The 121896-nt window shown below is 32.2% G+C and overlaps 4 protein-coding genes across 4 annotated transcripts; 2 read left to right on the top strand and 2 right to left on the bottom strand.

Annotated features, from left to right (window-relative positions):
- Window positions 1-1336: 1336 nt before the first annotated feature.
- On the bottom strand, window positions 1337-22947 carry LOC129217419 (uncharacterized). The gene is made up of 6 exons (XM_054851717.1): window positions 22830-22947; window positions 20383-20571; window positions 9990-10151; window positions 7245-7455; window positions 4570-4765; window positions 1337-3536 (listed from the first exon to the last, which is right to left on the bottom strand). Exons 2-6 carry the CDS (start codon window positions 20554-20556, stop codon window positions 3353-3355), a joined length of 927 nt encoding a protein of 308 aa, XP_054707692.1. The 5' UTR covers window positions 20557-20571; window positions 22830-22947; the 3' UTR covers window positions 1337-3352.
- A 327-nt stretch (window positions 22948-23274) lies between these two features.
- On the top strand, window positions 23275-41570 carry LOC129216079 (gamma-soluble NSF attachment protein-like). Its single transcript, XM_054850226.1, has 10 exons — window positions 23275-23373; window positions 26221-26288; window positions 26825-26909; window positions 27244-27261; window positions 27384-27524; window positions 29397-29463; window positions 29682-29752; window positions 33296-33454; window positions 38059-38179; window positions 40956-41570. Exons 1-10 carry the CDS (start codon window positions 23315-23317, stop codon window positions 41070-41072), a joined length of 906 nt encoding a protein of 301 aa, XP_054706201.1. The 5' UTR covers window positions 23275-23314; the 3' UTR covers window positions 41073-41570.
- A 9736-nt stretch (window positions 41571-51306) lies between these two features.
- On the bottom strand, window positions 51307-78912 carry LOC129216077 (translocon-associated protein subunit alpha-like). Its single transcript, XM_054850225.1, has 9 exons — window positions 78725-78912; window positions 75753-75847; window positions 64447-64549; window positions 62284-62411; window positions 62070-62201; window positions 61907-61986; window positions 61735-61813; window positions 58670-58772; window positions 51307-51570 (listed from the first exon to the last, which is right to left on the bottom strand). The coding sequence occupies exons 1-9, from the start codon at window positions 78792-78794 to the stop codon at window positions 51416-51418; spliced, it is 945 nt and encodes a 314-aa protein (XP_054706200.1). The 5' UTR covers window positions 78795-78912; the 3' UTR covers window positions 51307-51415.
- Window positions 78913-79299: 387 nt separating this feature from the next.
- Window positions 79300-112352, top strand: LOC129217418 (RIB43A-like with coiled-coils protein 2). Its single transcript, XM_054851716.1, has 7 exons — window positions 79300-79334; window positions 90315-90437; window positions 92621-92702; window positions 101378-101597; window positions 107523-107763; window positions 108537-108764; window positions 112053-112352. The coding sequence occupies exons 1-7, from the start codon at window positions 79326-79328 to the stop codon at window positions 112299-112301; spliced, it is 1152 nt and encodes a 383-aa protein (XP_054707691.1). The 5' UTR covers window positions 79300-79325; the 3' UTR covers window positions 112302-112352.
- The last annotated feature ends 9544 nt before the right edge of the window (window positions 112353-121896 follow it).

The raw sequence follows: 121896 nt of genomic DNA, 5'->3' as shown, positions 1-121896 counted from the left end.
GATTATTTGAGCCACTTAACATAAATTACAACTTTCATATTTAATAAAAGAATGATAAACAATCTTAGATATATCCATGGAGAAATTTTATGCTTAAGACAGTACACATAAAAAATATAAATGACAAAACAGTAAGAAGTTCTCTGAATTAGAATTTAATGAAGAGGGAAAATGAACTAAATTCTACTTTCTAAGCTATTTGGTAAAATACCGCTTTCAAAACAATAAAAAATATAATAAACTATGATATAAAACGTTAAAAAAAAAAAAAAAGAAATGATGACTAGGCTGATTATAAATATATATATATATTTCTTTTTTATAATAAAATACATAAAATAAATGAAAGAGGGTGCTCAAAAAAGCTTTATAAATTAGTTCAAACAATTTTCTTATGCTTAATAAATGAATAATCTTAAATACATACATTGTACTTCAATGTATACATTGAATAGAAAGTTCAAAAACTGTACCTAGACTTCCTAAAAAACATTTGTTTTTGACTATTGATGTCAAGCAAGCCAGAAGTGTTGAAAATTGCACGTTTGGAAGATCATGTGAAAGTGAAAACTTTTTCAACACAACTATATAGAAATCTAAAAGTCAATTCAAACAGATTAACAGTGATACTAAATGGACTGGCAGTGGAGGACAAAAATAGTATCTCCATATAAAGTTTGTTAGAAAAAATCATTTTCATTTGGCACAAATGGAATTTGATTATAGAAGTGTTTGTATTTAATAGAATTAAATATCATATGAAAAATATACATTTGAAATTTTAAAACTTATTTGAAGAAAAAAACTTGACAAGTATATAGAGTCACAAATATAAAAAAAACAATAGAATTTTGAACAGAACACAAAATATTAGGAAAAATATGTAAACATTTGAAAGATAAACTAAAACAACAGTAATAATATCAAATTTTTATCAATTCATTCATTTTTCAATTTTTATTTTTAGTATTTAATGCAATTTGATATTACTACAAGCAGGCTCAGATCTATAAATTTTGGGGCCCCTTGCAACAAAATCTGTAAGGCCCCTCCCCAGAGGTCAACAGTGTATATTTGCAACGTTAAGAAGTACACTGTACCTTGTGCAAGTGTTTTTTCAATTTCTTGGGCCATTGGGCCTCTTAAGGCCCTCCTGCACTGGAGGGTCTGCATGTACGCAGATCTGGGCCTGACTACAAGTAACTATTCCTTGAATAAATTCAAACTCAAAAAAAAAAAAAAGTTAAAAAAAAAATGTTACAGAGAAAAACAAAATCTGAATCAACAAAACACTGGGCAAATCTGAGAAATAACTTATTTCCATCATTGGTAACTGTGGAAAGCCATTTTTCAAAGATCATCCAGTTATTTTCCAATTAGATACAAATCACTTCTGAAGTGCTTTAACCTATGAGCTCATCTAAAGCTCTAAAAATTCTATAATGCAGACTATAATATATATATTTATTTTTTCTTAATTTTAGCACTTTCATGAAAGTAATAACTGCTTCAGAAATCTTTAATGGATCTGTTCTTAAAAGTAGGAAACAAGTGCACTATATATAGTTATAATGTGTCTAACAGTCCTGCATTTCTAGACATTGCTACTGTGCACGTAGCTTTCGAAATTCATTGTTGCACGTCTTCTATAAAACTGACATTTAGTTGAGTTTTAAATTCTAAAACGTAAGTAGGTGTGACATACTTAGTAGAGCTTTTCCTAAATGCATCTTATGAATGGTGAAACATTCAATAGGTTCCGAAGTGGGCAAGTAACCTCAGCATGGTGCATGGTTTTACACAGAGTAAGTGCTGATGCTGAATTCTCATACATCATTTCATTATGCGTGAGTCTTATCAGTGCTACAAGATCAACCATAGATTTCATTCAGCGATCAACACTTTACCATGAAATAATGAAATTACTTTCAAAATTTCAGATGAGAGGTTTATTTTTGGTTTAAACTGTAAAGGAAAAAAATAACTAGTGAACAAAGGTGTCCTAATAGGTCACTGTGACCTCCCAAAAATTTCCTTATTTGGCAAATTTTGTCTGATAAGGCAAAATTATCATCATTTGGCAAAATTATCATCATTGGGTGAAATTTCGAGTTCTATTTGGTAAAATTATCATCATTTGGTGAAATTTGGAGTTCCATTTGGCAAATTGAGAATTTTTGGCCTCCCAAAAATTACATTTCGGGGCCTCGCCAATGAAACTTAACTTGCACAAAACTAATACTGATTGAATAAGAATTCCATTAAGCATTTCATGCTAGTTGATAAGTTAAAGAAAGTATTTAGCAAGAGAAGGCTTAAAATATAGTTTTCAATGTTTAGCTCTTCACTAACTAAAAGAGTTTACTCAACTTTATAGAATCTTTGAAATAGCAGTGTTAAAATTTTTATTTTAAATATACTCATGCTATTTTGATTTAAAGTTCTTAAAGAAGATATCTCATAGCATAGCTATGGAATCCATAACTGGAAAACTTTTCTTGATTCTTGAGTGAGTGGACTCAATTGATGCATCAAAATCACCTAACTTGTAACTATTTCCTTAATTTAAGAAGTGATTAAATAATAGATATTTTAATGCCAAAAGGTCCATTTCAAGCACTGAACTTAAAATTTTGGGAGATTTAAAAATTGAAGAAAGAAAAGTAACCAATGTTAACATTTTAAACTCACACAAAAAAATAACAGTATAAAAGAATAAAATAATACAGAATCAATTATTAATTGACATTGATTCGATTACAAATTCATAGGTTTTACAACTCACAGCTTTTCATAAAATAAAGCTCCAAACAAAGCAAAATATTTTAACTACACAAAGAATACTAAGTTAATACGGCCAATTGTGCGTAATTATTTATTATTTTTAAAATCAGAAAATATTTTTGGCACAATAATTTATAAGTAAATATTAATTGAGAAATAGTTTGATAAAAATTATTTTGGTGATATAAACATTGCTTTCAGTAAGTACATTGCATATGACATGAAAATATCTTGAAGAATTATAGTTCAATATTTCAACAGACCCTCCAAGCACATCTTTTATAATAAATAATTAATACTTAATATTGTCGAATGATTTACATTAAAATTGTTGAAGATTTATTCAACTGTTCGTCTGATTTTAAACTGATAAACATTTATAGCATACATCACAATAAAGAAATATTCTCATAAACAAAATCAATGCAGTAAGGAAACATGAAGAGTGATTGTTGAAATCAAGATTCAACATTGCAAAATAAACTTTTGAAAAAATATATGTGAGCAGTCATTTCTTCTGATTTATCCTTTGCATCAAAATTGCTAATATATTACATCACAACACAACTTATGTCTGAGTGGGTCCCGATTCAGATTTATCTGATGCACCTTTGTTAGCATCCAAATAATTGTAAAGAGGAAATTCACAAAATATTATCACCTTAAAAAATGTTGGAATGTCTGCATAAACAGTGGGCGGTAAGGGTATGAGTGGACTAGTTGTGGTTTTGTAAGTGCGATATTCTTCAATGCTATAAAAACATTAAGTAATTATTTAACAATATAAATATAAACAAATGTTAAATATTTTTATGCATAGTATGTTGTTAGCAAATATATGAAAACAAAAGTCACTGATCCCGATTCAAAAACTGAATTCTGAAGATCTGAAACCATAAAAATGATGAACACTGAAAATGAATTTACTTGCCCTAGCTAAAGTTTTTCTTTTTTCTAAAACATAAACACGTAAATGATGTCCCAAGAATTTAACCTCACTTTTTGGTGTCCATTTTGCAAAAGAATACAGATCCTTAGAATTTCTGCCCTTTACTCAGTCTATCTCTCTCTCAAAGAGAAATTTTTTTTCTCTTCTCTCTTGTTCACTTGTACAGTTTTCATTATTTCTATTATTTATGTTTTGCTATTTTTATCATTATTTATTGTTAAACGTTTTTGTATGCATGAATCTCAGCCATTAAGGCATTTTTACTCTCTACACTATTTCAATTCCAACCCCTAATTTTGAACTATGCTGACATGGTCTCTTCTCTGCCCTGACTTATTGTAATTCTCTTTAAGAGAAAAAGTAGATTACAAACATGAGTGGTGAAGCAAAACTCACACAAAAGATTGAATAACTGATACTGAACTGAAGATTGAATATAACTTCCCTAATAATTGCGAAAACAGTTATCTAGATTTTCTTGAATCAACCATGGTAAAAGCTGAAAAGCTGCATTTTAATTAAATATGCAAAAAAGTTCATTTAATTTCTGAAGAAAAAAATTACAGCAAATTTATTTCTAACACCAATCATTGAATATTTGGGAAAATAGTCCACTTTAATGTCCAGAAACCAATGCAAAATTCCTCCAGAAAATTCATTGATTTTTTTAGAGCTTTAAAATTTTCTGAATTTTTGATTCTGTCACCAACTTGTCTAATTTAACTGAGAAATTGCAAACATAACTCCCAACTTATCTTCACAACTGTAGTTGCAAACAATCGCATTTGATTCTAAATGACTACAAATTTCATGTCTAATCAACTAAAAATACCTACTTTCTGTATCTTTCATCTGAACTTCTTTCCAACAAAGGAATTCCGCTAAGGAAGAGAATGATCAATGTGGTAAAAATAGGACTGAGTATAGCAACCCATTCGGCTCCTCGGATTGCATTCAATGAAATAACAAATATTCCCCACCACAGAAGTATTTCTCCAAAATAATTAGGATGCCTGGAATATTTCCACAGGCCTAGAAAAAAACAATAATAATATTTTATACATACATAAACTACATGACATTACAAACTCAACCCTTAATTGTTAGGGTTGAAAGTTTGTTGCTTAAATAAGTATACAATTTGTTTTACACAGAACATGTATCTAAAAATAAAAATCTGGATCAACCCCTGCCAGCAGAAACGTAGGAAATAGAGGATAAATACCAAAATGTAAGATAATATGGGCTCCACCCTACCTAATTTTTAAAATTACGCATGGAAAACAGAAAGTTTAGGATAAATAAGATCCCCACAGTATAACACTCAACAAAATTGCTCCAACTTTTAGTAATAAAATATTTGATCGTTTTTTATTGATGTCTTAGGTTACGACAAAATATCTCCCTAAGAGGAAAAATAAATAAATTACTGACTTAAATAGGAGTGCAGGTTAAATTTTCTTATCGAATTAACTATAAAATACTCAAAGTGCTGTTTTTAGGGATCCTTCTTCTTTTTTTTTCCGGAAGTCGGAGAATAGATGTCCTGCCTCATCCACACATGTTCTTGCCTAAGTTAAGCTCTGGCTATCAAAATATTCAAGCTGGGCTGCCCCCAGTGCTGGTAAAATTCAGTAGGAATGCATTTTGTTTCATTGTAATTATAATGCAGTAAAGCTCGACTTTCTGAATGGCACAAGAAAAATGAATCCCCATTCACACAAATCATCCTAATAGTTATACACAGTGAAACCCTGATTTAACCTTTCTCAAGGGTTAAAAAAATGTGAAATAGGGAAAATACATAGAAAGCAAAAATCAAAGATTAAAAAAAGGTAGTAAAGATGACTCTTTCGAAAGGTATAATATCTATAATTTACAAAATGAACATTATTATACATGTCATTGCAGAATATTTTATACAAATACAAATGTAATGACGAGCAACAGGCTCTGGGCGCAGCTAGGCTGGTTCTAATCAGTTTATTAGTCCCCAATGTAGATCAATGGCCCTCTTAAAGCTATCCACTCTCTTGCTCATAATTGCCTCTTCCGGTAAGCTGTTCCAAGTGTCCACAACCCTACTAAAGTAGTAATTTTTCTGAATTTCTAGGTTAGCTTGCGATTTGAATAGCTTAAAACAATGACCCCTCGTCCTGCTTTCTGTGCAAAAATTTAACCCATTAACATCCTTCATTTTAACAAATTTAAACAGCTGAATTACGTCCCCTCTGACTCTCCTTTGCTCCAGGCTATACATATTAAGCCCTTTAAGTCTGGTATCATCATCTGAATCTGAAAGTCCCCTTATTAGTCTAGTAACCCTTCTTTGAACCCTTTCCAATACAGGGGCGAATGCAAGCATTTAAGTTGAAAATAGTGCCAAATAGTGGATTGTTTTTTAGTCATTGAGTTCAAAGTCAATGCAGCATATTCCAGGACTAAAAGACTAAGTTTTTTTTATATTATTATTATTTTCTAGTCTTCCATTATGAGAAAGAAAAATCTTAATGCAATATTAAAAGAAGGCATGGGCAGTGCTTCCAGTTCTCAGACCATAAGACACACAATCTCTGGAAGCTGCTGCTAACTGTTTTAGTACATGATAGCATTATTTAAAGCTTTTGTTGAAAATGTTATTATCTATTTTGGACATCCCTTTAAGGTTATAATCGAGTTTTAAAATGCAAAAAACTAACCAAAATTTTGATTTTTAATTTTTTTCTTAAAATAAATCTTTTAATTGTGGTTTATTCACAGCAAAAAAAAAAAAAAAAAAATGATTTCAACTATTTTTACAGAAATTATAAGTTGTTCTATCAATGTTATACTATACATTTTGTGAACAAATGTTTCATTTAAGAGCAAATATCGTCTTTAAGTGCAAATAAATTTTGATTCATGTATATTTTTCAAATGCTCCCAGCAGATCAAGATTTGTTTAATTACTTTGAGTTTTTTTCAGATTAATAATGAGATAAATTAAAACAAATTAGGGAGCAAATTTTCAATACCATAATTTCTTTCTTTTTTAAAAAATCAGGGTTAAATCCTAATTTTGTTGACTTTTTTCAGAAAAATTCAAAATTTTAACAATAACTCTATTTTTGACACCTTTTGAACAAAATATTGTGGTTAATGAATTTTGCTCCCCAAGTTTCCTTTAAATATGAAATATGCATCTAGAAAAGGAGAGAAAATCAAGTTTAAAAAAAAATTGGTGCTCATAGAGTGATTTTTGTGGTTCAAATATTTATGTTTAAAAAGTACAATATCCTCTGTATTTTAATAACTATTCAGAATTTTTCAACAAGACTATACATATGACTTTCTCTCATAAACTTCTTTAACTCATAAAAATTTCAGAACTCTATCTTTAAAATTAAAAAAAAAATGATTTTCATACTCCATTGTAGCCTAGGAATAGGTAGTTAAAAGAAAAACTCAATTGTTATTCATGTACTGTACACGTTTATCCACAAGTAATATAAAAATTTTAAAAATTACCTACCAGCATCACACCAACGTCCTTTAGTTGTCGGATTTTCTTTAAATTTAAACTTCTGTACGTCAGAAATTGATTCACATAAAAAGCCAACGACAAACATAGTTGTACCAACATAGTCTAAAGTTGTCATCGGAGGAGGATTGTATGGCATTACAATTTTTCTTGGTGAATTGATGAAAATAACTGGAAGGCTGACTGTGAAGACCCAAATAGCCTAAATAAATTAACAAAACCAAATGTCAGAATTTTTTCGGCATACTATTTTTTCATACAACAACAATCATAAGATGATGTAGCTATAATCTAACCAGAGATCACACTAAGTTTTAATTTTATTTTTTAGCACATAGGGTAACGGCACCAGTGACAAACACGCTTAAGACATCGCTCTCAGGTTAATTCAATTTTCTGAGTCTTTTAATGTATTTGGACTTTTTAAACTATTTTTCTCTCATGCTACCACACCTCATCTAATGTTTTATTGCTTCTGAATCCTCTGAATTAGTTCATTCTATTTTTATTTGCTCAATTTCGAAAAAAGGTCTGACCTCCAGTAACAGATACTGACAATTACGATGATACCTAGTAACAGATAGGATGAGTAATGGACAAAATTCTCTTTTTCTCTTCAAAATGTGCAAACTCTCTTTATTTTCAGATCTAAGACCATATTAAATTCAGATGAAAATGAAACACAGGCAAACCTCATGGTAGCTGTTCATAACCTTCCACCACTGTCTTGTAAATACTAACTGGCTCATAAAATCTCCTCTGATAATACTAGATGGTTGCACTGTATTTATGGGTTGCGGCAACATCTGCTTTACCCACCTAAAATTCTTATTATTTAAATACAAACTTACGAATGTCTGTTACTGGACCCTTGTCTGTTACAGGTGCGGTTACCCTACTTCTTTTTAATCATTTGGAAATTTGTGCAATTATGCAACACAAGGTCAACTTGTAGTGATTTTATGGGTTTTCAAACTGGAATCCACTATTTCATACACCCTTTACATATGTAGTGGAAAGATTCATCCATTATAATTTGCATTAAAAAGGTCACTCAACTCAAAGAAATAAGGCTGAGTGAACTATAGTACTATATTACTAGATAGCATATGTCCCAGAAAGCATTCAGATACAATGGTCTGACAAACTGAGGAATTTTTTGCAATTCAATTGGATATCAAAACAGAAGAGCAAACACTTTTGCTTTGGGCACAGTCTCCAGTTGTTGAACTCAATCGCCTGTCTCTGGCCACCAGAGAAATTTTATCAGCTTTTTCTACCATCACTTATGGTTGTTCCATAAATTTTATTATGGTTGTCCATTATTTCTTCTTTAAGCTTTTTCTTTTTCCGTGAATAAAGGTACTGCAAATTAAGACTTCCATCGTATTCAGCCTTAACAAATAATAATGCCTCAGAAAGCACGGAAGGGTATTTTCTACTTCATAGGTACTTCCAAAACCCACTGCTTATGAGAAACAGTTATGCAATCATTAAAAAAAAAAAAAAGTTGGCAATAAGAAGCAATAAATATTAATTTTTTCAACAAAAAGAGATGTTAACCTCAGTGCAAAAATTATTTTATACCAATTTAACAATGCCTCGGGAATAATATTGTATTTAATTCCTTATCATATATATATATATATATATATATATATATATATATATATATATATATATATATATATATATATATATATATATATACTAGTGGCACCCGCACGGCTTTGCTCGTAGTAGAAAATTAAAAGGTCTTTTGGTTCACCTGTACATTTACAAATAATGTATGGTGAATTTCTCGCCAATTGGCTTGCTCATGTTACGGTTCCACGTTATGATACCTTGGTAATTTACTCGTCTATCTTATGATAATTTTGCTCGGGAGAATGTTCTTAAAATTAAAATAGAAAAAGAACAAAATCAAATTTTTGAAAAATCGCTTTGAGGTGCACACCCCCATGCCACAAACCAATTCTGTGCCAAATTTCATGAAGATCAGCGGAACAGTCTAGGTGCTATGTGCGTCACAGAGATCCAGACAGAGAGAGCTTTATTATTAGTAAAGATTTTCAATTAACTAATAGATCAACAAAAGTTACTGGATCTGGTCCATCATTTAGGGAAGTCCGGAGGGGGCAGTTGCCCTCCCCTATATCTGAGGAATTGTATTTACATATGAAAGCATGCTTTTTCTCTAGCCTTCATATATATTGAGAACATACCCTTTGACGCCCCTCCCCTCTTGGTAAAATATGAAATGACATGCTTGCTGGAGCCCTAATGAGTGGAACATTCTTTAAACCTAAGTGTGAAAATTTCACTAGTAATTATGGTTGTAAATTTATGGTTTAACTATAGTGGAAGCAGACCTAACCTAGCAGCACTATGGAGGCTGTGCAGATCCATAGTGGATAGCAATATACCACTGTCAGATTAGGTTTGCCCCAACTATAGATAATTTGGCTAGAAATGTGCACCATATTTATAAATTCCTTGCTGCCCAGTTTCAAGAAAGTTCCAAACAATAAATAATGTTTAAAAATGTAATGTATAAATATCTGTTACTTTAGAAACAATAAAATGTAACTGCCACACATGGTACAACTTTATGCTTAAGCAGGCAAAAGGAAAATATCCAAGTACTGCATCTGATAGAATTAGTTTTGAATAAAATATAAAAATTGAATTTCCTATTTGAACACTTTGATTTAGATGTAAAAAAAACTTCCTTACCTGAAAGGTCCAAAACACAGCAAAACGAATCACATTGCTTCTTCTATCATCAAAGCGTTTGTCTCTTCCAATCTTAATTATTCGATACAAAAGAAAACCTGACAGCCTGACTCCCCAAAGACAAACAAAAGTAGTGATGAGAATTTGCCTCAATTCATATGTCTGAAATATAGTAGTCAATATAGAAGTGGTTAAAACTAAAGTTACAAGAACTACAAAAAAGTAACTAAGCTCAATTAAAAACATTGAAAATAATGTCTTCATAATAGTCTAAAACATTATTTTAATATAGCAAAATTATTAAAAATTAAAATATGAAGCTAATTAGATTACTTTATTATAATCCTATAACTTCATTTATTTCTGATTTTATCATCATGTTTACATTTATTCCTTTTCAGTGATCGAAAAAATATATTTTAAAACAAAACAAATTATTACACTTAGTGCACAGAATTTTTGAAATTACCAGGTATAATGAAAATTATTAGTTACAGGGAACATGAAAATTAATTATTGTGTCTAACTAATTGTCTCAATTTGGTAAGCATCATGTTTCAGAATATTCCAACAACATAGTAGTAATTTAGGAATTGACAACATTTAATTAAGGTTGAACAGCTATATGCATAAAGGGAAAATCCTTTTGTTTTCAACATTATGTTAGTTATGGTTGAATATTTGTCACACCCGTGCAGAATATGTCCAATCTGGTGATCTACGATCGGGGGAAATTTGAACCATCTGCAAAAATTTTACAGATTCGATTTTTTTTTTTCTGATTTTTTTGCAAGTGTCTTTTGAAAGAATTTACTTTTGCAGAGGCGTAGCTAGACCCGACTTTCGAGGGGGGGGGGGTTACTACTATTATTTCTTATATATATATATATATATATATATATATATATATATATACATACATACATATATATATATATAAAATTAAGCAAACAGAATTACAAATATTAAACAAAATATAAATAACAAATGATGATAAAAAGGAAAAATGCAAACAGCTATTAAGTAGGAATAGATATAAGAGTGAATCCAGAGCTCATCAGCCGTGGAGGATTCATTAATTATGGTCAAAAGACCAAAATTTTAACTAAAAACTAGAAGAGAATGTTTAAGCTCCAGTACATGTAATATAGAGTAACAATGGGCAAAACGCACCACTTGCTAAGCTAAAAACAATAAACTAGAGCTCAAACCTAAAACTAAAAGCAGGGTGTTTCGCCTCGACTAATTAGGAAAACAAGTTCCGATAATTAGCCTTCCACGGGACAGTACCTGCCAATAACAAAATTGTCTTACCTAGAAATCTGCGTAAACAAATCCAATCCATTGTTCAGCCTGATAAAAAAAACAATCCATTTGTCAACAAAACATTAAAAACATAAAAACATATCCCGAAATCGGTCCATAGACATGCCGAGTCGTCTGTTTTGCACATGTAAAATTCATCCACCACGGTGATTCATTAAAAAAAATGGTTTGTCACGGTTGTATCATACATTTACACAGTTAAACAGTTTCAAAGGAAGCGAAATGTTCATCGAAGGCTATACTTAAACAAATGTTTTCAACTAGATTTTTAGGGAAGTTATTATTAAAAAGTAAGTTTTTGAGTATTGAAATTTCTTGCTTAAATGCAGAGATGGTATTGCAAATTCTTTTAATTCTGATAGCTTGCGAAACAATAATGCCAATAAAAAACCTTGTTCATTTTGAGGGTAACTTTTGAAAGCAACATCATCTTGTTTATCGTATTAAATGTCTTTCCTGAAATCTATGTTATATTGGACAAACTAGGAATTCTCTAAATATTCGTATCAACAATCACAGACATGATATACTTTCGTTCAAAAACATAGAAGACAAAGAACTTCAGCATTTTCAATTTCACAGTTTTGATAAAATTTCTATTTCAATTCTAGGTTTTGAACACTCTGTGGAAAAGAGACTTTCACTAGTATCTCATTTTATTCTGCAATTCAAATCTATTGTCCCTTATGGGTTAAATTCTTCCCTTGATAATAAATTATATACAGCATACCATAACTCATCTAAAAAATCTTTGTATTTATTCATTGTTTAAATTTGGAAATAATACAAGTACTTCTCGTTTTAATAGAGGATCAGGAAATCCCCTCCACGTTTCTGCATTTTTTCGCCCTTTGAAATTCTTAATAAGCTTGAAAATTCTTTTTGTCATTCTTATGACACTGAATATGTTCGGAAATTTCTTTTTGGTCTTAAACATAAATTTCTAAAAAAACTAAAAAAATTTCCTTCCAAACTACCTTTTTAAAAATTCACACTTTGAATTTCTTTGTTATGATCTTCTGATCTACAAAGTTGGTTCTACTCAACAACATCAAACTTACTACTGCACCTTTAGTTTTTTGCAAAAATCCTTCGACTATTTAAACTTTTCTAAACTACACAGTAAACTTTTGGATTTTTTTCCCATCAAGGATCTACAAATTGTCTTCAGCTACAAATTCAATCCTCCTTTCTCAAAAAAAATTCTAAACTATCAAGAAGTTGCAAAAAATTTTGATAAATATTTGAATTTTGATTGTAATTGTGCTAATTTCTCTAATTCCATCTTCTTCAACTCTGATTTTGGTCATATTCTGACCGGTGATTTGAATTTTTTACAAAACAAAAAACTCATTAAACTTTTTAGTTTGGGTACTAAATATCGGCCTAATTTTCGTATTAATTTCCTAAAAGCTTTTAATAAGCTTGCATTTGAACGAATTTTTTAAAGAAAAATCTCCTATTGTTTTAATGTTCCACTTAATGCATTTCTTGAATATAGACAACACTTTTTAATTGAACTGAAATCACGTTTACGTGATATTGTTAACACAGATTCCTCATACTTCCATCTTTCTGCTGATGAAAATAATGCCATCAATGTTTTTAAGAAAGCTTTTGTCTTTTCAGTTGTTGATAAAGCCAGTTCTAATTACTCTATCTTCTGCAAAAAATTATATGCTAATATTTTGAAAAATGAACTAGAAAAAACCACCACTTATGTTTCCTCCAAACTAAATGAATACTCCATCATCAAAAAATTTGCTGCTGCTTACAAACTTTTTAAATTGCCACATCCCGATTCTGTTCACTTACCTTACTTATATGCAATTCCAAAATTTCATAAAACACCTGTTGGATTTCGCTTTATTTGCTCTGCCACCAACACCATTGGAAAAAATCTGAGTGTAAAGCTTGAACAGTTTCTCAAAAAAATTCTTGAACAACTTAAACTTCAACAAATGAATTGGTTCTGGATTGTTAATAATAGTGTTGAAGTCATCAATTTACTTAATATGCTTGATATAAATTACTTAGAAACTTTTGATCTTGAAAACCTCTTCACCAATATCCCACTCATTGAACTTTTTTCCTCTGTTTCAGAACTTTTTAATTCAGTCAAGGATTCCCTTGATTTTAATGAATTGTTTTTTCTTGGTCTTTTTAAATTTTGTATTTTCAATAATTTTTTCAAAAATGGTAATTTATGTTTTCTACAAATTAATGGCATAGCAATGGGAGCTAATTTTAGCTCTACATTAGCTAACCTTTTTCTTTTATACTATGAACGAAAATATTTAATTGACAATCCTTCTTCTACACCTCTTTGTTGCAGATACATTGATGACCTTTTGTGTATAAATTTTCCTAATTTTTCTGAACTCAGCAAAACTATTTATCATAGTTCATTAACGCTCAAAAAGACCAGTTCTAATCAAAATAGCTTTAATTTCTTGAATATCAACATACAAATTGACTCAAATTGTTCCACTACAATCTATGATAAAAGACGTGAATTCAATTTCACAGTTAACAGTTTTCAAGATTTTTCCTCCTGCCTAAGTAAAAAGGTTTTTATTGGCATTATTGTTTCGCAAGCTATCAGAATTAAAAGAATTTGCAATACCATCTCTGCATTTAAGCAAGAAATTTCAGTACTCAAAAACTTACTTTTTAATAATAACTTCCCTAAAAATCTAGTTGAAAACATTTGTTTAAGTATAGCCTTCGATGAACATTTCGCTTCCTTTGAAACTGTTTAACTGTGTAAATGTATGATACAACCATGACAAACCATTTTTTTTTAATGAATCACCGTGGTGGATGAATTTTACACGTGCAAAACAGACGACTCGGCATGTCTATGGACCGATTTCGGGATATGTTTTTATGTTTTTAATGTTTTGTTGACAAATGGATTGGTTTTTTATCAGGCTGAACAATGGATTGGATTTGTTTACGCGGATTTCAAGGTAAGACAATTTTGTTATTGGCAGGTACTGTCCCGTGGAAGGCTAATTATCGGAACTTGTTTTCCTAATTAGTCGAGGCGAAACCCCCTGCTTTTAGTTTTAGGTTTGAGCTCTAGTTTATTGTTTTTAGCTTAGCAAGTGGTGCGTTTGCCCATTGTTACTCTATATTACATGTACTGGAGCTTAAACATTCTCTTCTAGTTTTTAGTTAAAATTTTGGTCTTTTGACCATAATTAATGAATCCTCCACGGCTGATGAGCTCTGGATTCACTCTTTATCTATTCCTACTTAATAGCTGTTTGCATTTTTCCTTTTTATCATCATTTGTTATTTATATTTTGTTTAATATTTGTAATTCTGTTTGCTTAATTTTATATTTACTTGGCTTTTTAGTTTTGCTGTGTTGCGCATCTATGGGCTCTTGGTGTGGTCTTTTCAATATTTTTCACTTTTATTATTATATATATATATATATATATATATATTAGGTTGGTCCTTATTTATATGGGAAAATATTTTTTTCGGAATTCAACAAGTGACGCCCCCTAGTTTTGTGACACTATAATAAAAAATAATCTGTGTAAAATTTGAACTCGATCGGTTAATAATAACACGTGCCCCTAGGGCGTTGAACTTCAACACTTTTAATAATTTTCCCACAAATGGAGTTTTTACTCTAAACCCCGTACATTGTTTCTCCTAGGTTTGCAAAACATTTTTACAGCGAGGTAGCACTAAAATTAATCTTTTTAATTACTTCATATCATCTAAAGATTTTTACATTGAATAAGAAAGAAATAGTGCTTTAGAAACTTTACCTTAATCATACGCTTTTCTCAGTGTATTTCATTCATGTGCAATTTCTTCCGAATCTTGGACTGTCTGTAAACTAAATTGCTTTTGTGACTCAAATTTGGTAAATTGATTGTGAAATTCTTCGATTAATATTGTGCTCCTCTTTCAGTTGTATCATTCACAACTTTTAGTATTTTAACGATACCTCTTCCCTTTAAATAGCTTCCTTCATTTTGCCACAAATCAGGATCAAATAGGAAAACATCTTTTGGTGTTTGTAACTTATCAAACAGTTATATATTGACTTGTAATTGATTCTATAAAGAGGAAGATCTTTACTAAGGAAGTATTCGAAATCATCTACTGTTATTTGAAAATTTTTATACAGTCATCAGACACGTCTTCCTTATCAGCAAGCATTTTTTGGAGTTGTCTTTTCCTATCTTCAAAGTTAATTCCTTCATCCAACACGGACAAAGCTACTAATTCATCCCCTAAATACCATAAGTGATTTATGAATTTTCCAATCACTGCTTCTGCTGCATGTTTCTCATCATTTTGTATGCTGCTAGTTTTTTTTAGACACATTATATTATTTAAAGGAGCCTAAATTGGGTTGCTGCGAAAAATCATATCTTCATACAGCATCTAACTGTAAAACAGCATTTATGGGCTTTCTCTTCATGTAAGGTCAATTTAAATTGTTTCCAGTTTATTGCTTTTTTTTTTCAGTTACATCTGGATGTAGCTTTTTGTATCCCAGTGAATAGCTAAAAAATCTAAATTTAAATTCATGAAATTTGATTTTGCCTCTCGAAGATTTTTCTCTTGCTCTCTTAAGGGATGTCCAATTGATCACAAGGTCATTTGGATTTAATTTACTGCATCTACATAGGCTGTTAATAAATGAACAGCATCTTTGTCCCTAATACGGCATTTGTCTAACAGTGATAAAAGGCGAGCCGATATCAATAGTTGTTAAGCCTTTTTTTTGTTCTAGTAGAACAGATATAGAAAAAAGTTTCAACAAGTTAGGATAGATACCCATTTCGGTTTCTAACTCTTGTGAATTGCAAGAAGAATTTGATGATAATAAAGGTATATGTACTGAAATAGAAGAAAATTAATTTAAAGTATAAATTTTTACATTATTCCGATCTGGACAATTTTTTAATTTATATTTTAGGTATGGAAAATACAGTATATATTTATGTTAGAGTAATCGAATATTTTTCAAAATTTATGCTTTAAGAATTAAGAATTGCATAAACATTTAAATATATTTATAACTAAAGAACAGCGAATTAAAATACAATTGCCAGTATTATATTTATAGCGCTGAAATCTAGCGACCCTATTTGCCACACCTATAACATACACAGGAAATTTTTTAAAGCAACACCCCCAAAGCCTGAAGGAGGCAATTTGTTATCGTCAAAGATCATTCATTAATGGCCTAGGCCATTCATTAATGGCCTTTAGAATCACCTTGTGTCTATACTGGTTGAAAGAAATGTTCCCCTGCCGCTTGGTTTGAACCGAGCGGAAAATAGCGGTATGGCTGAACCAAGGCCATTGGTGTACACGAAGCCTCTGTAACATGTAAAATTTTACACAATGAAAGTGAGAGAATGGTCAGTCTGGAAGTAGCAACATCTATTCACGTTCAAAATTACTTTAAATATGAAACTAAAGAAAACTTTCACATAAAAATGAGAAAATCCGCAATTTTTTCTTCGAAACTCAAAAAAGGGGGCCCTAGGGGCACGGGTTAATATTCATGGATTGATTTAAAATTTTGCAAGGATCATTTATTTGTATAATGGAACAAATTGAAGGGGCGTCGCGTAAAATATCTACAACTTCAAAAATAAGGACCACCCTAATATATATATATATATATATATATATATATATATATATATATATATATATATACACACACATATATGTATGTATATATGTGTGTGTGTGTAAACTTTTTTTAGTATTAAAAAAAATAAGAGGGAGGTGAAACTTACATACTTTGGAATGGAATGCCCCAAGTCTGATACTTGTGTCAAACAAAACAAAAGCAAAGAAATTTTTTTATATTTTTCTAATGTTATGGAAAATTCAACTTTTTTTTCTTTTCCCTCCATTTAATTTAAAGTGAAATTTTCTAACAACGGTCTTGTCAAAACCAGTCAATCCAAACCAATGAGAATGTTCCGTTCATTTCAAAGTGAGTGCTTAATTTAGAGGCTAACACACATCTACAAAAGCTGGCATCCCTGAAAGCTAATAGATGCTTCCATTTCCGTCTGTAAACTGGATGTTTGACTTTCAATCTCATCGGTGGTCAGACTATAAAGACTATTTTTACTAACTTGGTTTGCACTAAAAGTATGAAAAAAACTAAAAAAGACTTCTTGAATTATACCTGCAAAAAATGAAATTGCTTTTCATATCGTTATATTTATATGTTGCTTTTTATGTATTTACATTTATGCTAATTTTAAAGCAGTTAATAAAATTTGAATAAAAAAATTAGGGAAAGCGGTAGAAAGTTATTCGCTCAAAGCTGCATACCATCTGTTCTCCTCTCAAGTTTCTATTTTTAATTTTATTAGCTGCTTTAGAATTTACATAAATATCTATTTGAGAGAGTAACAGCAATTTTCGAGTGTTATAAACAGAAGTCTTTTTATTTTCTATTTTTTAATGCGAACCAAGCTAACAGAAATAGTGTAAATTCATTTCGTTTTTTGGCATTTTATTCATGTAATGCTATGCAGTTTTTCTTTCGAATTAAAATAAAATTACCTTCAGAAGGGATTGATGGGACTAGTGCTGCTTTGCAGACTGTACTTCGTTTTCTTCAGATGACGTTAACTTTCTCTTTTTAGAGCAATATCCTTTTATTCATTTTCATTTTTTTTTTTTTTGGGTTTAAAAAAGCTTGTTGTCGGTTTTGCTCGCTTCATTATGCATCAACTTTTACTTAGAATGTACTATTGTAAACAGACTGTACGTTTCCAAAAGAATACTGGATGAAAAATCAATGTGATTGCAACGGATACTCTGGTTAGCAAAGGTCGTTTTGACTATGACCTATGACACACACGAGACCAGACCAACAAAAACCTTGATCGTCTCGAATTCCAGTTTCTGCTATCATTTTCGGACTGGAAGCCCAATGATCTTTAAAAAGCAGCAACCAAAAACATTTTCTTTAACTCAGAAACAGAGGAATTGTCTTCAAGAGCTGAGGGGGCATTGGAAAAAAGGGAGAAATGCGTTCCACGAATAAGCTTTCTAGGAACATTAACAATGAGCAATAAGACTTTTTCTTGAAAAAGATATGCTTAACGTTTCTTATACTGTCAAAATGATTCTTTAAACTTGCAATAAAGCATTTAATAATGTAATAATAGAATAAATACCTAACAAAACTAATACAGAGGAATTTTAATCAAGAGCCCACATTGTCCTTAGTATTGATTTCGAATTTTCACCGTCATATTCCAAATTTCTATAAAATTTCTTAAAGCCCCTGTATCTCAAAACCACTTTATCTCGATTTTATTCTTTCCTGTGAAATTCGAAGTATACAGATTTGACTGTATGCAATATTCTCACTGCGCCACTCATAAAATTAAACATATTTAGCAACTGCATATACGTGGATTCAACAAATCAATCTCATTTGTAAAGCGAAGTGTCAAATTTCAGTCAATTATCAAAAAATTGTCGCAGCAGAGGGAGGCGTCTTTATGCTTGAGGAGCAGGTTTTCAATGGCATTGGGGGGGGGAGGGAGCGAAGTGAATTTTTGACCTTTGTTACTCAGAAAAAAGTGGTTTTGATTTTCTTCTTTTTTTCTTTCTCTTTTTTCTTTTTCTCTTTTCTTTTTGAGACCAACGTTTCGGGGGAGGAGGGAGAGGGTTTGTCCCCAAAACCCCCCCTTAACTATGCCCCTGTACTTTTGCATCGCCACTCCTTATATTTTCATTAACTATTTGTTGGATAATAATTTACATTTAATAATAAATATTAGATAGGAGATTTTAATTAAAACTTACTTGTTTTTACTTAATTTACTTTTCAGATACCTAGTTCTAGATGTTACCAGTTCATTCTATTAGTTTTAAAGATGCAATCGTTTCCTTTTTTTTTTTCAAAATTATCTATACCCATAGTAATGAATGAATTTTTATATGAAACATAAAACATATTATAAAATTTTGGGAAAATTTTCATATAGATTGGGGGAAATGTTGGCAGTAAAAACATTTTCTGTACCCCTGGTTTGTCATACACCTTGAAATTTCAAAAGTCATAAACATCGATATGACCTGATTTTCTTGCACTCAATGAAAAGAACTGGAAATCAAAGATTACTCAGAAGTCATAATGGAAAAACCTTGAACGGAAGACATTGACCCATCACTGGGCATTTTAGTCGACGACACATTATGACGAGGATGATGAAACATTGTTATGAACAATATCCATACTGTAACACAGCTAAATTTTACCGCCATGCCCTTGTAGATGTTTTGTGGAGATCTTCATCAGCTCCTTTTCTCTGGCGTCCAAGATGTCCCAATCTGACAACATCAGAAAATGCAATTTGGGTTGCATGATACAACAACTAAGAAACACTCGATATCACACAACACAGGAATTTCGAGCAGCACTGGAACCCGTCTTCACCCCTTTTTTCTCCAGAGCACATTCGCAAAACAACTGCAGAAAAATGGTGCAGTGTTACAATATGGATGGTGTTCATATCAATGCTTATGATTCTTAAGACTTTAAGGAAATGGTGTATAACAATTGGTCAACTATAGCTAACATAAGGGCCGTTCACATGACGTTTTTCTACCTCGCATTTTCTCGCTCCGGCTCTGCAAAAACCCGGATCGAAAAATTCCTCATTCACATGTGAAAAGCTGGTTTATCCCAGAGAGCGGATTTACCCAGCATCCTTTGCGCAAATCCTAAATGGAGGAAGTAAACCGTCACAGTTGGCGCAGTGCATTCTGGGTAACAACCCGGCTTTTCTCCTACCCCCAAGCAGGAGGAAAAAAATTCCAGCATTTCCTCAGCAAATAACCGGCTTGCGGTCGAAAGCAGGGTTTTTCCTGGGTCGAAAAGCATCATGTGAACGGCGCTATAGTGTTCTAAATAAAGGAGGAGGAGCACACCCACTTCCAGACCACTTAGTACATGAAGGTCAAGGGCAGGAAATAACTGGTCCTGAAATGTAACAAAATGAATATTTGCATATCTTTGGAATACTGAAAGTTATCTCACCTGAGACAGAACAAAAGTCAAAATTGCAATTATTATGAAATTCACTCCACCAGCAAAATCAGTTACTTTATCAAACTGGAAAGATGCAGCTATGATGAAGAAAATAAGTTGCATTCCAACAGTTATAATTGCACTAATACCTAGATGATCTTCATCTAATACAAGAACAGCCATTTTTAAAAGTTAGGTCTGAAAAAAAAAAAAAAAAAAGATTAATACGAGAGAAAAGCTTAATCACTTAATAGTTCTTTACAAGTTTGTATACATTCTTAAATGCTTCAGGGCTATTTCACAGTATTTTGTCCAAATGTATAGAGTAAACAACATGACTCTTTTTTACCATAACTATTAAAATTGCAGTTTGATTAACACATCATTTTATTTTGAGTTAGTCCCACCAACACACAAAATGTCAACATGAAATTCAAAAATTTTTGTAACTACTTTTGTGTTGTAATGAAATTTTAAGTGCTCTAATATACAAAAGACAAATAAAAACTATAAAACGCTTTTTTGTAACCTGTCCTAGAAGCAAATGTGCAGGCCGTCAAAAGACCTAAAAAATGAGGTGTGAAATCGATGGCCGTTTAATTATTTCGAAGATGTCTCAAACACAGGGAAAGATGAGGTTAAGTTTTTTCGTAAAGAAGGAAGTCTCTTCTAGATCTAAGTATTGACAATATGAACCTAATCCTAAGTGTAGTATTCTCTCCATGATGTGAGTGGGAAACAGAGAGCCCAGAGGAGGGGGGGTTCCCCCCTTCCGGAACTTTTTAAATTTGTAGTCTTGAAAAAGAATTTTTGCAACATTTTAGCATATTTTGAAAAAAACTAGCAAGTCTACATTGGGTGTCACTTCTTAGATAGGTGACATCCAGGGCGGATTGCCCCATTAGCAACCACACTGCTTATTGCACAGTAAATTAAACAGTTATGGCAAAAAAAAGAAAGTGTCATGTTGCGGATTCTACATTCGGAACATAATATTTTTCTTTAAGCAACATCAAAATCAAGATTATCAATTCGAAGTTAAATTGTTAAAATTCTAAGATTAATATGAGAGTCTTGGTACTTCATGGTTCATTTGAATGAATAATGCTTTAATCTATCCATAACTTCCTGCTAAATGAAACAATTTTGATGTTTCTTTTTATTTATTGTTTTATGGATGAAATTTGTCCAACTTAGAATTAGCTGGAAATATGTCAGTAAATCTATCATTTCAAATCTGGCTTTCACTTCAACACTAACCAAATATCATCTAAAATGCCAGGGCCACCAATAGCTAGGCTTGCCAGATTTCTGAAATGTCCAACCTGGACACCCGAATGCCCCCCTCCCCTCTCGCTAGTATTCAAAGGGGTACACACCCTTGGCTGATTTTTGGAGTACTTTATAGGGCAGTATATTTCAATGCCATGAATAAAAGGTTACTAATTATGAACCTAAAAAGGGGTAATAAAAAATGACATAAGCAGAAAAAATTTGAACATTTCACTTCCGAGATATAAATTTTTACAATTATTTCAGTTAAAAAAAACACTTGAATGAGGAATAAAAAATTGAACAATATTTAGATATACTTCTCATATTATAGGACTTTTTCAGTCTTTCTTGGTTTTAATCTTGTAAAAACCCTCACAAGCTAATCCATTATTAACTCTACAAGTCAATGATACAAATGATAAAGTAATTATCCTAAATAACCATTCAGTTAACTATTTTTTAGAATGTTTTGGTCACTTGTAATCAAATTTATCTTTCCGGGATATGAAGTAAACCGGCTGGCATGCCGGCATTTTGTTTCAAAACCGAACGTCTGGCAAGCCTACCAATAGTCAAAGTGAGCCCTATGTCAGTTTTGTTGCAGTCCCCTGTTATGCTGATATTACTCTCTACACTATTTCAATTCCAAGCCCCTCTATAAAGGCTAGTTTTCAACTGGGCTGAAATACCCTTCTGTGGCCCTGTGAAATGCAAAGCAGTACTATCTGAGGAAAGGCTCCACAGATTAATATTTGCTTTTGCCTCATGTATTTGATTTGTAAATATATCATTCTTCATTTTATTTGCGACCACATACCTTTAGTAAACAGTGTGATGAAGAAATTCAAACAATTTATGAAAAATAACACATCACATAATTTCTTTAAAAACAGAACTTGTACATTGACGATCATTACTTTAATTTGTATTTAAGAAAAAGACATATCTTTACAAGAGTACATAGTAAAATAAAAGTGTGAAACACATAGGTAATTAGTAAATGCCCGAAATCAAGAATGGAACAGCCTCAAAACGGAGTTTTACTGCTATAAAGAGAGTAATACAGGTATGCACAGTATTTGAAACTTGAAAATAAAGAAACTACTTAAAATAGATACGATGTTTGTAATCAATTTTCTTTAACATGATGCAAAATGTACAATTCTATAGCAACAGCATACCTTCACACAGAAGAATTTTAGGCGTTGAAAAACAAATCTGTTCTCACTTTGCGGTGAATATTAAACAGTATCATCTCATAATATCTTTAAACAATATCTTTTACGTAACTTTACGAGAAAAAACATTATATAATGCAAAAATTGATATAGCTTCTGCTACACACATTGTAAACTGTGTGAACTCCTCCAACTCCATTTCAAAATACTAAAATAAAAACCGAAACTGATGCGAAAAAAATTCTCTGAACTAAAATAAAAAAGATGCTTGCATTTTGATATTTAAAATTTTTATTTCATAATAAAACTTTTAAATTGATGACTACGTAAACCATTAGACTGTTAAAAAAACTTATTTATTGATCCGTACATTTATACAATGAGATATCCGTACCAAGACCTTCTTTACATAGGTCTCGATCCGTACACCTATTCTTTGGAAGTGAAATGAAAAAATCAATGTTTTCATTTTCCAGTGACAGAGAATCATGGCAGCCGAAAAGAAAATTTGCGAAGGGAATGAATGCATTAACCAAGCAGAAAAATAGTAATTATAATTTTGAATTTTAACAAACCTTCTATTAACATATCCCGATTCTAAAATCTTTTGTGCTTTCTCTGAGTTTTAAGCACGATATTTTATCTATCTGTTTAAAACAATTTTCTCCGTAAATGAAAGATTACTTTTGTACAGAAAAATAAAAGGAAATGACATCGTTATTTCGCACAAAGTTGCAGAGAACTGCATATGCGTGTTTAGGGGCTACGATGAACCCTGTTTTTGATGCAAAAGATGTGAGCTTATGGATGAAAAGATGTCCTACAAAAGTCGGATGTCTTGTTGTTGCAATTTGTGGGATGGCTTTTCATCGATAAGTAGATTGCTTTTTGCATTGGGAAAGGAGAAATAACGTTGAACGAATTAACGTTGTTGTTTCCTTTTAATTTTCACCGTAGTCGAAAGTAAATACATTCAATTCGCGATAACTCGAATATTACTATAACTCGAAGTTTTTATCAAGTCCCGACTCATTTGTCTTTAATTTCAGGCTAATTGTTCTCAATATCTTGAAGTTAACTTCCTTTAACTCCTAGTTTTTTCCAAGATGACTCGAAATTTATTTCGATAGGACGAAAAAAAAAAGAAGAAGAAGAAAGAAACATTACTTCACCTTCACTTGCAATTTTTGCGCTATAGCCCTCTAGAGCAAGAAGAGCACCTGTTGAGTCAATGTGTGATAAAGGTGTTACACATGCGGAAATGATAGCTTGTTTTCTTTTGTTGTGCTGTACTTTTTACACTTTGACATGTTGCTGGACTACGACTTTGCTTTTAAACTGTCAAGTCAACTGATTGTACCTTTATTTAAAGGCTAACCTAAGTTGAGATGCGTTCCTCTTCATTCTTTCCTCCGATCATTTGCTAATAAGTTTCTGAGAGACAGAGTGAGTTTTCTTTACTAATAAAGGTGTCTAAGCAAGTACTCTGTCAATGATATTAAAAGAAAAAGAGAAACTTCTAAAGCGGAAGAATCCATGAATCCGAATTTGAAACAAATGAAGATGTGCACCTGCAGAATCGGCTCTATTCAAGTGGTTCATGCAGTATCGAAATCAAGACCATGCTTTTGATTTTTCTCTCTCAATATTTTTTATTAAACTGTGCATATTGAGCTTAAAATCTTTTATGTTCTGTAGTTTTGTCAATTATATGTACATGCTGATTAAAATATTTGATGGCTTTTAATATTAAAATGTCGAAAAACAAAACTAGCGGTAAGTCGAACTTCTGATAAGTCAAAGTTTTATGTTGGTCCCTTTAGATTGGAGTTATCGCGAATTGACTGTATCTTAAGTTCAACCTATTTTGTTTTATCAGTAGGAACTGCTTTTGTACCCAATATAAAAATCAGAGAGAAATTAACATTGTGATAAGAATAATTTTGCCTTTTGAATTTTAAACCCCATTTGGAAATCATGGTCATTATCAGAGTAATTTTCAAAAATTTTGTTCTCCATTTATCCTTCCCTCCCCTCCAGTTAAAAATGTTCAATTTTAAAATCTGTTTGTTTTGCATTTAGTTCTTGACAGTGGTATTTATATTTTTTGGATCACAGGATTTATACCTCATTGGAATTTTTGACCTGATTTTAATGAGTAAAAATGCTACGTCAATAATAAAACTACCAACAAGAAGTGGTACGTATTTAAAATGAGGTGATCTGCTCTAGGTAATATTGACTGAAAGAAATTATTTCACTTATAAAGAAAAATCTCTTATTATGTAAAAGAGAGCTAAAATTTTCACTTGAAATATAAAGCCCTTGTTTTTTTGTGAAGATAAAATTATTCTGATAGATCTGTTTTCATCATGATCAACACATGGCCAAACGTCCTTTTCGTTTTGTCTAAATTCCCAATTGACTCATGAAAATCAGGATTGTGGACATTAGGGTTATGACTTAAAATTATTTTGCAATTATTTTTTTCGCCTGTGATTGCAATTAATGAACTTTTGTGTCTTGATTGCTAAAAAACTATTGCCGCAATTGTATCTGAAAAAACTTCCTGCACCAACTTATTTCAAGTTTAGAGCAGTAAATGTACGGTGCTGTAGTTTGTTGTAAATAAAAGAGTAGAATCTATAACAGAGTAGTGGTGTCCAGGATGAAACGCTAATAAAATGTGTTAACAGTTTTAGAAAAACGTTATTTAAAATTATATGTGTGAATTAAAGATAAGTCAGAGAAATTTCCCATCCCTTATCATCTAAGACACTTCATGACTATTGGTGGAGTCTTGGCAGAGCCATTGATTATCTATGCAGTTTCAGGACTGCATGGTGTAAAAAAAAGAATAAGATGGGAAAAAAAAAAAAAAAAAAACTCAGATTTTGAACTATAGAAACAAACTTAGAACTTGGAGGAGCATTTGGAATTTTGAAAGTTAACAAACTCCATCCTTTTATACGATGATATTGGTTTAATAGCCTGTATAGTTATTTAAGATTTTTTTTCAGACAATATCATTTCTAAAAACTCTTGTTTGCACTCAGTAACAGGCTGTTGCTTAAGTAATATTAACAAATTCTTGGGGGGGGGGGGGACGCTTCAGGTGGGGTATCTAAAAAGGACTTAGATTGCACCATTAAATTTTTTTGGGGGAGAAAAGGAGGAGATTTTTGGTGTTATTTTGGAGGGTCTTGTTCTGGGAGGGAGGAAGGCTATCGCCCTAAGGGAATTAACACAGCTTATTCAGAGCTTTATAAGTGAATTAAAAATTAAACAACATATTTTAGAGGCTAACATTTCTTCTCCCAGCATTATTATTATTTAATAAATAATTCATGTAGTCCTCACCCATTTAAGTTGTTTTTTTTTTTAATTCTCCTAGCCTAAAAACTGGATTCTTAAAATGGAAACCTGATTATGACAGTGCTGCTACAGAATATTCTAAAGCAGGTATTTATGTGGTTCTTAATTTTTTTTATTATCTTGTTGAAAAATTGTGTAAAACTTATTGTACATTTTTATGCCCCTCTGTTTGAAACTACAATTTATCTTTAATTTGGAGAACTGGTGTAATACAACACATTTAGTTTTCATTTTTTTTTTTTTTTTTCATTTTTTACATCAGTTGAAACTTTATATTTTCAAGTTACTTACGTACTAAAGGTATTCTATGTATTTGAGTATTTCTTAGTATTTTTTCTAATAAACATAAACATAGCTATAGATTGGATTAATTGTCATTAAAATAAAGTGACATCAGTGACAATACATTTTATAGGACATAATTTGATTTTTAAGAAATCTGTTACTGAATAAGATGTATAGTTTGTTAAAAATATGAAGAAAAAAAAAGAAGTAAAATTACTATGTACTATTTTAAAAACTTGAAACAGATTTTCTATACACCTTATTTTTATGTAGTTTTCACACTTTGTTTGTGTTTTTAAACTAGTTATAAATGAATGTGGTAATTTCATTCCATCTAGCAATTTGCTTCAAAACTGCTAAAGTTCTTGGACAAAGCAAGGACTGTTATTTGAAAGCTGCCAATTGTTATGCACAAAATCATTCGTATCCTTCTATGTATGTTTTAAAAAAATCATGGGAAGTTTTGTGAATTTTTTTTTTTCTGTAATTTTAGTTATTAATTGTAGCTAAGGCTTTGTAGTAAATAATTTTAAGAAGTAAATATTTAGTTTAGAATGCATAACTTGTCTTTATTTATTTATTTTTGACCATCAAGTTCTAATGCTATGAATTCCTTTTGAATTTCATACTTAAATTTATGAATGGTTAGTAACTTTGTTCTTCTCTTTTTTTTTTTTTTTTTTTGTGGATAATGGGTACAAGTGTTCGAAATATAATTAAACACTTTGTGTGATCAAGTTTAACTTAACTGACAAAGATTCTTCTCGGCTGCAAAGTAAGTTGCTTAGGACACTTAATTTTTGATGAAATAATCTTTTTATTTTAACTATTTCCTCTCATTTTCTAACTTACTTGGATTACTATTTTATTGATATAATCATATTACTTTTCTAATAGGAGTTATGAGCAAGCTGCTTTGATTTCAAAAGATATGCAGGACTTTATGGGCTCAGTGCAATTGATTGAAAGGGCATGTCAACTGTTTCGTGAGCATGGAACCCCGGACACCGCTGCTTTGGCTCTGGAGCGAGGCGCAAAGTAATTCTCAATTATGTATACACTTTCAAAGACATACTTTCTTCACTCTACTTTCTGCATTATTTCCATTTTTTCCCCAGTTTACCATAATTGAATAGAGAAAGAATTCCTAAACAAAAAAAAGTAAAGAAAAAAGCAAGTGCTACTGTTAGCAATAGCAAAAAAAAAAGCATGGTAGCGAATAAGATTTGATCCAGGTTGTAACATCAGTAGCATGATGCCACAGCTAGGTTGTGATGTCAGTAGTGATGTCACAGCAGTTTGGAAGAAAGCCCAGATGGGCCAATGCTAGAAGGTATGATGTGTTGATCTAAATTTAAAAAATTGCAAAAAGAAAGCTATTGCATATTTTTGAGAAAAAAAAATTCTGAAGAGGGTAAAATGTTTTGACTGCTACATACTAAATTTTCAGAAAAGAAATCTCCCATACTTTTTGTGGGATGGGATTAGAAAGAATAAAACCCAGAAAAATAAAAAATAAAGGTTTATTCAAAATTTTGTTAAAAAATAGTAAAAAAAAAAAAGAAAAAAGAAAAAAAAACAAAGCTATCACGTAATTTTGAAAAGGTTTTTTTTTCAGAAGAGGGAGAAATGTTTTGACTATTGCATACTACATTTTCAGAAAGAAATTTCTCTTACTTTTTGTGGGATGGGTTTAAAAAAAAGGGCAGGAAAAAATGCAAAATAAAGATTTTTTCAAAAATTTATAAAAAATTCAAAAATCAGTCAATGTTTAAAATTATTTCAGTCATCATATTTGAAATTACATTCCCTACACTATAGTGCAAAAAAGATTTGCTTGGCATGATTGGTTGGGGGGCCATGACGAAATAAACACAAAAAGGGCTAAAAATAATAAAACATTTAATTGAGAAAAAACTATTAGAAATTTAGAATATCGGCTTCGAGGTACAGACCCAGGGTACTTTCAAATTTTGTGCCAAGTCTCAAAGCTATAGGTGCTATGGGGGCTTTTTGCCATCGGGTACAAACAAACAAAGAAAGAAACAAACACCGTCACTCTTATGTATATATAGATAAAATTTGATGTTTCATTCAGTAAACTCCGAATCCCCCCCCCCAAACTTAAGTTTTTGGTGCCTTTGACTACCTATCATCGCCTCAGAGCAACAGCAACATATGTTATAATTATTCTCAGGCTTAGATGCCTCAGTGTTGCTCTGAGGCTATTATTTGCAAATCCTAATGTTATCACCACAGAGGAATTCATTCATTATATTAATTTTTTTACAGCAATGACTGTTGTCTCTTTTAAGAAAAAAGTTAAAGTATCAAAAGAATGAAAAAGTTGGAATTATTTCAGTAAGTTACCGTTCTATTGCCAAGGCTAAGGCAGAAATACATAAAATACACCGCCAGCTCGGTCATTCCATCCGAGGACTGCTGTTTCGTGCTTATTAGCACTCATCAGCACGGAATAGGAAGTGACTGAACTGGAAGTGGAAAACATCTTTAGGAAGCCAGGAGTGCCAAACAAACTGGTAGCTAATATAGAATTAGTACTGACCAGACGAGTGACCGAAGCAATGGTTTGGTTCAACTCGAAGATTGAAGGCAATGCATGGTATTTAGTCACAACGAGCAATTTTTTGCATAACTGTTTAAAGAAACTATATTTGAAAATGCAATAGTTAGGAAAGATACATTTTTCAGGATTATGATTCATTTATTTTATCAGTCAAAATTCTTGACTGCTTTTCTCAGTATAAAACATTTTGCAGTGGATGAGTAGTTCAGTGGTAGCTCAGCTAAAAAGGTCAATTTTGTCTATTGTGCTTGCAAGTAGATATTTGTTTAAATCAAAATTATTATTTTCATACTTTTATAATTAATTTTTTGCTCCTTTTTTAGAATGATTGAAAGTCGTCAACCAGAAGTAGCTTTGGATCTATATAAAAAGGCTGCTGAGGTTGTAATGGTAAGACTTCTACCACGGCACCTAAATTTTGGATAAAATATTTTGTATATGCAAAGATTTTTTTTTTTCTGCAAAGTTTCTTAGACAATTATGTTTCAATAAAATTCTCTTTGTCGTGAATTTTTCTTCCATTTTGAAAATAAATATGAGTCCTCTTTTCCTCCTTTTTGTATCATTGTTATTATTTTTTTAAATTATATACTAATTTAATATTTTAGATTGAAGATAGACCTACTCAAGCTGCTGAACATGTGGGTAAAGCTACACGACTTCTTCTTAAACTGAAAAGGTAAACTTTTTTTTTTGTTAAAAAAAAAAAAAAATCCTATTGTTCTCAAAAAAATAAATAAGAATAAATAAGTAAATAAAAATAAATAAATAAATAAAATAAAGATAAATAAATTCAATTTAAAAGAATTTTAAAAAGCAGATTGGTGTGTTTACTGATGTGCATCTTCAATTTATATTATTACTTCTTTGTGATGAATCAAGACCGAATCATATGCATTTGCATTACTTAACCTATTCTCAGCAATTGTTGAATATTTTATCGAGGGGTATTGTAATGTATTCTTTTGTACTAAATCAAGAGTTTTGAGATGTTAGAATTTAATTCCATTATTTTCCCATTCATCACAAGTAAAACTTATTTGACGGCACATCTATACCTCATTAAACATTTCTTTAGAAAAAATGGCAAGCTGATTCAAAAAGGTTCGCAAACCCCGGGTATAGTGATTAAGTTGTATAGTGCAATGACTATGACAGTTTGTGGAAGCATTTAATGATTCTAGTATAAAAATGCTCATTGTTGTGATTTTCATTCTTTTTTAAAAATATTTTGGGGGAACTCACTAATTTTACTCAACAAATGCAAAATCTGTTTTTACACATTCCTATTTTTCTTAACCCTCCCTTCCAATGTCACCGAAACTTGATTATTTGAGATCTGATTTTTAAACCTACCTCACTTACTGAATTTTAGATCTACGATACTTAGGCACGTAAACGAAGGACTGACGTTGCTTTAAAAAATTCTCCTTCTCTCCTTATGCGTTTTTTGTGTAACCTAGTTTCATATGTTGCCAGGGTTCAAAAATATCGTAATATTTTTAGAAATATCAAAAATATCCAATATTTGGATATATATCGGATATTTTGATATATATATCTGATATTTTCAATCAACACAAACTAAAGTCTTCAAAATAGTAAATGCATACTCAAATCACTCTTTATTTTCTTACATTATTATTACAGTATGCCGACTCAAAATTAAGGTTTCTCTCATTATTCATATTTAATATTTCAATTTACAATTTTGTCAATTTTAATGAAGTTAATTTAGCATTAGCTGTTTTACTCATTTTTCTTCTGTTAACTACTTTTACACTTATATGATTCAGAAATAAAAAATATGCATTAGTTGGTGCACAGTCATAAGACATTTTTTTTCTGACCAACGTTTAATTTACTGTTTTCGTTATACTTAATTAGGCACTTTTAATATGATTTAAAATTGATACATTACTAATGATAAAAATGAATATAAAATAAAAAATATATGGTGCACACTCTTTTAGTTATTTTTAATAACAAATTAACAATATTACTAGGATTTATATAATTTTTATATTTGAAATAAAGTAGTTGAAAAAATAAATATCGAAAATATCATAAATTTTCAAGATAAATATCAGATATATATCATGATATATATTGGCGAACCCTGTATCTTGCAAATAATCTGATTACACAATTTTCTCATGTATGTGTGTAATCTGTTTGCAATAGTGAGGGATTCTTTTTTAGCTTTTACTTGCATTTTTTACATACACTATTGTTTTTAACTATAGTTTTAATATATGCAAGTGTTATTGATATTTTTAAATTTTGCATAAATAGCATCATTTTTACCTAGGTTTCAGATTACCTGCGCATTTGCTTATCCATGTTTGTTACCATGCTATCTTATTCCATGGATAAACAGGAGTTTACTGTATTCCAGGGGACAGCGTCCCCCCCCCCCAATACCTGCAAGTATTAAAGAGCTTGAATGGCATTCATGTGAGTCTATTTAGTTAACGAATTAAACCCATCAAATGAACTCAGGGTTGTTAAAGGCATTCCTGCAGAAACTTAAAATAGTTTTGAACAGTAATCAAAGCTTTTTGATCCTTGGTATCAAATTGATATTTTTAATGATATAATGAGAAATGTTTTGCTAGAAATTGTTAAGTTTTAACATAACACTCAAGTTCCATTGCTACCCAGTTACCTCAGTTTGTGCAGAGTGATTCTTTTCCATTTAAAAAAAATATTTTTTGATTGATGGAAAAAATAACCTTTCTAGCAACTGTTCTTGATTTACTTTGTTCACAAGAGTAACAAACTTTTAAGTAATTGTTAGTTTCCAGTAAAGTGCTGTTGAAAAGATTGGCTAATTATTATATTGGTAATTCATTAATAAATAACTTACTAATTGTGTGCTGGGTTTGTAATAAATAAGCTAAAGTTTACTTTTTTTTTTCATTTTATGCATATTATGACAATTTTCAGGCGCAGTTCAGCATTTTTCAAGCTTTTCATGTTGCATATAATCCTGTCTTTATTGATGAATGAATATTTATATATCAGAAAACAAAAAAAGACTGAAAAAGATGCTATTTGAATGTTGCAATAATCTTCCAGGATTCCCTCTAGGATGCAAAATTGCTCTATTCACACAAAAATCCTACTGAAAAACCTCCATTTGCACGTTGCTCTCATGAAAATCCCACTTAACACTTTATTTATGGTAAGGAATCCCACCTTGCAACTTTCCTTTGTAAACCCTATTGTACTGGATTTGAGGCTGATTCTTGCTTTTTCATGCATCCTGGTTTTATGCTTTGTAGCAAATTGTTTTGTTGATCTTTTTTAGTGCATTTAATGCAATAGAAAATGTTTACAGCTGATACAATAACATATGACAAACTATAAAAAAACAAGTACAACTTAAAAGAAAAAGGCAAATAAGTGGTAGTAGATAAAGTAAGATCTTTGCAAAATAATCCTGAGACAAAACAATACCAAAATTCTTGCTATAAATGTATTATATATAAAGTGGTCGCCGTTTATTAAGATCACATTTGTTTTGAGGACATTTGATTTTATTAATCGGCTGATTTTATAAACCGGCATGCCTACATTAAAAAAATGAAAGGTTTTGGAGTTTAAATTCTCTAATAATGGAAGGAATTATTCAAAATACAGTCGTCATTTTAACTAAACATGAGGTGATTTTTTTTAAATGTACAAAGGTCTTAAAATATTGGAGTAATCTTATTTGGTAAGCAGAATTGTAGAGCAAAGATTCAATATCTTTTGAATGTTTACAAAATACTTTGTAACTTTCAACATTATAATTTCCTTTTTGCTCTAAAGGTCATCATATATCATCAAGCTCTTTTCTGACATCTATTGAAGAGGAAAATTTGGCACTGAGATTTTCTCATCCTTTAAGACCGATTCCTTCACTCCTTGGTGCCTCTTCGTCAATTTTTTACGTATGATGTCCAAAAGTTTGATTTTATAAAACGGCGATAGTAATTATATTAAAGGATGGTTTTTAACATGCTTTGATGCCTCAATGATTCTGTTCTTTCAGGTTTGATTTTAAAAAGCGGCTGATTTAATAACCCAGTGGTTTTATTAGTGGCGGGTACTGTATATATAGTCGAATCTGCCTATCTCAAAAACCTCTCTTTGTCGAAATTTTCCAATTTCTTTGCATTTATAGCATAAATTCAATGTTTTTTCCCCATGTTTATCTCGAATTTTTGATAATTAGATTTGATGAAGCTGCTGAAATGATCAAAAAAGAAATGGGATATCATCTTTCAACTGAAAATGCAAGAGCTGCTGGAAGATTAGTCGTAGCAGAAGTTCTAGTCCATTTGATGAGAGAAGATTATGTTGCTGCCGACAAAGCTTTTAAAGAAGGCTACAAGTAATTATTTTCTAATTTCTCATTTCTGAAAGGTATTAATTGCACATTCTGAAAAATAATATAATGCATGTACAGTGAAACTTTGGTGAACAAGTGGATAACTTGACCCCGTACCTTGACATTTATTTTTCTTATGGTGGGGGGGTACTATTTCAATGGTTGAAATTCTCTCTAATTTGACACACATATGCAGAAACCCCTATAAGTTGACATCTAATTTCTATTGTAGTCCAATTTTTGCTATTAACATTCTTACATATTGACCCCTTTTTAGAATTTTACGCTGCAGTTTCTTGGTCAGTTAATCTTTTTTTGGAAAGCTCTTTTAGAGGATTCCATCCTTTATCCAGGGGAGTCAGCCACCACACTTTATGCAATTCTAAAAGGTTGGATAAGTATACCCATAAAAGTCCTTCAGAGAAAGAAGGCACCATGATATGTTTTGCACATACTGCTCATATGTTGTGAGCAGGACTTTTTATCTTTAACAGACCTGACTGACAAGAGGCTTTTTCACCTCTTTTCAAAAATTATGGATTTATTTCTCACGAGGTATTCAAATAATATTTGGGGTTTTATGTGTATTTTTCAAATAAAGAAAAAGAGAAAATTTATTAACTGGAATTAATTTTCATAATGTGAATGTTAACATTAGTAAGTAAGTGATAGAAACTCTTTAGGAATTAAAGTAATGGAACCTCAGTAAGTTGACATCGACATGGTTTCATGTTGCCTTGGGGTGTCTAGTTATCAAAGTTCGACTGTTTAGTTATAATTTACATATATAATTGCATATATTTTTCCTTCGATAAACCAATCACTTCAGAAAGCCTTTAAGAAAAATACACTGTATGATTCGTGTTTTTGAGTAATATAAGAAAAGAGCAATGGTATTGACATTGCATTAATGTGATAGGACATATGAGGCAGTGAGAAGCAAAGGGATGTAAGTGGACATTTTCAAGTTTTGCGTAAAACACATATAAAGATTACGTCCTAGGTAGCTTTTAATTGAATTTTTTTGTAAATCATGCTATACAGCAACATCTACCAGGGCTACAAGTATGTAAGTGGCCATCAAGTTTTAAGTAAAACGCATTTGAAGATATTCTAGGTAGGCTTTCATTCACCTTTTTTCTAAATCTTGCTTTACAGCAGCATCTAAAGGGCTACTAGTCTTGTACTATCTTTTGCCCCAAGTCAGAGGAGGGGTTCACCTACCATTTGTACTGGTTATCCCAAATTTGTAATTTTGCCACTTGCATCCTTTTGCTTTTCACTACCTCATATTGTTAGCTTTTACTTTTTAGAAAATACTTGAATTAAAATTTTAACGTAAAAATGTTTTCATCAGTTTAATTATAAACTATCTGTTACTGTAGTATTTCTCCAAGAAACTGATGCTTCGTGCTATTACAAGTTTTAAGCTCACACTGTGGACTATATAAAAAGTTGCGTACTAAATCAAAGATGTGGAAGTGTTTTTTTTTTAATATTCCATGATTTTAATTGGTTTACTTTATCTATGTTGAAAATGAGAGAAAAAACTAGTTTAAAAAAAAAAGAGCTTTTAATTAATCAAATGGAAAGGTATCACCTTTCATGCTTAGCATACTTAAAAGTGCTGCCAGAGAATTTGAGTATTATTGATAAAATGCAGATCCAAGTGTTGTTTAATGGTTTCGAAAAAAAAAAAAAAATAGTTACAAAAATTATTACATTTTGTTAAGCATTTCAAAGGAATAATTAATTAAATTAATTACATGCATTATTAATGCAGTTGTAGCTTTCAAAACATTACATAATCTTTTTTTTTCTTTTTTGGGCCAACTTTCCATACAAATAACTGAATAAATAACATTGTACAAGAAATGGAAACAAGACTTAGTTTTACGGGCAGGACCAGAACCTTAGAGTTTGGGTATCACTGTACACCAATGTTGGGGAATTACACCCAGAAAATGGGTTATTCCAGGTGCTCTTTCATGTATAATTTGGGAATGGGGCATAAAACACAAGGGTAGCTTCTTGTTTTTGTGGGGTTCATTATTGAAATGTGTTTGCACAAGTAAGTATGGAGGAGCATAAGTATTATATGGGTATGAATACAGGGTCTAGGCTTCATTTTGATAACACTGTGTGACAAAATTTTACTTTTTTTCCCTCTAACGTTAAATTAAATATCTGATTTATGTCTAGTTGGGCCTACTAAACATAAATATGCAAACAAAATTCTTTTAACATGTACCATTTTAAAGTTATGATAAATTTAATTTTCATAAATGGCTAAAAACTGAAATTTTGGAATTTAATCTAAACATGTTTGTCTACTTATATTTTGAATCTTAATGCAAATATAGTATTCATATACACTTATATATACATTGTGAGGAGAAATAGCACAGGTTTTATCATTGAGTAGAAAAATAAGCCACACTTTATGAAAGAAAATGATGAAAAATTAACTTTTCCTCTTGAATTAGAAAGCAACAGTAATCTCCCAGCATTTTTGCTTTCCATTTTCCTTGGCAACGTTCTTCAATACGTTTAACATCTTGATGAAAGTGTTCACCTTGCTCATCACTCACCATTGCAAGATTAGGAGGGACAAAATCGAAGTGAGGGTGCAAGAAATGTATCTATCTTCAATGACATTCTGCACCCCATCATTTCAAATTTTTGAAACAAGTTTTTCACTAAAAATTTGGCATTTTTAGTTTTATTTTTATTGACTAAAAATCCTCGAGCTGCCTCCTTTAGAGACAACCAAGCCGCTAATTCTTTTTGGGTGAGGTTTTCATCAAAGCCATTGTTCTTCAGAAGCATTCTTATTTGTTGGCCGACAAAAATGCCTTCTTTTAATTTAGCATCACCCAGTTTAGGAAAAATACTTTTCAAATACAAAAATCCTTGGTCATTTTTATCCATAGGTTTGACAAAACTTTTCGCCAAACCGAGTTTTAAATGTAAGGGTGGAAGAATCATTCTCTTGCGTGATAAGAGGTAAATTAAAAAAAGTAATTTCAGCCACTTCAGAAATTTACAGCAATTCTAATTGAAATAAAATATTCTATTAAACAATAACTGTTGCACATGATATTTTTCACAGTACTATATACCAATAGGCTTCTAATTATTGAAATGTACAGTCGAATCGCTCTACAACGTGTTTCGACTTACGCGAAATGGCTGTAATGCAAGTTTTTCACGAGCAACGAATTTTAGAGTTTTCGCGAGTTCCTCACCAACAACACGAAAATTTTTCGGCAGAATAGCTTCGGTAAAGAGCAGATCAATTCCTTCATTTTCTGACGAGTTGATTGATGTGCGTTAGGGCTGATAGTGGACTAAAGTAAAATTTTCGGAAACAACGAGAAAGCTCAGACCTCTGTAAAAACTCTTCAAATATGCTTACAAAATCATTGAAAAAGCCATTTTAAGAGTTTTTTTTAAATAATTTATTAGTTTTACAATGTGTTGTCAACTCATAATTTTCGGGAACAGCAACCTTAAATTTTCGGAACGCAAACATTTCCTGATGTGCATGCGGCATGTGCTGTCATGGGAAGACTGATAACGATCTGAGATCGCGCATCATAAATTATCATAATCTTCATTTTTAAGTTACGGGTACAGATGCACTTACTGTATCTACTGAACAGTACTATTATGGTGCTGAATTTTATTATTACTACGAACTGTACTGTTTTATGTTGTCTCTCTCTCTCTCCCATTGATCACTGATTTTGTGCATCGTAACAGTATTTTATGTTGAATTATACTGCTTTTTTAAAATAAAAATTCAGTTCTTTATGTAAGAAATGGTAATATATAGTTGAAAACTCATTCAAAACGGTTTTAGGGGTCTTTATGAATGCACTTCATTATGAAAATAATGAAGTATGCTCATAAAACAGTTTATATACCAACCCTTTTCCACAACGCAAAATTTCGACTTACGCGAAGGGTTTTGAAACGCATCCGTCGCGTAAGTCCAAACTCGACTGTATATGGCATTAAATTACATATTTTTATCACATTATGAGCCAGGGTGCATTAAAATGTTATAGAGGCTATAACTAAGAAACATGATGTGTTAGACACCCATATCATTTGACAATTTTGGTTACAATTAAATAAGTAACTCAATACACGTGATGGTGTTCATGATAGAAAAATTGTCACACAGTGTAATTATTTTAAATTGAAGTTCGCAAAATGCAGTTCTAGGTTATTTTTGGTTGCATTAACAGCTTCTGATATAAAAATAAATTTCTTTATTTTTTGCCCCCTCTAAAGAACCTGCTGCCTAGCCTAATGTTCATTTCTGGCCTGATGATTAATAATACAAATTCTGAAAAGTGATTTCATTTTATAAAGCATTACAGATGTTTGTTAGTTGGATGAAACCTTGGTTATCTGCAGTATTCAATTTTCTGATGCCTGTTCCAAAAATCTACCTTGGATAATCTAGATTTCATTGCTCTCAATCAGATTTTATATCATTATAAAGTATTCATTTGCTTTATAATTAAGAGTTTTTTTGTTTTGTGCTTTATGCTCATGATGTTGATTGTATTGTGTACATTCCGAATAAATTTCAGCTACTGTGAACGAGATGAATGCAATACTCTCATGGACTTGTTGGAAGGTTATGATCAGGGAGATCCAGAACAGCTAAACAGAGCACTAAATAGTCCTTTTATTAAGCATATGGATGTTGAGGTATTATTTTTAGTTTGTATTTTCAGCATTAACATAGAATATCTGAAATTGTATTTCAATGTCTATTTATGAAGTGTTTTAATGCGAAAATTACAAAATAATAACTTAAGCTTAAATACAGAAAAATGTAGAGGTTGATCCAGTTTTCAATTTTGGAAAGAGTCATTACCGTAAACTTCGATTATCGGCCGTCAGATTAGCTGCGGGTCTTTTCACATTTTCGTTGCGACAACTTTTCAAAGGGTAGTACTGCCGCTTTTCGTTTAATAGAAGGGTCTTAAACAGTGTCAAACTGTTAGCCTGACGTGCTCGTCTTGCATGTAAACTTTGTAGTAATGAGCTTTATTGTTTTTGCCTAATTGTAATATATATTGGTATTAAATTACTACTATTTATTGTCTCTAACTAGTCAAAATTGTAACTAATGATCAGTGTGTTTGTATATTTAAATAAAGTTCTTCAGGGACTGACTTGCTCAGATTTTATCCAAGCATTTAAAACCGATAAACCAAGCACTTGGTAAGTGCGGGGGTCTGTGAGGGTGTCAAATCTTGAACTAATAAACTTTAGACTTGACATGTACTTTTTACATTCAATGTTTTCATTTTTGGCTATAATTTAAATGTATGTGTGAGTTTATTCATACTTTTTAGATATTGTATACATTAGTGTTGTTTTTTTATTGTATTAGTATTGTATTCGGATTTATCCATGAGTTTCGCATATCTGGGGTTAACGTGCCACCCTATTCCAGTGATAATCGGGCGTTTACTGTATTTAAATATGACCACACAAATAATGAGTATAATATTGAGGCACAAATAAGGGGTCTTGGCATTGCTCTGATAATATCCTCAGAGAAAAATTGCTTGTCTTGTTAAATTCATTATATATACATGTGTTTGTTAGTGATGTGCCGAATCATTAATACCACGGATATGTATCATCTGCGTCTAGATCAGCGAATACTGATCTCAGCTTCTTATGCAATTGCAATTCAGTATCAGTATAAGTGTAAAATTTGTGACCGAGAGTGTTCTTGTCAGAACCAAGACCCAGCTTCCTTTTAAAATTTAATATAAAGCGAACACATCATCAAGAGTGATTTATTTGTAAAAGAAATTCTAAGTAGAGTAGAGGAGAGTCGGTAGGAATGAGACAGCAAGAGAAATTGTTCAGCGCTATATTTATGCTGAAATAAAAGGTGAACATGTTTTCTTGATTGTGCAGTAGATGTAGCAGATCCAACGAAAATCAAAAGTTGCTTCATCTGCTAATCTGCTGTCTTCAACTAAAAAAGAAGGAGTTTTCAATGAGTTAAAACCAAAATGAAGGAGTTTGAAGGGCGCTTCAAAAAATTTCCTAAATGAAGGGAGTATTTGAAGGAGTGTATGAACCCTGATTTCAACAAAATGTCATATGTTACAACATTGGCATTTCAAATAGGACTGAGCTTTAATTTCGTAAACATATTGACTTGTCTTGGTATTCATTATTTTAAGATATCTTTGTAGTATAAATGATTTCCTGTTTTAATAAGTAATTTATGCATTTTTTAAAAAAGATTTTAAAGTCATAGCTTATCAAATGAAAGTAGGACTGAGTAGGAATATAAGATTATATTTTAGAATTTCTAATTTCTCCTGCACTGCATTGTATCTTGTATTTGATTCAATATTTTTCCATTAATCTGAATTTCCTTTTTCTGTGAAGAATTTATCAAATTGAGTCAAAATAATTGAAACCTCAGATATGTTATCTTTCAGGAGTGATTGTGTTCCGGTATTTTCGTCTTGAATTCCGGTAGTTTCATCTTCGAAAATACCGGAGCTTCTATATTTTCAGAAAAACCCACTTTTTAAAAATGTAGGGCAATGCTTAATTAAGCTTTCTTTATTTTATATTCTGGTTTATGATCTTTATCTGCCTGTGTTCTGTTGTTATTGAACTAATTCTAATTATACTTTATCGTTATTAATATGCTCCTCGTAAATATAAATTAGTTTGTTTAATTAAATTTTACTAGTTAACTCTTACTTTTCATTTCGCTACTTTTTTTGTTTAATAATTTATTCATTTGAACTTTGCATGTCCTCACTTAAAATATGAGATATCTGGATAAATCTGAAGATATTGTCTCCATTGATGCAGGAAAGAACAAGTTTAATTGGGAATGGTTAAACAGAGTGGATTCCCATAATGAAAAGATGGAAATATGGTGTAAAAAATGATAGGGCTGGATTTTTGTTTTTGTGTTTCTTGCAACAAGCCCTTTACATATGCTAATGATGGTGTGAAGGCAACATTCTTCTACAAATACTCATAAAAGAAAACTAATACACCAGCATTTAAAAAATGCTGGTGTATTAGGCTTTAGTGTATTAGTAAATGAATTTTAATTGATGGTAAAGGATTCAAATAAAAAGGAGAAAAATAAAACATTCTTTGAAAAAATTTAAGAAATGAGAAAAATTAAAAGAATTTAACTCCCACCATGCACATGGACGTATTAAGCCCAATTAAAACTTTGAGTTTTAGCCCCAACAAATAATTGTGTGTATAAATTATTTATGTACATAAAATAAGTGTACATACACGTAATGTGTATATATATGCTCATCATAACACTTTTTCTTCTTGGAAAAAAAAGTTCAGGTATTTTTTCATGGAGTCACAATCACCCTTTGTAAATATATATATAATATAAGTATAAAAATCTTTGTAAGCAGAAATCTATTATATAGTAAATATGGTTTTTTTCTTTTCATCATTTTAGTTTGCAAAAATTGCAAGATCTCTTCAAGTTGCAGAAACAGAAAAGTCTTCCAAGAAAACGGAGACAAAAGCGGCCCAAGATGACGAAGATGATGAATATGCTGGTGGTCTTCTTTAGAGGAATAATGCAATAGTACGATTGTACATATGTAAAATGCTGTAAATTTAGGTTTTATTTTTTATTTGATCAAGTTGTAATTTTATTTAAGCATATTATTTATAATTATTTTCGCATGTTTAGAAACTCAGAAATGTTCATTATCTCTCTAGTCTTTAAATATTACAGCAGTAAGAAAAAAAATTCACTATATACAGAAAATATGTAATGTTGTAGAACTTTGTTGTTCTGATGTTTATATACTTTAAACAAATGTTATGTCGTAAAACGATCAATCTTAAAATGCTTTTGAAACTTTTCTATTAAATGTTGCAAGAATGTGAAAGAACCTACTCAACATCCAGTTTCGAACATATCTGGAAACTATCAGGATAATGTGGTATCATAACGAGGTTTAAATTGGAAAAAAAATAAAACCACAACTTCTTGTATTATTTGAAAATTTATTTTCAATGTGATAAATAAAAATAATTTTGAAATACACTTCATTCACAATATTTTTATTGATTCAACAAAAATATTTTTAATATTTTATTTGTTAATACTGAAAATAAATACTCAAATCCTTGATGCTTGTGTCCTAAAGATAATATGCATCAGGTTTTGAAACCTAGAATTTAACTTTTGATTGTGCAAGTTTAAATATATTATTTAAATTTTCACTGGATTATGATTCTCCATCTCATATAGATTTCTTCAAAATTTTGAGTTTATTAAACTTAAAGGTAACTGCTTTAGGCTTTAGCATCCTTTTAAAATACAGTATAACCCCGATTTAACGTTCATAATGGGGTCGGGTAGGGAAAAGTTCTTGTTAAATTAAGGGTATCATTAAATAGAGGAGCATAGACATTTAATACAGTCAAATTTGCACCAATGAAATGTGTCATTAATTGAGGTAATCGTTTAATCGGGTATTGTTAAATCGAAGTCATACTGTATTGTGAAAATATATTTTTAAAATAATTATTACTAGTTAAAACACAACAATTACTACTTATTGCTGAAACACAGATTGTAATCTAATTACAAGTACATTCAGGAGGCTTTCACTTATTTCTTAAAGTTTTGTGTAGTTTGGGGAAAAAATCAATTTGGGACAGGTTGTAATCTACAATAAAAGAAAAAAGTTTTCTCTTCAATCAAATTAAAATTTCCACACGTAAATGAGTGTATAGGCTTAATTTAATTCTATTCAATTCATTTTATTTCAATCAGGGCAGTATTTTTTACAAATATGCATTTTATGTATAAAATAAAAGAAAAAGAAATTACAAAGAGCAACATATTTCACCCTGTCCATTTGAAAATCCCCGATTGGAGTAGGTGGGAGTAAAGGCTATAACAATAGCTTGACTAGCTAGCACCACTCAGAAAAGAACTTATTTTAAACTGAAGTGTGTGAAGTAATTTAAAATGAGTGAAAGATTTACTATTTCCACATAATGGACCTTTAAAACCTCACAAAATGAATTGATTTTCATAAAAGAAAAATGCAGGATTTGATCAATTTTTTTTTGTGAAGGCGTGGGACATTTTTGTTTATTTTTGCCGAGACTTTCAGTTTTGCCATGGATGATGGTGGATCCAAGTAAAATTTTCTGAAAACAGCGAAATTGTTGGAAAATATTAGGGAGTTCGCTTTTCAAATACAGGACTTCTTTTTAGGAGGGGTCATGGCCAGGGTTGAGTGGACTCAAGTAACATCTTCTGAAATTTACAGGAACTATAAGGAAGCTCGACCCCCCCCCCCCCCCCCCCCCCCCCCCCCCCCGCCTCTCCTGACGAAGGAAAAAAATTCAAATTTGCATACAAAAATAGAAATAACCATTTTTCAGGTTAAGAATGTTATCATCCCTAAATTTTCGGAAACATAACCTAAGATTTTCGGATCACAAACACCCCTTGGTCATGTTTCAGAATGGAGTCTCACTCTGACAATTTTCTTGAACTTAAATTTAATTAAAATTATAATAATTAAAACAAATCACTTGGTTTAACCTCTAGGATTCATCTTGTAAAAGCCGTGCAGGAACAGTATGATATTTCCTGTTCTAATGGTGAACTTTTAATTTGTGCTGAAAATTTTTTTAAATCCTGTTCAGATTTACGTAGCGAAAATATAATCGGCATCTCAGATAAGAGTTGACAAAACGTATAGGGCTTGTTGAGATAACATTGACTAACAGATGTAACTAAATAGTTATTACATATTATGATAAAATAAACATTAAGAAAATAGCTTACAAGGAGAGGTTACGGTCTCGGAAATTCAGATCGGGATGAGATTTGGTAGATTAGTAGTATCCTTTAAGGGTACTCTCAGGGTAAAGTAATAAAGCGCACTAGCCATAAAATTCCGAGAAAACAGCCTTTAAAGATTTACGCGTAACTTATAAATTAGTAGAGATTGTTCGTAAACAAGTGCCCGGTGGTCATGTTGGCAGCGCTCTGGGGTTCCATGCGGCCGATCCGTGTTCAAATCCACTGCAAGTTTCTTTTTTGTTCATTTATAAAGTAACTGTGACAGCTTTGTGCAATTTGAATTGAAAATAATGCGAAATTTTTGAACACGCAAAGCACTTTAATAGAGAGAATGGAGATAAATTAAATCGATACAAGTTAAAATTTGAATTACAACGGCTACAAAATCACTGTAGAGCTTAATTTACAGATGATTTTTAACAATATAGTTGTTATTCATATACATATACCAGAAAGATATTTATCATAAAAACATGGAAAACAAAAACTGTTTTGACATCTCGCACAATTTATAAAGGAAGATTGCTTACAGGAGCAACTTTTTTGTAAAAGAGTCGTTGGAAAACATACTTCATTTACATTCAGGAAAATTTCTCTTTTGTCAGAAAGTTTAGAAGTATACCAGGCATATCGAATCATTTTATCAAAAATTGGCGATGACAGTTGATGATGGACAATTGATTGTATTTTATGCAGTCTTCACGGGTATTTATTTCTCTATTATTTTCAACGAGATACGCGCAATTTTGTGTACGTTTTATTAAATTCTTTACCTGTCTATATGAATGGACGCGAGAAATTGAACTTAATATGATTCTGATGCAATCAAATGATTTTCAGTAAGCAAGCTCTCGTAATAAACGACAGCATCTTTTAATCTCTGCTTCAACATTTCATTGTGCAATGAATTTTCATCCATTTTGTTAACAGATTTTATTCGTTTCAGGGTTACTTCAATAACCGACCATTTCTATTCACAATATTTTAAAAACTGAAATCCTTTTTCACGGTATAGAATTTTCCAGTCTAATATACAGCACAGACGATAAATAAATTTAATGATGAAAACAAACATGAACATTGCAGACGATAATAAATGGAAAATAAAGAGTTGAATATTCAATGTAAAATACAGCAGACGACAAATTTACAAATAACAGAATCAAGGAGCAAAACAATTGCTCGATAAGTGCGGTTAGGGTTTTTAAAATTTGACTACCTGCTTATATGCAATAAAACAAAATTCTTCTTACTCATCCACAAAGAAACTGATTATGTATTTATTGCAAAAATCATTTACTTCGTCAAAATTTATAATATCTAAAAATGTGTAATCACTTGTTTGTGAGAATAGTAAATCGAGTTTTAATGTACTATCACACATTAAAAATACATCATATTTTTTAAATTAAGTATTACCTTCAATTCAAACTGCAAAAATCGGTAATACTCACTTTATAAATGAACAAAAAAGAAACTTACAGAGGATTTGAACTCGGATCGGCCGCATGGAACCCCAGAGCGCTGCCCACATGACCACCGGGCACTTGTTTACGAACAATCTCTACTAGTTTAAAAGTTGCGCGTAAATCTTTAAAGACTGTTTTCTCGGAATTTTATGGCTAGTGCGCTTTATTACTTTACCCAGAGAGTACCCTTAAAGGATACTACTAATCTACCAAATCTCATCCCAATCTGAATTTCCGAGACCGTAACCTCTCCTTGTTAGTTATACGACGGTCACTGCACTCTTTTAGATTTTATGTCCTCATATCTCCGTAAATAAGGTTAATTTCATTCGACCATGGGTGCAAGACCTTCCGTCTCAGGACGGATTTCTGTCTTGGAGAAAATTTCCAAGATGGAGGTCAGGACAGAAAGAAATTCGATGACTTTCTTTCAGTTTTTACTAAAAAAAGAAAAATCGAGTGTTTGAAAAATATGCTTTAATAACTGGACCTTTCCATAACTACGAATTTACATTGACATTCTCTCGGTTTTCCGCCATGGGCTTGTTTTGTTTGCAACGTGCTCTTGGAGGAGTGGCTTTTAGATTCACACCGTTTGACTTTTTTAGGTAGCTCTGTTATTTCCAATTCACAGCATTGCAGACCACGGAGTTGCTCACTAATTTTTCGTCTTTACTTTTCACTTGCTATTTTCCATTACCCTTCCATTTTTTCTCATTTGCATTTTTTTTTTTTTTTGCTAACTTTACAGGCATAAATGAAAATTATGTGCACTCTTAAATTGTCTTAGAGTTGAATCTGAATCATCGATTGAGTGTGATTGCTGACAGGATGAAATGTTTACGCCACAACAAAGGGTGTCCACATACCAGGTAAAACGGGAACTACCAGGGATTTTGAAGATTTTAATGAGAATGGGAATTCTGGAAAGAGTCAAATTTCAAGCTGGTTTGAAACACCGATGAGCAACTGTTCCTACATCTTTGACATGTTTCTAGTAAAATATTCTAAGACTTAAAAAATCACTAAATTCCAATGAATTTCAATCTAACACTCGCTAGAATGGAAATAGGAGGGGGGGGGGGAGAGAGAAAGGAAAGGAGAAAAATAACGGCAGCATGAGTTTGAGAAAAACGATGATGCTCTTGCAAAGAGGGTAAGTTCGCAAATTAACTCACGATTATTTTTAAACCATTTTTGAAGCTAGGCGTGGTTTGGAATTGCTCTTCTGCAAACTCTAAAAAAAAAAAAGGTCAAAAATGTTTTGGCTGTCTTTAATGAAGTAAAAGTGGGGAGGGTGAGGTTTGAAAAAAATCGGAAACTCGAGTCTTAAAAACACTAATCTAGGCAATCTTGGGGAAATTTATGAGAGATGGTTTTGGTATTTTAACCTGAAAATGTTTTGTAGCTGATGCATTAATAACTATTTGAGGCTCTACTAAAATGTCTTAAGAGAAAGTGTATATGGGACACTCTCTCGAAAAATGTTAAAAATTAAAGTCTTAAAACTTTTAGGCTGTCTTTGGCAATGTCAAGAGGAGGGGGGAGGGGTCCCCCATTAAGGCGAATTTCCGAAACTAGAGTCTTAAGAGCGCAACTTTAGACCATCTTTAATGAACATAGAGGAGGGAGTTCTGGGTTCCCCTCCCGCTTTAAGGCTGAAGTATTTAGAACTCTGCTTTAGGTAATCTTTGGAGGACTAGAGAAGAGAGAATTCGTAGGCTCCCTATCGAAATTATTTTGATGCGGAAATGTTTAAAATGCTACTTTAGGCTGTATTTGAGTGTCTTTTGAGGGACATGATTCGGGGGATCTTCCTTGGGTGAGGATTCAGTTCCCCTATTGCTTTTTTAATTAATATTGGAGTGTTCCTCGTATAAAAAATATACCTACTTCACTGAAGCTGTTTTTTTATTGCTAATTTTACCACTTGTTATCATATAAAGGAATTATTTTACAAATGAAGACTGTAGGGAGGGGGAGGGGTTTAATGGTGCCTGTTCATTAATCGCTCATACCCTTCCACCACCTTTCTTTCTTTTCTGGTTTGTTCGCGCTATCTTTGGGTCGACATTCCGATCAGACCTGATTTATGTTGCAAAAATGAAAATCTTATGCCCCAAGCCCAAGCGATTTTATTGATGCAGTAAAACTAGTATGTTGTGGCCATCACGAAACTTTCTATATTTTTCTTTTTTCTGATCCCTCCCCATGCTTGACGAGGAAGCAATATTCCTAACAAAAACAAAATTACACATGCAAAAACTTGACGACCATCCCAATGTCTGAATTATTGTAAAAACAAAACAAAGAGCGAAAATTGAAAGTTACTTTAAAAGCCTTACTTGAATTAATTACAAATATTTTATTTATGAACAAACATAAGATGGCAACAGTTAAAAATTTTAAATCATTGAGATAATATTTCCGATCATTTCCATACAATTAAAATCACGAGAAATACGCAGATGACAATCTATTACGATTTATCTTTCTTATTGTTGCATTAATAAAACTATTTTTATTCGCAAAAAAAAAATCAACACCTCTTGGAGCGATTGGAGTCAAAATTGAACCAAAGCTTGTATACGTATGGATTCACATATATTCCAAATTTCAACCAGAACGTAGCATTACTTCTTGAGATAGGGCACTCACAATGGAAAAAAAGAACGGGCGATTGCGCTACCCCCCTTTTTAGCTGTTGACACCAAAATAGAATCAGCTCTTATACCCACTAAGGGCTACTTGTCAAAAAATTTTTGTTTGATTCCGTTCGTTATTTCTTGAGATACAGCAGTCACAATTGACGACGAAAAATGTTCTATAATTCAACCCCTGTTTGAGCTATTGACACCAAAATTGAATCAGCACCTGCTCCTGTTAGGGGCAACATATGGACCAAATTTTGTTCGATTCCGCCAGTTACTTCCTGAGGAATAGCAAGCACGGGTAACTCAAAAAAACGTCCCATTGCTCCACCCCCCTTGGAGGAATTCGCGCCAAAAACCAATGGGCACAAGTTCACATAGGGGCACATATGTGTACAAAATTTCGTTCAATTTCATGCGGTAGTTTTTGCTGTAGAGCGGCCACAAAAAACTGGTCACACAGACAGACATTTTCCAAAAATAGTCGAAATGGACTCGGCACACATTAAAACGTTCGAATCCTTCGAAATTCGAAAATTTGCACGAATCCAATACTTTCTTCTATATATTAGATATAAAAGAAAGTAAAAATTGTTTTTTGCCGGTTTACGATCCGCAAAAAACTAATGACTTGGACTGAAGAGTTCTAATAAAGATGAAACTGTAGTTTCTAGCTATGATAACCAGGCTGTCTGATATATTGCAACAAGGGCATTTATAAGGGAGAGGGCCGAGCCTCGCCTCCCCCCCCCCCACCCAAATCTCTAAAAAAAATTAAAGGTACTGTCCGATATTTTAACGCGAAACCTTACTCGAATTTGCGCATGCGTCAGGTCTCTTCTGATTTTATCAAAACAGGGGTGATAGCAAGAAGGAAGTAACGAGCAAGCAAAAACTGAATGCATCGGGGAAAGTGCGCTTCCTTAAACCATCACCCCTTTTTCAATTGGAGCCGTTCGCAGCTGCTAGTTGTGGAGTTCGAGAACAGACAGTAGGTTGTTTTTTTATTCATTTTAGTTTCTCACAAATATCTGGGTGCCACAGGAAGAGGTGAGAGGTGACATGAAGTGTCCATGGTAACAATAATATGTGTAGACTAGATTGCAATTAGAAAATTCTAATTCTTCAAAAGGTGCCGCTATTCGTTAAATTTTGAGAAACCTGCGTTAGATGGCACCAGTCAATGGTGTTCAGAAGGGGTCAGGGCATCCGTACTCCTTACTCAGGAAAAGAACGTGTCTTGAGTTGACAAAAAGAAAAGTGAATAATGTTACGAAAAAAGTCTCAATTCTTTCAAAAATAAATCTTTTAAATAATTTTTTTTAAAAAAAGATGCAGCTTATTGCTTAGCAGATTAAGTTCCCCTTTCTCCCCTCCTCTTTTTTTCTTCCTAGTCAGTCTGAAAAGGATGTTTCTTTGAAGAAGGATGTCTGAAAGAAGGATGCAAGGGCCTCCATATAGGGGGTAAGGAGGGCTGACCCCCCCCCTTAAGATGAGAACTTCCTTACTTTTAGTGCTTTTTACTTTGCAAAAATATTTCTTTTCTATCCATCAATGAAGAAGTTATTAAAAATGTCAAATTTTACTACCTCTAATTTTTACTGAAATCAGTTTCCATGGGGAAAATGTTCTGCTAAACTATTTGAAAAATTTCCGCTATTTCATTTTGCTATTAAAATGTGTTTTTTTAGGTTTTTAAAACTATTATGGAGCTTCAATTTTTAAAAACGACCGAAACCCTAACGTTAGCAAATATGGTCCACAATCGTGCTTTTCAGACTTTAATTACGAAAAAAATTCGGACGAGGGTCCGATTGCTCCAGCATGAATTCTGAAAAAGAAAAGACCTACAATTTCAAAAAATTTAAGGTGGAGAGCGTTCAAATCCCTTCATCTAGTGTTACTAAATATCTTTTAAAATTTTGTTTTTTAGAATTTTAATTTCAAACTAGTTTTTGGGGAGAGCCCTAGAACCGCCCTGCCCAACATCAACAAAGTTAGTCTGAAACTGCGTTTTTAGAGCTTCAATTTCAAAAAATGGTGAGTTGTGATGGATTTCGCTCTATTTTTTAGAAAAATAAATTGTAGGCAGCTTCAAAACATCCCATTACTTTCATTACACTAACGTCAACAAGTATAGCCTATAGCGCAAGCATAGTGTTTTTAAGATTTCAATTTCTAAAAATTTCCGCCGGAAAACCCTAGAATTTTCCCTCCCGGTAGTGTCACCAGAGACCGTCTAAAACTGCGTTCTTAAGACTACAATTAAAAAATTTCCGAGGGAGACCCCCCCCCCCCACTTATTAGAAGCGAGAATTTTTTTAAAGTGCCCTCCTAAAACTATTTTTTGGCTGCACCACTGGGTGACAGTATGAAGTCCTTGGCCCAACTCTGAAAAAATGAGATGATCAGGACACTGTTGCTCTCCCCCCCCCCCACACAAAGAAAATTAAATTACAAAAAAAAGTTGGGAGGGGGGTGAGGACTTATCTTTGTTATATGGGCTCCCTCCAACATAAAAACATATATACGCCACTATCTTGCAAGTAGTGTTCTGCCTTAGGGGACGGTAATTTACTGCTAGGACATATTTAATTATTTATATTGTACAGGATTTTTTTTTTCCTTTTTGAAATTCTTCAAATCGATGGGTGATGATTATGCATCTTTCTCTTGCATGCTTTTGTGTATTTTGAAAACAAGAGATTAAAAAAAAAAAATCATTTAAGAATTTTTTTTTCAACCCAAAATTAATAAGAATTGACCCTTTAATACCAGAATGCAGACAAAAGTTATTTTATGTTATACAGGGTGTTCTACCTGTAAGACCTCTATTTTTGCAACCAGTAGTCCTAGATGCATACTTAAAATTGCAAAAGTGTTCAAAACCTGATGTAGGTTTAAGATATTGAAAATTTGATGCAAAAATAAAAATGAGACAAATACAAAATGGGGGCCCCAGGTCCCCCAACTTATGTTTAGGGAAATAATCTCCATTGAAAGATATTACTAATACAAAAAATTTGACATTTGTGCAACCCAAGCTCAAGGAGATAATAGTTTAAAAATTTAAGGGACCATATAGAAGATAATATTGGATCTTATCGCCCTTTCAGAAGAATAACAGGTTGTTGAAGAAAGCAAAATATTTATATATTTCATTGCTATTCAAAAACAAATGCAAATGTTATGCCATGATGCGCAAAAATACACTGCAAAACCTCAGTCAATTTGAAAACCACATTTTGCACACATATAATTTTATAAACCCTTGATAACTGCTATATTTTCCCCCAAAAGGTGTTATCGAGTGTGAAGTGTTATAAGTCACAAAACGCGTTTCATATATATTTTTTTTATGGAGATTGTTTCCCTGAATATAAGTTAGGGGACCTGGGGCCTGCATAAAAATTTAAATTTTGGTTTTTTGACTTCAAACTTAATATATTAACCCTGCATCTGATTTTGAACATTTTTGCAATTGGAAGTATGGGTCTAGGACTAACAGTTGCGAAAATAAAGGTCTTGCAGGTTAAAATGGAACATCCTGTATAGTGCAAGAAGAAGCAGACAATGCTGGAGATGACATTTTCTGTGATTTAAGTCCTTTTTTAAAGTTTCAGTCGTGAATTTTACTTGTATTTAGAGTCAACATTCACATGGCACACCAATTGTAAATCACCCTCTTAGAATAAATAAGCTGTTTGTTCAAAGTTCAAACATGTTTAAAGTAATAGATCAATGCTTCAAGAGCTCAGCAAGGCTCATTCTTATTAACTATCACTTAGAGGAAACTTGAATCCATTGTCATTTCTTGTGTATAAGATTTTCGAAGAAACACAGCCATGATTAAAAAACCACTACCACAGTCCATATTTTATTAACACATAAGATGTATCACAATGACGCAGCAATACAACCAATGTCACAGTAAAAATGAGCATTATTCAAAACACTATTAATTCTCTTTACCACCAGCTCCTCTCTTAGCTCTCCGCTGAGGTTGCTGTGTTTGCTGCTTGGGAGATTGCTTGGGTGAGGTTTGGGCATTTTTACTGTGGGAATGTTTAGATTTTCTTGGAGACAATCTGTCTGATCTCCTAGGTGACTTGTCTGTAAAAAAAATTAGCTTTTATTATATACAACAATAATGAAGTAGAAATTGAAACAAGATTTCATTAGGTCTATTTATGGTATTCATAAAAATATTTTAAATAAAAAAAGTTAATTGTGACACTTGCTAACTTTTAAAAACAAACAACACGAATATACATGCATTTATGTTAGTGCTCTTTGCTTTGACCTAGCAACATAAACATGGATTTGGAAAAGAAAAAAAAACAGTATGTGTTAAGAATGAAGCTTTTTTTGGTATTTGATAATCAATATTTATTGATGCACTCAAAACTACAGTTCAATTCGAATTGGAATATGAAGACGAAAGAATTGAAGGAAGATACAATGGGATATCAGTAAAGACTTTATGCACACATCACAACTGATTGGAAGTTTCCAATTTTAATTAGTAGTTCACGGAAAGAAAAATGTACAAAAGACAAATGAAAAGGAGTTAAAAGTGTTAAATCTTTACTTTAACAATCAACTGCTGGAATCCCCATAAATTCAAATAAAGGATAAAAATAATGGGAAAGGGAGGAGGGGATCTGAATTTTTAATCCCATTTTTCAGACCACTAATTTCATTTTCAAATATCTATCATCTAGGTTTTTAAGAACACTTAAAATTTTTGAAGATTTTAGAAAAAAATAATTAAATTAGTAAAAATAAATTCAAATTTTTATAAGTAGTATTCGGCTGACTTAAAACACTGATGCTACTGGACTGAAATTCACACGTGACTACAGAAAATGACAAACATGCAATATGAAATACATTATTTGTTAAAATATTGTTAAACCTAAAATGAGCACTGTTTAAAAGGTAAAATAACATAGTAAATAAATACAGGAAAGTTTTATTGATGTGGTTGTAACTGGCTTTTGAAATGCAGAAAAAACTGGAACTGATGCATTGCTAAAATTAGTAAATTTTACACCTAAGCAGCTAAAAGGGTAACAGAAAAGCACTTAACAATCAACTTAAAATAATTCTTATCAAATAAAACACTACTCTTTTTCAGAAATCAACATATTTTGGGTTAGAAAACAGAATTCAGGTTTTAGTGGGAATGTCTTTAATTTTACAAACAGAGTAATATTTCTAGCAAAATGAGATACATGCAGTTTGTTCTCTGTTTAACGACTTTTTTTAATTTAAAGACAACTTTTCACCGTTGAGTATGCTCTACTGTAGTTTTAGAAGCATTCTACTTAAGGACTTCTTTTTGTTGTCCCTTGAAAGTCGTTAAATAGAGAATCAACTGTATGGTTACAATGTTTGTTTTAAAACTATGAAATAGGGAATATGTTTCTATTTCAACTCTCAAAAACAGTACTTTACCTGAAATTCCAGAACGAAATTTTTAGCAAAGAATTAATATACCAGAAGTTAACACAAAATATTCAGAATAAATACTCTGCTGACAACTGCTGGTTGTTACTGAAATTATTAACCAGTTTCTTGAAAGTCATTGAATAGAGAATCAACTGTATGGTTACAATGTTTGTTTTAAAACTATGAAATAGGGAATATGTTTCTATTTCAACTCTCAAAAACAGTACTTTACCTGAAATTTCAGAACGAAATTTCTAGCAAAGAATTAATATACCAGAAGTTAACACAAAATATTCAGAATAAATACTCTGCTGACAACTGCTGGTTGTTACTGAAATTATTAACCAGTTTCTTGAAAGTCATTGAATAGAGAATCAACTGTATGGTTACAATGTTTGTTTTAAAACTATGAAATAGGAAATATTTTTCTATTTCAACCCTCAAAAACAGTACTTTACATGAAATTTCAGAATGAAATTTGTAGCAAAGAATTAATACTCTGCTGACAACTACTGGTTATTACTGAAATCATCCACAAGCATTTATAATAGAAAAAAGTCTCTTAACTGCTGCAGATATTTTTTCCAGAATGATTTGTCTTTTCATAGTGATGTAGATATGATTTAGCTTTTTCTTGTTATTTTCATCCCAAGGGTCACATTAAAGGAATGAATTATTAGGAATTACTTCATTATTGAGAAGGAATTAAATTATTTCTCTATATCTCAACTAAAATACTCAAGAGATAACTTTAGATGTGTCTTTGCAACCTTTTCAGGATTTGCCTTTTTTAAAAGTAAAAATTGTTGACACTTTTCAAAAAAATATTTTTTGCATTATTTTTGGTGTACCAAATGTCTGTTTCTTTTGCTTAAACACTTCTTAACTTTTCTAAATTTTCACCACAAAAATGAATGCAAAACTAATAATTTTCCCGACAATCAAAGTTCAGCAGCTTTTTATTTCTTTAAAAAGCAGGAGAAATTTCCTTGGTGGTAAGGGCACAAGCACTAAACACAATAGCTGGAGCCTCCTGCTTAAGCAGAATTGTCTGAACAAACAAAATACATAATTTTGTCCAATGTATTTTTTAAACTACGAAATAGACTACAAATCAGTTTCAACTCTCAAAAACAAAAAAATTCACATGACATTTCGAAACGAAATGCATGATGAAACTAAAAAAAAATTTTCATTTTCGGCAGTAACTTTGAACCTTAAAAAAAAGGGGGGGATTTCTTTTTTTCTCGGGACTAAGGAAAAACAAATTAAAATTTTCGGATGAAATATTTAGTTTGTTTATTGAAAATATATTTGATGAACTAATCCATATAAATAAAAGAAAATATAGCTACGTGTGTATGTTCCCTATACAAATCCACAATTTTCGTCGGATTTCGACCAAATTTGGCAGGGAGGTACTAGACACCTGAGAAGGAACGTAGGGGGTTTTCAAATGCCAAAAAAAGAACTGCCCGGTTCAAATTTTAATATCCCAAAAATGGCTCTTTCTGCCTGAAATAATTATCGGATTTCTTTGATTTAGGTCCCATTCAAAAGGCCGCAAAAAAATCCCATAGGATCCTTCCACATCTTTTGAATTTCAAAACAAGAAGGCTATAAAACCACCAGGGAAAAAAAATTGAAAGCTCTTTTAAGCCTAATGGAACTCAATTTTCATATCGGAAAATTATCGCTTGCGTGATCTCATTTTAAATTAGAGTGAATAAAAACCATTCAGAAGGTTGCCATTTTTTTTCTCAACAGTGACTAAATAAAATTTTGATAGGTTCGGAGGTAAAAATTTCCCATTTTGGTTATTATTTGGTGATTTATCTTCTTTCTTTTTAAGGATTTTAGTCGTATTTATGGAGGGATGCTTTTAATTTATTTGGGAATTTTTCATTTGACATTTTCTTTCTTTGAGTTATTGTGACAGGGTTTTCCCCCCCTCTAATTGAAACCTGATTGTAGAACATGTGTCACTTAACATAACTTTTTTTTTGAGAGGTAGACCGTGCAAAGCAGGGCAATGCAACTATTGAGTAAATAAAATAATGAATAACTAAATGATTAGCTATGGAAATTAAATAAATTAATAAATGAGTAAATTAATATATGAGAAAAATTAGTGAATAAAACAGTGAATGAGTAAGAAAATGAATGAACGAATACATAAGAATGGAATAAATTAATAAATACACTGATTTAATATGATTGATTGAAAAAATAAATGAAAAAATGAACTATTTCACTTCTCCCTGCATGCATTTGAATAATTGTGTGTAACATTTAAAATTAAGTTAAGCTTAATATAAAAAAAATTGCACTGAATTTTAGTAGGTCTCAATTAATATTTAAAATGTTAAGAATAAGAACTCTTATCATTTTATAATAAAAATCTTTGACTTAAAACAGAATATTGCAATTTGAGGATCAATTTAAAAAAATTGCTTGTATTATATCGTACCCTGGCAAGGAAACTGACACTACTAAAGAAAACAGCATTGGGAAAAATCAAGGTTTTACACAATGGTAGTTTTCAGTAATTTACTCTCAAATATTACAATACGCCTAAAAAATTTATCTTGTGATGCTTACTGAGTAGCTTTTGTTGTCTTACTTAATAATGTGTACTTAAAGTTCGAAAAATTTGTTTCTAAATTATGAAATTTTAATTATACGGCATCACTGATTGAATTGTTTCTTAGCCACCAAGCACCAGTTATGTAAGCGAACTTTGTACGAGTTTTGCGGCAAGAGCATTAAATGTAGATTTTAAAATAATAGCTAGAACGTTTTTTCCTATTTTATAGTGTCACTTTTCTTGCTGCTGTGCGATATGCTCTGATCTTAAGAGGTAACTGGAATAGATTACATGTGTTATTACATAGTTAAATATAAGCAAATAGTTACTAAACAAAGCAAATATTTTACCATTTCACTTTGCCCCACAATTCCCTGCTATCAAAGTGAGGTACAATCAATGTATGTTTTAAAACTATGAAATAGGCAAAATATCCCATTTCAACTCTCAAAAAACAATAATTCACATGAAATTTCAAAACGAAATTCATGATGAAACATTAATGTCCCAGAAGTTAACACAAAATACTCAGCACAAAGTATTCTGCTGACAACTGCTGGTTGGTTTCCTTACCTATTAAATTTGTTATAATTCGATTAGTATAACATTTGATAAGTCATCAAGGTGTTCAAGCAAAACAAAGCTCATACTACAACTGATTATGCTGGGGAAGGGGGGGGGGGTATTGATATTTTAAAAAATATTAATTTCAAGCTTGTCTAATTCCATATGTTTTACAATGTCATGATTTCTTAACTTTTTTAAAACAAGCATGAGAGCAGAATTTAAAAAAAAAAAAAAGGTTAAAACATACAGTCAAAGATGGTAAAATGCAATTTATATAAATAAGAGAATATATCGTCGCCTCATAGCAACTGTAAGATATTTTAGTGTTATTTCTGGGATTAGATATCTTACTGTTGCTCTGAGGCGACAATATATGCACGCATGTTAATATGTTCTCGAAACAAATCCAGTTTAATCTAGGGGGACTGTTGCCCTAATTCCGATGAGGACTTGTTGCATCCGTTGGCACTATTTTGAAACTGTTGCTTTTACTCGAATGAACCTTTTAGCTATATTTCTCCTTATTCATTTGAGTATTGGGGGATTTTTAGGAACTGTCAACTGTATTTACAACAGGGTTGGCAAAAACCCGGGTTTTTTTAAGAAAAAACCCATGGAGCCAGGGTTTTTTTTAAAAAAGAAATGTTTTTTTTTTTGTCTTTTTTTAGAGAAAATGTGGGGTACTTGTAGCATATTGTATCGTTAGTATATGGACAAAGCACAAAAATGTCTTGGGGTAAAAGCTGGAAAATTCAGGGTTTTCTGAAGAAAAGTAAAAAAGACGACGAAGCCCAAGAATGATGAAGTTTCAGATTTTTTAGTTTCCATGATTACCAACAGTTAAGGCAAAGTTACTTCTCGAGTGATAAAATCTATTGTTCGTTTGTTCACTTTTAATTACTAGATTTTTTTTTTTTTTTTTTTTTTTTTGCATTTTATTTCATTGTATTTCATTTTATTATGCAAAACTACTGTAGAACCTCAAGTAGTTTAAATCCCTTTTTACTGAATTCCAGCTTAATCAAGACATTTCTTTGAATTTTGTGTTGCCTGTTTCTCTATTTCTGTGGACAGAATAAGAAATATTAAACTTTTTCGTAAGATAATTAAAATACAGTATATCCTACGTGAAATACACCGCCAGCTTCGTCATTTCCAGCCGAGGACTGCAGTTTCTTGCTTATTATCACTCATCAGCTCGGCATAGGAAAGTGAGTGAGCTGGAGATGGAAAACCTCTAAAGGAAGCCAAGAGTGCAAAACAAACTGGTAGCTAATATAGAATTAGCAGACCAGACGAGTGACCGAAGCAATGGTTCAGTTCAACTCTAAGATTGAACGTGAGGCAAGGTATATTCAGCAAATTACCGCTAATTAGCTTGTTTCGCACTTTTGGCTTCCTTAAGAGGTTTTCCATCTCCAGCTCAGTCACTTTCCTATGCCGGTCTGATGAGTGCTAATAAGCACGTAACTGCAGTCCTCGGCTGGAAATGACTGAGCTGGCTGTGTATTTCACGTATTTTTGCTTTAGCCTTGGCTAATGGCAGTAATTTGCTGAATATACTGTATATCCTATTATATTTTCTGTTCGACCGTTTGTAAAACCTGTTAATTTCTAAAAATATACCTTGGTTTATTTGAGATTTGTGAGGTGTTGCTTTGCAGAAAATAATTCACATGAAAACCTTTTAGCTAGAGTAGGTGCAATCTACAAATACTGAGAAAATCAGAGATGATAGGACTTAGTCAAGATAATTTGAGTTATTTTTTGACCAGTCAAAGAAAAAAGTTAATATTTATTTCAAATCTTTGAAGTATTTTTTTAATGCTGTTAAGAGTTAAGAAATGCTATTAAAGTTCAAAATTCATTTTTATGTCCATTGTCTGTGGAAAAGAACAAATAAAAAAGGAGTTTAAATTGTGAAAGTATTTAAATTAATTTTTTTAAAAAATTCTCAGAAAATTTAAAAAACCCAAAAGTGGGCAAAATAATGGGTTTTTTTAAACAAAATTAAAAAAAACCCATTGGGTCCAAACCAATTGGATCCCATCCGGCCAACCCTGATTTACAAAGCTTTCTCATTTGAGTGCTATTTTTTTTAAGGTCTTAAGTGCAAATTTTAATGTGGCTTTTAAGAACTATTGCCATAATTCAGATGAGAAACTTTACTTTTTCCTCCCTTCCTTTTTTTGTTTTACTTATGCTCGATTGTTGAACATGTATCACTTGTAACATTTATGTTTGAAGTAGGCTGTGTCAAGAGGAGGGGGAAGCAGGTAAGGAAAAAAAAAACCTGAAATAAATAGAAGAAATAAGTGGCGGCTAGGCCAATTAAGCATCAAAAAATGTACTTAGATTCTTAAATTTAAGAGTTTACCGCACTTCATTTTTTTTTTCTTTGAAAAAGTGGGAAATTCCCACAAAACAGAACTAGTATTAGTCAGAAAGTACGTGCAATTTTAGAACATATAATTATTAATAACCCTGTAAACATTGCAGAAGATTTACACAAGTACATTTTCAGAGAAATTGAATCAGCAGGATTTCAACTATTTAAAAAAAAAAGCAATTGGATGAAAAAAAGGAATAACTAACTGCACTTACTGAGTTCATTTAATGTTTCTTTAGGCAACCAATCATAATCCACATCATTATGATGATTTTGAGTTCCAGTCTCAATTTTCTGTCCAGATAACATTTTCTTTTTCTGCATAAAAAGCCAAAATCAAAAAATTAAAACTAACATAGGTATTACACACAGTCAAATCCCATTTTGTATTTTTGATATTCTTACAAAATATCAGTCAGGAATAGTGACAGTGTTAACCAGACCTTGATAAAATTTAAAACTGTTTTCTGCAAACTATGAAAATTTTCTGTGGTTCATCTATATTATCTGGGTCTGGCGTTCAACTCAGTATAGAACCTATTTTTATAATTAATCCTTATTACTTATTTTTAACAAGTAATCCAAGTTCCCTTTCCACAGCTGCATTGTCATAGGACAATATCCTAATTGTGAACTTGGGATGCTTTTTCAATGATAAATGTGTAAATAAAGTCTTATAAATTCAACTAGCTGCATGCAACATACTTGCAAGTTATTTTCCAAATAAAAACCCTTTTCCTTTTTCAAGTTTTATAACACTTCTTGTTTATTCATTAATATAATTACCTTAGATCAGGGTTGGGTTTTGGACTGTCCGAAACTGGTTTAGGACAGGACAGGTGGTTTTTACCGTCTAAAACTGTCCAAAAGTGTCCGAAACTGTCTTAAACTGTCTAAAACTATGCTAAAGTTAAAGGATTGTAATCTAATCAAGTCGTATTGACTGCAGTATTCGTAATGCATAAATGTAGACATGACCGAGGTTTAATTAATGAGTTTTTATAATATTTTTTTCTAAAATGTTATTTTAAAAAATATTTTACTTAAAGAAATTGGCAATAACTACTACATAAAAACTTCCTTATGTAACAGTTGGTAGAGTTATGTGAGGAAATTCACAACACTACCAAGACAACTAATTTCAGTTCCATTTATAATTGAAAGGAATGTTATTAAATGTGCAATATTTAGGTGAAAAAAAAAGCTTAATTTTTTAAATGATTTTTGAAAATAAATTTTACATGATGTTTTATCGAAAATTATTTTTTAAATCATAGATTAAAGAACAAGAAATTGATGATTAAACACTTAATTGTAAAACTTGTGTTATTCTTTTTTTTAGTTCATATTTTTTAATTCATTCTGAAATGAGAAAAATTGTAACTTATTGCATTTAAGTAAATTATTGAACTGTATTTTGAATACTTTCTTTTGCACACATGCATAAATGTCAAAAATTTGGGTTATGGAAAAGAAAACTTCCTGCATACAAATTGAAATTTTTAATGAAGAATTTAATTTCTACATAATTAGATTAAAATCAGCTGCATAAATAAACTACATATGTATTTATACTTGAATGTTCACACTGAATAAATATATTCAATAGTTAGAAAAATTATTTTGACACATTTTGTTCTGTTTTTGATATTTTTTCACAAAATATAGTTTCTCAAGAAATAGTTTTTGACACTTTTGGACACAAGGGCTTTGAACAGGATGATAAAAAACTTTCCAACCCTGCTTTCATTTGCACACATGCATAAACATAGGGAAATTTGGTTGTTATTATCAAAAAAAAAAAAAAAAAACTAATGCAAAGAAATTGAAATTTTGATCAAGAATTCAACATCTATGTAACTAAATTAAAATCAGCTGCATAAATAAGTTGAATGTTCTCCATTGAATAAATGTTCAATATAAAAAATACTTCAATACATTTTTTCAGTTTTTGATGCCTTCTCATAGAATTCAATTTTTCTAAAAATATAGTTTTGGACACTTTCAGACAGTTTTGAACACAAGGGTTTTGGGCAGGACGGTAAAAACCAGGGTTTTTACCCTGTTTTTACCGTAGTGTCCAAAACCTTGCCAACCCTGCCTTAGATAATTACAGAAAATATATTGCCATAAAAAAGATTTTTTTAACAAAACATGTTTCAAGCTACTATTATAAATAAAGCGACCATATTTCATTGTTGCAATAACTGACATCAGTGGGGGATCTAGCACGGGCACCGCTATCTTTTTAGACAAAAAAAAAAAATCCAAATTTTGAAAATATATACTCCAATATATTTTCTATATTTTTGAAAACATAGTAAAAGTATGCAGTGCATTAAAATTTTGAGCAACTGATCAAAATGTTTTAGTGTAGCAAATAACAACTTTTGGATAAAAAAACATCTCTGCACTTTTTTCAAAATTCCCCTCAATTTTCTCCGTACCATAGATGCTACCATTATCATTGATAACTAATAATTTTCGGATGCAATGCCATTGAACATGCAAAATTAAATTGCAAAACCTATTCAAAAAATATGAAGATTCATTTGACTTATTATCGTATATGATACGACAAGTACATGTTTAAAATAAAACAACCATTTTTTATTTAGCTTTCGACTAATTATAGAATAGCCTAGGAGGCATGGGATCAGGTCAAAAAAGAAATTAGAGTATTTCACTAAATTGTTAAGTTTAAGCACCCTTTAAAAGCAATAAGTATTTCAAAAACTTTCTAAAACCATACGATTAAGAAAGTTTAACAAACTATGCAAAAACAACTACATTCTTACAAAAAAATTAATAAACTTCAACTGAATTTTATCGAAGTCGAAGGGAAAAAAACACATGGAACAACAGACAAGTGGTTTAATTGGAATCAAAATTACTGAAGTATATGAGCAAATATGAAGCTCTCAACAAAAGAAATACTGAAAGTTCATACAGGGTTTTTTCTCTCAAAATACAGATGATTAAATTTTAAATGAATACATGATTTGCTGGTGATGTTGAATACTAATCAATTAGAGTGGAAACTTGAGACAGCTTAATTGACTCTAAAAGTTGAAACTCAACTATTTTATTTTTCTTTCTTTTAAAGATTATTTGCTCTTTCGTAAAAAAAATAAATAGTGAAAATTGTCATATTTCTGAATTGTTTTATAAAAAGAAATCACTTTTTAAAAATGGCACCAAAGCTATTTTTTCAAAAATAGAAAAAAAAATCTTACTAGAAAACTTTCTTTAGTTGATTGAAATACATTAAAATACTTACAGTAAAGTTTACCAAAAACTGCTGAGCTGCAACAAGGATTAGGACAGCACAGGCAGCAAGCAAAACATACATGAAAAATCTGTTGAAGAAAAAATGAAATACTTTTAAATACAGAAATGCAAAATGTTAAGTAACATACAATTTATTTTAAAACTAAGCACAAAGAACATACGTTTCACCATCAAGTGATTCTTCAATTTCTACAATAGTGATAGTTTCATTGAACACTGCATCTAAATACTGATGTCCATCCTAAATGAAATGAGAATGATTTTATTACTTTATCAATATTTGAACGAAATAAAAATGAAAAATGATTATTTTGAGATACTTACAGCATCCTTATAATAAAGGTTGACAACTAAACCAAAAGGCCTGGAGCTGTATGTTTCACTAGTGTAAAATGCATAGTAAAGAGATATATCTTGTTTTGGTTTTACTACTCTATTATACGGAATGGCACTGAACTAAAAACAGAAGGAAAAATTAATATAGTAATTTGAGTATGACATGCTGCTTTCAGTTACAGGTCAGAGAATAAAAACTAACATTTTGAATATGAAAGGTGAAGTCCAATGGGTAGCGAAATGAAGCATCCATAGACTCAACTATGAAATCCTTAGATCCTCTATTTGCAAAGCCAACGAGGAAATGAACATCCTTTCCAGCAGGTAATTCTTAAAAAGAAAAAAGATAATTCACTAAAAAAGGTCAAAAAAACTGTTTTGTCATATTTTTAGAACACTGCCAGCATTGCAGAAGGAATACTAAGGAAATTATCATGTAAGTTAAATTGAGACAAGATTTTAAAAAGGTTTAACAGGGTTTTTTTCACATTAAGGAAACATGCAAAAAAGATGACGCATGAAAACAAATTAGTAAAAAATTTGCTTTAATTGATTGAGTTTTGAAAAGTTGAAGATACTGAGTTACTTCTGTTTTATTGTTTGAAAAACCTACGAGACTTTCTCTGAAGTATTATATTCCAATTAGTTGTAGGCCAGAGATCATTTGCATTAAAATTCTAACCTTTACAATCTTCAGTAAATTTTTTTATTAATGTTTCTTAAAACTTTTTTACATTTTTTATAGAAAATATGTTACCTAGTCAAGACCATATTTTCAAACTAAGATTTAAAGAGAACAAAAATAATTCAGGGCTCCAAATAGATATTTAATAGCACTCTAGAGAAATAAAGGGACCTAAAGATCTAAAAAAGGACCAAAAAAAGATCTTAATCTTAACTTGCAAATTAAGAATTTACTGATTAATTGGCAAAAATTGTTAATCAGCCATTTTGCCAGTTTTATGATTCGGAAATTCTAGCCAATTAAATGGTCTTCAATTAAAAAAAAAAACTCTCGCCTAAAACAAGACACTATGTATGCACAATGAATTTATTTCACCAAACAAATATTTTAACTCAAACTTATTTTGGAACTCTCGGAAGCAGAATTCCCATCCCCGGCACCAATATAACTAAGAATTTTAATACAAAATTCTTATTTATATTGGGGACAAAACCGATTTTGGCCATGCCAATGGTAAAAACCGGTTAAAACCATTGAGAAACGGTAAAATGGAGGGAGTGAAGACTTTCACTCATGAAGCAAATACCCCAAGTCACAAGATAGATTTTAAAGCAAAGCATTGAAAGGAATCAGGTTTATTTCACTTGTTTCACGCAAAACGGGCTAACTATTCATCATTGTTGAGTCACGTGACTTGGGGTCTTCGGGTAAGATTTTGCTAAGCCAATGATTGGACTTGCTCCCTCTATTTTAATTCTTGCTCTAAGGTTAAAACCGGCCAAAACTGGATCTAACCACCACAGAGCTGGCCGAAAATGTATTGTATAAATACACACTAATATGTGTACCTATAGTTTGCATGCATAATGTTGCACATTTTATTAAAAGAAATAGTACGTGCATTTATCATAATTCAAATAATTTTATTATAAACTGATTTATTGATTTAAATGCAACTTTTCTTATATTAACATTAAAAGTCATTCACAAGAATTACAAAAGACATCCGTTTATTAGAAACACTAAAAAGCCTAAAACATGAACTAATAGCTATTCTTCACAAAAGTAGTAACAAAAAACTTGTGACTTTCAATGTATTAAAAAATAAGTAAATATACTTCGATTAAATTTGAAATTCATTTTGTGCGCATAAAACTTTGAAACCAGTATATATTGTGCTATTCACTGTTCAGAACATATTTTTAAAAAATAATCAAATATTTCTCCCATGATGTGACTAACCTTTTAGAACATGCCATAATTTATTACTTGCATAGGTTGTAAAATTTACTGTTTACCTAAATAATGAATAGTGACTGGTTATAGGATTGATGTTTCACATTTCCTTTAATTATGTACTCATTTATTTTGATTTTAAACTTATTTCCTATATTCACGTCCAATGGCCAAAACTGATTTTGTCCAAACTAGTTTTGGCCCAACCAGTTTAATATGCAGTTAATAAACAATATCAAATTCAAAATGAGTCTTGCTGTCATAGTTTTAAACAAACGTAAAGACTAAGCATTTGCAATAAATAAATTTAAATGCCACAATACACAAATAATTGCTAAAACAATTCAAATTCAGTTTCATATTACTTAAAACTGTAGAGAGAAAAGAAAATTATAATAACATTGACATCTTTTGAAAGACTTTGGAAATAAATATTAGAATTACCTGTTCCTAATCCAGCAGGTTGAGTAAAAATAAAAGTTGTATCAGCATCTGGTGATGCTTTTAGTGTTTTATCCTCAGGTTCATCTTCATCCATTAAGTCATCCTAAAATAATGATAAGAGCTGGAAGTTAAAAAAGGTCTCTGAACAAAAATATTACTATCTTTTGTCTGATTTTTTATCATATAATGAGATAAAATAAGTAATAGTGGATAGAAAGAAGAAACTTCAATGCCAAGTACTATCTATTTTGCAGCTGTAAAATACTAAACTCCTCACAGTATTTTGAAATAGCTCCACGTTTTGGGTCTAAGTACCAAGATGCAAATGCCGCTGAAACCCAAACCGATTAATATAGATACAGTCAATCCCGTCAACATGAACTCGCTTACAGCTGTATTTTCAATACCGTCACACCACGGAGATGAAACTCGGCTTCCCAAAACCGAGAAGTAAGGGAAAACTAGTTTCGAACGCGGTGCGTATTCTTCAAGTCATTTCAAACACAAATTAGGGGAGCCGAGTTTTAACTGAAGTAGAAATGAAATGGCTGTTACCATTGGGTAGAGTGACTCACGTGATATTTTCTACCTGACTGCATTCCACGTGGTAGTAAATTCGCGCGCTGAAGAATGATTGACATATAATAAGAATTGGGAGTAGCAAAATGGATCTATAGTTCATGCAATTTTTTTTTATTAGACTCAATTTGAAATTTAAAGACATCACTGCATTTTTTTAATGTTTCTGGAAAGAAACTTAAAAAGTTTTTTCATCTTGTTATTAGTTAAATGTTTTTTTTTTTTCATCTTGTTATTAATCAAGAGGAAATAAAAACTAATTCAATAATATAGTCACGTTCTAAGTTGACAAGAGTTTCATCTGGGCCGGGCTGTAATTTACGAAATCCCTTTCTAAAAGATGTTTTATATAAATATTAAGCAACTTAATTTTATTTTGGCGTTGTAACTATAGTTGTAATTAAAAAACGAGTTTAATTACGAATAAATTCTATGTAAAATTTGCCCTAGACGTATATGTAACGTGCCCCGTCCAAGCGCAATATTGCGCTTTGTTTTCGTTGACATTTAATGGATTAAATATGATTTAAGAAAAAATCGGGAAAAACTTCAGAGAACTAATTAAAATTTTATTTATTTTATTAACTTTGAAATCCACTTTGGGTGCAATTCCGGAGCAGACCGTTGTCCTCCCCCCCTCTAGATACCTACTGATTAATATATTAGTCTCTTTCTAATATTGAAAATCTGTCAGTCATAAATGTTTTTTTTCTTGTGTGCGAAGTAAACATTTTTGAATAATATAGAAGCTTAATATTTTCTACTATGTTGTGTATGCATTTTAAAGAAAGAAAGAAAAGAATTAAAAACATAGAAAAGAAAAATAATTTACAAAATTATTAAAAACTTTTTGCAATGTATTGACTTTAGAACCCGATCCCCCCCCCTCCATCTGTTCCATTTCGTGAAACAATTGTTAACATTTATTGTATTTAAAATCCATAAACTAATTAATATAAACGACACAGGACAAATTCATAAACTGCATTTTGCCCTGCATTAGTTTTCCATGTGAAGAACCTTTTTTTTCAGCAGTATAGTCCTTTTTAAAAGTTGAAAAATTAATTTTATATTTTTATCATCCAAAAATTCAAGGGCACCCATATGGGGAGGGGGGCAAGTGGGGACTCAAGGCCCCCCCCCCCCTAGAAATTAGAACCTCCATGCTTTTTAGTATTTTTTTCTTTGTTAAAATGTAAAAACATTTCTTTTCCAGCCATTATTGCATAAGCAAAAATGTCTAATTTTATTCACTCTAATCTGTACTGAAATCTGTTTCCATGGGAAAATATCCTGCTAAAACGTGTGGAAAATATCTGAGCTCCCCCCCCCTCCTCTTAAAATTTTGCATATGGACGCCCATGTAAAAATTCCTTGTTATCATTCACACCTTAATTTTTACAGTCACTTGTTTTTCAAAGTTCTTTCTCATCCCCTATCTTGTAGTTATATGTATGTTTGTATGCAAAAATAAAGTCACATTCTAATTGCTTCTATATTTACATTCCCTAGCATAAAATCAAATGTTATTTTATCCATTGAGAATATTTTTCCACATTAATGTGTTCATGAAGCTAGTAATAGTAATTTCTTCTGCAATTAAAAATCTCCTGAACCCTTTTATTTATAATTATTTGAAACAAAGAAAATTTTAAATTCGTTTAGATATTATTGTGTTGCGCATTGAAATTTGTGGAACATTCAGCTTCATTCTGTCATTTTCTGTCTTGGAATGATTTATGTAATTCGGTCTCTCAATCGGACAAGATACCTTGATACTTCAATAATTGATCTGAGTAAAAAAGTTGCAACAGGTACTACTGTTTAAGAAAAGTAATTGATTTTTCCAGGAGTGCCCCCCCCCCCCCTCCGTAAGAGCAAGAGCACACCCCTCCCTCCCGAACACTACAAAGATTCCCCAAATTGGATGATCCCTCTAAAAAAGAAGAAATTATTCCTTGAACACCCCCCCCCCCCCAGCCGAGGTGAGCACTCCTGATTAATTTGCTTCAGACCATTTTTTCATTTTCCCCAAACTCATAAAAATAATGGCAAGTGCTATTTTGTCACATTTTTCAAATTTAAAACAAAACTTTAGCAATTATTAAAGCTCTGTTGTGACGTTATATGACTATTAATTCAGGGAAAAATGTTTAAAAAACTATTAGCGGTTTAAAAATTGTTTGACCAGCATTTTAAAATTGGAGCAGTGCTGCATTAAAAAAAATAATAAGTTTTCGTGTTCCAGAAATTATTTGACAAAGGATAGTTGGTAATGGACGAAAGTGTTCTAAGATATTCTCTCAGAAGTGGCACCAACCCCTCCCCCAAACAGTTATTTCTTCATGCAGTATTCTTTTGTAACTTTTTTGTTGTTAATTGAGGCGAAAGTTTAAAATACGAAGAAACGGTGCGGCAGAAATAAATCAGATTTCAAAAAAAAAAAAAAAAAAAAGAAAAAAATATTTGCTTACCAATCGCAACTTTTCCGCGCTGCAGTGACATGGAAATAAAAAAGATTTTTTTTCGCACCATTCTGTTGACAGGGGTCGATCCAGGTTTTATTTTTTGGGTCCCCATTTTGTGAAAAAGCAAAATATTTTTGTGAATTTTCTTTATTTTTGTAAAAAAAGAACTTCTTGTGATTTTTTTCTTGGAAAAGATTATATAAAAGCATTTTTAGCTGTCGTATCGTTATAGAAAAGCATTAGACAGGTTTCAGGGGTGATTGCAAGTTCTCGAAGAATACCTGAAAGCTGTCTAAGAGAAAATGCGCTGGGGGAGGGGGGAAGTAAGACCCTTAACATTTTATTCGTAATTTGACACACATTACATGTATTGTTTTTTTACAAATATACATATGCAAGGCACACTTTCTTAAGACGAAAGTCTTACAACAGATTTACTGTTTGCCCCTCTCAAATACTTTTAGATCAATGAAAATTGCACATGCTACTGAACGTAATGATAACTCCCAATAAATACAATATGAACAGACTCAAAGATATCACATATTTCTTAACACAGAAGAATGTATGCGTTTGAAAAACTTAAAAGTAATTAAAACCCAAAATAATACTGCACCAGCATTCAGCGTTTAATTTTTTGACATTTGACGTTCTTACAGAATAGGTATTTCGTTTAAAACTTTGCAATTTAATGATGTTAATAAATATATAAAGAAATTTTATTTGTTTGCCACTTAACAAGGTACAGTCAACATCAAAAGTGCGAAAAATTCATTTACCATGGCGCATGTAAGGAAATCAAGATCTTCGAAAGAAATAAAAATATAAAAACAGCATATAAAAGAATTTTATTTTTAGTAAAGTTATTTTAGAATTGGATTTCGAAACTCAACACAAATTAATACTAAATATATATTGCGTAATCAAAGTAAAATTTAGGATTTTCATGAAAACAACGGAATTTTGGTATTTTCAAAGATAAATGTTTTGAACTGAAATGTGGGATAAATACGTGGCATTCTTACCACAAGTTAGCAAATGTTTTTTTCATTTCATTGTCATCTAAATGTACCCCCAAAAATCTAACTAGAGATTCAAAATTCTCAAAAATGGCCCATTGCTTCATGATCATAAGTACAAAATTTGAATAAACTTACCAATCAATTTTCTGTTTTTTTTTTTTTTTTTTTTTTGCTTCATTTCCAATCTCTTCACTTTCAGATTCTTTTGAGAATTCCTTCTTTTGCATTAGATTTTTGTATATTGACAGCCTCTCTGTGATTTTTGCTGCAATCATGTTTTTTTTAAAACTATAGGGTGACAGCTTTTCTTGATATCAACTCCAATATTTACTCAAAGGTTTGTTCAAATCACTAACATTCATGAAAGATGAACATATTTTGCACAAAAAACCCTTAGCTGAATAACTATAGTAAAGCCAGCTATACACCTTTTCATAATTTTGCAATGTACTTTTTATTTATTGCATGCTTCTTATTTCCATTTGTACTCTCAAATACAATGCTTGAATCATTATTTGATGGCTCAATCTCAATATCATCATCAGTTGAAGTTGCTCCAGATTCACTTCCAGTATTTTCTGCTCAAAAATCGTTATACTTTCGCGAACTGCCTCACTGTCATTTGATGTACTATCTTTTACCGCATTTTCCCGAGCCCTCCAAAACGGGAACATTTGCGTTACTGTTGCTGCATGATGAAGTGGTGGGGTAGCGATTTTATCGGGGTTGTTAATTGCTTACTTGAAGAAATTCACAATATTTTGGGAGCCGAACGTACGAAGAGCGAACTTTTTTAACATAATACGCACAATTTCGGGAGGTACCTCCCGTTGCAGGACGTCCTCGTTTCATATTTTAATTTCTTGAAGAATAATTTTCAACGAACAAGCAATCTCTCCAAACTGAGATTATTGCGGCTGCTATCTCCAGCGCTCCATTATCCGCTAAAATTATCCATTATCCGCTCCCACACAAATTATAATCGAATAGAATATCAATTTATTCTTTGATGCGCCTAAAAAATGTCCTCTTAAACACGCGAAGGCTGCGAACAAGCTAACTATGAAAAATATCGTCTGCGCTCCTGGATCGCAGACGATCTGTTACAAAAGAAAACGAACTGGAATAATATACAATTACCACATTTTTTTAATTTATCGTCTGCAGATTACGCGATTCCCGCCACTTTTTAATAAAATCCCACTCAATAAAACTTCCTTTGCGCGCTGTTCCCGTTGCTCACCATTAGCGGACATGCGTTAAAAAATTGCGAAATTGCTCATCTGGAAGTTTCATATTTATTTTAAGAAGACAGCAAGATTAAATAGAATGACCGACGATATTTTTTCAGCTGGCATTGTATTTTATCAATAAAAGGAATCTAGGAATTAAACTACAAAAAAATAATACCGTTATTCTTTTGGTTTACTGTACGCTCAAACTAGCGTGACTTTGGAAGTTATCTTTTGCTCTTACGAGTACAGTCTACAAGAAAAATAGCAGGAAAGAAAAAATGAATAATGCATTTTAAACCAGCAATTCTCCGCAGGCACCGGTCCGCGAGAAAATTTGACCGGTCTTCGAAGAATTATACCCGTTTCCAATAAAATAAAATTTCCTTATTTTAATTTTATTCCTAATTTTATACGATATTTTATGCAATAATATATCCATCACTTTGCATACGTTTTGTGGTTTCTCTACAAGATCAGGGTTCATACTTATTTTCAAAAGTGAAAATTAAGGACTTTTTAAGGACTCATTGGAAATAATAAGATAATTTTAGGCATACCATTTCAAAGTTTCCCAGGGGGGTAAAGTACTTGATACATACACAAATGCATAACATTGTTCCCAAACTGCAGGAAAAGGAGCAATTGACTGTGATGCCCCATTTTCAGTGAATTACATTTCAATATAAACTTAAATTTTGAAAGAGAGGCAGCAATTTCTAGCCTCCCCCCCCCCCCAAGTCCTGAAATAAAGGGTTGAGGGAGCTAGAGTTTAATCTTAGCTGTATCACTAAATAACCATGCAAAGTTTCAATATAATCTGAGCTTGTGGGGGTTAGCACACATTTTTTTTTTGACTAAGTTTTGTATTTTTTCTAAAATAAATTTAAGAAAAAATTATTATTGAAATAATGAATAAAATATGTAAATATAAATTAACCTATAGTGAAAAACCTTCCAACATTAAAAATGATTGAAATATTTGCAAGATGCAAAAAGATTGAAATCTTAAACAACACATGTAATTTTCGGCGAAACACGTGTTTGACATCGTTAGCATGTTTCCCAAACATACGTTTTCAGCAGAAAACGCGGAGGATGAAGATTTGAAGGGAGAAAATAGAAAAACTAAGAAAAGGGGACCAAACTTAATATAGTTTTGAAAAAATTAAGGAAATTTTCAGAAAATTAAGGACTTTTTAAGGGTTTTTTAGGGACCTTAATTTTGATTGATGAAATTAAGGGTTTCTTAAGGGTTTTTTAAGGAAGTACGAACCCTGAAGATTTATTCGCTTATGAAAATTTACACAAATTAGCTGCGCTTATTTTTACATTCAAAGTGTAAGTTATTAAAAAAAAATCTTAAAATTAACTTTTGTAAGTTTATTTTAAGTAGAAAGGTTTTCTTTCTGGCATTTGTTTAAAAAAAAAAGGACAAAATAGATTAGTTTATTTTAGTGAAAAAAAAAATAAAAAAAATTTTCTACCGGTCCGTGAAATTTTTTGACGAAGTTCTACCAGTCCGAGATTCAAAAAAAGATCAAGAAACGCTGCTTTAAACTAAAGAATATGAGAAAAAGTGGGTACCCCTGGCCTAATAATCACACCTTTTTGAGCAATCACGATTGCTTATTGCTTTCATTTGACTGTCCTTGACGTTACGGTTCTTTTTTCAGTTTGGACCAGGGCTGCAGCTCCACCGTCCACCGGCGGCGGCTCGGCTGGTCCTGAGCACTGTCCACCGGAATCCACTTTTGCTGGGCGGTGGCTTCCATGTCCTACACACCCATGGTCATATACACTCCCCTACGTGCGCACGCCTTTACACACATACACACGCCTACGTGCACACACGTAAGCCTACACACACAACTATACTCACGTAACCACCCAGGAAGAGGGACATGCTTGTGGGGGGGAGCCATTTCTAGAAACAATAACTAATTAGTAGGGTCTTGTCGCAACTCGTGATTGCGAAAAACATAATTTGAATTCAAAGTTTCGGAATTCAAATTAGAATTAATTGGGGGAAGTAGGTCACAGATTTTACTTTTTTTTTTTTTTCATTAAATGCAATCGTGTCAAGTGAGCTTTCGAGAACGGACAGTATCAACTACAAACTACAGGGAATTTCGCCAATCGGTTATTCGGTGTTTCCCGCGTAGTCACTCATACTCTAACAGGATTTAATTAATTGCCATACAATACGATTTGCATCAGCATGCGCCAGTATTCAATGCGAATTTCTATGCAATTGATTAAAAAGGGAAAATATAAGATTTTCGAGTGTTCTTTTTAACCTTCGTTCGGGAATAATTTTCAGAAATTTTGCTCGTCCGTTCCGTAAGATAACCCCATAACTATGAACCTTAAACTTTTTCAAAATAAACTGAAGAAAATAGGAACAAATTGAAAAAACAGGTGAATATTTTTAAAAAAAGAAAAAGAAAGAGGAAAAAAAACTAGAAGATCTGCAACTGGCAAGGTTTCAATTTGCAACTACTTTTGAGAATTAAAAGTGCATAATTTGACAAAATAATATGGATAAAGGAAGGATGCGTGCAACTAAGACACAATTGAAAGTTACAATGATTCAAAGGAATATTTAATTCAGAAGTATTTGGTCATTGAAGCAAATCAAACCAACAGAATATAGGCGATTAATTTGCCGTGGCGTGAAATGAGTCAGTCTTCATTTTGCACTCGTGGAAAAGCAGAAAATCAGCGAATCAATTCTTTATCACGTGCTCATTATTTTTCTTGGATTTTCGCTAGCCAGCAATCACAAGCGTGCCTCTCTCGTCCCCCCCCCCTCTGACGCTCTCAAGCAAAAACGCTCACGCAGCAGGCAAAAAGATAAATGGGGGAAGGTGGAAAAGGGATAGGCATCCGCGTAGATGCATACACATTTACGGTTAAAAAATATTGTGAAAAGGCTGCCTTTTTATAAACTTTTGTGAAGGGGCTGCTTTTACGACGCGGAATTTTGTGAATGGGGCCGCTTTTGCAATGGGGAATTTTGTGAACGGGGCCGCTTTTGCCATGCGGAATTTTGTGAAGGGGCCGCAAAGCGGCCCCAATTTCACGCTGGATCGACCCCTGGTTGAGCATTGCATTAATGTTTTCGGCCGCACATTTTTGATAACACCTATAACGAATGTTAATTCTGATTATATTTTGTAATTAATCTTTGTTGCTCTGACATGAAGAATGTTTAGAAAATGTTTATCAATAGTTTCTAGCATTTGCTAATCGCTCAAAATAATCCAAATGGCCGTCGTCCATTTTGTTTGCTCACAAAGGAATGATGGGAAGGAAATCTAGTTTTAAACCGTCGAAGTCCAGGTCACAAGCCGAGCTCTGGAAGTGGGCGTTCTTCGTTGGTTCTGTGACCGAGTTTAACGCCAAACCGGAATGGAGAACAGAGTAGTTTTCCAACTTCGAGGTTTAAGCCTCGGTCCAAGTTTTAACCGGAGTGGAGAATACCGGTGTTAGAGGATTTACTTAGAGGATTATTTTGACACGAAGAGGATTTAGACGAAATCCCGCATAGGACTAAAAAAATTTTAAGGTCTTGAAGAAAAACGGGAAAAGAAAATCCCCATAACTTCACATGAAATTACTTTCGAGAGTCGAAAGATTTGCACTTGAACGCAAGCGACATGGATGGCAGCGAGAAAATTCTTCTCCCGATGTAGAAAAATCGGGAAAACCACATTGCTTTAATAGAGTACGAACTTTAGCTGTAGTCTGCTTACAGTAAAGAAGCTTGGATGAACAGTGGGATCTCCACCAAGTGGCTTACAAACCAAGATTCAAAATTTCATCGGGAGAAAAAAATTGTTTAATTCTGAAAATTTGTGACCCATGGACAGGTTTATAAGGGTCTAAAAGCAATTAAGTTTTTTTACCCATCAACACTATAGCGAAAATCCAGTCTTGCGATCAAGAAAAAATCAGATGCTTGAAAATGCACTGTTATAGAAAAATGGTCCGAATAGCCTTTACTTATATCAAATTGCTTGTGTTTCTTACTCAAACTATAAATGTTTATTTGTACATTTTTGTACAAAAGCACTTTGGTTCCTAAAGTTTCTGACACACAAAAACAAAAAAAAAAGTCTCCTAACACAAAATCCGGTAAATGTGGAAATCTGTTAGTGCGAAATTCGGTTAACACGAAATATTTTCGTGTCCTCCTTGAGTTCGTGTTAATGAGGTTTGACTGTAGAGAGATACTATCATTACATTAATTGTTTATTAAATTTTGAAAATAAAATGATATCAACAATGAAAGAAATATTAATTTAATCTGTTCACTGTTTTAAGAAAAAAGCATGAAAATAAGTTATTAGTTTGCTTGTTTCTATCTAAAAAACCATCCAATTTTTACTACTTTGTGGTTTTTCAAAAATTTTACTTGATTGTGTTAAATTTTGGACAGGCTTTATTATGTTCTGTTCTGAAGTACAGAATGGGACTTCACTAACAATTTTTGAAATTCCAAGGTTAGAAGAAAACTTAAAATAGTTGAAATCAACAAAGGTGGTGATCAAAAAATACATTTAAATTGCGTTTATGTTATTAGGTTCAGCAAAAGCAGACATTATTAACAAATTCTCTACCAATTAGTAAACTTGTATGGCTAGCTTATTTTATCCAGGGTTTTGCATTCATTCTGATGCTCAAAATGGATATTGAGAAAATATTAAGCGAAAAGAATTGAATTTCTAAACAGTACAACTTCATTTATCTGTATTAACTACAACAAAAGGCAATTCAGGTGTACGGACTATCGAAAACGTGGAAGGTTCGGGTATCACAGGCAATAAATAAAATAAACCTTTAAGTAAGACCATCTGTGCATTTAATACGATAAACAAAGGTATGTTTTGAAACCAAATTATATAACAAATATGAAAATAATTAAAACTTAACAAATAATTATTGCACTGTTATTCTGTTTTAAACGTTATAGCATTTGAATGAAGCACAGGCACACTAATGCTTCCCCCATCCATAGATTTTTAAAATCGTTATCCTAATCATTTGAAAATTAATCAACAGTTCAAAAATTAAGAATGAACTTTACCAGATTTTTGTTATATTCAACAATTAGTAAGAAATTAAAATATGCATCTTTTTGCAATTAATATTAAGTAATTAGAAAAAGATTATTTAAAAATAAATTCCTATTCCTAAGTGTTCATATTCCATATTCGAGTAATGACGGACCCTTTTCTATACCAGAAGTTTTATCAGCACTCTCTAATGCATTTGTATTATACATTTGATAACATTGCTGGTAAAACAAACTCATACTCTGCCTAGATTTTGACCTATTAACAAGAAAAAAATATAAAGGGCTCTCTTAAAACTATTTTGTGGTTAAACCACTGAGAAGCCATCTTTCATCAGCAAATCAAGCATTTGTATTTTGCAGTATACAAAGCAAAGCCTCCTAAATATTAAATGCCTGTCACTTTCTCACTTACATAGAGCAAAATCATCCCAGTAAGCACAATTTCGGCCTTCTCGCTACTGCCATCTATCGAAGGTGGAAAGCATTGGAAATTAAAAGCGGAGAACACAATTGGCTAACTTCTAAATTTAAAAATCAAGCAATTAACAATTTGATTTGAATTGTTTGGATCCATCGTCATAGTGATGCCCTCCATGTGTTGCCGCCAGGAAGCGTTGTTTGTGTACTGGCGGAGGATCACTTTTAGAAGCAAATGTGATAGGCATTTAGTATTTAAGAGGCGTTGATACAGAGATGGAACACACATGATGCAAATTAAGAGTAGTAAAAAATACTTAGCAGCAAGAAAATTTTAGATACAGGATCGAGTAATTGTAAGTTTTTGTCATTTCATAAGCCAACACGAATTATTACATATTCTAACGCTTTACTAAGTGTACAGTTGAATTGGATGATTCATTTAAAAGCTAACATCTTATTACATAAAATTTTATGCTATTAAATTGCAGAAAATAAAACAAACCTTTCCAATAATGGAGCTTTCAGTGTCTGATTGTGGGTCTTCAATATCTGCTTCAGAATCATCATCATTTAAATCTATTTGAGCATTTACAAATCCTAAAATTCAAAATATGTGTTTCAGGTTTCAGCATCTACTAGTTCCATAATTTTATTCTTTACAGTAATTTTTAAATTGCAAAAATTTAAAAATTATTGTACAGTGAAACCTCCGAATAGCGGACAGTCAAGGGACTAGAAGTTTTGTCCGTTATTGGGAGGTGTCCGCTATTAGGAGGAACTGCTTAATTTACCTTTTTTAAAATGGGCTGTTGTTCCCTTTGTAGAACATAATCAAAACAACTGCGAAAGGTTTACTACATTTTACGACAAGAGTTATTAAGCTGTTTTTTCTTTATAAAGGTATACTGACAGCACACTTGTCTCAAAAAGCATTTAATCAATTAAAGTAATCAGTTAAAACAGTTTGACATCTCTTTTTTGCATTACCAACGGCGGCGATTCGGGGGAGCAACCCCCCTCCCCCCACACGCTTTTTATGGTTAATTTATTTATTTTATCTCGAGTATCACTATTGCATGATTGACAGTTGGCAATATGACCTTGAATATGGGCAAAACTTTTTCACGTCTAAAAATTAAACAACCCAACGAAACCACAGCGCCATAAAGCCGACTACTACCGCCGCCGGTCTGCTCAATTGCATCTCCCGAGAGCCCCAGTTAGAAAAAGCGCCCAGTTTCTCTTTTTTATCTTAATTTTTGAATAGTTATTGTGTACAAAATTCATTAAAATCTTAAGAAAAATGTACGTTAATTGTTAGACTGACACCAGTTTTCACTTATCTGCTTCAATACTCTCAAAACTACCCGTTACAAAATTATGACTTTCTTTTATTTTTCATTTTTTGCTGCCCGCAAAAAGTACCATGCCTTTTAGTTCTTTTTTTTTCTGCCCCCAACTTTTAAGCCCCAATCGCTGCCTCTGCCCATTACCACCCTTTTAATTCCAAGAAACAGTGATAAGGAAATGACGGGGGAGGGGGGTGGAATATCAGTTGTGGAGGATGAAAAGCTTTGTAAGGCAAGCAGTTACTAAGATTTTCTGTGAAAAGAAAAAAAACCCGGAAGTGCTTCGATCGCAAGAGAAATTTTTTGTGAAATAGCTGTCCGTTATTCGGAGTGTTCGTTATTCAGAGGGAATTACATGGAATGGCCTATATTGAGGGACTGGGACTTGCAAAAATGTCCATTAATTAGAGGTGTCCGTTATTCGGGAGTGTCTGTTAAGAGAGGTTTCACTGTATTTTACTTTTTAAATGCAATTAATATAAATGAACTACTTTACTTCTATTAGACTCAATATTTACTTATGGTAAAATAACATTTTATTTTAACAGCCCAGGGCTCAAAAATTGTACTACCTGACATGCCCTGGGCATGTAAAAATTCTTATTGGGCATGAAACTTACAAGGCCGGCCTTGCATGTAATTTTTTTATGAAATATTTTTTCCTAAAACTTTATTATTTCGTATTTTATTGAAAAATTACTTGGAGCTCAAAATTTATTTTAAACCTCCTTACTGCTAAGATGGTTTTGCATGGAAGAGATCCTTCCCATTATATAATTTAAATTTTGTTAAATTTAACAATGGCTTATTATGTACTATTTATTCAAACTATTTTTTTTTAATGATTTATATAAAAATTATTCGTCTGATTAATACTGTATGGCAAATTCAAATGCTTTTATTGATATACAATAAGGGAAACGGCATGTATCTTTTAGACAAACATGCCCGGCAGGGCATGTAAAATTTGAAAGATTTTTTCAGCCCTGTAACAGACAATAAATACCTCTGGGTAAAAAAAAGGGATGAATCCATGGGTTTCCCCTACTACAGTGGGACTTCAAGATATATTCTCTATCTTTATTTGAAAATACAGCTGAATTTTTCAAGCAAAAAATAAAAGCTCATTGAAACATAAAGTGAAAAATAATGTAGTAAATTATGCTTAACGTGAAAATTTGGTTTACAGAAAGCAATACATAGGTTACAGCCTACTGTTTTATTCATAGTTGTTTATCATGAAATTCTTGATCAGGAAAAAATATTTCAGTTCCCTTGGTTTTTTTTTAAATGCTTCATACTGTAATTTTTGAGTAAACATTCAGCTGAGTGTAATTTGCATGTGTGTGTATGACAATTTGAATAACAAGAAACCAAAAAGTTCTTGTGGTCAAATATGAATACATCACATCTTTTGTTTTCTAAATTCGAAATGCAAATGATGAAACATCTAAAATTTGCTTTTACACTAAACACATAAACGTATGTTACATTCTAAAACTACAATACAGCAAGTGAAGAGTCTTAACGTATAAGCAAGAGAACAGTAAAATTTTCACAATACCACCGCACGATATTCTGAAGCACGCCCCTCAACTGGGCCTCCGCGTTTCGAGTACATTGACCTAATGTTGTCTTCCTAAATTTATTGCATACGTTTTACCTGTGAACCGTTTCACATTTTTTTATTTAAACACAATTATTATTTCTCTAGAATTATTTCTTACAATTAATTGCTTAGTAGCAAAAATTTCCAGGTCAAAACTTTAAAATTAACCATGCAGGAGAAAACAAATTGCAATTGGGCATAAGTTAACTAAAATCTTTCCCGTTTGTCTTGAAGATTTACTCGTATACGAAATTTTCTAAATAAGAGACCTTAACATGCAGACATGAAAATACTGCTTTTCTGCGCAAAACTGCATTCGAAGTTTAAACATCGAAATATCAAAAATAAATACATATTTACGTCTACTGACTAAATTTTAAATGCAGTTGTTAAAATTTATACTTAATTTTGTTTTCTCGGGTCGAGCCACGTCATAACGCGTTGACACTTAGCTCCAACGAAAACATTCAAATTAGAGAATGAGATGGCAGATATGTTGGGATAAAAAGTACGCACCTTTTGATGAATACAATACAGTGGCGGGGAAAATTAGTAAAAATAGAAGCAATAAATTCTTGTGAATCATATTGAAGTAATAAAAAATTTCTATAAAGTGATGATTATCAGATTATTAAAGATTCCGTCCGCATCATAATCAGCGGCGTTCCGTGTAGTTTTTGACCTAAGTTTCGGAAGCTTTCTGCTCTTTGGTTTCACGGTTATGTTTATTTTGAATTTAACTGTTTTCAGAATAATAACTTTTTTTTTTGTTATTTCGATATTTAAATACTATTTCTCTCAAATAAATGTTCAGCTGTGTAATTCATTATTTTCTTGCTATAAACTTTAAGAAACAGGGAGAAAATATTGATTTCCATACATAGTTCACGTGAAGAAAAATTCAAAGATAAAGACAAATTTTATATTTTTATCATTTATATTCGGTATAAATTTTTAATTTCTCATTGAATGAAATTATTTGAAACTTATTTTAAACTTTCATACACCTCTGCGTACTCCAACTTGTTCGGAAAGCTTCGTTGTTATGACAACCGCTTCAGCGGAAGCTAAACTGATGCATAAATACAGAACGACATTGTCGTAAAATTTGGATTTCATGATTTTGGTTAAGTTATTATATATATTTTTTTCTATTTGCTAATAAGATACATCCAAAGGTTTGTGTGAACTTTTTGTTATCACTTTCAGTTTTTTTGGTTTACTACTAATTAGTGAACAAAATCTGAAAGGAGTTCGCATTTTTCTGGAGGGTTGCACTAAAATTTGAAAAGTAACATTTTTAAAGGAGATGTTTGGATAATTGAGATTTTGGCACAGTTGTCAAATTGGGGCGACAATAATTTTATTTTGGCACTATCAAAAACTTGGCGAGAAAAAAATTCGCCAAATTTCCGATTGTTGGGGGGGAGGGGGGTATATCAAAGTAGTTCTAACTTTGATGTCAAAACATTTGGGGTAAAATTACTGTAACGTGGTTGTTACAAGTCTTTAAAAGTCTTGGCGCCATATAGCCATCACGAAAGTCTCATTCAAAATAAAAATAATAAATAAATTAAGCCAGAAAAAACTGTTGAAAATTCCATAAAAATATTCCAAATAATCCGCCAAGTGTGTGAATGAATCTAAATTTATAAATAATAGTCATTAAATAACATAAAAATTCCATCCAAATGTAAAACAATCTGCAAAATCCTTTTTTGCTAAGCGCTGCAAAATGTGGTGCTGATAAAAACATTTCCAAAAAATCCCAGTTATCAAAATCTTTCCCCTAAAGCTTTAAATCTTTGAAATACATTCTTCAATACATTGATGAATGTTCCCTATTGACTGCACCAGCACTTTTTTCAGTCTCACTTATCCAAAAAATATATGCTTGTTTAAAAAAAAATCTTTTCAGAGATATTCAAAATGTTGCAGTTTATTTTGTTTGTTTTCAACTGTTACTGAATGATTCGTAAAAAATTTCAAAAAATATAAAATTGGGAGGTAGATTTAAAATAAAATAATAGTTTAAAAAACTAAAAAAACACGCTTTCGTAGCAAAATGAACTAAAAAGTGAAAAATAATCTTTGGATGATAGTAGTTGACCAATCACTTAATTTTAATGGAATACAAAAAAGCGTGGGGTGCTGTCTATTTACATTTTTGCTTGGACATTAAATGGAAGAAATTCAAGACAACTGATAAGAAGCCCCCCCACGCTTTTTTGTATTCCATTAAAATTAAGTGATTGGTCATTGGTCAACTACTATCATCCAAAGATTATTTTTCACTTTTTAGTTCATTTTGCTACGAAAGCGTGTTTTTTTAGTTTTTTAAACTATTATTTTATTTTTCTGTTTTTTAGTCTTATGTTGGAGAATTATCAGGCAAAGTTTTTTTTTTTTTTTTGCGGTATATGAAAATTTGAATCAGATTGGGACTTAATTGACGAAATTATTTATGAAACGAGTGCGAGGTAATATCTCAAAGTTAAGACAAGGGCACCCCGATGGGAAGCTACTGTGAGTCATCGATGTATGTTTGCGGAAATCATATTTATATTACTTTGAAAATTTGAGATGTATTTGAATAAAAGTTTTGTTCAACAATGGTCTCATCAGCAATAAATTTCCAATTGAAGGCTCACCTCAATTTTGGCATGAAATTAGTTAAAAACAGTTATATTTCATGTTCTAATTACCTTGGAACATTGGAACAAATTTTGTCTGATGCAGAAAAATTAAAGGTTTTTGTAGAGATTTTTAAATAATTTTTGCGAGTATTTTTTAATGTATTTTTTTAAATTTTTCTTTTTTCACATTGTTGGATTTATGCCAAAATATTGATTAAAATTGGAGGAAACTCACAATTAAAAGAGTTAATTAATTAATTTGATTATAGAATATGGCATTGTCATCGGGTCTGAGGTCGCGTGCCAAATTTCAAAAGAATCCGATCGCAGGAAGTGGGCGAAATTTGAGCTGCAAGATTCCATTACAAGATACATACATACATACATACAGGTGAAGCTAATAAAAGCGTGTTAAAAATAAATAAACCATTAATTGAAATCATGTAACACTAAAATGAATGTAAATTGTTAATGCCCTGCCAGTCAGATAATTACAGCAAATTTAAAATATAAAGATTTTTTTTTAACGCGCTCTTATTAGCTTCACCTGTATGTATGTATGTATGTATGTATGTATGTACCTACAGTCCAACCACGGATTGCATGGAATTTTCAAATGTCCAGATAAGACGAATCTATGTGAATAAGGGGGAAAAGTTAAAATTTGATGCGCGTATACCGCTCATTTGAATGAGACTCTGCTTCTGCAAAAGCTGAAATCGGTAAAAAACAATAGATTCGTCCATTTCCGGCTGTAAAACGGATGTTTGTCTTTCCATACAATCCGTGGTCAGACAGTATGTATCTTGTATCTTGTAACGGAATCTTGCAACTCAAATATCGCTCACTTCCTGCGATCGGAATATTTTGAAATTTGGCACGCGGTTTCAGACCCGATGACAATGCAATATTATATAATCAAATTAATTAACTATTAATTGTTAGTTTATTCTAATTATAATCAATATTTTGGCAAAAATCCGATAATGTGAGGAAGGAAAAAAAATACATTAAAAAATGCTTGCAAAAATTATTTCAAAATATCCTTAAAAACCTTTAATTTCTCTGCATCAGCCAAAATTTGTTCCAATGTTCTAAGTCTAAGCTAATTAGAACATGAGTTATAATTGTTTTTAACTGTTTTCATGATAAAATTTAGGTGAGCCTTCAATTGGTAATTCATTGTTGATCAGGCCATTGTTGAACAATACTTTTATTAAAATGAATCTTAAATTTTCAAAATAATACTAGAGGACCCGACAGACGTTGTTCTGTTCAAACTTTGTAAATTGAAAGTTAAACAATTTCAATAAACTATCAAGTGTTTGAACCGTTTTGTTGAAACAAATAAGTAAAAAAAAATGTTTTAAGCAACTATGGTGTCAGTATGCGTATATTTATTACAACTTGATTTATCTCATGACCACTGAGCAGTTGTTTTATTAGATATTTTTTCTCCCGTACTTTATGGTTTGTTCCTTCAGCCATACTCAAAGCATAAAAAGCGTCCTCAGATATTAAGTGTTAAAATCTATCAACCCATCTAGAACAAACGGGAAATCCCGCTGCAACATCCCCATATGAAAAAGAATAAAACAATCGAAATTATATCGTTTAGAAAAGTGATAAAGGTAGATATAGTTCTATGGAATAAGCAAAAATCACTCATCCCTCCTTCCTCCCCCGATGTAAAATAAACACATTATTCAACTAAAATGAATAAAAACTCTTTAAAAACGAAAAGCAATTCTTTGCAATTTGAAATATTTCGCCAAATAAACAAAAAATACAATAAATTACATTAATAGTAGCTTTAAAATGTAAACAAATGATCTAGCAAATCTATTGTTTATAGCCAAAGTCGCCAAGCCACCACGTTACTGTAATCCAACCGATCACTGAGCGAAGCCAACTCCGACCGATTAGCTGTCCGATCTTTTGAACGAAAATTTTTTAAACTTCATATAGTGCCTAATTTGTTCTTTCCACCAAAGATAAAGATCTTCCACTGCACTGATTTTTTGTCTGCAGAACTACCCTGTTTTATTTTATCTGGAGGAAAATATAATTTATTTCATCTTTAAATTCCATCATCTTTTCCTTTAATAATGTTAGTAAGTTAGATAATCCTTACAGTATTCTTGACATTGGTGCTAAAACTCAGATGGATTTGAGCCGAGAAAAAAATGTTGCTAGATACTGTACTTTCTGATCATTTGGTTAGGAAAGCATATAAAGCGCCGATCCAGTCACATGGTTCAACTACGACGACAGAACACACGTTTTGCATGAACCTTCCAGTACTTTAGTTTGAAAAATATCACGGGCCCTAAAATCGTTGTTTTCAAAAAATGAAGGCTTCACTCTCTCACTCTACGTTTTATCTATTCTCAATTGACATTTCACAGTAGGAAATTTCATTACAAATTGCAGAGCTGGCTCTCTTATTGTCCTTTGGCAACGGGTTAAATATTTATTTCAGTTCTCGCTCAACAATAGATTAAAATAAATATTAATCATTTGGGAGAAATAACCATCCAATGTTTAAATTTATTCATTAATTAACAAAAACGTTTCCGATTCGATCCATCGCGCTTCGAAACCATGCTTGCCACAACTTAATTACACACAAAAAATTGATCAAAATCGGTCCAGCCGTTTAAAAACTTTATGGTGACAAACGTCCGCACAGAAGATTTTTATATGTTAAGATAAATATGACTAGCTTTTACCCACAGCTTCGCTCACGTTGATATAGTTTTTTTTTTTATCGATTCAAGTTAATGGTCAGCACAGACATAGGTCAAATAGTTGCCAAAAAATGGTTTGTCCCCGTTAAAGGGGGGGGGGGGTGTCCCCGTTTTCTCCTCCTTTAATGTATCAAAAGGTACATTAAAGCAGAAAATCGGGGGGGGGGGGGGGGTAAATGAAATGTCGGCGAAACTGGGAAGACACCTAAAAAATCACACAACATAAATCAGGAAAACGTTCAGGAGTTGTAAAGAAGTTAGTTTGAGTAATTCTCAAAAATTCCAATTCGAGTGAGGTCAACAATTCTTAAATAAAGTCAAATATTTCCTTTATAATCCCAATCCCCGTCAAATGATGTCCAGCGCAAAAACCGGCTATCTAAATTATTGTATAGCTTCTTACCGGAGAAAACGTTTCAAAGTATGATCAACAACAACAGTCACTACAAATCCTGATTCTAATAAGGTTCCTTTTGAGTGAGAACATCAAACTTTTAAAATCCCTATCAGGAGGAAACCAACTGTTTCTAAATAACATAAACGGTCCTGATTAAAATACTAAAAATTTCAGAGTAAAAATATTATTAAAATAAGACTAAGCAAAGCACAACAGTTTTTAAGTTCCCATGTAAATGAAGACAATAGTACAAAAAACTTCTCATTTCGGAAAGAGAAACATTTCCTAAAGTCTCTATTAGAATGATGATATCAGCGTTTTCAAATAACATCTCTCTCTGAAGATCTCCGTCATGATTAATTCCAAAAATCTTCATCAGTACAGGTCCGCCGATAGAATAAAAAACAAATAAAAAAAAAAGAAGAAAGAACAATATTCTCCAACGTCGCCATTAAAATACAAATACAAATACAAAAGTGACGACCAGCAACAGGCTCTGGGCCCAGCTAGACTGATCCTGGTCAATTTACAATCCCCAGTGAAGATCAATGGCTCTCTTAAAACTATCTACTCCCTTGCTGATTACCACCTCTTCCAGTAAGCTGTTCCAAGGATCCACTACCCTGCTAAAATAATAATTTTTCCTAATATCCATGTTAGCATGAGATTTAAATAGCTTAAAACCAGTGGTTGGAAGTAGCGCGCTACAAGTAGCGACGCTACTGTAGTAGCTACATTTTGTAGTAGTTTGTAGTGTAGCGCACTACTTTTGAAAAAAAAAGTAGAGTAGCGAGTAGTTCGCTACAAAAAAAAAGTAGTTTGTAGCGATTTCTAAAAACTACTTTTGAATAAAGTTTCCAAAAAAAAAAAAAAAAAAACACGAGGTTTCAAACAATCTGACAGCTGCAAGTTTTACGCGAGTAAAACTTGCATCAATTGGATTCGTAAGACTCTGAAAAATACGAGCTGTCATCAGACATATTTTGACGCTATACGTTCTATCTGTTAGACGCCATTAGTTTGTTTGGCATCGATATGTTCACATTTCCCTAATATTTGCCTTGAGTAGAGCATGGCTTAGAAAGAAAAGAATAATAACTGCGAAATAGTGTCAGGTTTGTGTTTTCTGTCAGCAGAAAATGTCCCGTGAATAAACATCATTTTAGATGTCAATGAGATTATTGTGTCAATATCCTCTTAATATGGAAGCTACTGTAAATGTTATAGAAGAGGATGACATTGAACTGCCTTTTTTGGCCGGCTAACAACAAATATAAAAGTGTTATAGGAATATATGATAACGGAAATGTTTCGTTTCATGCAAAATTTGCCCGTTAAGCAAAAAGGCATGAATGTCATACGCATTTACTATCGAATCTCTACTTACGTGAGAGATGAGTTCCAAGACGTAGGTTGACATTTTGCGTTGAAGAAAAGAGTATATATACGATTTATTTAATGAACGTACCGATTATTTTAGACATTTGCAAACACCCCTAAACTATTTTTGCCCATTGCTTAAGTTCATTTTTCCGAATTTAAACGTAGAAAACTGACATTTTACTGTCTTTAAAAAGAAACTGTTATTGGATAAAAATACGGTTAGGGTGCACAAAATCAATGGGAGAGAATAGCATAAAATGAAACAGTACAGTACGTATAGTATGTAGTAATAATAAAATGCAGTACTACAACAGTACTGTACAGTAGATACAGTAATTATATTTGACGCACTTTTTAGTTGATCAACAATATCGAAAATCTTTTAATTTTTTTAGTTGTCAGGAACTTTCTACTATTCCTTTTAAAACTTTAGATTAACAGCCCGCTTATGTGAAATAATGTTTCATCAACTTCATATTTAGAATGAAAAATATGCGGAGTGGCGATTTGTAAATTAACAAAGCAATGTTTCGACTAGTACAGTGTGGGGTACTTTTTCTTTCAGTGATCCTGAAAGGAAAGTTCATTCACGAAACTAATATTAAGTACCCAATAAAGCGGGTGATACTTAAGTCTTGGGATTCCTTTCCCAAAATTTTCGTGTTACGGGGTGAGGAATTCGCGTTAACTTCAAAATTCGTTACTCGAGAAAAGCTCACTATTTACCCATTTCGCGTGTCGACACTTGCACATTGAAGTAAAGTAAGCATTCTTAGTTATTTTTAATATTTTGGATATTTATTAATATTCGACAACAAATACTCGTACCGCTTGGTATATTTTAAAAATGTCTTTAGTTTTTCTTTTTTACTGATTGAGGGTTCATATATCAACAAAATAAGAGTCAGATGTTAAATATTTTTAGTTTTCGAGGTCATACGGTAAAATTGAAAAATGCTCTTAGTTCTTTTTATCAGTTGCGTATAAGAAAGAAGATTGTGTCCAAGTCCGGCTATCTAGCTTGAAACTTAAAACCAATTCACTAGTTCCTACAAAATATGTCCCTATAAAATTAACTCTAATAATAAAAATTAAGTTTTTCTCTTTTGTTTAAAAGGTGTTTCTCACCATCTAAATCTTACGTACATATACATAATATGACCAAAAGTATTGGGACACTTTCAAAAATTTACATTTTTACGGATTTCTCGAAAAATAAAAACAATTGCTCTGTAATTTTTTGATATTAAAGGTATACTCCAGCTGCTATTTTCCTAGAAAAATTAAGTCTACCATTCATTTAGGAGACAACAAATTTAGGAAACAAAAAAATTTTTTGATCATTTTTCATTGTAAATAGCTGGTAATAAGCTGCAAATTTCAGAAATAAATTAAAAATCTATCTAGAATTTATTTAGATATATTCGTAAAGGTATCTCTTATAACCACAGAGATATAAGCATTTCTTTCAAAAATGCACAATTTTTTTGAAGTTTTCGGCTCATATCAGGTAGAGTTTTCTGTTAAACGCTACTTAACTTTCAGAATATTTGACAGCATATTAGAGAAAAATAATAATACAATTTGAAGTTAAAATATTGAAAATTTTCTGAAATATGAAAGGTTAAAACCAATTAATTTTTCACTTCGCATGCACGAAAGATAGCAATTTATAACTTTCATAATCGGAACCCCAGATACATTCTACAACTCGTAAAAAAATCCCACCGTGATATCTTTAAAATGTAAAAAGTTATCAGCGATCTAATGAGCCGAATTTTAATATTTCTTGGCTTGACGGTGAATCGTGAGGGATCGTTCGCAAATAATCCATTCTGATCATGAATCACTCTGCAACGATAACAGGAAAGTGTTGCCAGTTTGCAAACGATCCCTTACCATTCATCGCCTGTCCAAGAATTATAGAAATTCGGCTCATTAGATCGCTGATAACTTTTTGAATTTTAAAGATATTGAGGTGGATTTTTTTATGAGTTGTAGGATACATCTAAGCTTTGAATCATGAAAGTTATAAATTTCTATCTTTCGCGCATTAAACGTTCACTGCGCAGGCTCGAACGTGATTAATTGCTTTAAACATTCATATTTCATTAAATTTTCAATATTTTAATCTTAAATTTTATTCTTATACTTCTCTAATATGCTGTCAAATATTCTGAAAATTAAGTAACGTTTGACTAAAAAGTCAGCGTGATTTGAGCCAAAAACCTTCAAAAAAAAATTGCATTATTGAAAAAAATGCTTGTATCTTTGTGGAAGATACTTTCAAGAAAATGTAAAACTAAATGTTTGACAGTTTTTTAACTTATTTCTGAAATGTATAGCTTATTCCCAGCTATTTAGAATGAAAAATGATCAAAAATCTTTTTTTGTTCTCTTAACTTGTTACTGGTCTCCCAAATGAATAGTAGACTTAGCTTTTATTAGAAAATGACAGCTGGAGTGTACTTTTTATGTGAAATAAATTACAGACCAATTGGTCTTTTATTTCTCCAGAAATCCGTAAAAATGTGAATTTTTAAAAGTGTCCCAATACTTTTGGTCATATAGTGTATGTATATCTACATGAAATTTTAATCAAATTATGACTCCATCTATTTACATTTTCAAGTAGCCGAGTTGCACTTCTTGAATGAAATATTCACTGTCAGGAAAAGATTAAAAGCTTGAAGGTTGAATTCCTTCAACTTTTTAAATCCTTTCTTACAGCGGATATTCGTAAAAATCGTAAAAAATGTTTGGAATGGCTCAGTAAAGGAATGAAACAATAAATAATTCTTAGTCCATGTTCAAGTGAGCAAATTTATTAATCTAAAGCAGTTTTCTAATTTTTTCGTTCAGTCTTCAAACGGTGTGTGTGTGTATGCTTTTTATTTATTTATTTTTTTAAAAGTAGCGAAGTAGCGACTACTTTTCAAAAGTAGTTTGTAGTTGCTACATTTTGAAAAAAGTAGTTGTAGTTGTAGTTAACTACATTTGTAATAAAGTAGTTGTAGATGCAGTTAACTACATTTGTAATAAAGTAGCTGTAGTTGTAGTTCGCTACAAAAAGAAAGTAGTTTTTCCAACCACTGCTTAAAACAATGACCCCTTGTCCTGTTTTCAGTGCTAAACTTCAGCCCCGTAACATCTTTCATTTTAATAAATTTAAACAACTGAATCATGTCCCCTCGGTCTCTTCTTTGTTCAAGACTGTACATTTTTAGCCTTCTAAGCCTGAAATCATAGGATTATACTATTACAAAATCCTAATTAGCATCATTTATCCTTAAAAACACACACAAAAAAGAAAATTAAAAGTTTCATAAAAATTTAAAATAATTAGCCAATAGGTTAACGCAGTCACGTGGTGAGACTGGAGATAAAAAATGGATTTGGTGAATTAATTTACATTTTAATAGTAGTTTTAGCGTTATTTGAGAGTGTTGTTTCACTAATTTGGCGGATTAGTTTTAACTTCAATACCTTATACACAGTATATTTGATGATCTTTTTAACAAAATTAATTTTGCGAAATTTTTACATTTTAATGCATTTTTTGTAATGGATGTAGCGCCAAGATTTTTGAATACTCGTCTCGACCGCGTTATCATAACTCTGCCTATCGAATACGTTTTTAATATGTCATTTTGTTTTCTATTTTTGCACTTAAAAGCAGCGTAAAAATGTAAAATAATAAATCCAACTTCCATTATTTATCGCCAAAGAACCACAGTATCATATATTCGCCCGATACTTGCCAAGTTTATAAAACTGCGTAAAATGTTTTCTTAATCTATATTCATAAGATATGATTTTTAATTCCAAACAGAAGATGCTATAAAGAAAATGTTTTGCATGTATTTGGCCCTTCCTGGCGAAAAATAAATCTATTTTCGACGGTAACTGGGGGTGGGGGCAAACTCTATTTAATCATTTTCTTTATTTAGTTACCAGGTTATTGTACATAGCAAAAATACCCGGCATTGCCTAGATCTGTAATAATTATGAGAAACAATATCGCTACTTTTATTTGTTTTCTTCTGTAACTGAAATAACTCAAAGCACACCGCTTTGACTTGATTAAAAATCTAGCTTTTTCCTTGCCCATAAATGTAAAATGGCATATGAAAGAAACAAATAGTACTCTTTTAGAAACGAAAAAACGACATTTAAGAATGTACAAATTTGAGAAATTTCCAAAATATGAATTTAAACTTCACTTGTTAAAAAAGATTTATCTGTTTTTTTTTTTGAACATATTCTAAAATCTTCTCTATATTGCTATTAAAGTACAAGCGTTTAAAACATATAGCCGCCCGTAATCCCTTACTGCGATTTAAAATGTTAACAAATTTGCGATGATCGTTTTGGATTACCTTGGATAAGGCTCCCCCTCCCTACTTTATAAAACTATGTGTTACTAATTTTCATCCAAGAGACAGTGTCGCCATATACTAAGATACTTCTGGTGACCATAAAATGATGTAAATAATATGATGTTTTAACAATAAAAAGAGAAGCAAACACAGAGACAATGAAAACATAATTTTAAATGTTTGCTAAGATAGGAAGTAATCAAGTCGGGCACCCAAGTGATGTGCCTTTAACGGAAAAAGTATACTAAATGCTTCAAACATCTTAATTATAAATTAGCAAAATAGTTTCTAGAAAGTTCAGGATAAGAACTTCCTAAACGGTATTTTTTTGGTCACTTCTTTAAAAAATAAGTAAAAAAAATGCAGGGGGGAAAAAAGCCGAGTTATTTTCTTTCAAATAAATTTAAGTGGAGCAGTTTTCATGTACTCAGTCTCACATTTCTATCATCTTATGCAAATAAAATAGGATGGATTTTTCAAAAACTTGATGCTGATGTAAATTGATGCATATGTGCTTTTTTATTCATAAAAGTATTTTAATAAATTTTTGCATGTTACTAGGATTTTGAAATGGCTTTAAATCTTCCTGTGGATGAAAAATTGGCAGCTAGTATAAATAGACGAAGGATTTCAGAAGAACAACGGAAGCAGAGAATCTTTAATGCTAAAGTGCGACAAATTGGAGTAAGGTTTCAAAGCATTAACATTGTATTTTAGTTTATTTATTTATTTATTTTTTTCACATAAAGCTAAATGTCATTATGCAATGAAGTTTCGATATTTCTGCTTGTGGTCCATGTCAATCCAGGCAGGGTGAGGATTACCTTCATAGTCTGGGACGTTTTCAATGTAACATGTAGCTCGTTTGGAAAAAGAGTGCCACAATACGAAATTTTTAATTTTCTTTTTTTTTCCGCTTAAAAAGCTTCAAACAACGTTATTTTCTTAGGAAAATAATGACAGATTTTTGTTCTAATATTAACCACTGGAGAGTACAGCAAATTTAATTTTCTTACAGCAAACATCCGGAAGAGTTAAATTTTAAACGATTCCCCTGTAAAATTTCATTTCGTTTTGTGGCACTCTTCTTCCAAATGAGTGATATATTAAAATTCAGAAGAAAGTAAGTTACAAGCATAATTTTGTTTTGCTCTTCCTCCTCCCCCCCCCCAAAAAATATTCTTAGCCCGATACAGACTTCTAAAGATGACTACCTAGGCCCAATTTCTCACTTGCCATTTTCGACAAAATTTTCAAACAGCTTTATCTCCAGAACGATGCACGATATTTTATTTTGTTTCGGTGTTATGCACTTGAAACATAATCATTTTCTCCTTGAAACAATTTGCATTATCTATACAAAAAAAAAAAAAAAAGCTGAAGAGTTTGTTTGTTTGAACTCGCTAATCTTAGGAACTACTGGTTCGAATTGAAAAAATTCTTTTTGTGTTGCATTGTCTAATGTCCATTTATTGAGGATGGCCTTTTTTTTTAAAAAATCAGATTGACCGAAATAATTGTAATTGAAAATTAAATGCTTAATTGATTGTTTAGTTCCATGCATTCATAACAGATGGGGGTAAGTTTTGTTCTATGAATTCCTAATAGATGACGGGGTAAATTAACTCATCGAGAGGGCGCTGGCCGACAGTCGATAGCTGCGAGGAACCCTGCCGCGCGACTCTGACGGGTAGTCCTATGCTATTGTGAGACTGTAGTGGTCAGCTCACTGGTTCTTGAATGCGTTTTTTTTCTCGATATTCAGGTACATAATTTGATTTTCTAGGACTTTTCTATTGGGTTTTGTTTTCCTTACTTCTTGAACGTTTGTTTTTGCTCCTATAGTTGAAGATAGTTACTTATCTAAGTAAATAAATTGATTTTTCGTATTATTCAAAATTTGATTTATCGTATTATGCAATTGTGATTGTTCTTTATAACGTTTTTATTATAGTACTACTCGGCCGAAACCTGGGCAGCGGCGAGTACCCGGCTAGTTTGGAAATATGTTTGCAATTTATCTTGCTATATTATTTTGAAAAAATAAATTTTAATTATAATCTTTTTTTAGTTTTTTATAAGCACCAAATTCAAAAATTTTGATTTTTCTAAAACTTTTGATCATTACAATTGAGTGTTACATTCCCTAAAAAATAAGAGAGCTTCCACTTGAACAATAACTTTTACAAAATAGTCAACTACTTTTGGTTGGAAAAGTATCTTATCGTGTTATTCTACTTTTATAGGAATAAGATAGACAAAGTTGGAAGAACTTTTCAAGAGTGACTTTTATTCAAGGAAGTGAGGCAAAGCGTAAAGAATTCGCAGTCCACCATAAGTTTTTGGAGAGGACTCGAGATCAAATCAAATCAGCTTCCACTTTTGAATTAAGCAGGTTCTAGAGGCATTTGGAAAAAAAATGAGGGTTTTTCAGGAACTTTGTGCATAAACGCAGATTTGAAAATTTAAAATTTTGTTTAGCAGCAAGTGTCCAGAAGGCACTTTAAATTCGTCATCTAGCTACCAGTGGCGGATTTACCATGTAGTAACTGTCGCAATTGCAACGGACCACCACGATAGGGGGACAGGGAGGCAACGAAGTAAGCCCGTCTTTTAGGGTCAGCTGATGTTGAAAAATCAATGTATCAATGCGATAGTATATGCGAAAGTTGACTTCTGGATAAACCTCTCATCTACTTTCCATCTATTTTCTGATGCATTAAGTGTTTTGCACTATAAATAATAATTGAGGCGTTAATATCCCATAATCACTGCTTATAATATTTTCAATTTTTGCCTTATGATGTATCTTAAAACATGTTTTAATGTACAAGATATTTTAATTAAAAAAATGTTATGTCTAACAGATAGATGTGGATGCACTGAAATATCAAATGCATGATAAAGCTTTATCAAGAGCGAGAGAAGCAGACAGAGAAAACAAAATAGGTGTGAGATTATTTTTTTTAATTCCTCATATTCTTTCACGTAGGGAAAGACCGCCTATATTGGATCCCCTAAGAATAAGAGACCCGTGTCGCTAAGTGTGAAGCAAAACAAAAATAAAAAATAGCGCTTCTGAAGCCAAATTTAATTAGGAACCGTCATAGGTACTTACATTTTCTGTAAATATAACGATAGTTTTTTTTTTTTTTTAAATTATTTTTAACAAAGTTGCAAAAGTTCAATTTAGGAATATATGCGCTTACATTGAATCATGCGCTTCCTAAATTGAACCGTAAGAGTAAATGATATACACTGACTACCAATAAGTATTTGGACACCTGTGATAGAAAAGAAAAACTAACTTTATTCAAAATCAATAGTTGGTAGAGCCTCCACGAGAGGCAATTACAACGTGAACCCTCTGGGGCATACTTTCCACAAGTCTTTGTATGACAGCTAGTGGTATTTTCTTCCACTCAGCTTGGAGAAGGCATAGAAGTTCCTTCACCGATTTTGCACGGGGAGTGCACCCCTGAATTCGGCGATGCAACTCGTCCCAGAAGTTCTCGATAGGGTTCAGGTCTGGGCTCTGGGCAGGCCAGTCCATTCGATGAACTCCATTGGCACCATACCAAGCTTTGGTTAATGTCGAAACATGACAACTGGAATTGTCGTCCTGAAAGTAACAGGGGTCCAATCCGTAAAACTGCCACAACGTAGGAAGCACATTGTCATCCAAAATAGTACAGTAGGCATCGGAGTTGAGCTTACCATGAATGGGGACCAAGGGTCGCAGCCCATACCAAGAGAAACACCCCCAGACCATAATTTCACCTCCGCCGAACTTGACTGTTGGCACAATGCATTCTGGCAGGAGATATTCTCCAGGTAGGCGCCAGACCCAGACCCTGCCATCCGAACGGTAAAGGCTGAACCTTGATTCGTCACTCCAAAGAACTTGTTTCCACTGATCTACGGTCTAATTTCGATGTGCTTTGCACCACATTAACCGAGCAGCGCGGTTAGACTTTGATCAAAGGCTTACGGGCAGCAGCACGACCATGAAAGCAGATGTGCTTCCTTACGGATGGTATTATATGAAACAATACTCCCGGATGAATGTTGAAACTCCATGCGGATGAGGGCCATTGATTGGGTGCTGTTCTTCCGAATTTCTCTGGACAGCACTAGTCGGTATCTATCTTCCAGTTTCTTGGGTTTGCCGACTCGGGGCACATTCCGACAATGATCGCTCACCTTCCACTTCTTAATCACATAGGCCACTGTCGATTTTGGGTACTTCAGATCGCGAGTAATTTCCCTTAAGGATCGGCCACATTTGTGATACCCGATAATTATACCTTTCTCGAAATCAGAGAGCTCCGAACTGCGAGGCATCTTGCATGCGACTAAAACCGATGCTATTTCCTACACGATAAATACCGGCGGAGGCCGTGACGTACCTTAGGACCGCAGATATCGACATTTGCATAGGTGTCCAAATACTTATTGGTAGTTAGTGTAATAACTTTGCATTTGAACTGTATAGTCTTTTTACAGGATTTGCAGTAGAATTTACTTTGCTTTGGGCTAACTTGGGGCAGTGTTGATGAACCCACTGACGGCATTTCATATACTAAATCATACTTTGCACTTCATCTCTATGGCAAATATTGCAATACCAGTAGTTTTGTGCGGTTTTTTGCTTCTTCTTTTGCAGCTTTTTCTGTTTTTTGTCCTTTTTCTGTGGCGATGACGTTAGAACGTTTGCCGAAGTAGGTTTCCTTCTTCTGCTTTCCATTTTCAATGCAACAGTAATATGTGTGCCACCTTAACAAAATCATCAATAGAACCGGCGATCATAACTCGATGAAAACTAACCACTGATTCCTCGGAACTTGTATTAATTTTATCCGTACATTGTTCTTGTGCATCTTGAACAGCTGAAACCGAACATGTAGCATGTTTACTTTCGTAGTCTCATCTGGACTACAAACTTCTGACTCAGTTGCTGCAAAGTCGCTGTCATTGAACTCAATTGTACTAACAATTCAAATGAGATTGAAGCTTCTAAGCCAGTGGTTCCCAACCTTTTTTGGTCAATCGCCCCTTTCGGAAGTTGAACTACACCTATCGCCCCCCACGTTCTTCCCTTAAAAACACAAATTAGATGGCGCTGATTTTAGTGAAGACTGATGTTACTGAACGAATAATTTTAGTTTAAAGCTTCAAAAAGTGCATGATAAAGCAATAATTAGCTTTAAAACTGACTTTTTTATTCTTAACCTCTTCCCCTCCCCCCCCCCCCCCAAAAAAAAAAGAAAAAATGTAATTTTAAGTGTTTTAATTAACCAACGTCATTTACATACCTAGCAAAAGTAAGAATACTACATTTTTCAGTAACATGCTTTTTTTTAAAAATTGAAATCCGGAAAAAATTGAAAGTTTTAACTGTTATGATTTGTTCTTTTTTATCTTTTTAATGGCTGCATTGTGCTTGATGGAACTCCGTTAAAGCTTTGATGCCTGGCTTTATATTAGTGAGATTTAATTTGAGGTCCCCTTTGAGGCAGATGTCCAATATATTTCTTCGCTTTGTGAGAAGCTGCACTACAGAGCTAAATCCTCTTTCAACTAAATATGTTGAGGGGAATGAGATGAGGAGCTGTTCAACTTTTTTCCAAAGTTGTTCCCCATAAGCTTCACCCAGGCAAGTTCGTAACCGTATTGCTTGAAAGTAATTTTTGATTCACAATCAAATTTCAAATCCATAAACTCTGTCTGCAAAGAGTTTTCCAGTTCATCCACATCTTCAAATCTAAAATCCAGTCAGGACTTTGTAAGTTGATCAAATCTGCAAACCTTGATTCCATGTTCTTTTTTTAACTGATCAAGGTGATCAATAAAAATTAAAATTTTTTCTTCAGGAAGTTCATCATCCACGATTAAACTTTTTTTTAGAGTCAGAAGCAGGATAAATTCTTTACGGTCAATATTTGCCTTGTGGATTTCGAATTTGGCAATGAATGCTGAAATTATGCTTTTGGCCTTGATAAGGTTCATCTTGTTTCCTTGAAGCTTAATGTTGACTTAGTTCATTTTTTCAAAAATATCTGTGAGATACGCAAGTTCCAATTTGTGCTGTTTCAAATTCTCACTTAAAGCAGGATCATGCAAGTCGAGAAACTCAGCTACAGAGTCGAATAATTCAAAGAAACGGCACAAACAGTTTCCTTTGGAAAGTCATCTCACAGACGTATGTAAAAGCAAGCGTTCGAATTTTTCATCATTTTCATGGCAAAACTCTCGAAACAGGCGATCATTGAGAGAATTAGCTTCGATCTTGTTAATACCAGTAATGACTAATTGTAAGGTTTCATGTAGAACACCACTCAAATTTTTTGCAGCCAAGTGTGGACGATGAATGACACAATGGATGGTAATCACTTCTGGCACTTCTTTTTAAGGTGTGCAAGAAACACAATATGACGACCCGCCATGGCAAGGGCACCATCTGCTGTGCAAGCAGTTACATTTGTCAATGGAATTTCTTTTTCTTCAAAATAATCCTTCACCACTTTAAAAATCAACGATCCCTTTGTATCAGTAAATAAGGTTCCGGCGAACAACATTTCCTCAGTTATCTCTTTCAGCTCATTAATAAACCTCACGCATGCTAATAAAATAGCTCCGTTATCAGTCACAGTTGATTCATCAATCTGTAGTGCAAATTTACTTTGTTTCAAAACATTTATGAGTTTGCACTCAACGTCAGCAGCCATTTCATCTATTCTCCTGGAAACTGTGTTGTTACTCAGGAGAAGAGATTGACTTATCTTTTTACTGGAGCCCTCACCAAGCAAAATTTCTACTATTTTTTTTGTTAGCCGGTAGAATAAGAGATTCTCTACTCGTATGAGGCTTACCACATTTTGCTATCAAAAGAGACATTTCGTAAGAAGCAAGAAGCTCTTTGTCAAGATCTGTTGCTCGTCGTCTCAGTAATTCACCCACTTTTGACCGTTTTGAGATCTTGAAAATAACTAAGAGGTTTATTTATTTTGTCACCATGTGCTCTTTCATTCGCGAGGGCTTTATCGCTTCATGCTAGAAAATGTTTTATCGCACAAAAGACAATGCGGAAACTGCACATTTTGCGGTGACGTGACAAAACCAAATTTTAAATACTCTGTTGAATACTGCCGGCACTTCTTTTTCGAATTGATATCGAACTTCCACACTGCGAAACATGCACAATTAAACAGAAATTCACTAAATTAAGTCAAACAATAGAAAGTACGTAAGGAGGTTTATGCGCTGATTGCAACATTCTGAATGACAACTGATAAGTAAATGCAAAAATCCATTCCTACACACATCCATCCACTTTTCAGGCGTTGCTGGCGCCAACGGTCAGACAGTACTAATAAGATTTTGTTTCTTCCTCGTGAAAACGGCAATAAAATAAGATTTTTTTTTCGCTTTTGGGATTTTTTTTATCCGAACAGATTTGATTGAGCTGTAAATCATACATGCCTTATTTTCTGAAAACGATTTTCTTTGATTTGACGTGCCATATACATGGTTTGGTATTACACAACATAGGTATTCTGAAAGATATTTCTGAATTGTGTACCGATTAACTGGCCCAAACTGTCAAACACATAAAGAAAATCTTGTCAGTCAAAACCACGAGAAATTTTTGGACCAAATGGGAAAACACCCTTCTTTTTTGGACCAAATGGGAAAACACCGAATTTCCTATTACCAGGTATACGAATACCGTCGCCCCCCTATCGCCCCCCAGAAATTTATCGCCCCTAGAAGAGTTCGATCGCCCCTTTGGGGGCGATCGCCCCCAGGTTGGGAATCACTGTTCTAAGCAATATACTTAATAAAAACCAGGGTGAATGCTTTAATAAGTCTTAATTTATATTTTAACTAATCCTAAATGCGCATCTAAATGCCAAAACTAAATTATTTTCTATAAAAGAAATCTAAAAATTTTTTTGAATTTCATTTTTTTAAACTGGACTACCGGTCCTTAAACTAATAAAATAACCAATCAGCAAGTAACGTAAACCAGCAGAAATTTCAGTCAAATTGAAAACTGTATTTAACAAAACTGAAATTGAAACTTATTGGACAAACACCTTGTTTTATGGGTGGCCGCTTTTAGAAAGTGTGCTTGAAGAAAAAAAAAAAGTCAAAATGAATTTTCTGAATTAGTGTTAGAATTATAAAATGTGCTCAAAATAATCCTAACTAAGTTATTAAGTTACACCACTCACTTATTTTATAACGTGATAAGTAAAAAGGCTTGCTTAATTACATATTCGTAAATTGGACCACCATATAGGAAAATTTTTTCGGTCCAATAAAGGAAAACACGCCATTTTTTATTCCTTTATTTATACCTTTTCAACAAGTTTCCCTATCGTGCATGTAAATACATTGCTGTGATCCCCATTAAATACTGTTTATTATACTATAAAAACAATTTTCTCCGTTCAAAAATTTTAGTATTATTCTATTCTACTAGTTACAAATTCTCAAAATACACAGTCCAGTCACATTAATGTGACCACCACGTACTTTCCACGTCAGAGTTAAATAACCAATCACAGAAGGCAGGTGGCAGCACAGTGCAGTTGAGCGTATATAAAGGGTGTGTGAGGGCTTCGGAAAACATTTCAATCGTTGGCGTAATGCAGAAACTAATCGATTTATCCGACGTTCAAAAGGGCATGATCATTGGCTTTCGGACCAAGGGTGGAAGCATTTCCGAAACGGCTGAGTTTGTGAACTGTTCGCGTGCCAGCGTGGTAAAAGTGTACCGTGCATGGCAAAATGGGACTGTCCAAAAACAGCGACGTGGCAAATGTGGTGCACCACGGGCCATAAATGACAGAGGCGAACGACGGTTGCGGAGATGCGTTCGGGCAGATAGACGGGCTACCGTTGAGCAACTGACCACCAAGGGGCTACCAAAAGTGTCTCCCAAACTGCTATTCAGCGAACATTGCTGCGTCTGGGCCTCCGAAGCAGACGCCTGGTTCGTGCACCTATGCTGACTGCTGTTCATCGACGACGAAGGCTAGAATTTGCACGCCAGTACAGCAGCTATGGACGTCCACTGAGTGGCGACAGGTAGCGGTTTCAGATGAATCGTGTTTTATGCTCCATCGGACAGATGGACGTTGGCGTATAAGGCGTGAAACCTCTGAAAGGAACCACCCTGCAACCATTGCCGGAACGGTCCAAGCTGGAGGCGGGAGCATTATGGTTTGGGGAATGTTTTCCTGGCATTCTCTGGGTTCACTGATCATTGTGGAAGGCACGATGGATCAATACAAGTACGCATCTGTCCTTGCGGACCATGTCCACCCCTACATGCACATTGTTTTTCCTCAGGATGATGGCATATTCCAGCAGGACAATGTGCGGTGCCATACAGCTGCCAGTGTACGTGCGTGGTTTGAAGAGCACCAGGATGAGTTTACCGTCCTCCCCTGGCCAGCAAACTCACTTAACTTAAACCCAATCGAGCATCTGTGGGACCATCGCAATCGAGTTGTTCGCGCCATGGATCCTCAACCGCGTAATCTAGCGCAGCTGGCCACGGCATTAGAGTCGGCATGGCTCAACATCCCAGAGAACACCTTCAGGGACCTAATTGACTCTCTTCCTGCACGTCTCGCAGCAGTCCGCTCTGCGAAAGGTGGTTATTCTGTCTTTTGACAGATGGTCACATTAATGTGACTGGACTGTGTAAGATCGAACACTTTTTCAACACAAATCACATCGTAACTCAAGCTATGCAGATCGAAATGTGACGAAACTTCATCATCAAAGGTTTCAGACACAAATCTTTGTATCTACACCGGTAGACTCTAGCACAGACCTCTACGCTATATTTTAAGCCCCTGGTCCAATTTAAGAAGTGGTCCAATATAAGAGGTCTTCCCCTATCTGATGTCATTTTAGAAGAGCTTTATATTAAAACTGAAAATCATTCAATTAAAAATCATTGAGTGCATGTTTTTTTTTTTTTTTTTTTTTTTTTTTTGCCTCTTCATATTTTATTTCTCTCAATCAAAGGGCAACAAGTTCTGAAGCCAAATAGGCTATTTGCAACAGTTTAATACTAATTTTGTTTTTGAATGAAATTCTTGTGCGTTTTCGAAAAACCTCATATAATGACACATTAATGTCTTGTGCATGGTAACTATTCTATTTGTAATATTGTAATGATTTTCATAATTTATTTATTATTTATTAGATTTTACATTGAATACCACTTCTATAAATTAATTTGGTTGAAAATTATTATTTTTATATCCAAAAGATATTTTTATACCTCATTTTTTTATTGACATTAAATTTAGGGGAATGTGGGGCGAAGTGAAATAGCGGGGCAAAGTGAAATGGCGAAATATTGACTCCGTTTTTTTCTGCCACCTGTCTGGTAATAATTTAACCATTTAGCAACACATGTAGTCCAATTCCAGTCAGGAAACAGTTATATCTGAAAATCAAAACATATAATTCAAGCAATTTTCAAAAATTGATGCTCATATTCTAATATGTTTTTATAAGTCAGAAATGATTTTGCTGTTATAAAATGATAAAGTTTTTGTTATTAACATTTTAAATATTAATTGGGACCTACTAATACTCGGTGCAGTATTTATTTATTCAATATTAAGTTAATTGCTATCTTAAAAGTGTTCTACAATTAGTCAAGTGCATGCGGGACAAAGTGAAATACTAGTTCGTTTTGTTTACTTATACAAACGTTTATTAAATCTCTTACAGATTCGTTTATTAATTAACTCTTTTGAGTTCCTTCATTCAATAATTCACTTATTTATTCATTCATTCTCTTTTTTTCTCATTTTGTCACTATTTTATTCACTCATTTATTAAGTTTCATATATTAATCACAATATTGGTTTACTGTTTCATTATCTGTTCACTAACTGATTCATTCTTTTATTCACTCATTTATTTGATAAAAACATTTGTTTTTCAAACAGAAAATAGTTCATTAGAAAATATTTTATTTTTCCCTTTGCCCCATGAGTTTTTTGTGGAAAATTTCTTCCTTTTTTTAAGGTACAAATTCATTGCCAAGAAAAAAAAATGTTAAAATTATGTTAATAATGTAAAAAAATAATGTTTCAATGCAAGTTTTATTGCATAATACATTGTTCTTTATGCATTGTAATTTTCAAAACAAATTTCCAACTTGTTCATTTTGAAAAAAGTAAGTTATCTTAACTATTTCACTTTGCTACACTTTCCCCTACTAATGAAGTGAAGTTCTGAACTGTTAACTTTTTTACTTGTTCACGTTTGATTGTTAGTTTTTTTCAAATCTACTTCACAATTGGAAGCCTTTACTTAAACGTGGTACACATTGAACCAGTCAATTAAATAAATTCTTCTGAAGTTATAGTAGGTACAATGATTGTAAAACTCTTAGATTTTAATATGAATTTATTAAAAATTATTTCTTGTTTCCACAGTATCATCTATCAATTATGTGGAGATTTATCTGTTTAAAAATAAATAGAGCATTTTTGATCATTACTTTCAAAGAAAAAGTGCGTTCATTAGTAGGAAATAAAATTTTGTGATAGTCAAATAAACGTTCTACATTTGATTCTTTTAAGCTGAAGAATTGAAAAGAATAGCATATATTGCTGAAGAACGAGAACAACAGGAAAAAGAGCAAAAGCAAAAGACAAGCAAAAAAATTGACCAATTTCGCTTATATGAACAAAAACCTGAGCATAGAAGGGATTTTGATTTGTATGATCCAGATCAGTTGAAAAAAGAACAACCTCCAAGAATTTCTGATAATGCTCCTTGTCCAATATCAGGACTGCAAAGGTATCTGTCATGAATCACGATAATTTACCAATGTATGCAAAACTTTTGTTGAAAACTGCGTGATATTTTATAGTAACTGCATTACGTTTTTATATAAAACACACACACACACACACACACACACAAATAAGGTACTAAACAATGATAAACTTGTTTGTTTACTTGGTATTCAATTTTCCTGCACTATTTTCTATTCCTGCTTTACTTTTGAAACAAATTATGTCATAGTAAATATGTACATAAAATTTTATTTTACTTGTAAAAGAAACCACACTTAAAATTTGTTATTGCTTTAGAATTGCGTGAGAGGGAAAAGCATATATCTTTTCAACTAATTTTTCACATTTTAAACATATATTTCATTGTTATTATTATTATAATTTTTTGATTTGTTAATTTTATTTTATTTTCTTATTCATTTATTTATTTTTGTGAGTGTACGCGCGCGCCCTTGATTTGTTATGCAAAAAAAAAAAAAAAAAAAAGCTCTATGCGGTTTATTTTCAGTTAAAATAAGCAATAACTGTTTCATACTGTTATAGATGAATAGCTGTTTCATACTCTACTACAATTCCTGAAACTTTGTTCAAAATCTATTTCAGTAAAGCTGTCATTATGTTTCAACTCAATTTCGCTTTTTAGTTTATAATTGTATAATGATTTTTTTTTTCTCGGAATGAAAATAGTTCTACAAAGAAAACTTTGGCATATAGGAAACAGACATTGCAGGTTCTCCTTTGTCAATTAACTAATATGTCTATGAACTATTATGCAATAATTACAAAGCATACTAAAGCTAACAGTTTCAGTACTTGAATAAAATTTTCATCTTTTTGCATGGCTAAAAACATAATTAGGGAACAAATGCAAAGAAAAACAAATGAGGGTTAATTCACAAATTAAGTTTTTTGCACAAAACCAAGCAACTGTTTCAAAGCTTCAGAATCTCCTTCTCCAAAAAACTGCAGAAGCCAAAAAGCTTTAAAGACAATAGTGTTTTGACAGTTTGAATCCTGCACGTTTCTGTGTTGGTTTATCAAGGAGTAGCCCCAAATTGTTATATTTTGCAATATCATCATTAATATAAAAGCCCCGTGTTTCTTCAGTAATATCTATACACCAGCAGTACCCGTACGGAGATGCACGTGCTATGGATTTAAAGAAAGTCCCTTGAATAAATAGGTATCTACCCCCCCCCCCCCCACCGCAATGTAAAATTATCATTTTTCTTCAAATAAATGCGTACACACTTGGGTGGTTCAAAAATACACGTAAAAAAAAGTTTCTCCTAGATAGAGGTACACTGCCGTGTGCAGGTAAAGGACAGTAACTGCTTATGTTTCACATTTCATTTTTTTGAATTTTTGTCATCTACTGTACGTTATCTTTATTGTACAAGCTCGCTTATTTGGTTTCTGCTGAAAAAAAAGACGCGAAAAAGACGTCTAATTCAAACATTTCCCTATTGTTAGTATTAAATCCTAAACGCGTTTCTTCAAATATCTCGAAAACTCATTTTTGCAGATACTGACGTTTACCTGCACACGGCAGTACACCTCTCAATATTTTTAGACTTGTGGATAGCAATATACTGGAAGAATTTCAGCTTCCTATTTCAATTGAAAGAGGGTGCTCAACCTCCTCCTCCAAACTTCAATAGTATGGGGAGACCGTTAATAAAATACTTCAAATTGAAAAAAACAATGCTACATATTATAATATACACTTATAATAGAATATGCATATACGTTGCAATAAAACAATTATTTACAAAAAAAAAAAAAAAAAAAAACAGCAGGAGAAATTGAATATTTCTCAATTTGTGGCATTTTCTATGATACGGCTAATGTTTAAATAAGGGGTCATTGAGCACCGTCTTAAAATTTGAGTAAGAAGCTAAAACTTTTACAGCATAATACTATTAGTAAGTGTAAAAAAATAGGGGGTGTCCTGGACTCCAGCTGAAAAAAAAGTTTTTTTTTGGACCACCCTAGTACACAGCTTTTCATAAAAACCGATTAAAGTTTCTTTGGAATTTAAAACAATTCGCCAAAACATTAAATTAGATTTGCAGTTGCTTTAAAACTGAAAATAATCCTCCAACTGTATTGCTCATCGCCTAACGCGCCGAGCGGACACGCTACCGCAACTCTTTAGCGAGTAAAGCGGATTTTTTTTTTCAATTTAAAATGTTTCGCTAAGTTAGCAAAAAATACATTTCACTACACTAATAGACGTTTTAAATGTAAAACGATCCGCTAACTCTATTGTTAATCGCCAAACTCATAAATAGACCACGCTACCGTAACACAGCCAATTAGCGAGCGACACGAACTCCGATCGATTAGCAGTTCGATCTTTCTAACAAATATGCAAAATTCTGCTCTCTCCCTTCCCCCGGCAGAAAAACAACGTAATCAAAAAACTCAATACATCTAGGAAAAAAGGGAAATCCCGCTCCCCGACCCCCGTTGAAAAAAGAATTTAACTATGGAAAAGCTATCGGAAAAGGAAAAATAAAAAAGTTTCTAAATGAAAAAAAAGAAAAAACAAAATTTCTAAATGAAAAAAATAAACAAATCCCTCCCCACCCCCCCCCATCCCCTTCATGTAAAATCATCAATAATCATATTCTTTAACTAGAATACGCGAACATCCTCAAAATCCTAAAACTAATTTATTTGCAATTCAAGATATTTTGCCAAATAAACAAAAAAGGCATAAAATTACATTATATGGAGGTTCCTAGTGTAAAATAATCCCCCAGCTCCAGTAGTGGATTTGGGGGGGGGGGAACCCCACTCCCACCCCAAAAGGAAAAAATAATTTAACTATTTCAATTTTTTTTAAATGACTTACCTATATAACAAGAAGAAATGTTTTAAAAAAAAGATACAAATCTTACTTGAATTTCTTAGACCTGAACGGCAATTTAACATACTGATTTCGAACTCAAAGGAACGTAATACCATCATTCGTCCATTTATTCTTATTTGATGGAAACAGTAATTGATAGTTTAAAAAAAAATGTTTTAAGATGTGCATGGAAAAGTCATTTCAATACAGAAAGCTATTTACGAAATACTACATTTTTTTTTCAGCTTATAAAAAATGTGAAATGAAGAAAATCAAATGATAGTTTCTTGGCAAAACAATAATATTAATTGAAACGGCATGTACGTAGTTTAAATTTTTAAGAACATATCAGCAACTGCTTTGAAATAGCTTCGCAAAGAAGTAGCCTCTGAATTCTTCAAAAAAAAAATAAATAAATAAAAAAAAAAAAAAAAAAAATAAATAAATAAATAAATAAATAAATAAATGAAAAAAATAAATAAAAATAAAAAAATACATAAATAAATAAATAAACTATATATTATAAAGCTATAATTTTCTATATAAATTCAGTTAAAAGCTCAAATGAGATATGGGTTTATTTAATGACCGTGTCCTCGTGTCATAATCATTATAAAAATGTTCCTCATTAAAACTACTCATTTTACAGCATCTCGGTGAAATTATATAGGGTTTAGTGTTTAATAGGCTTGAAATACTAAAGATGTTTTACTTCCTTATTCAAAGTAGAAAAGTGCATAGTACAGTAACTCCTCGTTATATCACGCTTTTCGGGAGACAACAAAAAAAGCGCAATATATCCGAAAACGCGATACAACCGTTGTTTCTGAAAAATAACGATTCAATTTACTTACTTATTATTGTTATTTCACTTACAAAAAGATTATTATTTTATTCCTATTGAGAAAATTTTCTTAATGAAAACAAAAGAAAATTAGACCACAATTTATTTTTAAAATAATAAATAGAAACTTATAATTTTCTATTGCTTTATGGAGGAAAAACAATCGTTAGCTGCAACTTCAACTGCAACAAATTAAATGTAAGGAAATCGTGCCAGTTTTATTCATTGATTTTTTTAAACACTTTTTCTCAGAAATATAACATTTTTTTTTTCGTGATGTGAAATGTAAAGCAACGTTTTTTTAAACAGAATTTTTCGGGAGACAAAGGAAAAGTGCGATATAAACGAATGAGCGATATAACGAGGAGCGATGTAACGAAGAGTGCTTGTATTTATGCATTTAAAATATATCAATGGTCCTTAAGGGATCTTGGAAAAAAAAGAAAGAAAACGCATTTGAAAATAAACTTATGAAAATTTCGCCATGAAAAATTTAAATGAGGGGGGGGGGTGAGATTTTCAATTTCTTGGGCCCCCTCTAAGTTATATTTCTGTATCTGCCCCAACGCAGTTGTTCACTATTCCTGAAAAAGAAAATAAAAAACATTATTGAGAAGTCTGGGAACAGAACTTCGAATCACTCGAACTACCGATAACTCGAAGTTTTTAGCCGGTCCTATGGGACTTCCCAGTTATTGAGAGTTGACTGTATATAGATATACACTCAAGAACATTGAAAATAGCGCCCCAAGAAAATAGAAAGGTACAATCGCGAAATTTTGCATATAAGAAGAGTGACATCTGATATGCAAATGATCCAAGTTTGGTGTGTCAATGCGCATGACAGTTTACTCTACAGTATCGGTGAAATCGAGGAAAAAGTGCTATAAAAACCAGTGCATAATTTAAGATTTATAAATGTTACGATAACTTCCGGTTTGTCGGAGAACCTTAATGAGTGAAGGATGCCAGGTAAACGAGTTAGAAAGCGTTTCTCACAGTTAAGTGAGTTTGAGAGAGGTTTGATCATCGGAATGAAAATTGCGGGCTTCTCGACGAGCCGTGTTACTGCCTAGGCGAACCGTTCAGAGTGTTCCGTTAGAAACTGTTGGAGGCAGTGGACACGAGATGGTACCCACGTTCAAAAAACCGAGTCTGGAGCGACCGGGAAAACCACGCGGAGAGAAGATAGAAGGATCGTCCGGCAAGCGCTCGTGGAACACACAGTGACTCGTTTTACCATACCACCAGACGTAGGGGTAGCAGTAATTCCCCGAAGCATTTCTAAACGTCTTGCGGAAGTAAATCTGCAGTCCAAGCGTCCTTTTAGAGCACTCCCTTTAACACCAAAACATGGTCACTCCGTCTGCAATGCTGCGGTGCCAGAACGATGTGGGATGTCACTGATTGGCAAAAGGTGGTGCACAGTGATGAATCCCGATTCATTTTGGGGTCAGATAGTATTTGCTCACGGATGTGGAGGCACTCTGGAGAAAGGTACCACTCCACCAATTCTATCGCACGACACCTGTCCGCACAGCGGGCATAGTGGTCTGGGAGGCTATGGCCTATGATAACCAGTCTACTCTAGTTGTGGTACGTGAAACCTTAACGGACCAGTGTTATATTTATGACTTTCTGCAACTACATCTAGGATCGTTCCTAAATGGCCTCCCAAGAGCAATTTTCCAACAAGCTAATGCACGCCCGCATACAGTTAGAGTTGCTCAAGACTTCTTACGTCCTTTTGAAACTCTTCCATGGCCAGCCCGCTCTCCCGACTTGTCCCCAAAAGAGCATGTATAGGATCAGCTGAAACGCTAGATGTCGCCGTGCTACTCTGTGCAAGATTTAAAAGTGGCTGTACAAAATTTGGGGGTCCATCTCTCTCAGGACAACATCAAAAGTTTAATAAGCTCAATGTCGGACCGTATTGCGGCATGTATTGCAGCAAAAAGTGGTCCAACGCGCTATTGGAGCAGCACGGTATTTATTTCATTTCTTAACCTGTATTTGTTTAATTGTCTAGATTTTGAGATCAAGTGTATCTCTCATCTGTACTATTCTGTACACTAAATTTCACTTCAATCCAATGTTTCCTTTTTGGGGCGCTATTTTCAATGTTCCTGAGTGTACATTTATTTGCTTGAAATTCATTTTTATGTCTTCCGTGATTGAGCAATATTTTTACTTTTCATGGATACAAAATTTTTTTTATGTAATAGGCTTGAAGGAGAAGATTTAAATTACAGAGATAGAATGAAGAGGCAACAGGGACAAATGAGAGATCTTCTACTTCAACAAATGCAAGAGAAACGCATGCAGAATTATAAATTTAACAAAGAAATCAAGGACTGGGAGTTCCAGCAACTGCAGCAAGATCTAAATGCCCTTCAACTGTCAGAATATGAGGAAAAATACCAGAGGTCAAAGGCTACCGATTTAGAAAAACTTAACAAATACCTGGTTAGATATCATTTTGTGTTAAAAAATTGAATGAGTAAAAAATATATATATATATATATATATATATATATATATATATATATATATATATATATATATATATATATATATATATATATTATATATATATATATATATATATAATTTCTTGAAGCCCTTGGTGGCAGAAAAACAACTCGAGCCACTCATGACCCCCCCGCCCTCCCCCATCACACAGACATAAAAAAAAAAGCATGTGCAGAGGAAAATGTTGTTAATTTTCCGTAAAGCAAATTAATGTATCAATAGTACACTATATAATAACTGTCAGTAATCTCTTGTCACTCGCATTTAGTGCAATGCAATAGACTACATTTACCCTCTGTTATAATTTTATGTGTATATAATAAATGCAATTTAAATTATCCGCTATTAAGAGATAAAACCCACGTATGAATAAACTTATACTGACAAAGCAGTGTTTGCTTACATTTTACTGTTGTTTTAGTAATTTTCGTTCCAACTGAATCACCCACATGTTTGTCAATGCTAGTTCCTTATTTAGATGCTACAATATTTAAAAAATATGAGTTGTTGTACCATTAATATTTTTTATGTTAATTTTTCACAGATAACCAACATTTATAGGAAGAAAACTATTAGTAATGACCATGATTTGTTTTGTACTAAAGTTTTCTGATTCCTTGTCAGATGATTAAATATCTATAAATTTTGTAAAGCTGACAAAATATGGAATTAACATGATTTTTTTTTTTTTTTTCATTTTCACCCAGGCACTAGAAACGAAAGAAAGACAAAGACAGGAAAAAATCAATGACGATATTGAGAAGAAAAAAGATATAGAAAACACCTTTTACAGTAACTTCATGACTGAAAATCCCTCAGTTGCAAGAAGTGCATATGGTCCTCATCGAGTAGTACCCGATAGATGGAAAGGGATGAGTCAAGAGCAATTAAGAGAGTTTTATGACGGACAGATTAAGCAAATCATAGAAAGAAAGGTATTTATTGTAGTAATTTTGAAAAATGTTCTATTGTTTTTTACAAGTGAATATAAATTGCACTTTTATAATAAATTTATATAAGTGCAGTCGTATCTGCACTTTTTGTCAAAATGGAGTTATTGTCACCAGGTTGTTTTCTGTCACATATTTTACCCAAATACAATGTTTTATGATCAGTTGGTCAAAGGGAAATATTTTGAAAAAAAAAATCTGAAAAAGTTTCATTTGAATCAAATGCATAGAGACCACACAGCTTAAAACGGGAATTTCTCATTTTGAACTCAGCTGCAGATACCACTTTTGCGCTTAGCACGGCAGCATTCATTTCAAACCTTTCTACATTTTGACAGGGATGTGTTGATATCGTAAGTCTTACTTTCAAGGACGGATACAGAAAATTTTCAAGGAGAGCTCGATTATTTTTTACTCTTTGAAACTTAACTTTAAGGAGAAAAAAAAAAAAAAAAAAAAACCGGAGGAGTGTACTGAACCCCATTGCTTTCCCTTACGTAATCAAAGGTGTCCTGCCAAGGTTGTAAGAGTTTCTGCCAGTGGCGGTTTTAACCATGGATAAAACCGGTTAAAACCAGCTTGGATAAAATCAGCTTTGTCCAGTTTTGGACATTGGAAATGGATTAAGAAATAATAAAATTTGAACTAAAAATAAATGAGTACCTAATTAAAAGTCATTTGAAACATTAATCCCAAGATCAGTCACTACAGTAGACCGTCATTTTACGCGGATTTCTTTTACGCAGTTTCGATTATACGCGGTTTAAGATTTGACACCTTTATTTTATTTTACGCGGATGAATTTCGGTTTTACGCGGATGCGGAAATGCAAGCAGATAAAATTTTTCTCTGTTTCAAAATCCAAACTCCTAAATATTGCAGATTACATGTAATAAACTGCATTTTGGTGTGCTAATAATCGAGCTTGGGCCACCGGAGACATTTTATGTAATTGGTTCCAAAGCTCTTTCCAGAAGTAAAGTTATTTAACTCACTGGAAGAAGAGCTTTTAGGAGTGACAAAGGCGGCTAAAACCAACAAGGATACCGACGTCGGTGACACACAACCAAATACGTTCACATTGAAAATTTTGAGCCATTCCTAGACAATAGAAATGATTTTTCTGATTTGTTTGTGAAGGAAGATTCTAGCATGGAAATGACGCAAGTTGTCATGGATGCGTTAATGCTCTACAAAGAATTACGGGAAAATTCTTGATGACTGCCAAAAGACTATCATTGCCAGCTCTTCTTTATAAACAGAACACGAAATTAATGTATGTCTTCTTTATGCATGTTGTGCATAAAAATCGATATAGGTGCACATTAAACTCATTATACGATAAGTCATCACTAAAATGAAGTATTTTTTTTTTTAAATCTATGGAACCTAACCCCTATTTTAACACTACTATCAAGTCTCAATTTACGTGGTTTCGATTTACGCAGAATTTCTTTGGAACGCAACCCTCGCGTAAAACGACGGTCTACTGTATTCATTTTTTTAGTAAACAGTTAATTTTACACCCTAGGCAAGTAATAAATGACGGCATATTTAAGAAGGTTTGTCACACCATAGGAGAAATATGTCATAGTTCTTTAAAAATATGTTTCGAACAGTACTTAGTTTTTAATTCATTGAATACATGTTACAAGTTTTCTGAAAAACAGCTATTAGTTTATATTGCAGGCCGTTTCGTATTCCTAATAAACGAAAGTCCTTTGTTGCGAACAATTTTTAATGTTAATAAGAAAAGTTGCATTTAAATCAAAAAATTATTTTTATTATGATAAATAGACACCTTATTTATTTTAATTATGCATTAAAATGTGCAACATTATGCATGCAAACTGTATGTGTGTAATCGCACGTCATTAGAGCGATTTTATAAAATACAGTTTTGGCCAGCTCTATGGTGGTTAGATCCAGTTTTGGCCGGTTCTTGCCACTGGAATGACCAAAATATGTTTTTTCGGTCTAAAACTACAACCCTGTGTCCTACAGTGAAACTAAAATTGAAGTTTTGTAACTTCAATTTTGAAAAAAAAAAAAAAAAAAAAAAACTGTTGAAAGTTCCGGTTCTTATCTCTAGACTAGAGTAATAAGAGATGAACTAAGATTTTGTTTTCAAGACTTGAATTTCGGAAAAGAGCACCCTTTCTCCTTACGCCATCGAGAATTATGTAAAATTGCGCTTTTGGAACTGTAATATAGTAAATATACCTGAAGAAAGTCCCTATTCCTGGACTCAAGGAGGGGGGAGATTGTCCTCCCCCTTGTATCCGTCATTGCTTACTTTCAAATACCTTCTGTTAGTCATTTAACTCTTGATCATCTTTTATTATGCAGCTTGAAAAAAACCAAGGCTCTTTTTCATACATCAAATTGATGCCAAAAAGCTTAATAATCTTGAACATTTACAGCCAACAAAGGAAAACAGCGTCGTTAATAACGTATTTATGAATTTTTAAAACTCATTTATAAGAATTTGCTTACATTTGCAAACGTTGAAGTCTTTTTGTCTATTAAGTTTTCTTTTACTGTTTATACATATGAATAAAAAAATGAAAATTTCTTTTGTGATTCATCGTACCTTTTACTTAATAACTTGGAAAGTAGAGATTTCGCCTTGTGTTAAGCAAAATAATTGACTTGCCTTTAGTATGAGCGTCAACTGTGGGAATACTAAACACTAGAATGTCGCCCAACAAGGCATGATGGGTTAAGATTGCTTCTCTTCTTCCACATTTTAACGAGGCAATTGCTTGTTTAGGGATAGTTTGGTAGTTGAAATTTTAACCCTAAATCCACTGGATTAACCCTAAACTTCAGTAGAATTCGTTTATAGTTGACCGCTTTGTCATTTCTTCATTGCCTTGAAATGACAATCTTACCAGTAAAACAGTTAACTTACCAGATCGAGTTCAGCATTGTCACAATAAAGCCTTTCTATGCATATTAAACATAACCCAAACACATTATCAAATTATCATGCCGTGGCGCGAGTTTCATTGTTGAAACACGCGCGTTACTCGATCATCGGCTATTATATATATGAAGATAAATGATCATTCTGATCAATCATTATATGGTGTATCATTCATTGCATCATTCGACCTTCTGTTTTACTAGTTGTATCAGCACAATAACTTCAAAGTTACTTTTTCAGAGATTGAAGCTATTTATGGAAAAACACTAAAAATACATTTTTTTCTTCTCTTTTTTGGTGGTTTTATCCAACAAAATTACTGAAAGATTTGTTTATTATTTCAGAGAAAAACAGAGCAAGAAAACTTTGAACTGTCCCAATGGCACTCAGAAATAGAACGTCAAGACAGTGTTTTCAAATCCCTAGATGAGGAAAATAGGAAAAATGTATCTAAGATGAATAAAGATTTAAACCAGGATAACAAACACTTAGAGCAAGAGCAGAAATGTCAACAAAAATACATGAAAGAAGTCGTATATACAAATGTACCAACTCAAGAATTTTTTAATCAATTCAATACATCATCAAGATAAATTCGAAAGTTAGTTGAAAAATCCTCCCAGTTGATTAATTAATGTGTTTTTATTTTAATGAATTAATATAATTATTTTTTAAATTACTGTTTAAAAAATATGTAATTTAAAAAATTGCAATTTATACCATTATTTATTTTTATTTTGTTAGTCAAATTCCATTTTAATTATTGACATTCTTTTTAATCTATTTATATCTTGCAGAGGATGAAGTGTATAATGTTGTTTGATATGAAAGGAGTAGAAAATGTTTGAATAAATACTTTTATTTGAACATCTTTGTACAGAGGTTTAGAAAATATACATTTAAAAATTGCAGCCATAAACCAATCATTTCTTCCAATATGACTTTTTAAATTTCATATCAAAATCATCGTTTCACTCAAAACATGCAAAAAACTTTGCAATAAACCAATTGATCTCTCATTTTCATATAATACAAGTATATATTTTAAGATTTTAGTTGTTTTTGCTTATGTAATAAAATTAACTCTGTCCTTGTATTTATATTGTACTGTACAGGCTCGAATACTTTGTTGACGCATTTATGTAAAAAAGATTAAGCTTCTGAAGTTCGAATTATGTACACAGTACACTCAAATCTGTTTGTGCACTAGTTTATAGGTTTCTTTTATATCTATTGTGACAGAAAATTATTAAATTAAAGAATCACAATTATTTTAGTAAACTGAGTATTATTTAATAAATTTACATGGTATAAAATAGGATCCACAAATATCCACTGAATAAAACAGTATATGGTACAAAGAGTAGCAGTCATATTATTAAAAGTACACTACAAACACTTTCTTTTAAATTAAATATTACATTTAAAAAAATATTACAATAATAAAAATTCATAAACACAAAAAGGCACTCAATTTTGGAACAAAACATACAAGCAAAAGCAATGAACAGAATCAATTAACACTAAAACTTCTTCACTTGTAACAAGAATTACAAAAATTAGTAAAAATTTATACAAAACATTTTTGGAAATGAAATTAAAATATTTACAAATGCTGCAGAAAGTTCTTGGACTTTGCTTATCGGTTTGATGAATGATGTTTTCAATAAAAATATACAAAAAGAAAAGAAAAAATGATTCACTGGATGGAAAAATCTGAAAAATATTAATAGTGTCAGTACTCATCAAAAATAAGTCAGCAGGCATTCACAAAGTCGGAAGTCTTTAGCGGGAAGGAAACCTTTGGTATTGAAGTTCATGCCTGCCTAGCAGACATATTTAGAGGCTTTACCTATAGTTTTGTATCTTGGATGCATGGCCCATTAGTGTCTTCAGGTACAGGAACATCATCAATTGGAGCAAGCCAACCTTCATCATCGTCAATGCTACAGACCGTGTTGCCGTTTAGTGCTGTCTTCTCTCTTATCTCATCTTGCAGTATTATAACAGCAGGGTTGAGATCGATTCCCATAGCCTCTTGCATATTGCGGTGTAACTTATCCTAAAATACATTGAATCATCAGGGCATAGCATAATATAAAAAGTACAATAAGGGGTCATCCACATAATGATGTCAACTTTTTAGGTTTGGTTTCTGGTGAAATTGTGATAGTGGGGAGGGAGAGGGGGAAAAAGAAGTGTAATATCACACTTTTTTTTTATTTTAATGAAAAATAATGTAATATGGAGGATTAGGGGATAGGATGAAGCGTTGTATTGTGTGGCAAAGGGGCAAAGGAGGGCTAAAGTTTTGAAAAAGAGTGACATCGTTTATGGACATCCTCTAATAAGATATGTTGGGTAAAAATGCATTCAATTATTTTAAAAATTAAATGCAGATTTAAAATGTTGAAAAACAAGTGACATCATTTATGGACAGCTCCAAACAAGATATTCTGGGGAGAAAAACAACATATAATTATTTTCAAATTTTTAACTTTCATCAAAAAAATAAATAAATAAATAAATAAATAAATAAAAATAACTCTAATTTGAATTCCGAAACTTTGAATTCAAATTATGTTTTTCGCAATCACGAGTTGCGACAAGACTCGACTGGTTAGAGTTATTGTTTCTAGAAATGGCTCCCCCGCCCAAGCATGTCCCTCCTCCTGGGTGCTTACGTGTATATAGTTGTGTGCGTGTGTGTGTAGGCTTACGAGTGTGCACGTAGGCTTGTGTATGTGTGTAAAGGCGTGCGCGCGTAGGCGACTGTGTATGAGCATGCGTGTGTAGGACATGGACGCCACCGCCCAGCAAAAGTGGATTCCGGGGGACAGTGCTCAGGACCAGCCGCGCCGCCGCCGGTGGACGGTGGTGCTGCAGGCCTGGTCCAAGCTGAAAAAGGAACCGGAACATCAAGGACTGTCAAGGGAGAACAATAAGCAATCGTGATTGCTCAAAAAAATTCTTTTCTATTTCAGATGTTAATAATAATTAGTATGTACTTTAAACTAAGATGCAATAAAAGGCTTGATTAAAATGTTTATACATTCTGATTTTGTGTAACGAATTCTTCCTAAAAGGGTCATCTGCTTCTTGAAAAGGAACACATTGTGCAAGTGTGGACATTAGAAGAAATGAAAATATTTATAGAGCAAATAAAAATGATATGAACACAATGAGCAATGAGTATGGAAATTTCACTTATTTATGGAACAACTCTCTGTTGCTACCATGTATAATGATCTTTTATTTAAAGTACCTCATTCTGCAATTATTTAAATTATTGATGGATGATTTGAATCAAAATTTTAATTCGGAATTGGAAATGTACTAGGAAAATACAAGATAATACTAGTGAAAAACAGAAGAGATAAGTCAATGGTGAATGACTTTCACTTTTGCTTTAAATATTTAATGTCTTAATGTCCATTAATTTCATTTTAATTTCTGAAAGTAAAAAAACGAACAAACTTGAGTTTAAAATTTTTGGTATTTGGAAACTTTTTTTTTATTCCTATATTTTTTAAATGTTTTGGAATTTGCTTAGCTGACATTTTTTTAAATCACCCTTTATAAGTCTCTTTGAATGCTCAAACACACTTCCCAAACTTAAGATTTTAATTTAAGGTTTTACTTTGATAACATCCCCATCAAATTACTACACAAGATTACTTTTGATCCAGTTTATAAGAACTACCTTCTGATGAAATTTTTTATTTATACGGCACCTGCTCGAGGTGTTTGCACAATCTCTTCATTTCCTGATTAATACCCAAGGTATAACACCCTGACATATTAAAATATAGCATTCGAAAATTATTCAATGAATAAGAGGAAAAAATATATGTACACAGACAAGCTGAGACTCGAAATTTCAATGGCATAACCAGGAAATATGACCCCTGATTATTGGAAAACATTTGCCCAACAAATGGGAAGAAAATTTGAGAAATTAGAAATTTAGCTGCACTGAAGACAAGTGCTATTATTATTTAACAGAATCTTTTGTAGCATGACACATATATATATTCATTAGCGTGGCTCAAAAATGCATGTTAAAAAAAAAGTTTTTCCTAGATAACAGGACACCCCTCAATATTTTTAGACTTGTGGATAGTAATATACTGTAAGAATTTTAGCTTCCTATTTCAACTGAAAGAGGGTGGTCAACCCCCTCCCTTAAACTTCATAAATATGGGAAGGGGGGTTAAAACAAATTCATTGAACTAAAAAAACAATGATACATATTATAATATGCACGAGTAATATGCATATACATTGCAATAAAACAATTATTAAAAAAAAAACAGCTGGGGAAATGAAATGTTTTTAAATTTGACATTTTCTATGCTTCAGCTAATGTTAAATTGAGGGATCATGAATCACCCTCTTAAAATTTGAGTTAGAAGCTAAAACTTTTACAGCATAATACTATTAGTAAGTCTAAAAAAATAGGGGGTGTCCTGGACTCTAGCTGAAAAAGAGTTTTTTTGAACCACCCCAACATACATGCTTGTTTGCTCGTGTTTTTGTGTGTACTTACATTTGTAAGACAGTGAGCAGAGTGTCTGGCTTTCCTTTTGTAGTAGACTACCACACATATGAGAAGTATGATCATTCCAATGGTAGACACACAAGTCACCAAAACAATAGTTCCATGTCTCTCCATGATGGCAGTTAAAAAGTCAAATTCTTTCACGAGAAAACCATGGTAAAATTGGACGCTTTTCACATTGGCCTGAAAAGAAGGATCTTGTTAACATTGGTTTTTGATTTTAATTACTATAATGAATGAAAAGAAATATAAGTTGATGCTTTTTTTTTCAAGTCTATTACCATAATGTTTAGTTGTAAGTATTATGTATATGTCAATCAATCTTAAACTTCTTGCTGCACCGAACCAAATATTTACTATAGTTGGAGCAAATCTAAGTTCGCAGCATTGTGAAAGCTGCACAGATCCTTATCACAGCCAGTGGCGTAGCTAGACCCGACTTTCGGGGGGGAGGGGTTACTTCTTTATATTTATATATATATATATATATATATATATATATATATATATATATATATATATATATAATCGCTTGGAATTTTTCCCTTTTCTTCTTTTTTTTCTTTCTCTTCTCTCTTCTTTTTCTCTTTTTTTTGAGACTAACTTTTCGGGGGGGGGGGGGGTTTGTCCCCAAAACCCCCCCCTCAGCTACGCCCCTGATCACAGCATTACGAAGCTGACAAGTTATATTTTGTGTTTTCAGTCAACTAAACCACTAAATATTTTAAGAGAGCTTTTATATTCTTCTGTTCATAAAATTTTAAAGAAAGAATAATTCTCACTAAAAGCATAAAAGAGAACGTTCGGAAAATCTTACCAAAATTTTCAAGTCTTCCTTACGGAGGTTTAAAACATTCAATAGATATTCGGCTGGTATAGTATCTGGAAAAAAAATCATTATTATTTTTACGATATAACATAACCTTGAACTTATTGTCTGATGAACAAAATTAAGGAAGGTTACGGGGAAATGCTCAAAAGGTTGTTGATGAAAAAATCAGGAGTATTTGAGAGGGACGACTTAGAATGGTGATGGTTAAAAAATATTCAATAATATCATTAGTATATGTAAGCAGGCTCATTACTTTTTATTTTACTGGGGGGAGGGGGTCTATGCATAATGCATAGAATGTTAAAAAAATAATAACAATAAAAAATACATATACAAATATAAATATATTTAATCTCTTCAGTCCTGAAGTCTACATTTATGGATCTCTGTTAACCTCATAAAATTCAAACCATTTATTTTTAGAGATTTTGATCTCACTTCCAAACGGCGAAAAAATGTAGCTTTTATAAGGTCTAGTTAAATATACGGCGATACTAAATCTAGTTAGTTATATATGGCAATATCTAACTAAATTCATTTATGACATGATGCATAGATGTCTGAGAATGACTTCTAGCCAGAGTGATAAAAAGAACAGTAAGGAGCTCTCACTCCCACAAAACTTAATTTAGTTGCTTAAAAGAAATACAATTTAAACTAATTATTACTTATTCAAAGAAATTTAACTCTTAATTATTTGATAACTAGAAAGTCGCTCGTCAAGGTATGACTTATAAAAATTGCTTCTACTCTACTACATTTGAACGAAGCAATCGCCTGTTTGGTGATATTTTGATAGTTGAAATTTTAACCGAAACACACTAGTAGATTAACCCTTAACTCCAGTAGATAACGTTAATTGTTTTCGTTTCTTCTTACCCCTGAAATAACAGTCTTACCAGTAAAACTGTTAAGAGTTATCGGATCGAGTTCAGCCTTGTCACAATAAAATCTTTCCCCGCATGTTAAACATTACCAAAACATATTATCAAATTATCATGCCGTGGCGCGAGTTTCATTGTTGAAACACGCGCGTTACTCGATCATCTACTATTATTTATATGAGGATGGGAGAACAGTGTACATACTGTTTTAATGGAACCTGTGGTCCACACATGTAGACCACAAATTGCAAGACAACTCAAATGCCAATTCCACATGAATCATTTTCTCTGTAATCATTGGTTGCGTTCGACGAGCACGACCGAGAGCGACCGGTTAGTTAATCACGTGACAACTAGTGATCACGTGCTCCAATGAACCAATCAATTGCTTAGAATGGTAACCGCTGCGGTAACCGGTTGATCATAGAACGCCGTGGTTAGTAACTGGTTACTTACCGGTCGCCCGGTGAGGTTCGTCGAACGCAACCATTGACATCGCTATATGTGTAAAAGCAACGACATTTTAGTTTGTTTGTTTTTTTAACTATTTCTTAGCTCACATTTTTTGTTATAATCCCTGCGTTTTGCTTCTGGTTCTCAATTGTTGCCAGAAACATTGAAAAATATTTATTGTTATAAATTAAAAATACTTGCGCTTTTTAACTGAATTAATAACCAAATTAATAAAAGAATATTCAATCAATTTAACAAATCAGTTTCAAGGCTGAACTTAAGCAAGCATACTATATTTGTGGGCGTTTTTAAAAGCTTTTATTTTTTCACTATACTTGAACAAAATTACTTTTAAATTCGAGCATACAAACCAGCAATACAGAAAAAAGACTAATGTGAAAAGAAAGGAAAAGAAAAAAAAAAAACAATTATAGAAAGATATTAAGATCAGCTACAATTTTGTAGTGTTTTAATCAAGGAATCATATACTTATTTTACTTCATACTTTTTAGCGCGAACCAAGCTTATAGAAATAGTTTTTAGAATTAAAAAACATATTTCATATTTTTTGTAACATCAAGTCTAAAAAAAATAAATAAATTACGTTTTCGAGTTGTGCGAGGTACGTATGTACGCTCATACATACATACATCACAATAAAACTTATGACATCCCCTTATGACTCGGGGATGGTCAAAATGGGTGTTTCAGATGTCCTATGTTCATGCGTTCGTATAGGTAAAAATTCCCGTGCCGAAAAAACAACTCAGCACTCATTCGTGTGTGGTAAAACGGAAATTTAAAATTTGAGTGAAACATTTTTTCCGAAAACAATATTTCCTTTAGTGTGTAAAAGGAAGTAAAAATATAAATACATAAAAAACCAAGTCAAAAAAGTTGCATTATAATTCAGCGCTATGGATTAACCAAGAATAGAAACTAAAATCAATATCATTGGTAAAGTTTGTTATAAGAAGCTCTTTATCACTAATAAATGCAATCAATAATGTATTAAAAATGACTTTACATGGAAAACAGTTTGGCTCATACCATTTTTCCCAATAAGTTGTGCAACGAAAGACAAAGTTATGTTAGGAGTCTCAATATCGGGTGTTGGAAGTACGTAAGAAATTTTTGGTAACTTTTCAAAAGCTACTGTACTTGAAACTCTTTTCACATCAGCAGTTAAATTCTGTAAAATGAAAAAATAAATACATAAATGACAAACACAATTCAGACAATAAACTGATGATTGCACTTTTGATTAATTTCATGAAGTACCAAAGCACATGTAGCTTTTTTTTCTTTCTTTAAATCTACTAATTCATTAAACCATACAGACTTTTGAGTTTAAAACAACAGAAAAATAGTCCTTAAGTTATCCATGCACTTGGTGTTCACACACAGATAATACTAGAAGGTTGTTTTTTCTTGTGTGTATTTCCAGTTCCTTTTTAACTTCTTACACAAAATAATAGAAATGTTGGCCAACTTTTGTGCTGACAGTAATGTATAATGTAGATATATTTTATTTTGTCGCATTCCTTCTTGAGCAGCCACAATGGCTTATTGTTTTCACTTGACCATGGTTGATGTCCTATCTTTTTTGAGGCACACCAACCTCCACGCACGAACTCCTTGTCCATATCCACCGGAGTTGACTTTATTTATACCCGACCCTCTCGACCTTATCCTCTGCAGACAAACTCAGCATCCAACGCACACAATTTAGCATCCAGCCAACAGCTTTAATTTGGAATTTGACATTTTGAATTAAAATTACGTTTTTCGGAATTATGTTTGGGATAGGAGCCATTTGTAGAAGTTATTCAACGAGTAAGATCCAATCACAGTTAGTGATTGTGAAAAACATTATTTGAATTTCAGATGTCAAAATTCAAACTAATGTCAGGGTTGAATGCTTAGGGCTGGATGCTAGACATTGTTTGATTGATTTTTTAAAATTATTGCACTAAGTTATTGATTATCCATGTAAAGTAATGCTCGTTTTCATATGCAAAACCCTTTTCCCTAAAATAAATAAGCAAATCAACAAATTAATCACTACTTCTCAGGTAAAATTTTCTGAAAATTCTAAGATAGGCTACCATTGTAACCATTATCATGTTGCATAAGTTCAGTTTTGATTACACAAAAAGCAGAATAGAGAAATAATTCAGAGTTCAAAAAAAGATTTTTTTATTTAATCGAGTCACTATTAGCCTTTATTTTGAATAAACAGTTTCAATTTCGAAAATTTTCTGCGTTGATTTTGATAAATAAATAAATTAATAAAACAAAAAACACATTGTGGTACACACTATTACAACAAAAACATTAGAATTCCTTGTAACTCAAGACATGAACATGTTCTTTTAAGTATGGAGAAGGTTAGAAATCTTGTGTTCATTAGAAATTCGAGAGTGTGCAACAGATGCCTGTAGATGTAGTTTTCTTGTTAGAACAAAGATTTCATTATAGTAAAACAAAAAATATTCAATGATGCGGTCGGCCTGTAGATGTTGCTTTCTTGTTTGGACGGAAGTTTTATTGCAGTGAAACTAATACTCAGTGATGCGATCAGACGGTAGATGTTGTTTCCTTGTTAGAACGTAGGTTTCAAGTGAAACAAACGTGCAGCGGCTCGATCAGCCTGTAGATGTTGTTTTCTTGTTAGAACGGAGGTTTCAAGCGAAACAAACATGCAGCGATGCGATCAGTCTGTAGATGTTGTTTTCGTGTTAGGACGGAAGTTTTATTGCAGCGAAAAATGCATCAATAATTCTGAAACCCCTATTTTCACCGAAAAAAAAAGTAATAAATAAATGAATAAATAAATAAATTAATAAATAAATAAATAACAAAAGAATTTTTTTCCCGCGAAACTAGGGATTTCATTGTAGTGAAATAAATGCAAGAAATTCATCTCATTTCAATAATTCTCTATCTTTATTGCAGTCTTTTAGCGAGATGTTAATTGTTGCCCAACACGAAATTAGCTTATTTATTTCAATAAAAAAAAGTTCATTTATGTTCTATAGGTTCTCACCCTAGTTTACTTTCTCAATCAAGAAGAAAATAGATAATCTGTGCAAGGAAATGAGGCTATTTAAAACAGCCTGCATTACGTATAATAATAGCACACATATCTTACAAAGATTTATTAAATAAATTACTTTTAAAAAGTTAGGCAATAAAAACGTTCAGTGGAATTTAAGGGGTCACTGAGCCCCTGCCCCCTTCTTTAAGCCCTTCACTTCTTTATACAATATAACCCAAAATAATTATTAAAAAAAATATTTACCAAGCTGTTATTCTTGTAGCTTTCAACGATGGCATGCAATAGCCAGAGATGAGCAATGATAATTTTTTCGTTAAGCTCGGTTTTTTCCTGTATACAAAATAATAATAATAATTATTATTATTTTTAGAACCATTATTATAATTTGACTAATAAA

This window comes from Uloborus diversus, chromosome 2 (genome assembly GCF_026930045.1).
Source record: "Uloborus diversus isolate 005 chromosome 2, Udiv.v.3.1, whole genome shotgun sequence".
Taxonomy (NCBI): domain Eukaryota; kingdom Metazoa; phylum Arthropoda; class Arachnida; order Araneae; family Uloboridae; genus Uloborus; species Uloborus diversus.
The sequence above is the reverse complement of the archived record's forward strand: the minus strand, read 5'-3'. Positions and strand labels throughout refer to the sequence as shown.

Coding starts and splice junctions, on each gene's coding strand:
- LOC129217419 (XM_054851717.1), bottom strand. CDS start 20,556: ATGGCTGTTCTTGTATTAGATGAAGATCATCTAGGTATTAGTGCAATT. Junction 10,152..20,382: donor TGACTTTTGTTCTGTCTCAG/GTGAGATAACTT, acceptor ACTATATTTCAG/ACATATGAATTGAGGCAAAT. Junction 3,537..4,569: donor TCAGATGAAAGATACAGAAA/GTAGGTATTTTT, acceptor ATGTTTTTATAG/CATTGAAGAATATCGCACTT.
- LOC129216079 (XM_054850226.1), top strand. CDS start 23,315: ATGGCAGCCGAAAAGAAAATTTGCGAAGGGAATGAATGCATTAACCAA. Junction 29,464..29,681: donor AGGCTGCTGAGGTTGTAATG/GTAAGACTTCTA, acceptor TTAATATTTTAG/ATTGAAGATAGACCTACTCA. Junction 38,180..40,955: donor TTAAGCATATGGATGTTGAG/GTATTATTTTTA, acceptor TCATCATTTTAG/TTTGCAAAAATTGCAAGATC.
- LOC129216077 (XM_054850225.1), bottom strand. CDS start 78,794: ATGATTCACAAGAATTTATTGCTTCTATTTTTACTAATTTTCCCCGCC. Junction 62,412..64,446: donor ACCTGCTGGATTAGGAACAG/GTAATTCTAATA, acceptor TTTCTTTTTAAG/AATTACCTGCTGGAAAGGAT. Junction 51,571..58,669: donor AGAAACATTAAATGAACTCA/GTAAGTGCAGTT, acceptor TTTTTTTTACAG/ACAAGTCACCTAGGAGATCA.
- LOC129217418 (XM_054851716.1), top strand. Junction 90,438..92,620: donor CTAAAGTGCGACAAATTGGA/GTAAGGTTTCAA, acceptor TATGTCTAACAG/ATAGATGTGGATGCACTGAA. Junction 107,764..108,536: donor AAAAACTTAACAAATACCTG/GTTAGATATCAT, acceptor ATTTTCACCCAG/GCACTAGAAACGAAAGAAAG.